At 40.8% G+C, this 103,135-nt stretch overlaps 1 protein-coding gene across 2 annotated transcripts; it reads right to left on the bottom strand.

Moving 5' to 3' along the window:
• Nucleotides 1-10,496: 10,496 nt before the first annotated feature.
• Nucleotides 10,497-86,381, bottom strand: MAMDC2 (MAM domain containing 2). 2 transcript variants are annotated; one of them, XM_063295124.1, is made up of 14 exons: nucleotides 86,001-86,170; nucleotides 84,874-84,990; nucleotides 53,731-54,002; nucleotides 51,411-51,495; nucleotides 49,559-49,696; nucleotides 43,875-44,131; nucleotides 42,941-43,034; nucleotides 38,654-38,800; nucleotides 26,807-27,072; nucleotides 24,153-24,246; nucleotides 22,128-22,280; nucleotides 14,955-15,214; nucleotides 11,936-12,020; nucleotides 10,497-11,574 (listed from the first exon to the last, which is right to left on the bottom strand). In XM_063295124.1, the coding sequence occupies exons 1-14, from the start codon at nucleotides 86,086-86,088 to the stop codon at nucleotides 11,510-11,512; spliced, it is 2,121 nt and encodes a 706-aa protein (XP_063151194.1). In that variant the 5' UTR covers nucleotides 86,089-86,170; the 3' UTR covers nucleotides 10,497-11,509. The 2 variants fall into 2 exon arrangements, with proteins under 2 accessions (XP_063151194.1, XP_063151195.1); XM_063295125.1 differs by lacking the exons at nucleotides 10,497-11,574; nucleotides 11,936-12,020 and having other exon boundaries at nucleotides 15,071-15,214; nucleotides 22,132-22,280; nucleotides 86,001-86,381.
• Nucleotides 86,382-103,135: the final 16,754 nt, after the last annotated feature.

The following is a 103,135-nucleotide window of genomic DNA, read 5'->3' as shown; positions in this document are numbered from 1 at the left end:
AGAATAATCTAAGGCATCTCAGCTTTCTATGGGATAGTCTTTTGCATGCATCATTTTTTCCAAGCTTCATGTTCTCCACATCTGTAGCTATTCTGGCCCTGGTTAATTGGGATTATATTATAAAATAGATAATACCATTTTCTTGAAGGCACTTAGTAAGCATCGGTAAAAGCAGAGCTGCTTGTCTGTTGCCTTAAAACCAGCTATGAGATGTTATTTGCAATGTAAAAACCCTTTAAGATTTTTTTAACGGGAAACAGTATAAAAATGTTTGCTACAAGCTGCTTCTTTTAGGCACTCTTTATTGTGTTGTGCCGAGCCAGTAAAACTTATTGATACATCCTATTGGATTATTTTACTCCACTGTAGTATTTAATAGTATTGTATAAACAAGCATCATGAAATATTTAATAAAACACATTGAATTGTTTTGTTTTACAATTGTCCTAATCCTATTAAGTTTTGTAGTGAATAATTTAATCCTAAATACACAAGTGCATGTCACTGGACTTAATAAAATTTCTATTTACATTCTTATCATGCTGTTCCTCAAAGAAGACCAAGGCTGCCCTTACCTTCCATTTTGTCCTCATTACACTGTGAAGTAGGCTTGTGTGAGAGATTGGTTGACCTGCAATTACATAAATGAACTTGTTATCTGTTGAGGATTTGAACTTGGCTTTTCGCAATCCTACGATCACAGTATAACTTCTATCACATAATTATTAAGAATAAGTCTTGCCAAAATATTTTCATTTTTTAATCAGGTGACATCTTTAGAAAAGGAAGTGTCAGATTCCTCCGATCAAAAGGTTCACAGAACGCTTATTGGAGCATCTTCCATCACTTCCTTATCAATGGGGTAGACTCTCTGTCACCGGATGGAAGGGGGTGTTGAGTTGGAGTGTGAATTGCATTATTATGGCTACAGATTTATGATGGTTCACATCAAGGCCAGCCAGTAGAGATACACCGGCAACACCACCTGGATGGGAAAGGGGGGCGACATCCTTTCGTGGGAAAGGAAGGCAATTGTCAGGGATGTTTTCATTTGGTTTCCTGTAGTAGGCAGGTCAGACTCATTGGCCCAACTAGATCTTTTAGTATTCTAATCTGTAAATGAGTATTATCCTTATAGGCCAAAGTTGGGGGATTTCTGACACATCTGACTCACATGTGTGAGTCCTTTCTCTTCATTTTAACTCTTTTATTATAAAAATAAATTTAAGACTCAAAATAATGGAAAAAGTCAATAGAAAAAAGACTAATAAATTAAAGAATAATTTCCATAAAGACCCTCTTTCATATACTGCCCCCTACAATTTTTAGAAAAACTTTGTTTTTTATGTAACATATTCTCCATAACAGCAAGTAAGCACAAAGCCTTTTTTTTCCCCCCTACCATCTCTTTTTACCCCTCTCCGTTTTTTCCCCATCAAAAGGTCAATTCAGCTCCCTTATCTTCCTGTATGTGAGCTTATCTCATTCTGGAATGGAGGCTGCATGGTGTGATTAAAACTAAAATAGTTATATAGCTTGTTTATAAATCACCTAATTCTACCCATCACTGCTTTACATTATTTCAGTACCCCCCTTTATTGGTGTGCAGCAAAAGGAAAGCACCACTGAGAAAAGGCAGAGAGAATCTAGCTCTTATAAATTTGCTTAATTAGTTGAATTTTGAGGCCATCTGAATCCAGACAACTCTAGTGGATTACATAATAAAATGAGTAAAAAGAGAAATAATTTCCTGATAATTCTTCAACATCTGAAAGGAAGAAACACAGCCCAAAAAACACCCCAAAGAAAAAACAACAGGCGCTCAACAGCCATCCTACCTCCAGACCTGGGAGCAAAGCCAAGTTTTCAGTGACTTTCAGAACACCATCATGGTAAGTTGTATACTGTAGATCTCTTTTCTAGATGGCAGATGCTGCAACAGAGGTGAGTTTCTAGGTCCTGATAGATCACATTGATTAATTGAAGAGACACAGAGCGCACCCATTCTGCCTGATCAAGGATCGGGCAGAATAGGCATGCTCCAGGTCTCTTCAGTTAATTCTGTCATCTAATGGGACCGAAGAAGTGTGCCTTTGCTGTTACAGTGCCTTAGGATAAATTTAGATTCTCAAACCACCCATATGTAGCACTGAGTGTGTGGAATTTTAGAACAGGAAATTCACTGAGACCAATGGTACAGTATTCACAGATGTGTCAAAATGGGCAAGATGGCAGATATGGCACAGTGATGCAAACTCCACCCCTTTTATATGTGTGTTAATGTCAAAAGGGGTGAGACTTGCATCACATGACTGCCATCTTGTACTTTTCACCCCCATTATAGATGGCATTGATCCATATATATATGTATACTTTCTCTTTATTTGCCCTGCACTCTAACCTGATAGCAATAGGCATTGCACACTCAATATTCTTTTGAAAACTCAGAAAACACAGGATTTTTGCAATTTCACAAGTTATTAGACTGGAAAATGTTATTCTTGAAGTCTCCATTAGATGGCAGGAGAATACCACAGGGAAAAAAGAAATGTATCAACCATTAAACCATTTACTTCCCATTTTTGACTAAAAAAAAAAGCATAGTGGAATATATTGACAGCCCACAATGAATGATGTAGAAAATGTAATTCTATTTAAATGTGTTTATTTAATAAATAAAATAATTAGAAACACTGCAGTGAAAGGTAGTAACAAAACTAACAATATTCTGTGGAACAAAATAGTAATTAATGGGTAAATGGATATCTATCTGAATTGGATATAAAAGACCTAGGTTTTGCATCCAGCAATGTTAATTCACTGCTTGGATTCATGGTACAGGCAAGCTGTATTCTTTCCTATGCCCTCTCCAGATCTGCTCCAGAGAATTGTGGGAGATTCTAGGACACATTTTGAAAATGCTGGGGAAATTAGATGTTAGTATAATCCCAGTACTTGATGTGAAGCTTCTTCAGTGGCACAGCTGAACACATAGTTCAGGCAGACTTACTTTCCTAGCAAGCTGTTATATACATAACATACATAAAATAGAAAAATATTTACAAGTTTTTCACTCTCCTCTGCTTCAAATAAAAATACCATAACCTTAATTCAGAAGTAGCAAAAATCTGATCTGCAGGAGGATGTTAAGTTATAAACTGATTTCATGCATATTGTTGTAAGTTACCATTTGGTGTTTGGTTCTCTGAATCCTTCCAGATGCTGATTTAGAGAGTAAAACAGAAATTATTATTTCAAACTGTTCCTGAAATGTGATCCAAGTTCCCTTCTAGAACCAATGGCTTTATGAATGAACAAAAGCTTATGCCAGGGAACAAATGTCTTCGTTTCCTAAACAGAAAACTAGCAGCCCAAACTGAAGTCTGCTGGAGTATTATGAGGAAATGGATTGTGTTGTTTTATTATTTTAAGCTGTAAACGGCTTTCCATGCCTTGGTAGAATGGCGGTGTACAAATGTATCACAACATTTCAATACATCTGCAAGCAAAGCAAGTGGCAGTAAAGGGCTGCTGAGGCATCAACTTCAGGGGGTCCCCAAGAATACTACCCCACTACCCCACTATGGATGAATGTTTCTGTCAGAAATAAGAATGCATTGACATGGGGTTAGCATTCAGAGGATGGCAGAGAAAGCATTTGGAATTTAGCAGAATATTGTGAGGTTTGTTTTGAAAAAGAGTTACATGTTTTGCAAATTCTGTTTGGGGCAGGAGAAGATATAACCAAGCACACTCCTTCCCGTATCAATTATCCAAAGTCATATGTAGCATTGGTTCCCAGACTGATAAAAGTTTGCATTATGGAGACCATTATGCAAACAGCCAGTGCTGGATCACCAGAAGGCTGTTAGAAAGAAGGTAAGAAAATTTCTGCCCTAATGTACAAAATCATATATTGGATCTAAACTGAAAATTTATTTATTTATTTTTAATTTATTTATCAAATTTGTCACCGCCGATTTCCTCCCACCGGAGGGACTCTGGGCAGTTTACAACAAAACAATAAATATATTAAATGCCTTATAAAATTACGTATCATTAATAATATAAATAAGAGTAAAGTCCGGATGGCTGTGATCTCATTCAGTCTTTGCATGGAAGGGGTACTTCAAGGCACTAGCCAACCCCAGGCATGACTGTTCTCCTCCCTGCCCCAGACCAGGTGGCAGAGCCAGGTCTCCAAGTTTCTCCGAAAGGCCAGGAGCAATGGGGCTGGCCTCACCTCCAGGGGCAAGATGTTCCAAAGGGCGGGCACTACTGCAGAGAAGGCCTGCTTCCTGGACCCCGCCAGATGGAATTCTCTTACCGAAGGGGTCCTCAGCATGCCCTCTCTGCAAGATCGGGTGAGGCGGGTTGATGTAAAGGGGAAGAGGCAGTCCCTCAGGTAGCCTGGCCCCATACCATGTAGGGCTTTAAAGGTGATAACCAACACCTTGAATTGGACCCGGAAGCAAACTGGTACCCAATGCAGCTCATGTAGCAAAGGTATTATATGAGCCCTTCTGGGGGTGCCAAAAATAGCCCCCGCGGCTGCATTCTGGACCAGCTGAAGCTTCCAGATACTCTTCAAGGGTAGCCCCATGTAGAGCGCGTTGCAGTAGTCAGTATGGGAGATAACAAGGGCATGAGTGACTGTTCAAAGGGCCTCCTGATCCAGGAAGGGGCGTATCTGGTGCACAACACAGAACTGCACAAAGGCCCTTCTGGCCATGGCTGCCACCTGCTCTTCAACCAGGAGCTGTGAGTCCAAGAGGACCTCCAAGTTATGCACCGGGTCTGTCTGGGGCAGTGCAACCCCATCCAGAACCAAAGATGACGAAGTCCCAGATACAGAAGAGCCATTAACCTGCAGCCACTCCGTCTTGCCAGGGTTCAGCTGAAGCCTGTTGTTCTCCATCCAGGCCCCCACAGCCTCCAGGCACCTGGAGAGGGCAGTCATGGCATCACTTACTTCATCTGGGGTGGAGATATACAACTGAGCATCATCGGCATATTGATGATACCTCATCCCATGGTGACAGATGATCTCACCCAGCAGTTTCATGTAGATGTTGAGTAGGAGAGGAGAGAGAACCAAACCCTACAGCACCCCACAATGGAGGGGTCGAGGGTCGGACCTCTTACCCCTATCACCACCGATTGGGACCGGCCCTGGAGGAAGGAGGTGAACCAGCGCAGAACCACGCCACCCACCCCCAACTCCCTGAGCCACCCCAAAAGGATACCATAGTCGATGGTATCGAAAGCTGCTGAGAGATCAAGAAGAGCAAGGATGGATGCACTGCCACCATCCCACTCCCGCCAGAGATCATCCATAAGTGCGACCAATGCCGTTTCTGTCTCATATCCGGGCCTGAAACCTGACTGAAAGGGGTCTAGATAATCCGTTTCATCCAGAACCCTCTGAAGCTGTAATGCCACCACTTTCTCAACCACTTTCCCCAAAAAGGGCAGGTGGGAGACTGGACAAAAATTGTCCAATACAGTAGGATCCAGCGACGGATCCTTGAGGAGGGGCTGCACCAACGCCTCCTTAAAGACAGTTGGAAAATAGTTCAGTTGCTGGGATTTTTGTAACCCTACCCATTCAATCTCACTAAATCTTGGTAAAAGAGAACTCTATGAAAATCTTGCTTGGACCTGCCCTATCTATGCATACAGCTTTCTTCCTCAATTTTTCCTTATTTCCTTATCATTCTCTTATGTTAATTTAGGGTCTTTGATAGTAACACTTTACGCATACTGCTCTAAGTAATCATAAAAGTAAGACAATACTGTATGAATTTATTATTTCCTAACAACCACCTCCTCTATGCCCATTGCTACAGGAATAGAAAATGGGGTAGGAAATAAATTAGGCTACCAATTATACAGCTAAAGTAACTTTAATAGCTTATGTTTTTACTGTAAATCAGTGTTTCCCAACTTTGGCAACTTTAGATGTATGGACTGCAAGTCCAAGAATTCTTCAGAGAAACCCTGCTCTAGATCAAAGGAAATACCTCCTTGATATTTTCAGAAAATATTGTGAGTGCTCTCAGAAAACAGTTGCTACAGCAAATTGGTGAGACTAGAAGATAGGTAACTGTCTAAGAACCTAAATTCAAGATTCTGAGTCTCAGTGTCAGTATTTGCTCCTTTAAACCCATCATTCTCTGTCTCTTTCAAGATTATCTCACATTCTACAGATCTAAGATGAGGAAAAAATAAAGTATATGAAAATGTAATGAATATCAGAAAATAAAAAGGACACATACAGTATATGCAGTGGAAACAGGGACAAATGACCAAGGAGAAGTATAAAAAGATAGCCCAGAAGTAGAAAGAAGATATCAGGAAAGCAAAAGCTGAGAGAAAAGGAAGGAAAGAAAAATAAAAAAGGTTTCTTTAGATATGCTTGGAAGTAAAACAAAACAAAAGGAACCATATACCAGCTGTTCACTAAGGATGGCAAAATGCTAATAGGTAAAAAGAAAAAGCAACATTATTCAGTTTTTATTTTGGCTCAGACTGAAGGATATGTATTCCACCAAGCATTTTTGAAGAGCATTATTAAGAGACAGGAATGAAGCTTGAGAGTGATGGAAGAATAGTAAGGGAATATTTATTTATTCAGAATAAGTTTAATCACATAGGCCAGATTAATTACATCCTAGGATATAGAAAGAATGTGCGTTAACCATTATGAAGTATCTTTGAGAAATTCCTTAGAATGATGTGATGTTCTGGAAGACTGCAGAAATTGTCCCTGTCTTCAAAAAAAAAAAGGAAAATGAAATGATACAGGGAACTATAAATTGGTCAGTCTGATAATACCTGGAACAATTCTAAAGAAGATCATAAAGAGATTAATCTGTGAGCACCTTCAAAATAGTGCAGTCATTGTCAGAAGAAAATGTGAACTTGTCCTAAGTCTTATCTAACCATGGTATCTCATTTTTTGATTGGTAACTTTACTAGCTTTTGTGATAATATAAACGTAATACCTCTTGATTTCAGCAAAGTATTTGAAAAAGTACTCCACAACAAGCAAGATGGTTAAGAGAGGACTTGATAGCATGACAATTAAGTGGATTCAAGGCTGATTTGAAATTGTACTAATAGAGTTGTTCTTCAAACTGCAATGAGGCATCAAGACGGATACCAGAGATTCAGTCCTGGGTCCTGTACTCTTTAGCATTTTTATGAATTATGATAAAGGGATGGTGGAAGTGCTTGTTAAATTTGCAGGTGAAACAAAATTCATTGGGATAGCTAATACTGTATCTTAGAAGACAAAAATCAGATTCCCAAAGATCTTGACAGAGTAAAGAGACAGGCAGAAATGAACAAAATTCATTTTAACAGTGATAAATACAAAGTTCTTCATATAGAAAAGAGAGATAAAATGTAAAGTATATATGATACTTGGCTTGATAATACTTATTGTGAAAAAGATCTTGGAATTGATTGCAAACCGAGCATGAGTCAGCCATTGCATGTGGATACAAAAAAAATATATGCAACTTTAACCTACATCAACAGAAGTGTAGTGGAAGTAATAGTTCCCCTCATTTTGCATCAGTTAGATCCCACATTGAGTATATGTCTTCTTCCAAAAACTATTTTTTAGGAAGGATTTAGATAACCTGAAACAGGTGCAGAGAACGGACACAAGGATAATAAGGGGATTAGAAATTAGGTCCTGCAAAGAGAGATTGACAGAATTGGAAATATTTAGCCTTGAGTAGAGAAGATTAAGGAGAAATGTATTTTTTAAGTACCTAAATTACACAGAAGAAAGTAAAGACCTGTTCTTTATCACTGAAGCATGCAAGATCTGGAATAATGAATTTAAATTGCAGGAAGGCAGATTCTAACTGAATGTTAGAAAAATCTTAAAACTAAGATTTTTAATTGGCAGTGGAGCTAATTATCAGCTAACAGAGCTGATGTTCTCTTCCCTGGATGTGTTCATATATTAGCTATACACTTGTTGGAAATACTTTAATTTGGATTCTGCACTGAACAGGTTGTTAGACTTGTTTACCTAAATGGCTTTTTCCAACTCTTACGATTCTATAACATCTCTTTATCCTAGCTACTTATTTATCTCATACACATTCACTCACTCACTCACATATGCAGCATTGGCCGTCTTATTCTCTAGGTTACTCCCTGCTGCCATTCCCAGAGGTTTGGGTAGGTGGCTGAATTGCACGTTGCTAAACTGCTCCAACACCTTTTCTTCATGGAAGAACCCTTTTCTATCTGTGTAGATCCTAAAGGCTTTTATGTGGAAAGGAAAAGGAACAGTAAGGCAGCTAAACCCAATGCTTTGCTCTTCACTCACTCTTGTAAAAACCAACCACTGGGGAAGCAAATAACATCAGTGGGCACCAAGGGGAAGTATGATATTCAGGGGTACCATGTTAAGGATTTTTTTCTGGAAAAAGTTTTTTTTCTAGCGTTTTATTTAAAATACTTACAACTCATATATTCACCAAAAAGTGTGTCCCCTTTCAAATTCTCTTTCCAATAATTAAAAAAAAAAGTAAATAGCCAGGTGTTTATTAAATGTGCAGAATGCCAAGCAGCAAATGACTTTCTACAGCCATATATTCTCTTCTTTGAAAGCTATTTTCAAACAAAATTGTTTTTATCTACAGCAATGAACTCAGCATGGGAATATTATGGTAATTTCTTTAGATGTACTGTTCCCAGTCCTTTTAAAGATCAATGTCAATAGTCTGAATTTCATACGCATGGCAACTGAAAGCCAGGTACATACTTTTAAAGAGGCTGTGGTTTGCCTCCTCAAGAAGCCATCACTGGATCCCACCCTGAAGGACAGTTTTTGTCCTGTCTCCAACCTTCCCTTTTTCAGGATGGTTGTTGAGAAGGTGGTCACGCTGTAGCTCCAGAGAATCCTGGATGAAATGGATTATCTGGACCCCTTTCAGTCAGGATTCAGGCCTGGATATGGGACAGAAATGGCATTGGTTGCGCTTTTCTATGATCTCTGGCAGGAGCGAGATGGGGCAGTGTGACCATCCTTGCTCTATTAGGTGGCTTTCATTACCATCAACCATGATAGCCTTCTGGAACAGCTTTGGGGGTTGGGAATAGGGGGGCACTGTGTTGTCTTGGTTTACCTCCTTCCTCTGGGGCTGTTTCCAGTCAGTGATGATTGGGGGCAAGAGGTCCCGCCTTCGGCCCCTGATTTGCAGGGCGCTGTAGTGGTTGGTGCTGTCCGCTCCTGTTTTTCATCTACATGAAGCTGCTAGGTGAAATCATGTCACCACAGGGTGAGAGATCATCAGTATGCTGATGATACTCAGTTGTACATCTCTGCCCATGGTGAGTTAAGTAATACCGCACCCACCCTTTCCCGGTACCTGGCATCTGCTGAGGTCTGGATGGGGAGCAACAGGTTGAAGTTGACAGAATGGCTTTGGATTCAGGCCTTTTGGTTTCCAGAGAATTACCGTTTTTGGTCTTGGATTGGGTTGCACTACCTCAGAAGGACCCTCTGCATAACCTGGGGGTTCTCCTGGACTCGCAACTCCTGCTTGAGGGCAGGTGGTAGTCGTTGCCAGGAGGACCTTTGTGCAACTGCATCTTGTGCACCAGCTACGCCCATTCCTGGATCAACATGCCCTTCTCACACTCACCCACGCCCTAGTCACCTCCCATTTGGACTGTTGTAATGCACTCTACATGGGGCTGCCCTTGAAGAGTATCCGGAAGCCTCAGTTGGTTCAAAATGCAGCAGACTGCATAGTTTTGCACAAGCCTAGATTTGCACGTGTGTTACCGCTTTGTGGGAACTGCATTGATTGCCGATTTGTTTCCAGGTCTAATTCACGGTGCTGGTTATCACCCTTAAAGCCCTTCATGGCTTGGGGTCAGGTTACTTGCAGGACTGCCTTACCCCAGTCACATCTGCCCGGCCCACTACAGCGGGAGGAAAGATGCTGCGGATCCCTTCAATTAGGGAAGTACATCTAGTGGGCCCAAGGAAAAGGGCCTTGTCTGTGGTGGCTCTCTCCCTTTGGAATATCATTCCCCCAGAGATAAGGTTTGCCCCCTCCTTGCTCCTTTTCCGGAAAGCCCTGAAGACATGGTTTTGTCAGCAGGCCTGCAGATCCCAGGTCACTGTGGAGCTGATCAAGTGTTTAATTTGAGTGCATTTGTGGCCACTGTGGGGTGTGTTTTGTTTTTATGGATTTTAATTCTGTAAGCCGCCTGAAGTCACTGTGTGTGAGTTGGGTGGCTATATATATTTGTTTAATGAATGAATAAATAAAATTAACAGAATTGTTTACCACAGCAATTGGCAATTTACGTTATGTTACAGACCATCTGCTTTTTCCAAATACATTTCATAGGCAACTAATTGAAGCAGCCTGGTCTGGGAGTTTCCACTGTATAAGTGATTGTGGAAAAAACATCAATTTTACTGAAAAAATCAGTACATTTCTGGCCACAGATTGAGTTAAAGTGAATTAAAATCACATTTTATTAGATCAATTAAAATTACAGAAAAAGCATTTGTACACACACATACATATACGAAATGCACATCCCTCTATATCTATCATATACTCAACATTCAAATGTGTATTATTTGTTTCAAACAGGAATATTTTGTGGTTAAATGTATTTTAAAAGTCATTCTGGACAAGTCTATCAAACCACTAATATATTAAAAAAAAACTGCATTCCAAACAGTTTTCTCTAATGTATGCTGCTCAATATTGGTGTATTGCATTATATTTTATAGAACACTTACAGAGGTTTATCTGTTGGTTGTAGCCTGGATATATGGTTTCATTACAATAATTATTAGCAAAGAACAGTAAAATAAAAATTAAAACATCTTATTGGTGAGACCCTTATATTGCAAACCTATGCACATCACCTGGGAGTTACTTTCATTGAGCTCAATGCAATGTATTTCTGAGTAGATATACATAGGATTCCATAATTAATTTGGCACAACCAAAGGTTCCAACAGATACTGGTTTTCCTGAATAATAATAAAAACATTTTCAGACAACTTATAAAATGTTAATAGTGTTTCTAATATTTCTTTGCTATTTCAGAATTTTTAAACCAAATCCATTATTTGCCAACAAGGCATTCACTGAATGCAGATTTTGTTAACACAATGACAGATTGTGTCCATTTCACTTTCTATAATTGTATGCCTGAAAATTATTCTAAAAAAATCTGTATTAATTATTGCACATTTAGTGCAAATCCAATAGCTCCTTAGAATAACCAATGTCACATGCAAAATAAAATGCATAAAAACAAAGTGAGGGAACCCTGAGTAAATAACTTCATAAGCGAGGCACTAAATCATTCCTCAGTTTTTCCTATGCCTTTGTGTCCTTAACAAAATAATCCAGTAGCTATCAGTTTTAAACTTGATAGTGTGGACAAGTCTGTGCAGTTCCTACTGTAGAGAAGGTATTGGGTGTTCCATCTGCTCCTGCAGAGTTCAGTACTCTATTTCATTAAAATCAGCAGAATATCCAGATGACTGTAGTGTAGTTTCTTCCATTTCTAAGAGGACAGAAAGAATATTGGAAACATCTGCATATTACTTTACAGATAAAAGTCATTTTGAGCTGTGCTAAGATACAGGGATGAATGGTCTGAAGCCTAGTTGTCCTTTCTTTTTTGAGTATGACAGTAGAAATGATGAAACTGCTGTAGCTCAAGAATGGCTTTGTGGGACTTCTGATAACGGTAACAATAATATCTCTTTAGATCTAGAAAGGAACAGTTGCCACTAACAGCTGTCTCCTTTTATTGTTTTAAAGATTTATACTGTATTTATATTATATGTATTTATATTATAAGGAGCTTTCAAGAAGCAAATATGACTCAAATGCTAGGGCAAATTCAATCAAATTAAGTTTACCTTTACAAGGTCCTCTCTGAAATGAAATGTCATCTATAGCAATGTCACTTCTTATTGATATTCCACGAACTGCTTCAAATATAATCTGCATTTTTAAAAAAGCATAATTTATGAATATACTTTGAATAAATAGAATATAAAAACAGCTTTTTTTAATGAGCACTGTGCATGCAAGATGCTAATTTTCATGTAACTGTATACATTTTTGCTGCCTCTCTAGAAATAATAGTAAACTATCATGGCTTGATTATAACTAATTGAAGCAGAGAAAAGGTCTATTAAATGAATATCTCCCTTATCCCACTCCACAGCCATTCTGGAAAGTTTGAGGAGCCTTGTTGTTTATTCGTTTAGTCGCTTCCGACTCGTGACTTCATGGACCAGCTCACGCCAGAGCTTCCTGTCAGTCGTCAACACCCCCAGCTCCCCCAGGGACGAGTCCGTCACCTCTAGAATATCATCTATCCACCTTGCCCTTGGTCGGCCCCTCTTCCTTTTCCCTTCCACTTTCCCCAGCATCAGCATCTTCTCCAGGGTGTCCTGTCTTCTCATTCTGTGGCCAAAGGATTTCAGTTTTGCCTTTAATATCATTCCCCCAAGTGAGCAGTCTGGCTTTATTTCCTGGAGGATGGACTGGTTTGATCTTCTTGCAGTCCAAGGCACTCTCAGAATTTTCCTCCAACACCACAGTTCCAAGGCATCTATCTTCCTTCTCTCAGCCTTCCTCATGGTCCAGCTCTCGCAGCCGTATGTTACTACGGGGAACACCACCGCTTTAACTATGCGGACCTTTGTTGTCAGTGTGATGTCTCTGCTCGTAACTATTTTATCGAGATTTGTCATTGCTCTTCTCCCAAGGATTAAACGTCTTCTGATTTCCTGACTGCAGTCGGCATCTGCAGTAATCTTCGCACCTAGAAATACAAAGTCTTTCACTGCTTCTACATTTTCTCCCTTATTTGCCAGTTATCAATCAAGCTGGTTGCCATAATCTTGGTTTTTTTGAGGTTTAGCTGCAACCCAGCTTTTGCACTTCTTCTTTCACCTTCATAAGGCTCCTCAGTTCTTCTTTGCTTTCAGCCATCAAAGTGGTATCATCTGCATATCTGAGATTGTTAATGTTTCTTCCAGCGATTTTAACCCCAGCCTTGGATTCCTCAAGCCCAGCATGTTGCATGATGTATTCTGCATACAAGTTGAATAGGTAGGGTGAGAGTATACAGCCCTGCTGTACTCCTTTCCCAATCTTAATCCAGTCCGTTGTTCCGTGGTCTGTTCTTACTGTTGCTAGTTAGTTGTTATACAGATACTTCAGGAGGCATACAAGATGACTTGGTATCCCCATACCACTAAGAACTTGCCACAATTTGAGGAGCCTTAGGAATAGCAAAAGATGAAACATAAAAGTGTGGAATTGTTCAAAATTGGCCAGAAGCATTACAACACTAAATTTGCTCCTTTTATATCTTTGTATTATTTTGGCCTGTTTCCTGTGTCAGGACCCCCTGAGAAATCATACTTTTCAAGGCGGCCAACCAATCTTCCAGATAAATTTTGGGGTCAAGAAAACCCTACTGTATAAGTTTCCTTCCAGTTGTATTATTTAGATTCTGTCATCTCCCCCACACCCACATCCAAGGAATTATTTATCCACCTCCCTTCTCAATGAGAGGGCCTTTAAAAAAAACAGTGTAGCGTTTCTTCTTATACATTTTGATTTTTTTTTAATTAGAGGAAAAAGGGAAAGGGAAAGTTGTTCCTCTTTATCCTCTCTGGCAGGCCAGGTGATGACAGGGGCAAGGGTTTCAGGACAGAAGCCTCATCTTGGACACCAAAGCAGTGGTTTTCCCCATTCTTTGTACTCTCTGCCTTGTTCAGCAAGGACTAACTTTACTGGAAGAGCCTATGCCTTCACTAGCTGGATGTAGAAGCTCCACCAACCACATCTAACCTGCAGGTCAGAAGTCCACTATGCCAGATTCAGAGCCATCCTGTACATGTTATTAGAAGAACTTGCTTATAGAAGCAAGAAGTTTGGTTGCATCAAAACGTATTCTTCCCCCCACAGAATAACTTCCCTTTCCCCCTTTGTGTCCTTCTTAAAATCCATTCTGGAGAGCTGAAGAACAGTTCATGAGCACAGATCTGTGCACACTTTGGACTGAACCATGTTCAGCTGTTTTCTCACAGAAATATACAAAAGAACTTGCTTTCTGACATTTCTATTCTCTGCATCTCTTCTTTTATACTATTCTATATAGCTGAAATCCAAACTGTACAACATAAGATCCAGATGTTTAAATTATCTAAAACTGGATAGAGAGAGGTATAGTTAGTACTAGGAATAAATAATCATTTGAAATTGTCCACTAGATTTGTGAAGAGGAAAGGATAGATGATTTATCTAATTTCTCCAGAATGAGAAACTCTTCAACAATTACTCAAAAGCAGGGCTCTCCCTTAGTCACTGCCCCCTTGGAAAAAAGCCAAAATCCAAAAGTTCCCTCATTATACTTTTTCTTATCATTTAATTAAAGTGTTGAAAGCAAGGGAGTTTGTAAACTGCTGGAAAAATGGTTATACATGGACCCCTTGACTATTTCCTTCCTACCTAAGTAAGGGCAAAAACATCACATAGCACCCATGAGAATATCTTCAAAATTCCCTTCTGAAAAATAATTTCTAAAGCATTTCTAAAGCAAATTCTCCATCAAATTAAATAAGAACCCTTAGGAAAAAATACAGGAAAATTTCTGTGCATCACATCTGGTACAGTAATCATCTTTAATGACAGAAAGGCTTATTTGGGTTGCTTATACAATCAATTTAGGCAGATTTAAGATTACCCAGTGCTATTTTGAATTGGCATGGTTCAGTCATATTTCTGGGGTAAGTTATGCCTGTTACTGGCATTTAACAAATTTGTCAACTAGAAAATTCACCCCCAAAAACATTTATTTCATAAATTAAATGGATATCCATTCCTATAAAGGAATTGATCGTTACATTGTTAACTTACCTGGTGAGATGTCTCACATGTATATTGTATTAGGCCCTTTAACCATGAGATGCTTTGTTCACCACGTCTTTTCCAGATGAGGGTCTCCTTTTTAGCACCATGCTTTTTCAAATAAATGTTCAACAGTCCTGTCCCACTTCCATACATATGATAAAAAAATATAAGGCACTGATGTCCAAATGTCTTTCGTAATAACCTTGAAATAAGTTGTGCTTTCTGTCCATAGATCATATTAGAAGCCTCTATATACATGTAATATCCTTCAAAAAGAAAATATGTGAAAGTATATCTTTAAGAGATTTTATAATTTGTATAGAGTGATTAGATGTCTGAGTTTTACCAGAAACATCAATGGCGCACGCACTCCAAACCAGGAAAATGTCTTAGTTTCCACCAGCTTGTCCTGGTGGGCTAGTAATAGCATTGTGAGCAACAGGAGGCTCACACAATAGCAGTGGGGCAAACAGCTTCTTCATTTGCCACTCATAGTATCTGCACAAGTACTTGAGAGAGGACTACATATTTGTAAAAATCCAGGCAACCACTAGATTATTTTATTTGTTTAATTAATATGGCCACCCATCTCATATACATGACTTTGGGCGATCAACAATTTAAACAAAATAAAAACAGAATAAAATCAATCAAAGTTTGAAACAACATAAATAGCATAAAATAGCAGCCAAGACATTCATACCACTGAAAATAACAGTGAAACGGGCTCACCCATACTATCAGTTTCACAGGCTTTATGGCAAAACCAGGTTTTTAGCGTCTTGCAAAAGTCCAGCAGGGTCAGGGCAAATCTGATCTCTGGGGGGATAATGTTCCAGAGGGCAGGGAAAGAGATACAAAAATCTTTGCTAGGTTTCTAATGGTTGTCTGGCTTTTTATCAATATGGTTCTTGCAAAGAGTTAGTTTTCAGTATCTCTTTGCTAGAATCTGGTGGTTGTCTGAATTTTTGCAGCCAAGATGTGCTAGTCCTAAGTAGAACAGGCAGTAGCAGCGCAGGAAGCAATAGTCATAAAAATTGATCAGGTAACACTCTTAAAATTACTGGATTTACTCTCATTCATCTAGTTTGGGGATACCTCCTGGTGGAACAGGATAGGGTGGTAGAGAATTTCTACTCTGTACTCCATTTCCTGACATAGAGAAATGTATTGCTTCTTAGTCATACATTAACTTTGTTTTACCTGAAAATCACTTGCACACAACATAATTCTTAACGCCAGGTCAGTTAACAAGACCCCCCTCATATGCAACCTGATCATGGAGGAGGGGGCAGACCTGGTGTGTATTACCGAAACCTGACTGAGCCCTGAAGGAGGAGCTTTGTCAGAGATGTGCCTGGTCGGGTTTCGGGTGTGGCACCAGCCGAGATGGCAGGGGAGGAGGGGTGGCAGTTGTCATCAGAGAGTCTCTGGTGGCCTTCAGGGGCCCTGCTCCACAAGTAACTGGTTGTGAGACCCTGTTCAAGTTGGGAGCTCGAGAGCAGTTGGGAGTGTTGCTGCTGTATCAGCTTCCCTGCTGTGTGGCAACCTCCCTACCTGAGCTGCTGGCGACCATCTCAGGGTTGGCAGTGGAGTTCCCCAGACTTACGGTTCTGTGGGACTTCAATCTGCCGTCCCTGGGGTGGCCCTCGGAGGCAGCCCGGGAGTTCATGGCCACCATGGGCCTGATTCAGGTTATTCGGGACCCAACTCGAAGCAGTGGCCTCACACCAGACTTAGTTTTCTTGTCGGAGCAGTGGCAATGTAATCTGAGGGGAGAGTTACATCTTTCCCCTTTGTCATGGTCAGACCACGCCCTGGTGGCCCTGAGTTTCTCTTATGCCACCCACCTCCGCAGGGAGGCAGGGCCTATTTGATCAGCCCACCCCCGGCGACTAATGGACCCAGTGTGGTTTCAGAGGGAGCTGAGGGTTATACCCAAGGACTTACTGCACGGTCCAGCGGAGACCCTGGCCGCCGCCTGTAATAAGGAGGCAGCTGGGGCCTTGGACAGGATCGCGCCTGTGCAGCCTCTCTTACCCCACTGAACCCTCCCCGTGGTTCACGGAGGAGCTGAGGGCTCTGAAGAGGATTAAGAGACGCCTGGAGCGTTGCCGGAGGAAGACAAAGACCGAACCCGACCGGACACAAGCTAGAGCCGCTATTAAGGCCTACCTTGTGGCGGTAAGAGGGGCAAAACATCAGTATTTCTCCGCTCTTATTGCATCTGCAGAATGCTGCCTGGCAGCCCTGTTTAGGATCATCCGATCCTTGTTGGGGAAAGGGGGTCTGGAAAATCACCTGCAGGGTCGTGCAGAGGAATTTTTGGAGCATCTGCAGGATAAAATCGCTCAGATCCACTCTAAGTTGGACTCCAAGCGTGAGACAGGGTCTGTGGAGATGCCTGGGGAGCGCACTTACCCAGTTATCTGGGAACCGTTTGATCCTGTTGGACCTGAGGAAGTGGACAAGATTCTCCGGACTGTAAATGCCACCACCTGTCAATTAGATCCATGTCCCTCCTGGCTGGTGAAGGCAGCTCGGGAGGTGACGTGTGGTTGGGTCCAGTCGATGGTAAATACATCCTTGCAGGAGGGGGTGTTTCCGGCAGCCTTTAAGGAGGCACCGGTGCACCCCCTCCTCAAGGAACTGTCACTGGACCCTACTATACTGGATAATTTTCGTCCAGTCTCTCACCTTCCCTTTATGGGGAAGGTGGTTGAGAAGGTGGTGGCATTGAAACTCCAGAGGATCTTGGAGGAAACGGATTATCTAGACCCTTTTCAGTCATGATTCAGACCCAGATATGGAACGGAAACAGCATTGGTCGCCCTTATGGATGATCTCTGGCGGGAGCGGGATGGTGGCAGTGCATCTATCCTAGCTCTCCTTGATCTCTCAGCAGCTTTCGATACCATCAACCATGGTATCCTGCTAGGTTGGCTCAGGGAGTTGGGGGTGGGCGGCATAGTCTTATGCCGGTTCACCTCCTTTCTCCAGGGCCAGTCCCAGTCAGTGTTAGTAGGGGAGGAGAGGTCAGGCCCACGGCCCCTCCTCTGTGGGGTGCCGCAGGGTTCAGTACTCTCTCCCCTCCTATTTAACATCTACATGAAACCGCTGGGTGAGATCATCCGTCCCCATGGGGTGAGGTAAGTGATGCTGTGGCTGCCCTTTCCAGGTGCCTGAGGGCTGTTGGCGTCTGGATGGGGAGCAACAGGCGTCAGCTGAACCCTAGTAAGACAGAGTGGCTGTGGGTTAACGGCCCCTCAGCTTCTAGGAATTTGCCATCTTTAGTTCTGGATGGGGTTGCACTGCCCCATTCAGATTCGGTGCGTAACTTGGGGGTCCTCTTGGACTCACAACTCCTGCTCAAAGAGCAGGTGGCAGTCGTGGCCAGAAGGGCCTTTGCACAACTTTGTGTTGTGCGCCAGTTACGCCCCTTCCTGGAGCGAGAGGCCCTTCAAATAGTCACTCACGCCCTGGTCATCTCCCAGATAGACTACTGCAACACGCTCTACACATGGCTACCCTTGAAGAGTATCCAGAAGCTGCAGTTGGTTCAAAATGCGGCCGCACGAACAGTAATGAGTGCTCCGAGATAAGCACACATAACACCTCTACTGTGCGAGCTGTATTGGGTTCCAGTTTGCTTCCGGGTCCAATTCAAGGTGTTTGTTATCACCTTTAAAGCCCTACATGGCATGGGTCCAGGTTACCTACGGGACCATCTCACCCCCATTACATCAGCCCGTCCCACCCAATCGTGCAGAGAGGGCATGTTGCGGACCCCGTCTGTAAGAGAATTCCATCTGGCGGGGTCGAGGAGGCAGGCCTTCTCTGCAACAGCTCCCGCCCTTTGGAATGTCCTTCCCCCAGAAGTGAGGTTAGCCCCCTCCCTCCTGGACTTCTGAAAACAGCTGAAGACCTGGTTTTGCTGCCTTGCCTGGAATAGGGAGGGGAAGAGCCATTCTTGGGGCTGGCTGATTCCCTAGTTCTGCGTGGACCAGTTTTATGCCCTTATGGTTTGAATTAGATCTGCCATGGCTTGGATTTTATTGCATTTTATTCTGATTGATTAATGGCTGTATTTATGATTTTATGGAATTTTAATTGTTTTTATTGTGAACCACCCAGGGTCCCCCGTGTGGGGGAGAGGGGCGGTGATAAAAATTTGAGTGATAAATAAAATAAATAAATAAATAATAGCACAACAGAGACAGGAAATGTTTGGCATAATTGAATGTGATTTTGTTACAGAGAAGCCCTTCCAAAGACTAACTGCTAGACTTTTTTTTAAAAAAAAATTTGCCTGTGACTCTTGGGAAATTATCAAATAAACTTTAATAAATATATAAATTTAATGATTACGGACTTGCTGTTTTTACTGTTGTAAAACTGGTCATCCTTATCAGTAGTATTGCCAAAGGAACTGGCAACTGTTCAGTAAAAACAAAATGGTAACTTCTATACCAAAGCTTTTAAAAGTTTGCAGCACTCTTCTATAATTAGGGAAAAACAATACACAGCAATGCAGCAATGACCAGATCTCTTTCTTAAAAAAAATTTCAAGATACTTTAGAGAGTTCTAACATTTTTTTACCATTAGGCATATTTGGAATCCTGAGAGCATGTTCTGAGTCCCATGGGGGGATGGCTTGCCAGTTCACAAAATGGCTGTCATAATGGTAGCTATTACCATGAAAGCTGTTCAAATATATTAATATTTTTAATCCGTACCTTTAAAAAAAATATTAATTTTTTTAAACAGTGAATGCAAGCAAAAGGAGAAAAGAAAAAAAGTTGATATAAAAATATAACATCAATAAATATATTGCTGATGAGAAATTAACCATAAAAAACAAAATACATTAAATTATTTTAACAGTGTGAAAGAGAATTTGAATCTCTAAGCTAAGTGCCAAAATCTTCACTATCTGTTGTTATATAAAAAACAGAAAAAACTATTAAAAACATTATAGATAATGCTAGTTTCTAACTTCTCCTTTATGGTACTCCAACTAATATACAGGTAGTCCTCACTTACCAACCACTTGTTCAATGACCATTTGAAGTTATGACAATGCTGAAAAACAAGACTTACGAATGGTCCTTGAGGTTGTGGCTGTCACAGTATCCCTGAGATCACGTGATTGTGACTTGGGTGCTTAGCAATCACCTTGCATTTACAATGGTCACAGCGCCTGCGGTCACGTGATCACCATTTATGACCTTCACAGACGGCTTCCAGCAAGCAAAGTCAATGGGGAAGCCAGCAGGAAATCGCAAGTCAGAGTCATGTGACATTGCATTTAACAACCCACAGTGATTCACTTAACAACCACAGCTGGAACTGACAGAACTGACGTCTTAAGTTAGCATGGTCATGTGATGTCTTGCTTAACAATCATGCTGCTTAGTGATGAAGTTGCTGGTCCCTACTGTGGTTGGTGAGGACCACCTGTACAGTATTTATAGGCATTTAAATTTTTTGTATGATTCTGATTTCAATTCTTTAGTCAGTTCTTTTTCCATGCTTTAGATACTTAAAATTGCTTTGCTGGGCATAATATATAGGTAGTCCTCAGGTTACAACAGCAATTGGGATCAGAATTTCCATTGCTAGGTGATGCACTCGTAAAGTGTGATGCCACATGACCACATCGCTTAGCAACGGTAATCCCAGTTGCCGTTGTAACCCTAGGACTCTGTGGATTGTTGAGCGAGGACCTCATGTGACCACTATGTAGGAAGAGGTGGGAGTCCCAGGCAAGCAGGCTGGTGGGCAAGAGCTATAGGCGGGCACTACTGAGTGCAGGCAGGTGGACCAGTGCCACAGGTGGGCACTATGGAGCATGGGCAAGTGGGTGCAATGGGCAGGCATGACAGAGTGCATGTGGAGAGGTGTGTGACAGAGTGTGGATGGGCAGATGAAAAAATGTCAGGAGCAACTTGCGGAAGCAACTTGTGACCCCCTGCTGGCTTCCCTATTGACTTTGCTTGTGGGAAGGGAAGGTCACAAATGGTGAACATATGACTGCAGAATGCTGTGACAGCCACAACTTTGAGGGTTGGTTCTAAGTCCTCTTTGTTCAGCACCGCCGTAAATTTGAACAGTTGCTGAATGAGTGGTCATAACCCGAGGACTACCAGTAGTATGTATGGAAGCCATTCTTGCTTAAACTTCTGTTGTGAATAGATGCTGTTTATTTTGCCATTACTACATATTCTCAGTTCCCAGTCTGATATCTTCAGTAACATATCTCTTTTCCAATGTTGTGTTAAATTTATCCTTGCAGCTGTAAAGATATACTTTAGTAAATTGTGATTTTTTTTTTTGTTACGTTTTGGAATTATGCCTAGTAAGAATAATTGTGGTTTCATTTCAAATTTAATTTCTAAAATACCCTGAGTAGTGATGTGTATTTCTTTCCAGTACTTTTGAACTTTTTTACACGTCCACCACAAATGGTAAAATATTCCTTCCGTCTCATGGCATTTCCAACATGTATTACTATATGATTTGTCTATCTTGGCAATTACAGATGGAGTTGTATACCACCTATATTTTATAGCAGTTTTCTCTTGGGATTATAACTTGGGGTACATTTTATAGTTTTGTTCCATAATTCTTCCAACTGCTGTGTTATGACTATTTATATAAGTATCTGATTAACTCTCAAACTGTATTTTCAGAAAACTTACAGAATTCACTGTCAACTATGCAAGATTTATTAAATCATCTTTTTATACCTAGCATCTATATATTTTCTTCTCTTTGCTCATGAGGTTTTTATTGCCAGTTAAGAAACCTACAAAATGTTAAAATATATTCTTTCAAAGCCATATTTTCCTGTGCTAATAATCTTTTCCAATATGAATTAACTTTTCTCAAATCTCACCGAAAACTATTGGAGAGGCCTGGAAATAGAACCATAACAATTTCTTATTTATTGAAGAAATGTCCAAGATAATATTTTGTTATTAGCATAAAAAAAATGAGGGAATAGTTTTGTCTATTTTTAAGTATGGAAGTACTGATTTGTATGTTTAATAGAAAAGAATAAGCATCAAGTGTCCTCCCTTAGATTAGAAATCTATCTTGGAATAAAAACTATTCTTATTATTTCATATTTCATATTATTGTCAGGGTCGTCTATCACCATTTAAACTATAACTTACCTACCCCAGTAGTGTGGTCTCCTCTTGGACCAGTGTAAGATGTAGGAGTTGGACTTCTTCTCCTATGCCAGCCATGCCGATTTCTTGTTTTCTGAGTAAATATACACTCATTTTTTTCAAAGGTACATTCTCCAGGAAAATCAGTCAGTATATCTACCAAACATACAATGTAGTTATGTTTTAAGTATATTTGAATATATCTAATTGACCTATGTAAAACTCATGGTATGGATGAAGCTATCAGTTTTACTTGTTCACTGTACGTATAGAAACTGCTTTTCTACCTGAATTTGTTGATTCGATGTCCTTCTATTCCAAATTGCTTAAAAAAAAAAAAAAAACTACCGATATCACATCATTACATTTTCTGCTTTCTAAAAATTCCAAGCAGATATGATTCTTCTAAGTAAATCTGATTTTTCATTCTAAAATAGACTTTATAAGTAATGTAACACGTACTTAGATGTAGATTTTACAATTACACTGTAATTTGCCTTGATATTGATAAGAGCACCAGTTTGGTCTAGTGGTTAAGGTGCTGGGCTAGAAACCAGGAGTCTGTGAGTTCTAGTCCCGCCTTAGACACGAAAGCCAGCTGGGTGACCTTGGGCCCGTCACTCTCTCTCAGCCCAACTCACCTCACAGGATTGTTGTTGTGGGGAAAACAGGAGGAAGAAGGAGTATTAGGTCTATTTGCTGTCTTGAGTTATTTAGAAAAATAATAAAGGCAGAATAAAAAATGAATAAATAAATATTGCTGAGATAAGAATTAGTAACTAATAAAAAACCATATAATGATGCAAAGTATTAACAGCATAGTTAATTCAGATTTCACTGCAATCCCTTGAGCTTTACTCGTGATTTATTACATCTTGCCACAGTTAAAGGTGACTCTTAGCAATTTACAAGGTATATAGAAAATAACTAAAGCATCCACGTGTGTGAAAGGTGAAAGGTCCCCTGTGCAAGCACTGAGTCATGTCTGACCCTTTGGGGGGAACGCCACTTTCACATTTTCTTGGCAGACTGTAGCGGGGTGGTTTGCCATTGCCTTCCTCAGTTGTAATTACCTTTCCACCAGCAAGTTGGGTACTCGTTTTACCGACCTTGGAAGGATGGAAGGCTGAGTCAACCTGAGCCGGCTACCCGAGAATCCAGCTTCCGCTGGGATCAAACTCGGGTCATGATAGTAAGATAGTAAGCCTAATTTAAAATGTCTTAAATCAGTTAAACCACATAACAATGAAACATAATGGAACAAAAACATGGACTATCACATTGAATCAATATATGCATCAATGGCTAATTCTAGATTACATAGCTCAGTTTTTGGCATTTTCCTAAAGCTAGTCAGAGAGGGAGCTAGTCTATTTCCATTGGAAGGCTGTTCCAAAGGGTTAGCACTACTATGAGGAGCACCTTCTGGACTTAGCCTTTTACTTACAGAAATGGGGAACATTAAATTGTTTCTCCCAAAACGCCTATCATTCAGGCCAATTCCTACAGTAGGCAGGGTTTTTATTTCCTACAGTAGGCAGGGTTTTTATTTTATATATATATATATATGAAAAGAGACATAGACATAATGGACATTTGTGCTAACAGAAGGTATCCATTACCCCTGTATCTGAACCCCAGTTTAAATACCGATCAGCCCAGTTTTTTTTTCAAGAGCAAGTAAGAGTGTTTTGGGATTTGGTGGAAGAAACCATTTGCAGGAATATCTTTGGCATACTGAACATTCTATCTGTACTATTAGTTCCAATGTATGTGTGTCTCTACTCATGCACAATAGTAAACATGTATAAATTCTGATTCTGCCTCCATACACCATTAAAATGGAGAAAGACATAGTCTTTAAACTTAAATCTATATCTCAATACAATATGGAATGTTCTATGATACCCTAAGACAAAAATACAGATATTAGGGGAATGTTATACAGGACAGGTCACTACTATCAGAAAATATACATCAATAGCAATAAACATACATACTACAAACTTGAAATATAATTAATCTTACCAGCAGTATGACAGCTTCCTAAATTCACTGATACATCATCTAGTGCCACTATTCCACAATCCCAAAAGCTTTTACACCAGCTCATAAACACCACCTGAAATTTACACAAAAAAATACTCATCTTATTTTTTCAAGCCTTCTTTTCAAAATACTCTTCTAATCAGTTGAACTGTGCAAAGCATTTGAAAGAAATGCTTCAGAAAGCATATTAAATATACATACACACATTCCTTGAAATGCTAAAGCATCCTTTGAAAGACTTGCAGAGTTGCTTCAAAGGATGTCAGTACATATGGGCATGCACTCACTGTACTCACAATCCCAATGGAAGTATTGTAAACCCACGTACAAATCACAGTCAGGGACAACCTCTGAAGCAAATGTGTAAGTCTTCAAAATTCTTGGGAGAAACGTTTTGCTTGCTGCAACACAGTTTGTGAATAGTCTCTTTCTAATGCTTTGAACACACCTAGCAATCAACTTGTGTTTCTTGCATCATTTTGTCAGTTATCTATAATGAAAATACAGGTATAAAAAGAATGCTAATTCACTATATTTCTAGTGTACCCCCATCTCAGCAGAAATCTGAATTTGGCTTATCCAAATTTCTAATTAATGAAACAGCTAGCAATTCCTAGCTAGTTCTATTACAAGAAGGTGAAACAGATATAGGTAAGTAAATATTCATCAGATCACCTGTATGAAAATAAATAAATAAATAAAACGTTGCGACACATATAATTCAGCAGTGAATATTTATATCTGAGGTTGTTTTTGTTCTGTACTTCAAATAAGTATACAATTGAAGCAGAAATACTATTCAGACATTTAATGCTTTCTTCAAAAGAAGGTATCAGAGCTTCATTTATTCATACAAAATATACATTTTTTTAAAAAAAAATTATCCTGCCGTTATTATTTTATTTTATTATTTTAATTTTATTATCCTTGTTGTAAACCACCCAGAGTCCCACCTTTGGGGGGAGACGGGCAGTGGCAAAATTTAATTAAAAAAAATTTTTTTTTATGAATAACTCAAGGCAGCGAACATACCTAACACTCCTTCCTCCTCCTATTTTCCCCACAACAACTACCCTGTGAGGTGAGTTGGGCTGAGAGAGTGATTGGCCCAGTCACCCAGACAGCTTTCATGCCTAAAGTGAGACTAGAACTCAGTCTCCTGGTTTCTACCATGGTGCCTTAATCATTAGAGCAAACTGGCTCTCTTATATAGCCTTGAAGTATGGAGAGAGACTGGTGAAATTGCTTCTGATGAGCAACCCAATAGGAAGAATAAAAAATATTCTTAAAATGGTTGATAAAGTGAATGCATAAAAAGCTCATGCAAATCTACTATGTTCATAGAATAGGGTTGTGAAATACAGAAAAATATGGCTGCAATGGATACCTGAAAAAAAGGCTATAGGTTGTTCAATGTCATTGTTAATGAGTGAGTTTGATATTTTCCATGATGGTAGTCATTTGTTTTTTTAATAGGGACCCCTCCATGCAATGAGCCATTCTGCTCTGTAGCATTAATAATACAAGGTCAGTTTTGGGGTTCTTGTAAACTGGTTGTCATCTGTCATCTGAAATGAGCAACTGTATATATATGGCTTGGGATATGGAGCATCAGAAATAATTTAGAGTAACCTTCACCCAGTAAGAGTTTTTGAATACTATAGGTTCTAAAGTTAAATTAATGTATTTGAAAAAAAGGTTATATTTGAAGAGTTTTCCCCCATATTAAGGAAAGAATATGGGTATTACTAAGTACATTAACAAAAGATCATTTGATGCCCTCTTTTACACAAACACGTATTCTCCCTCTCTTCTAAAAATAATTAAGAGCAGAATCAGTGGATAAAGGTCAAAACTCTGCTAAGTCTCTTGCAATTCACTGAGATTCCATTGTGGGGTACAATTTTTTCCACTGCTGCTTGGGTTATGTTTAAAACTAGAACGCCCCCCCCCTTCTCTCTCTAATGGCAGGCAATGCAATTTTATGTAGCTAGTTTTCTGGGTACTGCCAGAAGGATCTTTCCATTCCCCACCATCTAGTTCCCAATAAAGACCTTCAACCAGAGTAACCAATGCCATTTCTATCCCATGACCAGGTCAGAATCCTTAGAGTCCTTATCTAGATCCAGGTGGGGATCTAGATAATCTGTTTCCTCTAGGGAAGGGCTTCTTCAGGAAAGGACTGAACTCATCGCCTCCCCCAGAACAGATGATATTATTAACATCCCTTCGCCCATTATTTCTTTGTCTTAGCTTTGTTTTTATAGTTTTTATTTTTTTTAATAATAATAATGATAATTTTTTTTCAACTGTAGTGTTAGTAGGGTTCAAGCTCTAATTTAACTAAATGAATTAAGCAAATAATGGCTAGAACCCTTCTTTCCAGAATATATGAGTATAATACCATCCAAATAAAAACTTGCATTTTTATTTAATTGCTTTTTTCCCCCCCTGTACAACCTCCTGCCTCACAAACCATATAGTGACTGCACTTCTATCTGGTCACATTCCCATCCATCAGGATAATTTTACTGAAAAAATATATGCCTTTTTTTTTCATAGAGGAGTCATTATGACTCATTTAGGGGAAACTGAAAAAAGCAGTAACTAAGACAGAAAACACTGGCTGTTACCTTACAAGGCATGGGTTTTCTGAAGGTGATTTCAGCTTGAGTCCAGACTCCCCTGGGGGTTTCTGAGACAGACCAGATTTTTTCTTGAACAATATGGTTCTCTTCAAAGATGTAAACAGCCAGAGAATTTCTCATTTTGAAAAAGCCATACAAAGCATAATAAAATCTCAGACAATATTGTAAGTTTGCTGGCAGAGTGGGACTGTATAAGCGGCCAATATATCCAGGTTGCGATGTAAACTTCGTATTTGCCAGCAAATAGAAACCTGTAATGCAATACAATGTTTAAAACATTTCAAGCAAGTTACTCCTCCTAGGATGTTTCTAGGCATTTTATTGGACTTTCCACTGGCAAATTTGCAAGCTTGGACTGCTGTATGAGACCATATCTCTAAAGATTTCGTAGAAAAATATTTTAAATAATCTTTCCACTATTTGTATATTTTTAGTTGCACTTCGCCAATTTCTAGTTGTTAGTGGAGATTAATACATGTTTGTTTGTTTGTTTTCTATCCCACCTTTTTATTATTTTTATAAATAACTCAAGGCGGTGAACATACCTAATACTCCTTCCTCCTCCTATTTTCCCCACAACAACCCTGTGAGGTGAGTTGGGCTGAGAGAGAGTGACCGGCCCAAGGTCACACAGCTGGCTTTCATGCCTAAGGTGGGACTAGAACTCACAGTCTCCTGGTTTCTAGCCCAGAGCCTTAACCACTAGACCAAACTGGCTCTCCTGGTATCTTTACAGTAAAAATACTTTTTTTCCCAGCCTGAAAGACTGATTTTGTTCCAAAGCCATCTTTCCCTAATTATAGGAATGATGCTACGTCACATATAATTCCATTTTCCTCCTCCAGTTTTTCAATGGGCAGACCATTAAAAACAAACAAACGAAAAGCCCTTGTTTGAAACACACTGTTAGATGTTCAGACCTACACAGCATTTTTGCACAGAACATATTATAACATACAACTAGACATCATCATCACTCTTTATTATGGTCATAGACCAATACAATAGTGTTATTCCGTAACATAAACATAGTCACGCTTAAAATATTAAAAACATACAATAAAAAATATATATATTGAATTCAGGTAAAATACACTAATTATCTATCTAACACTATATGTAAAATCTAATGTGTGGCCTATTTTAACTATTTAAGTGTGTGAAATTTTAAGAATATATTAGATATGAGATATAAAACATAAAAACTACATAGTGACGTTATATATATATATATGATTATAAAGAGTTTACAAAGATATGCAAGACATTACAAAGGTTGGCCCCTCTTGGTGTGTCGAATCTTCATTGCTGCAGCGCAGAACCTGGCTACCTACACCGTAACTGTAGAATTTTTGTCTATAAGCAGCAATTGAGTATATTCAGGATCTGTACATCCAGAATGTTAAATAATCAGCCATGAAATGAATTTAATATGAATGTCTTTGTAAAAGGCAGAGTGCAAAAGGACATGGTCTATAGTTTCAACCTCCCCTGAGTCACATGGACAAAGTCTTGTGGGCAATGGGATTTTTTTGTATCTGCCCTCCAATACTGCAGAAGGGAGAGCGTGGCAGTGAGCTAAGGAGAAGGCTCTCCGATGGGTGGGGATTTTGAGTTGCTCAAGATAGCTGGCGGCAGAAGCAATGTATTTTTTATGTGCAGGAAACAGGAAAAGTGGGACCTTCCCTATATCTTCTTGCCTCTCTATATCCTTTACCCTTTGTTTTAACTTTAGCTTTGCTCGATTAAAGTCCATCACGAGAAGAGTAGATGGAGAATATCCTAGCTTTGCGAGATTTGCATTAATAGCCTCAATCCATGAAGATTGGAAATTGTCTCAAAAAATAAGAGGTGCAAGGCCTTTGGGATATAGTTTAAACTTTAGTCAAAGGATGAGAGAGGATAAACACACTCTAGACTCAACCCTAACCATGCCAGTTTCAAGTCGTGTGCGTTTGACACGCATCTAGGCATCTGAAGTAACGCTCTAATAAATTTGGCTTGTACTTTTTCCAGTGGTGCAAAAAATGAGGGGGAGGGGCCTACTAAAGTCCCGTATAGAAGTTGGGCTAACAACTTGGCCCGAAAGAGTTTAAGTGCCACTGGGACATAAGATCCCCCCTTACATCGAAAAAAATTTAGGGTAACATTGGCCGATGGTTGTCCAATGGCTACAGCATACTCGCAGTGAGCCTTCCTTGAACCTGTAGTATGAATGACTATATCTAGGTACTTAAAACTGGTCACTTGCTCGATTTTGTGTTCGCAGATATTCCATGAGATTCATTTCAATCTTTTTGTGAAAGCCAGGATTTCAGAGCTCTTTTAAGTCCTATGGGGGTTCTAGATAGGACTACAGCATCATCTGCGTAGACTAGCATAGCAATTCTATGATCTCCTAATTTGGGAGGATGAAATTCTGGCTTGTTTAAGCAGTTCACCAAATTATTGATATAGAAGTTGAAGAGTAGGGGGGCCAAAATGCAACCTTGTTTCACCCCCTTTTGGACTTTTATCGGCTTTGAGAGAGCCCCTTGCCTATTACGCTTAATCTTAAGGGTTGTGTTAGTGTGTAGGGCACGAATTAGATGGAGAAGCCTACGATTGATTGATGCAGCTTCCAGCTGCTCCCAAAGTCTGTTTCTAGAAACTGAATCAAAGGCTGCCTTCAGGTCTATAAAGGCAGCATACAATGCTGTTATTTTATTCAATGAATATTTTTCATTGAATAAAATATGTGATTTTACAGCATTTAAAATTTTCATTTTAAATGCTGTAAAATCACATATTGTTCAATAGTGCCTCTACCCTTTCTAAACCCTGCCTGTTCACCAGCTATCAGGTTTCCCTGCTCCAGCCAGTCCTTCAGTTTTTCATATAGGTGTTTGCATAAAGCTTACTGATTATACTTAATAGGCTTATTGGCCTATAGTTTGCAGGGTCATCTCTCTTGCCTTTCTTGAAAATTGGGACTATAATTGCCACACCCTAGTCCTCAGGTATCTGTCCAGTGGAGTCAATGAAGGTGAAGAGTGATGCTAAGATTGGAGTCCACCACTCTAAATTATTCTTTAATAGTTCTGGGGGTATAAGGCCGGCTCCTGAGGCCTTCCTCTTTCTGAGTTGTCCTATAAGCAACTTAATTTCATGTGCTGTTACGGGGGGCCATTCAGGTAGGCCATTCCTTCATTTTCAATGCTGTTTGGTTAGATGGTTCTTTGTACATCCTCTGGAAATGTAGTTCCCAAACTTCAGGGGATATATGTCAGGGCCAGCCTCGCTTCGCAATAAGACACAGACTCACTTAATGGATATTAAGGATTTCTGGTTTATTGGAATGATAGCTGACAGAACGAAAAACGGGAACGGGGTAGGTAGTGTGGGGGTGCCCCTTTTATACCCTCCTGTATTGCCCCGGGCTTCCCCACCCCTCAATGCCCCGATCCCTCTTGATGGGACCCTTGATGGCTGCTTGGGCGTTTTCCCCAGTGTCCTCTTTGTCTCCCTGCAACGGTTGTGTCCTCCGGGGCACCATGTGCTCCTTATCTTCACTCCTCTGACGTCTCTCCTTTCAGTTGTTTATGGGATCATGGGTGTGGGTGTCTTTGGGTGCTTGTGTTAATCCCTGGTTTGATTATCTTCTTCCTCCTTTTCCTTAATGATCATGATCCACGTTGTGAGGCTCTTTGTGCCTTGCAACGAGGTCATGACATGCTGCCCCCCCAAAGATGTTCTATGGTGCTGGTTTCTTCGGGTATGCCTCATGGAACTGTCTTGTTAGTTGTCTAGCCATGACGTGTCGTGCCTGGACCCACTCTGGGTGTGAGAAATGTTTCCATCTCACGAGGTATTGTAGTGTTCCTCTTTGCTTTCTTGAGTCCAGTATTTCTTTTACTTCAAAATGTTGTTGGTTGTCTATCATTATGGGTGGGGGTGGAGGTTCTTCCGTATGCCATTTGGATGTGCTCGTTGGCTTCAGTAGTGCACAATGAAACACTGGGTGGACCCGTCTCAAATTGTAAGGCAGTTCCAGTTTGAAAGTAACTGGGTTGATTACCTGTATGATTTTAAAAGGTCCAATGAATTTCGGTGCCAATTTCTTCGAGGGTTGCGAGGTTTTTATGAACTTAGTGGAGAGGTAGACCCTATCTCCCACTTTGTAGTTCGGTGCCTCCGCCCTGTGGTTGTCCGCATATTTTTTGTACGTTGTTTGTGCGTCTGCTAGGGCCGTTTGGATGATTGGCCAGGTTGTTGCCAGCTGTGCCGCCCAATCGTCTGGTGAGCAGGGCAGGGTTTCAGGTTGCGGCAATTCTGGTATCGGTACAAAGTCCCTTCCATAGACCACCTTAAAAGGGGTGTGGCCAGTGCTCTGGTGTACCGCGTTATTATAGGCCACCTCTGCAAAAGGTAGTAGGTCTACCCAGTTGTCCTGTTGATAATTTATGAATGCCCTCAGGAACTGTTCAAGTGTTGAGTTTAGGATCTCTGTGGATCCGTCCGTGTTTGGATGCCACGCAGTGGACAGTGCTTGCTTGGTTCCGATTAGTTTTAAAAATTCCCGCCAAAACTTTGACGTGAATTGTGTGCCTCTGTCGGTCACCAACCTGTAGGGGGCGCCGTGGATCCTGTATATGTGTGTTAGGAATAAACGTGCCAGCTGTTGTGCGGAGGGGATAGTCGCGCACGGGATGAAGTGTGCTTGTTTCGAGAAATAGTCTTTTACCACCCATATCACAGTTTTTCTTTGGCTGGGTGGGAGGTCCACAATGAAATCCATGGAAATTTCTTCCCATGGCCGGGAGGGGCTGGCTACCGCCTGTAGCAGCCCGTGGGGTTTCCCTCCTTTACGTTTGGTGGTGGCACATATGGGGCAGTTGCCTACGTAGTCTTTTACGTCCTTTCTGAGGTTTGGCCACCAAAATTGCCTCCTCGTTAGGTGGAGGGTTTTTACAAACCCAAAATGCCCTGCAGATTTGTCATCGTGCGCTCTGTGTAAGATTTCCCCCCGCAGTGATTCGGGCACGTACAAGGCTTTCTCTTTCCAGGCGATGTTGTCTTTGAAAGATACATGTTGTTGGTTATTCTGCAACCATGTATCTTGCTGTAGTGCTTGTGTGAGTCTTTGTTGCCAGTTCAGTGAAATTGAGCGTCAGCTCCGATCGCTCCCTGCCGTTCGTGCTGGCGTGCGCTGATTCCTTGTCTGGCTCCGCGTGACAGCTGGGCAGCCGAGCTGTTTCTCGGTCCATACTGTTCCTACGATGTCGGAGGCTTGCGTGTCGTCCTGTGGCCGTCGGGAAAGGGCGTCTGCCAAGAAGTTTTTCTTGCCCGGTATGAATTTCAGCGTGAAATTGAACCGGCTGAAAAACTGAGCCCATCGCACCTGCTTCGGGCTGAGTCGTTTTGGTGTGCTGAGTGCCTCCAGGTTCTTGTGGTCCGTCCAGACCTCGAAGGGGCAGGAGGCCCCCTCCAGCAGATGTCGCCACGTTTCCAAGGCTGTCTTCACTGCAAACGCCTCCTTTTCCCATACGTGCCATCTCCGCTCCGTTTCGGAGAATTTGCGGGAAAGGTAGGCGCAGGGCTTTAGGTGGTTGTCGGAGTCCTTTTGGAGCAGGATGGCTCCGATGGAAAAGTCGGAGGCATCTGCCTGCACCACAAAAGGCTTGGTGGGGTCGGGGTGTTGTAACACTGGCTCAGCTGTGAAGAGGGTTTTCAGTCTCTCGAAAGCCGTTTGACAGTCAGCTGTCCAATTCAGTAGCGCCCCCGGGTTCCTCGATTTGCGCGTGTCCCCCAAGCCCTTAGTCTTTAGCAGGTTAGTTAGGGGCAAAATAGTCTCTGCCAGCCTGGGCGTGAACCCCCTGTAGAAATTAGTGAATCCCAGGAGGCTTTGCAGCTGTCTCCTCGTGCGTGGGCGTTCCCACGCCAGGATGGCTTGGACCTTGCTGGGGTCCATTTCTATCCCTTTAGCAGAAATCCTATACCCTAGGTAGTCAATTCGTTTTTTGTGAAACTCGCACTTGGAGAGCTTTACAAACAGCTCTGCCTTGCGAAGTTTCTTGAGCACGTCCTTTACCAAGCGTTCGTGCTCACGTTCTGTTTCTGTGTAGATCAATACATCATCCAGGTAAACCAAAACCCCCTTAAAAAGGTGGTCACGCAGGACCTCATTAATTAACTGCATGAATACCCCCGGTGCTCCTGCCAATCCGAATGGGAGTACTTTATATTGAAACGCCCCCAATGGGCAATTGAAAGCAGTCTTCCACTCATTCCCCTCCCGTATCCGTATGCGGTAGTAGGCTTCCCTTATGTCCAGTTTGGAGAATACCTTACCCTTTACCAGGTGGGACAAAATGTCCTTTATTAAGGGTAAGGGGTATTTATTTGAAATGCTTGCTGCGTTTAATCCGCGGTAGTCTGTACAGAGCCGCAATGACCCGTCCTTTTTCTCGCGAAAGAGGACTGGCGCTCCCACTGGAGAGTTTGCTGGCTCGATAAAATCTCTCGCCAGATATTTGTCTATGAAGTCCCTTAATGCAGCTAGCTCTCGCTGGGTCATAGCATATATTTTTGGTTTGGGTAGGGGTACCCCCGGGACCAGTTCAATGGTGCAGTCCGTCTTTCTGTGGGGGGGGAGTTTGTCCGCCTCTTTCTCACCGAAAACGTCGGCGAAATCCCCGTATTTGGTTGGCAGTCCCTCTGGCAGTGCTGTCTCTCTGTGTTCCGCAGTCGTCGTCGCCCCCCCCATGGCTGCTCGGGGAACCCTGTTCCCTGAAGGTGCTTGGTAACGCCCGTCAGCAAACTTAATCTCTCTGGTTCTCCAGTTGATGACTGGGTTTTGCTGCACGAGCCATGGGATCCCCAGTATGAGTCGGGGTTGCCCCACCGGTGCCACGATGAAAGCCAATTTTTCCTCGTGGCTGCCGAGCCGTAGCGCGGTTTCTCCGGTGTATTGGGTGACCGGGCCCCCTCCCGCTGCAGATCCATCGAGCTGCGAGAACACCAGGTGGTGCTGAAGTGGATAGCAGCGGAGGTCGAGTGCGGCTGCCAGGTCAGGGTGCATGAGGCTTTTGGAGCAACCCGAATCAATGAGTGCCCAGACCTTTTCGGTTTTATTTCAATGGGTGAGGGTGACACGGACGTAGAGGGTGGGGCATTCCTCACTCACCCCTTTGTCGAAGCGCCTGTCAGTGTCCTCCACCTGTCCTTCGGCGCCCCTTAGGCCAGGTGGTTGTCGTTTCCCGCCGCCTCATCGGGGTTGCTTTCCTCCTCCTCTGAACTGTAGGGGCCGTGTCTGCGTCGGTACTCCCCCTTTGCTGCTGGTCGCTTTCTTGGCGCTGGGGTTGGTGCTGTTTGTGCCCTCCTTGGGCTCTCTCTGGGCGTCGTTTTGGGGCATGCGGCTGCTTTGTGATCTTCCCTGCCGCACGTGAAACATTGCCCTTTAGCGAAGCGTCTGTCCCGTTCCTCCTTCCAGGGTTGGGGTCTCGCCCTCACCTGCCTTGCGCTGGTGCGTGGGGGTCTCGCTGTCTCCATCTGTTGCGTTTCCCTCCTTGCGTGGAGGAACGTGTCGTGAGCGTTCTCCGCTTCCGCTGCCAGCTGGATCCACCCCGTGAGGGAGCTGGGGTTGTCGCGGCCAAGCGCCCACCGGAGGACGTTTAAGTTGAGTCCGTGTTTGAACTTCTCAATCAGTGTCGATTGAGACCAAGTGTCCACTTTTCCGGCTAGGGCTTGGAACTCCATGGCATACTCAGCCACGGAGCGCGGGCTTTGTCTAAGTGTCTCTAGCGCCCTCTTTGCCTTTTCTTGCTCCAGGGGGTCCCTGAAGTGCCTTTCTAGTGCCTGCAGGAATTCAGTGCTGTCCTGCAGCACCCGGGCGCCTGATTGGCACAATTGGACGTACCAATCGGCGGCCCGCCCTTTTAATTTTATGGCCAGGGCATTGATTTTTCCCCGCTCAGTTCTGAAGCAGGGACCCCATTCTTCGAGGTAGTACCTCGCGTTAGTCAAAAAAACGGAAAGTTTCGAGGGGTCCCCATCGAACTTTATGCCAAAGTCTTTGGCGGGTGTCCTGGTCTGGCTCCTGGCCCCCTCTGCGTCGTGCCTCGGGCTCTGCGGGAGCTGCTGCGGGTCGGGGTGTCTCCGGTTCTCTTGCGGCATTGGTGCCTCTCTCTGGGTCTCCTCGCAAGGTCGTCGTCCCGTCGCTCGGGGGGGAGGGCAGGGTGTTCTCCCTCGGTCGGGCTCCTGGATCCAGGCTCCGCCGTCGCCGTCGCCGCCCGCCGGGTCGTCCCTCCGCCTCTCAGCCTGGCGCATCTCCCGTCGTGGGGTGGGCTCCTGGGGCCAGACGCCGCCACCGCCGAGGTTGTCCCGTCGTCTCACGTCCGGGCGCGCCTCCGCTCGTTGGGTGGCCTCCTGGGGTCGGGTCCCGCCGTGGTCGCCGCCGTCCGCTGGGTCTCCACCCCGTCTCGCCTCCCGGTGCGCCTCCGGTCGTCGGTTGGGCTCCTTGGGTCGGGTTCCGCCGTCACCACCGCCCCGCCGCCTTTCGTCCGGGGGTGCCTCTGCGCCGCCTCCGTCGCAGAGTCCCTGCGCCGTCAGCTGTTGGAGCATCTGCCGCACCGCCTGCATCCCTTCCTCCAACGCGTCGAGCTCTCCGCCGTCCCCGGCTTCCCGCCGAGGTTTTCGCCGCTCCGCTCGCCCTCGCTGTTGGCCGTGGTAGAGGACGGATCGTCCCTCGTTCCCGCCGCGGTGCCAGGCGCGCCCTCGCCTTCGAGCGCCCAAGGTGGCGGTTCGTCTCGCGCTTCCTCCGGGGTTGCCTGCGGGCTTGGAGAGGGTCCCCTCGTCTCGCCCCCGGTGCCTCGCGGGCTCCGGGGCGCCGGGGTGGGTCCCTCCCCTGCTGCTTCCCCCCAGCTGGGTCCCATACTTACCGGGGCGTTGCATCGCCCGGACCTCAGCTGCATCCCGCCCTGCGAGAGCGGGGCTTCGTCGCCGGGCGCCGAAGGGTTGCACCTCCTCGGTTCCTGGTTCTCCATGCCTGGCTGGGTCCCTCACAAACTTGTTGGATAGGTACCAGGTGGAAAAAAATTTTTTTGGGGTTCCCGTTTTTATGTCAGGGCCAGCCTCGCTTCGCAATAAGACACAGACTCACTTAATGGATATTAAGGATTTCTGGTTTATTGGAATGATAGCTGACAGAACGAAAAACGGGAACGGGGTAGGTAGTGTGGGGGTGCCCCTTTTATACCCTCCTGTATTGCCCCGGGCTTCCCCACCCCTCAATGCCCCGATCCCTCTTGATGGGACCCTTGATGGCTGCTTGGGCGTTTTCCCCGGTGTCCTCTTTGTCTCCCTGCAACGGTTGTGTCCTCCGGGGCACCATGTGCTCCTTATCTTCACTCCTCTGACGTCTCTCCTTTCAGTTGTTTATGGGATCATGGGTGTGGGTGTCTTTGGGTGCTTGTGTTAATCCCTGGTTTGATTATCTTCTTCCTCCTTTTCCTTAATGATCATGATCCACGTTGTGAGGCTCTTTGTGCCTTGCAACGAGGTCATGACAATATATAAGAGTCTATTAAGGTGGGGGTTCTATGCATCTGATAAGATATTATCTGCCAGAAGAGAGAGGGATTCCTTAGCTTTGCTGCTTCAATTAATCGTTTCCATGTAGCTACTGAGTCTTTTTTCTTCGTCTCAGCCACTGAACGTTTATAATGCTTTTTAAGAGTGAGTAGATATTTAAGGTTCTCCGTGTTTTTGTTGTTATCACCTATCTGCTTTTTATATAGATGGTAAGTGGAAGTGAGGGCTTTCTTAGCATCCACGCATTCTTTGTCAAACCATGGCTTTGATACATTTATAGGTCTTTTGGGTAAGGAAGTAGAGTCATAAGCTAATAAGGGGTGTAAATTTTATATTAGCATTTTGTACAAATTCAAAGGATCTTGGATGAACTTGGTTGTTATAAAGGCAGATCAACAATTCTGCATATTATCCTCTGCCAGCAACTTCTTCAGCTTTTGGTCAAGCTGCAAAGACCATCTGACTTGGTATCTTGCTTGGCCAGCTAAAGAAATGGGGGTAAAACTAGACATCAATATATGTATATGGGTCTGGCTGAGCTGGTTTCATATAATGTTGCTATGTCATTTATCATATTAATGATTCATTATTAATGTCTTAGATTGGAAATGAAGCAATTTGCCACAATTGTTTTTTTAATAGAAACGCTATTTTGGAGATGAACTAGAACCTCAAACTTTGAAGTTTGGTCAGCAGCTGTTCTCTCAGTGAATTCATACAGCAGGTTTAAATCATTTTTGCCCCCTCCCTCCCTATTTTGTCAGCATCTGATCACTGCTAGTGAGGGGGAAGCCCCATGTGTGAAAACTCTTTAAACTGAGATGTTGCTTTTGACATTTCTGAAATAATATTTCATCTAAATTTATATGAAGCTGGCAATAGGTGATCCAGGTTTCTTAATGTAAGCACAGTTACATTTATCACCGCAGTTCTTCGTCACCTGTAATTCTTTCTCATAACAAAGCAGAACTGGATGAATGCAAGATTACTGCTTTGCTTAAGTATTTTGTTTAAAGTTCGTTCTCTTAAGGCTCTCATAACAAGATTTTTCTTCATAGGCTGTGGTGGCATGAGCCTGTCAAGAAAACTGCTGGAACTTCAGATTCCCCCAAAGCTTTGGGGAATTAGGGTTAAATTCAGCATGTTGAAGAAGTTAATTTACCCATCCTACATATCTTCCATTAGCTTTAGCTACTCGGTGTTTAAAAGCAAGTTCCAGAGTCAAGAGGCAGTCGTTAGAACAGAAAACGGTGATACTGAGTGGTTCAAAATTAGAAAAGGTGTGCGGCAAAGGTGTATACTTTCACCCTACTTATTCAGTGTGTATGCTGAACAAATAATTCGAGAAGCAGGAAAGTACAAAGAAGAACAGGGTATCAGAATTGGTGGAAGACTCATTAACAACCTGCGATATGCAGATGATACAACTTTGCTTGCTGGAAGTGAAGAAGACTTGAAGTACTTGCTGATGAAGATCAAAGATTATAGTCAGCAATACGGACTACACCTGAATGTGAAGAAGACGAAGATACTCACAAATGGACCTGAATGTGAAGAAGACAAAGATACTCACAAATGGACCAATAAACAATGTCACAATAAATGGAGAAGAAATTGAAGTTGTCAACAATTTCAGTCTACTCGGATCAACGATCAATGACAAGGGAAGTAGTAATCAAGAAATCGAACAATGTATCGCACTGGGAAAATCTGCCATCGAAGACCTATCTAAAGTTTTCAGAAGTAAAGATGTCAGTTTAAAAACAAAGGTGCTTCTGACTCATGCCATGGTCTTCTCAAGTGCTACATATGTCTGTGAAAGTTGGACATTAAAAAAGGTAGAAGCAGCACTGATAGATTTGAATTGTGGTGTTGGCAAAGATTACTGAAAACACCATGGACTTCCAGAAGAACAAACAAATCAGTTTTAGAAGAAATACAAGCAGAATGTTCCCTAGAGGTGAAGATAACTAGACTTAGACTCTCAAACTTCGGGCACATTGTCAGGAAAGACCAATCACTTGAAAAGGACATCATGTTTGGTAAAGTCAAGGGACAGCGGAAAAGAAGAAGACCTTCAATGCGATGGATTGATACAATTACCGCAACAATGGATGCAAACATTGGAACAGTTAGGCATATGGCGCAAGACCGAACAGCATTTCGTTCTGTTATACATAGGGTCACCATGAGTCGTAAACAACTTGGCAGCAACTAACAACAACAACAACAAATCTTCCAATAAAAATATTTTTTACTTACCCATGCCAGTAGTGTGGTCACCCGGTCTATATGCATTACGCTTCACTTTTACCCTGCTCCAGCCAGGGCCATCCTTGTGATCTTGATAAAAATGGCAAAAATCCTCTTCAAAAGTGCAACTTGCCTGTATGGGACTGAAGAAAATGCCTGAGGGATAACGTATCAATAAAAGAATCAATAAAAGAAACAGATCAATAAATCAATAAAAGAAAGATTAATAAAACAAAACAGATCAATAAAAGAATCAATAAAAGAAAAATGAAATTGCATACTTGCAAGAGTAGGCTGATAGATATTAGCAAAATCAGTAGAATGGAATCCAGCTGTTTGTCCATTAATAGCAGTTATTGATAGTAACATTGAATAAGACATATCAAAAAGAGGATTAAAAATTCCCACAGAGCCAAAAGGTTTCCTTCCCACCCACATGTTCACACATAAATACAAGGCCAGGAAAGGAAATAATGCTGATAATCCTCTTTTCAGTGAAAGTAAGTTACATTCTCAAGTGGAAGTAATTTGCATCAAATAAAAAGGAAGGTCGGATAATACAACCATGGAGGATGTACAATCAATATATATTCAGTACATTATTATCTCAGGCTTCCACAAGTAATGTTCAGTTGTTTAAAAAAGCAGTACAGTATCAAATTGTTTTCAAATGCAACTTTCCTTAACATAACACCTCTGGGTGAGATCATCCGTCACCACGGGATGAGGTATCATCAATATGCTGATGATACACAATTACATATCTCTCCATCCTGGGTGAAGTAAGTGATGCCATGACCACCATCTCCAGGTGTCTGGAGGCTGTGGGGGCCTGGATGGGGAACAACAGGCTTCGACTGAACCCTAGTAAGACGGAGTGGCTGTGGATTAATGGCTCCTCAGGTTCTGGGAAATTGTCATCTTTAGTGGTGGATGGGGTCGCACTGACTCAGACAGACCTTGTGCATAACTTGGGGGTCCTCTTGGACTCACGACTCCTGCTCAAAGAGCAGATGGCAGTCGTGGCCAGGAGGGCCTTTGCACAACTTTGTGTTGTGCGCCAGTTATACCCTTTCCTAGACCGAGAGGCCCTTTGAACAGTCACTCATGCCCTGGTCATCTCCCATATAGACTACTGTAATGCGCTCTACATGGGGCTACCCTTGAAGAATATCCAGAAGCTACAACTGGTCCAGAATGCAGCCGCACAGGCAATCTTGGGTGCCCCAAGGTATCCACATGTAACATCTTTGTTCCATGAGCTGCACTGGGTTCCAGTCTGCTTCTGGGTCCAATTCAAGGTGTTGGTTATCACCTTTAAAGCCCCACATGGCATGGGACCAGGATATCTGAGGGACCGTCTCATCCCTATTACATCAACCCGCCCCACCTGGTCATGCAGGGAGGGCATGTTATGGACCCCATCCGTAAAAGAATTCCATCTAGCGGGGTCCCGGAAACGTGCCTTCTCTGCAGTAGCTCCCGCCCTTTGGAACATCCTTCCCCCAGAGGTGAGACAGGCCCCCTCACTCCTGGACTTTCAAAAAAGATTAAAGACCTGGTTTTGCCAGCAAGCTCGGAACAGGAGGGAGAATAGCCATACCTGGGGATGGCTAGCACCCTAGAATGATTTTTGATGGACCTATTACACATACGGACTGATAAGAACTCTCAGCCATCTAGACTCCATCACATTTTATTTCTAGTGTATTTATTGTATTTGTAACTGCTTTTGATTTTAATTTTGTTTTTATTATAAACCACCCAGAGTCCCTCCTTGGGAGGGAGATGGGTGGTGATAAAGTTTGATAAATAATAATAATATGCATTTGGCACACAACTTGTTCATTTATTTTTGTACTCAACATTACCCAAATATAGACATAATTTGTGAGATGAAAAGTATTTTGTTTGTATGTTTTACCTAGAATGTTATTTTTGTTTCAAATAATATCTGTTTGGACAACTGATATACCATTTAAGCAATGGCAGAAAGCTATTTCAAAATTTGTGTGGCAAGGTAAAAAAACACAAATTAAGTATAAAGTGTTACAAGGTATTAAAGAAAGAAGAGGTCTAAGTTTACCAGATTTGAAATTATACTTTGCAGCTTGTTGCTAAGTATGGATGAAAGATTGGGTGACTGAGAAACAGGTTATTGGACGTGATTTGAGATTTGGATGGCATGGCTATTTATGGTATGATAAAATTAAGGTTAATATAGATTTTAAGAATCACTTTATTAGACATGCCATTTTAAGGGTATGGAATAGATACAAAGCTAAGTTGTTTCTGAAAATTCCTTTATGGTTGTCACCACAAGAAGCATTTTATAGAAAAGAAATGATAACTAAGCATAAATGATTAACCTATAGTAACTTACTGGTTTTTTCGCAGGGGGATTTAAAGTTAAAATCAAGAGAGGATTTGATAGCTAAAGGTTATACATGTCAATGGTTTTCATGTTCAGTTACTAGAAAGATTTAAAGTGGATAAAATGGTAAATCTGAATTTGAAGCTGACCTATGTACAAATGAGGAACATGATATTGCTAAGATGTATAAACTGTAATTGAAATTAGAAACCAAAGATGAACAAGTTAATGACTGTATGATGAAATGGGCTAAAAACTTCGGGTATAATATACAAATGGAACAATGGGAGAATATGTGGATGAAAGGATTGAAAATTACACTGTATTATAATCTTAAAGAAAATTTTTATAAAATATCATTGGTACTTGTCACCAGATAAACTGTCTAAAATGTACAAAAGGTCTTCAAATGTATGTTGGAAGTGCGAACAACAAAAGGGGACATTTTATCATCTTTGGTGGACATGCAAAAAAGCTAAAAAAAATTGGGATCAAATACGTATTTTAATTCAGAAGATCTTGAAGATTAACATACAACCAAAACCAGAGACTTTTCTTTTGGGACTGATGGACAAACAGCCAAAGAGCTCATAGAACTTTTTATATATGGTAAAAGCAGCGAGGCTTTTATATGCCCAAAGGTGGAAAGATTCAATATTACCTACAATGGAAGAATGGATGGTAAAGTTGACAGATTTGGCTGAGATGGCAAAGCTGACAGCTTTGATTAGAGAAAAGACATTGATTAATTTTAATGTTACCTGGAAACCCTTTTGGACTTTTTGTGTGAAACATAAAAAAATGAAATCATGATATCTGGATTTAATCATTAGAAACAATAATGGACAATAGAATTAATGAAAGCTATGTTTTAAATTTCGCGTAAGAGTTTAATGTAAATTTATACTTATATCTGTAGCAAAGAAAGTCGGAAATTTTTTTTTCTGAATTTTCTTTTTTTCTGCACTTTTGACTTTTTTTTATTAGTTTGCTTTCTTACTTTTTCATTTGTTGTTTGCTTTTACCTTTTCAATTTAATTGAAAAAAGTATTTTATTCGTAATTTCTGAGCGGAAAACACTCTATGAATTATATATCTGTTTATGCTGTGATAGGTTCTATTTTGTGAATTGCATCATTTTGCTTTAAAAGATATCTGTGATAGATTTCTTCAACATCTTAGGTCAATTTGAAGATGGGGCAGAGCAGAGCTCCCTTAAACCTATGACAATCTATGTATATATATTGAAACAGAAATGTAGACTGGGAAGTAGACTATAACATAGAGATCGCTAGATATTCATTCATTCATTCATTCTCTATCCCTTTATTATTTTTATAAATAACTCAAGGTGGCGAACATACCTAATACTCCTTCCTCCTCCTATTTTCCCCACAACAACTGTGTGAGGTGAGCTGGGCTGAGAGAGAGTGATTGGCCCAAGGTCACCCAGCCAGCTTTCATGCCTAAGACGGGACTAGAATTCAGTCTCCTGGTTTCTAGCCTGTTGCTTTAAACACTAGACCAAACTTTATGAATGGCCATATTCATTCAAAAAGTTCATTAAGAGTTTGTTCAGATAAAGCTTATATTGTCTGATTGTCCTTCATTATTCATAGGATGTTGTTTTCTTATGGATCTCTCCTGTTTTTCCACCAGCAATGGGAGAAATATGAAATATGTGCAGAGTATCTTTTTATTAATATGGCTTCTGTATGTGGGCAGATCTCTTTTTACTCAATAATAATTGGTGTCCTAATATTGTATCATGAGACAGATTACCAGTGCTTGTTGATGCTGAAGATATGATGGGTTGTCTTAATTTATAATACTAATTAATTTACTATTTGACAAAAGAAAATGTATATTGTGCAACATATTCAAGTTCACTTAAAATATAAATTAAAGTGGGAAACCTGCACCTGTTTGATTGCTGCAGAAAACTGGGGAGAAAGAAATGTCGTCAAGAGCCAAATATCCCCCTTTGGCACTGCTGAAGGCAACTTCAAAAATAACCTGCAAAAATACCCAAGCATAGTTAGGTTATAGCAATACCAAAATTTTATTTTGGTGGCAAGATGACTTAAAGAAGCAAACTCAACCATTCACAGCTAATCTTTATTTATATACATAGGAAGAAAAACTTGAAATCCTATTTTCCTCAAATCATTTACTGTTTATGACTCAAATAAATAATGATAATTTGGTTAAAATTAAAATATGACCCAGGGGAGAAAAAAATCAATATATATATAAGATTAAAGTTGCAATCATATTCTTGCTTACCTGGGAGGGTCATCTAAATTGTCATAAAGAGGAAACTTTGTAACATCTCCAGTGTTACTTGTTTGTATTTATCCAGAAACTTGGGACACGCAGGAACAAACTCAGGTTTACCATGCTTATTGTTCACTTTCTGAACTAAAAGCTTTGTTCACACATAGAAATGTAAACATTCATGCTTACATATCAAACTCAAAGTCTAGCTGGCTAGGCTAGGTTTGAGTTCCAAAAGAATCATTCTTTAGAGAGAAGAAGCAGTGATTGGCAACACATATCTGCATGTCAAAGAAACGTGCACTTGCCTCACATGCCATTTTCCTACATCCGATATGAATGTTTGTTTTAAAGGAGTTGCATCTTATAAAAATCATCAAGGGAGTTTAATTAAAGGAATTAACACTTCATAGGAAGAAAAATCATTACTCAATTCCCATTCTTAAAATGAAAATTTAAAATTAAGCCTCTATGGTTCTTAAATATATTTACACTATATTGAAGAGGAAGCATTAGTATAATGGTATTACAAACTCTATAATATGCAAAGATACAGGTGAGTTATTTTCATTCCCATACCTCCATTGGATATGGTGCACTGAAGTCAACTTCACCTAATAGCCAGTCATTGCTCTCTGGGCGATCTGCTTTCCAAAGCTCCTCATAAAAGCCATTTACATCTCTTGTATAGATAGTAAAAACAATGCCATCTTCATGCTGTACTTGATAATAAAAGGATAAACAACCTGACATTGGAATTAGTGTCTTAGGTGACACCAGTTGAGCTACTTCCTGAAAGTGCTTGACGTAGAGAGAATCCACATACATGTAATGACCTACAAGAGAAATCTGCCTGTGAAAATGACATAGTTGTGCATTGTTTCATCATATTTCATACAAAGACATGACAACAGTGAAGGGATATCCTCAGAATATTTGCTACCCTGATTTAATACTTTAGAATCAGTTTCTCTGCAACCCTCACCACTTTGACCATCAGCTTTGCCAGTGTTGCTTGATACGAATATATCATAGTCTACTAAAAATAGTCCCTCTCTAACTTATATCCTTAGAACCAGCTTACTCAAAGAAAGGAAAATGGAAGATAAAATTGTCCCTTTATTTAACACCTGGAAATCTAGCTAGGTAGTTCTTCAATTCTCTAGAAGCTATCAAGAATCCTCTTCTAAGATGTAAGAGGAACTTTAGAATTTTTTTTCTTAAGTTTTTAATAAATAAATGAATGTAGAGTTTTGAAATTACAGCATCTAAAAATGTTTCAGCCAAAGCTACACAGTATGTTCCTGATAAAAGGGGTAGCAAAAACTATGTTTACTGAATATCCAATATACCATTAAAGAGTATCTCAGTCAGTTATATAGGGCTTAATCCCAAATAAATGAATTTAACACTGAAACCTAAATGTATTATAATTACATGAAACATAAGTAGACTTAGATAAAAATCTTAATTCTAATTCACATTTAATGTTTTAGTACAGCCAATCAGTACTGAGACTACATGTCAGATATCTTGCAGATTGCAGCATATGTAAGACGGACTCCATTTATATTTTGGTATTTTCAAGCAGAATAAAATACCAAAATATCTTGAGTCAGCCTGGTAGATGAAGAGGGGAAAAAGGTCAAAGCAGTACATATTTAAAAAGTGTGTGACAGAATACTAAGCAAGATCATTGTTTCTGTGTTGGTTTGTGATGTTTGATGCCAAGTAGAAGTTCCACAATAGTAACAAGAAGTAAGTGGCTGATGCTTTTCAAACCGTTAACTTTCCCAACTGGATTATGAAAAAGAATTGGCTTGACATCTGATGCCTCTTTCATGGTTCTGGCAAATTTCTGATTTCCTATGAACTTCCAGCAGATTTTATGTTCACTGTAATTTGTTCAGTGCATCTTTTTCTTCTTCTTTTAGAACTAGCAGTTAGTAAACCTAAGTGAAATTATATGGGACTATTTAGATGCTAACCCTCATCTAAGGTTAGCCAAAAGAATATTTAGAAATTTCTGGATTCTGAATATGCAAAACTAAAAAAAGTATACTAATGATCATAAAAGCTGAAAGTAATTTATGTAAGTTATATACATTTTTCTAAAACAATGGGTTTGCTTATTTTATTGCTGAATTTCATTTCAACAAGTTGCTAGTTAGGTGAACCTGTGCTACTTGGACTGATTATCTCATTAAAGGACTGATTATGTCATTAAACCCAAATCAAAATAGGGAGCACGTTCTTATATATTCTGGAAACAGCAAAAAATTGCCAATATAATACATGTAACATAAAAAACTGAGAAAATGAATTTCAGGCACTGACACTGCCAAGAATTAAATGGTGTAGCACAGTGTTTCTCAATCTTGGCAGCTTGAAGATATGTGGACTTCAACTCACAGAATTCCCCAGCCAGCATCCAACACATTTTCAAGCTGTCAAGGTTGAGTTGGTGTAGCAACTGAAATTTACTGAAATATAAAACTGCTGATGAGAATTACTCTTTATTGCAAAACTATGCAGCAAAAATCAGTAAGAAACTTAAGACCTGCTTCCTATAAAATATGATTACAGTCCTTTATTTTACACTGCCGAGTACAAAATATCATCATACTGAACCAGCTAGTAGAAGTGTAGCCTCTCACTCTTTCAGCTCACTCTTATCATCTTTAAAAGATACATGGGAAAGAATAACCTTTTGAGCAGGGTATGGAGGGAAGCTCCTCAATTCAAACCACTTTCATCCTTTATAACTGATATAGTATATAGGCATTTTATACCTAGCTCTTTCAACGTGAGGACAAAATCTCAAAAATCTATAATTTCTGGGATTGTCTAAGTTATTTTTGAGCCGAATGCTCAAAAAAGATGACCTCTACAGCTAAAGTTCTGTGTAGTTACAATAGCAGATATTATTTATTGGAAATATAGGTTAGTAAATCAACACTCACCCTGCTATGGTCATTTTAAAAATACATGGAGTATAGATTCATAATTTTAAATGGTTTTCCAATTTGTAGCATATCATTAATTTTACACCATTTCATAGCAGAATACTTGTTTGTTTGTTTGTTTGTTTGACAAGGATATATTTATATCACATGATAATTATGTTGCAATATTTTAATTTTTTTCTCTGTCTGTTATATATATTGTTCATCTAATAATGTGCCTGCAGTGGAATATTTCGTCTGTTTTGGAGGTGTTCCCCACTAGTTCTTCCAGTATCATAAAACAAGTTGCCTTTAAATCTTAGCTATTTCACATACTTCCAGTTTTAAGGAGTATATCACAATACCACTTTGCATCCCCTTTCATTTGTTGATATAACTGTGAAAAGTCCATGCCTGACATTTTTTCACAATGAGTACACACAGAAATACATTTCAGTGTGCTGTACTGTACATAAGCTGAAAAACACAGTCATGCACCAGCACCTGCAGGGAGGCACTAGGGAGTTCACACAGATGCCTGGAACATTGTGATGCAAGCCCTTTCCTTTTCCAGATTAATCACAATATCACATGCACACCCAAAGGGGAGAGCTTGCAGTGCAACACCATGACGTTGCTTTTGTCATTATAAGAAAAACAACAAATATTTGTAGATTCTACTAAATTCATTCATACCAAAAGTTATGTTTGCTTGTAGAACTGGAACCAGGCTTCAGTTCTGGAAATAAAGCATACTTTTCTCTTTCTTTCAGATATCAAAATTCACTATATTAGAGTGAATAGCTATCTGATACTTATGAGGTAAATGAGTACGATTCCCACAGTAAGAGGAAATGGTTTTAATATCAAGATTCCAAAGCCATAATAGGTTTGGATACCAAATAACGGTACAATACATTACTAATTGGAATCTACTCAAATCAGGAAAAAAAGTTATTAAACCTTTATTTCCAATGGGTCACCGGAAAAAGTCCAGGGAAATGGACCTTGTTTTATTGAGATCATAATTATAGATGCTATAATCTATCAGTTGTGTTTGTGTTTGTCTATATGGTCCTTTGAAAGTGTTTCAGAAGCTGTGAATACTTCCATATTGGACTTTTCCATACTGGACCATCAGAAGATAATCCAGAATGATTCCTTCATCTGTACTGATGTTATCATTTTGTGCGTTATTCTCAGTAAATTAATTTCAGTAATGCAGAAATATATAAATGCATTTGTACAGCTTTTAACTGACATTTTCCCCCTCACTCCCTTGGCTCTTACCAGTTCTTGTTAATATAGTTATTCTAAGATGGTTCAGAGTTTTTATTTGTTTTAACAATGTTCCCACACCCTATGGTACACACACTGGGTCCTGGCCTGCAGAAAAAAACCAAAGTAATCTGAAATAATTTAATATAAGGTGGAACTGTCTTTTTCATCAAACTCAAAAGACCACATGGAATGAGCAATGTCTGCTGAATGAGCAAAATTAATCCTTGCATTGCACATCTGCCCTATTTTTAGAGCCAAATGCATCTGTTGCACTCAGCTTTTCCAGTGCACAAATACAACACTTTGTGGTTTAACATCTCCCAAAAGGTCTCTAATTCAAAAGTTAAGAACTCAACTCATCATCCAGTTTATAAAAATAACCCCTAAGCTAAGTTTCTACCAGCAATACAATTTCTTTGTTGTAAGCTTTCTTTCATTCCTTTCTTGATCATTTGTTTCTAGTTTGGGACATTCTTACATCAGAACATCTCCATGTTCCATACAATTCTAGGACAGCCTTTTCCAACTTAGTTGTAGTCTAATGTCCTTGGATGTTACCAGGCTGGGAAAAGTTGTTTGTTAAAACGACTAGTTTTATGCAGGTTGTGATCATTTGTTTAGTACCCCAAAACTCTATGATGAAAACATGTATTGTTTTAGTACTTCTAGGAAGAAATTAAATGAGTTAGATTTATTTTTACTCCTCTGAAAACAATTATTTTTATCATTTCTTTCTTTTATTACATGTTTTATCTCATAGCTGGATCTAGATGTGCCTTTCACAGAAAGAACTCACATCCTCTGAAAGCTACCATTAAAAAAAAAAGTAAGGGAATATGCTTTGTAACTATTTTTCTCCAGCAGCCCCCTCTGCTCTCTCAATCTTCTCCAGAAGGTATTCTAATATTCCAAAATAGTGTCTGAACGCAGTTCTGAGAAATGAATGAATTCATGAATATCCTTTTTCCCTTCCAGCACTGGAAAGTTATTCAAAGAAAGTTTGGGTCAAGACCTCAGAGGTATTTATTTATCTTATATCTCACCAAATAAAGAACAACTCCTGGCAAATGACAATTTTTTTAAAGGTTTTTTTTTTAATAGTTAAATTGGAGATTTGCCAGGGCCACTCAAAAAAAAATTATGATCAAACTTAGCATTGGAAAAATTCACATCTCTGACATTTAGACTGGATGAAGAGAATTGTATGCTACAAAAGAAGAAAAAACATATTTCTGATTTCCACAGGACTCAAAAAGATAATTCTAATGTATTTATTAGGCCAATTACCAAATATGAAACTTCTCTCCTTAACAATCCTACTTATTAAGAATACAGTATTTCAACAAATGCCAGAACAGATATGATTCAGCTCATTTGAACAATTTTATAAAACTTTTTGTCAATAAAAATAGGTTTGAAAGAATAATTTAATGTTCTGAGTAATGTGCTTAGAGAATGTATTTACTTTAAGATAACAAGATAAAATTGTTTACTTGTTCGATAATTTGGATGTTCAAGAGCCAGTATGAAGTCAGTTTTATCAGTTTCTTTCCCTGGATTTTCTATGTATGCATAGCTGAGAAAATTACACAGAAATTATTCTTGGAACAATGTCTGGATAATTCACACCATACAAATGTATTCAAAACTGAATACTATGAATGAAATATAAAAGCAGGCCTCATAATTTGTTTTGACCAAAACATGGTTGTGCTTTAGATGAGAAAAGAGTTATGGAATGCTGAACCTTTGTGTTTTCAGACTCCACACTCACACACAAAGAATGTTCCATTTATGTCAAAACTGCCATTACCAAATTCAATTTGCAGTCTTCCCTTCCATCTATTTTTAGAACATGCATTTTCAAAACTCTGTATTACATGATTTTAAAACATTCATAGTGCTCTTGTATTCTAATGAGAGAATTTGGGACACAGGCAAATGAAAGAACAAATTAATAATCATTTATTTGTAATTAAAAGTTATAGATATCTTCTTTCCTGCTCTCTTTCAAAGTAAATGATCTTTCTTGCTTACCAAATTCATTCCTAAAGGTATGATCTTTTGGAAGGATATACTGTGAATTTCCTATGTTTCCTCCACCAACAAACCAATTAACATTTGGATTCCAGCGGTTCATAAAACCACACAGATGATTTTCTTCAAAATCACATTCTGCAGTTGAAAAGAACATCAAAGCACATAAATATTCATGGTTTAGCACCCATGGCTATTTATTGTCTCAATTATAATCAGTTTGGTGGCCTATTTATTTATTTATTCATTCATTTAATTTGTATAGCTGCCCATCTCAAACCAGTGACTCTGGGCAGCAAGAGTCATAAAAACAATTAAAACAAACACAATACAAAAGAAATAAATACAAATAGCAGCCAAGAGATATTATAATCCACTGGTGTCAACAGAGCCAGGAAACAGGGCCCTTCACACAATCAGGACCCCAGGCCCAGGCACATACCCAAAAGGCCAACAGGGTCAGGGCCATCCTAATCGCAGGAGGGAGGATGTTCCAGAGGGCAGGCGCTATGGCAGAAAAGGCACATCTCCTGGTCTGCACCAGCTGACATGCCCATCCTGCCAGACCAAATTGGACAGATATAAACGACTGGGAGAAGGCAGTTCTTCAGGCAACCTGGTCCCAAGCCATGAAGGGCTTTAAAGGCTTTAAAGGTACTTAAAATGTACTGTGAATGTTAATAAAGCTTCAGAATAATATAAGCTTCAGTCCTATCCTATGTGTTACCATCATCAGCCAGCCAGTCATTAACTAGAACACGGAAGGGAAGCATAAAGCAGGAATTGGTCACACTTTCATGATAGGTTAAGTTGCAAACTTTTATTAATGCAAATGTTACTCTGTTTCTTTCCTACAAACTCTGCCTATCAGGCCAGCTGTTAGACTTGTTTACAGTTAACTATGTCATCTGATGACAGAATGCATGCTTTTTGCAGATAGAACTATTTGTTAAAACTACAGATAACCTTCTGTGATTACATCCAGTCGGAAGTAGTATTTGTCCGACTAAGCAGTTCTTCTGTAGAAGTTAAAGTGCCTCCTGGTGCACAAACCAATCACATCACATATCCCATCAGCAAGTACATCATGTTTACAGATCAGCATCTCTTTTGGCTCTTCTGCAACTGATATAATGCTTTTAGACCTTCATTAATTCCCAGGCCCCATGCTAGCTTTCTCAAAATTGGTGCCCTCCAGAAGAACTATGGCTTCCAGAAACTGGTATTAAAATCCAACACATGTGGAATGTCCTTCACTGGAATGTCATCGCTCTGAATTTCTAAACCAAGCAGAATGATAGTCTTGCTTTCTATGGTATCCCAAGTATATTCACCAACACCTGATTTCATATCTGATTTCTAAACCCCAAGCATGTAGCATTGTCTTTGGACCTTTCTGAGGACCAAAAATGTCCTGAAGAACTCTGGGCTTCTCTTGGCTAAGTCCTCACAGCCTTAAATTCAGTGAGCCAGAAGATATTAACAGCTGTACAAGTGATGTTACAGAATCTAAAAAGCACATTTCCAATGTTAATTCATTTTAATCTCTGAACTGCTGCAAGCCAGTGCTGAGCCAACACGTTCTTCTTTTTAATTCTTGCAGCATAGGTGCTTTTTGTCTTAAGTTCTGACTCAGCAATGAAGATTTCTAAAGATCTGGAAACCTGGGCAGCATATTATAGTTAGTCTATTATAGTTATTCACAAATACACCACTTAACAGGTTAAAATTAATAAAATACAATATTTCAGTGTTGTATTGAACTGCTCTGAATTCTCTTATGACAATAGCTTCCCAATTAAATACCACATTTTCATGCTATCTATAAACAATTATTAGAATAGCTACTTACCTATGCAGTAGCCAGTTGAAATTTTGATTTCAAAAATTGCTATGCTGGCAAATGTTTCTGTTCCCAATACACCTTCTAGTACAATCTGTAAAATAAGCATAAAAGTAGAGTAAGAGTAAGCACCGTGATTTTAATAACATTTTTTTTAGAAAATAAAAAGCTTAAGTAATTGGGGTGTGAATCACTAGATTTGGGTTAACTTCCTATCATCCTTCATACAGTATTCTCCTGAACAACAGTCTTTCAGAGCAGTGCTTAATGTTTGTGCTAGTAGAAAAAGTCCCTAAATATATGTTCCGTATGAGAAAGAAAAAGTACTTGCTCACTGCATAGTTCTGTATGCTGAAAGTGTCAAGCATTTCACACCATAGTATACCACATCTTCAACCAGAAGCTAGCTTGTTTAATGTTTGTTGATTTATTCACATAATAAAGTGAACAGGTTTGAATTATGGAACATTTTTAGTAAATAAGGAGTAGAAAGTTTATTGCTGAATACAATATATGAGTAGTATATGGAAGTAATGTATGCATGAGAATAATTGGGATGCTTTGTACATGGATTATCACAAAGCTAGGAGTAAAACAGGGACGCGGTGGCGCTGCGGGTTAAACCGCTGAGCTGCCGATCAGAAGGTCAGCGGTTCGAAACTGCGCGGCGGGGTGAGCTCCCGTTGCTCGTCCCAGCTCCTGCACACCAAGCAGTTCGAAAACATGCAAATGTGAGTAGATTAATTGGTACCGCTTCGGCGGGAAGGTAACGGCGTTCCGTGAGTCATGCCGGCCACATGACCACGGACGGGTCCTTAGGGACAACGCCGGCTCCAAGGCTTAGAAACGGAGATGAGCACCGCCCCCTAGAGTCGGACACGACTGGACTTTACGTCAAGGGAAACCTTTACCTTTACTAGGAGTAAAACAAGGGTGTGATGTCTCATTATACTTATGGATAAGTATATATGGAAGGCTTGTGGTGATGTTAGGGGTGTGCTGGTTGCGGATGTGAACGTGCATACTGTATACTGTATACTAAAACAACACTAGCAAAGAACCCAAATTATTTGCGGCAAATGTCAAATAAGATATATGCGCATGGACTATAGATCTGAAAATTAATGTATCAAAGACCAAGTTAGTTGCAGCTGACAGAAAAAATAGTTTGAATGATTGAAAGTTATACATAAATGGCAAAAAAAGAGAGCATATGTTCCCTAAACATGGAGAAATGGGAAAACTGCAAACCTGAAAATTCTGGTAGAAAAGTAGTGGATAGTATGTGGTCTGTTGCAAAGATTGAATGTTTGTCAAAAGAAGCAAAAAAACTCAGTATAAGATTTTGCTTCTGCGTACTTTGTTATACGGAAGTAAGAATATGTCAGGACAGAAAACTATTAAAAGGTATAATGTGTGGATTTGGTGCAAACTTGATTTAGCTATGTTTGCTTTTCCCTTATCCTAATCTTTACAATACTTTTGTTTTGTTTTTTTCCACTTTCAGTAACATTGCTGTTTCCAAAAGGGAATGGGGTGATGTATATATATATATATATACATGTTTGCTTACAAAACTATATGGAGAAAGATCAAAGTGGAAATGAACATTGTTTGTATTCTAAAGAATAAACTATTTTCCATTATTTTTTTCTTTAAATACTGCAATTTCCTGTTTTTGCTAAGAAAAGCCTAAAGGGGAGCCAGTTTGGTCTAGTGGTTAAGGTGCTGGGCTAGAAACCAGGAGACTGAGAGTTCTAGTCCCGCCTTAAGCATGAAGCCGGCTGGGTGACCTTGGGCCAGTCATGCTCTCTCAGCCCAACCCCCCTCACAGGGTTGTTGTTGTGGGGAAAATAAGAGGAGGAAGGAGTATTAGGTATGTTTGCCACCTTGACTTACTTATAAAAATAATAAAGGCAGGATATAAAATAAATATAATGAAATAAATAAATAAAATATAGAGCAAAGATCTTTTCTGATACTGTATGTTTTATAGTACAATTAAGCCGTAAGAAGGACAACAGGTTCCACCCTGATTTACAGATTAATTAGAACATCTGGATATAATATACAAATTGATGTGTGGATGTTCAATATCCTCTCACAAATATAAAAATGACTATGGTTGTTTCAAATATTTATGTTTCATGAGAAAAGACATATACATAAATGAAAAGTTCTATAGTTGTCTCCACTCATCTTTCCACTGTTACATTGTACATGTAACTAGACCAAAAATATTGCCTTTCAAAACTTAGAACAAAGTCTTATGTTTGAATATTGTCTGCATGACTGGGAATGAATGCAGTGATTTGTTTCAAATGCTTACCTTGAATCTGTCTGTCCTGTTTCTTACATCTAGACTGGCTATGAGCCAACTCTCCGAGTGTTCTGTGGTTGTCCAAAGCAAATGATCAAAGCTTTCACCTTCCACTCTTATATATAGATTTAGGGCAATGGAACCTAGTGGCAATTCTGAAGCTGATGCAATCTGATATATAAGTCGAATACAGCTCCACTCTCCTGTGTACAGTTCAGGGCTGAGCAATACAGCTGTGTCACCACTTGTTCCTTGTGAGGTATCCACAGAAATGTAATGACCTGAAAATGTACAATGGAAATTGGATTTGAATAAGGAAACATATCTTTCTGATGCTTAGGACTCTAAGTACAATCAACCTCACCCAACATGGTCAATAGTTGAGGTTACGGAAATTGCTTTCTTGGGCTTTCAGTGCAGATCAAATATATGTGGAAATCCAAAATACCTGGAAATTACCATATTACAGAAGGGTGAATGATGGAAATATAGGCTGCAATACCTCCCCTTTTTCTGTATAACTCAAAAGATTTACAAGCTGCTTTTTAAAGATAATTTATTATTTTAAATAATTAAATAGGATTTAAAGGAACAACAATGGTATTATGTCTTTCATAAACAAACTATAGTATTAAAATTGCTTATACATTTAACATATAACATACATTTAAAGTTTATCAATTTTAAAGTAAATTATTTTACAGCTTTTGGATATGTGAGTAATATTTAGGGTTCATTTCATAGGACTAGGTATTGAGGATCTGTTTGCATAATACTGAACTACTAATATTTATTTTGGAGTGCAATTTGGATTTTGATACTATCATTTGTTATTTATTAAACATTGTATGCACAACATGGAAGTACCTTATGACTTAATTTAATTATATATGACTGCTTTAATTATAATGGCAAATAGGAAGTTTTTATCTCCAGACCAAACCTTCCAAAGCAGCATCCAATAAACCTGAAACCATAAAAAATAAGAACAATAACACAAAAGATGCACAAATCCATACCTGCCTCTCAAATAGCATCACTCAGCACAATATACTATCTACAATATCCCAGCAATTTTTCCTGTTTCTACAAAATGTGGGCAGATCATAGAAATGTGTGCACATAACTTTACCTCATGATGTTAGTATCTTAAGATGTGCTTGTGACATGAGAGGTGTGCTGGTTGGGGGTGTGAACATGCCTGTACTTTTGTATTAAGACAATGCTATGTTCTTGGTGGAGAACCTAAATGATTTGTAGCAAGTATCAAATAGAATGTATGATGCAATAAGGGAACAAGGAATACAGACCTACTCTCCAAAAGGGAACAGTTTGATTGGTCTTTGAATATGTATCTCTTAAAATTGCCAGCTGTTATCCAATTCAACAAATTGTCAAATATATTAATTCCAAATAGTAACTAGAAATAGATTCTGCAAATGCAATTTTTACAAGCTCTTAAAAACATAATTAAATTATAGCTCATTCTCAATTGCCATGGTTGTGTGGTCTTTCAAATGGACAGGACAGGACAGGACAGGACAGGACAGGACAGGACAAGACAAGACAAGACAAGACAAGACAAAAGACAAGACAAGACAAGACAAGACAAGACAAGACAAGACAAGACAAGACAAGAGTACTGCAATCTATTTCTGGGAAAGCTACTGAGGGCAAAAATTCTGTCTTCAAATAAATCACTGTAATTATATAAATTTGCAGGAGTAAATCAAGATCTAGGCTTGTATCTGACCTGAAACAAATGATATATACTGAAACAAACATCTTATGCAACATGAGGGGGTCAGGGGGAGAGTTTGCACTTTATACAGAAAATAAATATTCACAACTTGTGTTTTCCCATGCATTCTATGCCCATCTGACTTGTTTTTAAAAATTCTTTAAATTAATAAAATTAAATAGAGGGAACACTTGATTGAAGAAGTAGAAATAGCAGGAAAGTTAGTGAAGAAGTGATGATATAAGGTTGGAGTACCAGATTTTAAGAAAAACTGAGTCTAGTCAAACTTCAAAAAAGGCAATTATAATAAGCCTAAAGCATCGATAAGTAGAATGCCATAGCAGAAGAACCTAATGAGAAAAGCAGCTCAGGAAGGCTAGGAGTTCCTGAAGGAGATACCAAAAATAAAATTCCAAACAGTTCAAGTGAGGAAAAAAAATGGACAATAGAAAAAGACACCAGCATGGCTACACAAAAGGCTTAGGGAAGATATGAAAACTGAAAAAGGACACATACAGAAAATGAAAAGAGGACCAAGTTACAAAGGAAGAGTACAGACAGGTGGCCCAGAACTGTAGGGATGGTGACAGGAAACAAAATCTCAGACTAGCTGAAGCAAAGGATACGAAGGGCTTCTTTAGATACGTTCAGTCCAGAAGAAAAAGAAAAGAAGCAGTATACCAGCTGCTCAATGAAGATGGCAAAGTGCTAGCAGGTAACACAAGGGAAAGCTATTCAACTCCTCCTGTGTTCAGTTTCCTCTAACAAAAACTGTGAGGAGCAGAATGAAGGAGCAGATTGAAGCTTAAGACCTCGTTACTCTGAATGTGTTTAATCTCCAGGGCTAAGTTAAATATATTCTAGGATACTACTGGAACTAGCTAATAGTCTGGCTCCATCCTTATGTATTATCTTTGAGAAATCCTAGAGAATCAGAAAAGTCCTCAATAACTTCAGCTTCTGGATGGAATTCAAAGTGCTGGTCATCATATACAACCCCATCATGGCATAGGGCTTGATTATGTATAGGACCATCCCTCTAGTTACATTTCAGCAGATGTTCCAGATCCCACCTTTAAAATTATGTCATCTTGTGGGACCTTGACAAACGCCTTTTCTGTGGGTGCAGGTGCCTTGTGAAATAGCATCTCCTCCCCCAAATTCCACATGGTGCTGACTCCCTTGTTGTTTAAGAAACCCCCTTAAAATGTGGCTTTTTCAACAGATCCTGAAGCAGGGTGCTTTGTGGCCCTACACCAGGGATGTCAACAGGTTATGGTTAAAAAAAAAAAGTCAAGATGATGACCACAATGGTGCGCTCAAAGTTCCATCTGTTTTTTGTTTGTGACATGCATAAAAAACATGCAGAGTTTCAACACAGAATGGCTGTTATCATGACTTTTTAAAATCATGCTCTACAGAAACCCCTACACTGATGATACTGAGCTTTTATACGTTGGTTCTGGTGTTTCACTCATTTTTTATAAATATACACAAATACACACACATGCAGACGCACACACAGAATGTATTACTGTTTTCTATTTGTATTTTTGTTTCTATTTCTAAATGGGCCAGTTTGGTGTAATGGTTAAGGCGCCAGGCTAGAAACCGGGAGACTGAGAGTTTGTCATGTCCCCTGTTGCAAGGCATATGTGCATCACACATGCCTATCAGGAAGGAGGAAGGGATAACCATTATCCTTTAAGCACACAAACGCCTAAAACAATCACCAGCACAATAGAGGCACACCTCTGCCCGGACCTAAGAACCATTAACAGACCGGAGGAACTTCCACACATTACCCCGGGGGACACACCTGCACCGGACAAGGATGAGAAGACAAAGGAGACCAGCGGAGATCACCCAAATCGCCCATCGACAGACCCATACCACTGCAGATCGCCCATCCGGATCCAGCTTGTGGGACAATGGGGGGTGGAACAGGACAAGGTCCGCCACGCGGGTATAAACGGGGTACCCCGCTACCACGCCCGCATTCCCATCTTTTTTCTACGTATGCAATCTGCTTTCAATAAACTGGAAATCCTTAGACCCTCTAAGTGAGTCTGTGTCTTATTGGGAGTAAGGCTACCCTGACATAAAGACGGGAATCGAAAAAAAAATTTTTCCACTAGCGCCATCCCAGATCCAATCTGTGAGGGAACCAAGCTAGTGATGGAAGAACTCATCCGACAAGGCGGCTACCCAGCGACCGGCAACGGAACACCCAACCCAACGAACGGCAGATGCCCGATGCCCCAATGGCGCGAGGTCCAGGAGAGCTCGGGATTGAGCTCGGAGGGAGAAGCGACGGCAAACGCCACCCGTGAATCCCAAGGCATGTGGGTCACCGTCGACTGGACGGAGGAATCCTCGCCCGGATCACCCGGAGCCTCGGAGGAACCGCGAGGCGTCCCATCACCCACGGTGTCGGGAACCAAAGGGGAGCGGCGGGGCAACCGCACCAAGAAGGGCTCGCGAACGGCAGCAAGGCTGAGCGCAGTCGAGGACAAGCTGGAGGCAATGCAGCAGCTGCTCCTGAGGTTAGCAGAGGCGTACGAATCCCACAGCCGGGGCACGGAGGGGCCAGGCACCAGAAGCCCGACACCCCTTACCCCCCCCTTGGAGACGCGCCAGCCGGAGAGAGGGAGGAGACGTCCGGAGGACGACACAGCGCCAGGCAGTCCACTTCCAAGAACCCGCCAGATGGGCTACTACCCCCCCTCCCACCCCGATGGCGAGACAGCTAGAACGATGCTGGAGCCGGCATGAGATGGGACCAACACCACCCGAAGCCCGGCGGAGGGAATCCCCACGTCGAGACCAAAGAGCCCCAACTGCCCGAAGCACACCTAGATGCCCAGATGTGGCTTGGAGCCCACCGAGACCGGCGATAAAGGACTTCTGGGTCAAGTTCAACGGGGACCCCACAAAACTTTTTCCTCACAAACATGAGGAACTATATGGAGGAATGGGGTCCCTGCTTCCGAACGGAAAAGGGCAAAATAAATGCCATCTCAATCAAATTAAAAGGACGGGCGGCTGACTGGTATGTCCAGTTATGCCAGGCAGGTGCCCCAGAACTCGAGAACTGCGACGAGTTCCTCTGGGCAATATACCTGCACTTCAGAGACCCCCTGGAAAGGGAGAGGGCAAAAAGAGCCCTGAAAACCCTCAAACAAGGACAGCGTGGCAGATTATGCCATGGAGTTCCAAGACCTGGCTGGGAAGGTCAAAGTCTGGTCGCAGTCCACCCTCATTGAACGGTTCAAGGAGGGTCTAAACCTGAACGTCCTAAGGTGGGCATTGTGCAGGAGCAACCCCAACACTCTGGTGGAGTGGATCCTGCTGGCCGGAGAGGCAGAGGACGCCCAGGACACCTTCCTCCAGGCAAAGAGGGAGGCGCAGCATGCAGAGTCGGTGAGAGGACCCCCAACAACAGCAGGACCGGCGAGGTCGAGACCCCAGCCCTGGAAAGAAGAAAGGGAGCGACGGTTCGCCAAGGGTCAGTGCCTTCGGTGCGAGAAGGAGGACCACAAGGCAGCAGCTTGCCCGACAGCGAAGGCGAGGGACAGCTCGTGGAAGGCGCCAACCAAGCCAACCCCAGCACCCAGGAAAATGCCAGTCGCGACGGGTGAAACCACAGCAAAGGACTTCCCTTACTCCATCGAAGAAGAGGAAAGCGACCAAGAAGAACCGGCGGGAAACGCCAGCCACCTGCCCTGAGGAGCGCCAGAGGACAGGTGGAAGAAAACAAGGGGCGCGACAACTTAGGGGTGAGTGCTAATTGTCCCACCCTGTACATGAAAGTCACCCTAACCCACGGTGGAGAATCAGCAGAAGTTTGGGCTCTAATTGACTCCGGCTGCTCCAAGTGCCTGATGCACCCGGACCTGGCGGCTGCTTTAAACCTCCGCTGCTATCCACTTCAGCACCACATTGTGTTTACACAATTTGATGGATCAGCAGCGGGAGGGGGCCTGGTCACCCAATACACTGACAAAGTTGCGCTGCAGCTCGGCAGCCACAGAGAAAGACTGCCGTTCGTCATGGCACCTGTGGGCCAACCCCTAATCATCCTGGGGATCCCGTGGCTAGTACAACACAACCCACAAATAAACTGGAAAACCAGGGAAATTACGTTTTCGGATGGGCGCTATCGAGCACCCACAGGGGATCGGGTTCCCCGTGCTGCAATGGGGAGGGCGGCGACTACATCGATGCATCTGGAGGCAGCAACCCTGGATGGCCTGCCAGCCAGATACGCAGAGTTTGCCGATGTGTTTGGCGAAACAGAGGTAGACAAACTCCCACCCCACAGAAAAATGGACTGCGCTATAGAACTGGTCCCTAACACACCCTTACCAAAGCCCAAAATTTATGCGATGACCCAGAAGGAGCTGGCAGCATTACGGGAGTTCGTAGACAAAAATTTAGCACGGGGCTTTATCGAGCCTGCAAACTCACCAGTCGGAGCCCCAGTCCTCTTTAGGGAAAAAAAGGACAGGTCACTGAGGCTCTGTACGGACTACCGCGGTTTGAATGCCACTTCCATCTCAAATAAATACCCCTTACCCCTAATCAAGGACATACTCGCACACCTGGCGAAGGGCAAGATATTCTCAAAGCTGGACCTGAGGGAAGCCTATTTCCAAATACGAATACGGGAGGGGGATGAGCAGAAGACGGCTTTCAATTGCCCGCTGGGGTCATTTCAATATAAAGTTTTACCATTTGGGTTGGCGGGTGCACCAGGAGTGTTTATGCAGTTAATTAACGAGGTCTTGCACGACCACTTATTCAAGGGGGTACTTCTCTACCTAGATGATGTTTTAATATATTCAGAGACGGAAGAAGAGCATGAACGCTTAGTGAAGCAAGTGCTCAGGAAACTCCGCAAGGCAGAGCTATTCGCCAAGCTCTCCAAGTGTGAGTTTCATAAATCACAAATTGACTACCTGGATTACAGAATCTCGGCGAGGGGCATCGAGATGGACCCAAGTAAGGTCCAAGCCATTCTGGCATGGGAGCGCCCACGCACGAGGAGGCAACTCCAAAGTTTCCTCAGTTTTACGAATTTTTACAGGGGTTTTATCCAGGGACTGGCGGAAATTGTGTCACCTCTAACTAACCTACTCCATACAAAGGGCTTGGGAGACACACGAAGGTCACGGAACCCGGGAGCGCTCCTGAACTGGACTACTGACTGTCAAAGGGCTTTTGATCACCTCCAAAGCCTCTTTACAGCAGAGCCAGTGCTGCAACACCCCGACCCCACCAAGCCTTTCGTCGTACAAGTTGACGCATCCGACTTCTCCATTGGGGCACTCCTGCTTCAGCGGGATTCTGACGATCAGCTGAAGCCCTGCACGTACCTTTCCCGCAAGTTCTCTGAAACGGAACGGAGATGGCACGTGTGGGAAAAGGAGGCATTCGCAGTCAAAGCCACCCTAGAGACATGGAGGCACCTCCTGGAAGGGGCCACCTGCCCCTCTGAGGTCTGGACAGACCACAAAAACCTAGAGGCTCTCAGCACTCCAAAACGCCTCAGCCCCAAGCAAGTACGCTGGGCGCAGTTCTTCAGCCGATTTGACTTTAAATTAAAGTTCATACCGGGGAGGAAGAACTTCCTAGCAGATGCTCTTTCCAGGCGGCCTCAGGATGCCAGTCAGGCATCGGACATTGTGGGTACTGTGTGGACCGACACACAGCTGGGCTGCCATGCCGCCACGTGCAGCCAAACAAGAACCCAACGTACCCCAGCACAAACACCCGCGGACGGAGGGAGACGCATGTCAATTTCACTGAACTTGCAACAACAGTTTGTTCAAGCCATCAAAACAGACACATGGTTACAAAATAACCTACACAATGTATCTTTTATGAACAGCCTAGCTTGGAAACAGAATAACTTGTATGCGCCAGAACAGTTGCGAGCGGAAGTTCTGAGCAGGTCACACGATGACAAGACGGCTGGGCACTTTGGGTTTGTCAAAACGCTGCATTTAACCAGGCGACAATTCTGGTGGCCTACTCTTAGGAAGGACGTTAAAGAATATGTCGCTGCTTGCCCCACATGTGCCATGTCAAAACGAAAAGTGGGGAAGCCTCAAGGACTGTTGCAGCCAGTAGCAAGCCCCTCCCGCCCCTGGGAGGAAATCTCGATGGACTTTATTGTAGATCTACCACCCAGCCAAAGAAAAACGGTCATCTGGGTGGTAAAAGACTATTTCTCCAAGCAGGCACACTTTACACCCTGCGCTTCCATCCCCTCCGCGCAACAGCTGGCACGCCTCTTTTTAAATCACATCTATAAACTTCACGGCGCCCCCTCCCGTTTGGTGACTGATAGGGGCACACAATTTACCTCCAGATTCTGGAAGGCATTTTTAAAACTAATTGGTACCAAGCAAGCACTGTCCACGGCTTGGCACCCCCACACAGATGGCTCTATGGAGATTCTTAACTCCACCCTGGAGCAATTCCTATGATCATTTATAAACTATCAACAGGACGACTGGGTAGACCTGCTACCCTTTGCCGAGGTGGCCTACAACAATGCAGTGCACCAGAGCACAGGTCACACCCCATTCAAAGTGGTTTACGGTAGAGACTTTGTTCCGATCCCGGAACTGCCCCAGCCAGACACCCCGCCCTGTTCCCCAGATGACTGGGCGGCGCAACTGGCTACGGTTTGGCCCGTCATCCAGCTGGCTCTCTCAGACGCTCAAGCAACATACATAAAGTTCACAGACAACCACAGGGCGGCGCAGCCGAACTTCAAAGTGGGAGATAGGGTCTACCTCTCCACTAAGTTCATCAAGTTCCCACAGCCCTCGAAGAAACTGGCACCCAAATTCATTGGTCCGTTCCCAATCATGGAAATCATCAACCCAGTGACTTTCAAGTTGGAGCTACCACACAACTTGAGGCGCATACACCCAGTGTTCCATTGTGCCCTACTAAAACCAGTCACCCCTTCAAAATGGCACAACGAAACCCCCCCCGCCCCCGCCCATCATGATAGATGGACAACAACATTTTGAAATTAAGGAGATACTAGACTCCAGGAGGCTAAGGGGCACCTTACAGTACTTCATCAGATGGAAACATTTTCCCCACCCTGAGTGGGTACAAGCGCAAGTGGTGTTAGCAAAGCGGCTTGTCAAACGCTTCCACGAAGCATACCCGGACAAACCGGCACCTTAGAGTTTTCTTGGGGGGGCAGTATGTCATGTCCCCCGTTGCAAGGCATATGTGCATCACAACGGGGAACATGCCTATCAGGAAGGAGGAAGGGATAACCATTATCCTTTAAGCACACAAACGCCTAAAACAATCACCAGCACAATAGAGGCACACCTCTGCCCGGACCTAAGAACCATTAACAGACCGGGGGAACTTCCACACATTACCCCGGGGGACGAACCTGCACCGGACAAGGATGAGAAGACAAAGGAGACCAGCGGAGATCACCCAAATCGCCCATCAACAGACCCATACCGCTGCAGATCGCCCATCCGGATCCAGCTTGTGGGACAATGGGGGGTGGAGGAGGACAAGGTCTGCCACGCGGGTATAAACGGGGTACCCCGCTACCACGCCCGCATTCCCGTCTTTTTTCTACGTATGCAATCTGCTTTCAATAAACCGGAAATCCTTAGACCCTCTAAATGAGTCCGTGTCTTATTGGGAGTAAGGCTACCCTGACAGAGTTCTAGTCCCACCTTAGGCACAAAGCCAGTTGGGTGACCTTGGGCCCGTCACTCTCTCTCAGCTCTAGGAAGGAGGCAATGCCAAACCACTACTGAAAAACCTTGCCAAAAAAACTGCAAGGATTTGTCCAGGCAGTCGCCAGGAGTAGTCTAACCATATTTCCTTGAGACAGAAATGGGACATTGGGATGGCAAAACAGGATGGGGTTAAAAACGGGATATTGAGATGGCCGAACAGGGCAGGGCTGGGCGTCAGGCTGGATCAGCAGGCAGGAACTTCTCTGCTTTTCTCAGGCTGGGAATCTTCGGATTCCTTTGTTTGAAAGAGGCAAGGCTGGGCTGGAGAGTCTAGTGAACGGTTGTCCCGGACAAGCCATTCCTCCACTGGTCCTGTTTTTTACTTTTTAGGTTTCCCGCCGGGTTGAGCTCTGTGGCTTTCCCCCCCCCCATTTCTGCTGAGGTCCCCCTCCTTCCGCTCAAAGTCAGACTGCATTCTGACAGGTTCGCAGGAACTTTCAATTTTTAAGTAAGGTTTTTAAGAAAACGGGACAAAATAAACATTTATATTAAAACAACGGGACAGTCTGGAAATGTTAAAAAAACGGGACTGTCCTGTTCAAAACGGAACATAAGGTCAGCCTAGCCAGGAGTCAACACTGACTCAAAGGCACATACATACATACATACATAAATTTGTATTATTGTTTTAATACATTCTACACATCCTAGAGTCATTTGGATAATTGAGGTGGCTTAGAAATTGAGCAAATAAAAATGGAGGAAACCATACATTTCTGTCTTCAAAAAGGGGCAAATTACAGACCAGGCAGTTTGATACAATACTTGGGAAAAATTGAAGATTATAAAGACACTGATCTTGAAAAGAATGCACTAATTATCATAAACTCAGCACTGATTTTTCAAAAACAAGTATTCCCAGACTAACCATATCTCATTTTTTTTATTTCCTTCTTAGACTGTATTAAGATTTCAGCAACACATTTAACAAAGTACTTCATGCCGTGTAGATCAGCAACCTAGTTAAATGGGCACTGGATGGCATGGCAATTAAATGCATACAAAGCTGGCTGAAAAATCATACCCTTCAGAATGCCTATCAGTGGTTCCTCATCAAATTGGAGAGAGGGACCAAGTTGGATGGCACAAGGATCAGGTCCTGGTTCTGTACTCTTCAATAATTTTATTAATGGCTTGGAGGGAAAAGAGGGGGAAAATGTTTATGTCTTTGCAGCAATGCTTTTGGGGCCCACAAAGGTCCACTAGGAAGATAAATGGGTTTTGTGATTTGCCATACCATTATGGCAGTCATGCTGTGAATAGGCAAGGCTCCAGTCACACTCATTTTGTGAAGTCATTCATGTCATGCTCTCAAAATTCCAACTATTCTCCTAACTCCAAAATGTTGCCTATCTCTGCACTTATATATTAATCTACTATCAAAAACTGTTTAAATACCATTAATCACACTTTTTTCTGCAAAAACTATCTCAGAGGCTCCAAACCAGAGTATCTTGTGCTCTTCCTATAATTTTATTAAGCAGGTTCCTGAAAATGGTAGAAGATACTTCTAATAAACATACCAGTAGATACAGTCAAATGAGAACACAGGAATACAAGAACTGTGAAAGACTAAGCTGAAGACCTGTTTAGTTCAGCAATTTTTTCCCACAGTGGCCACAGACAGGGTGCCCACAGACAGGATAAGCGGATAAATCATCCTGCCCGCTCATGTTCTCCAGTAACTGGAATTCATTTCTGCTAGAGGAGGAAATTTATAGCCAACAATGTATCTAATACTGTTTTAAAATAACAAGTTGGTGGCCATAATTAAATTTTGTGGTAACAAATTCTACAGCTTAACTTTACACTGTGTAGTATTTTTCTGTCTTTAATGACCTCCATTCAATTTAATTGGATGGTGCTGGACTGTAGTATTTAGCAAAACCAACAAATTTCTCTATCCAGTTGCTCCACCTATGTAATTATTTCCCCTTTCTTGTCTTTTTACCAAACTAAAATGGAAACATTGGTATCTTTTCCTCATAGGAGAGATTATGCACCCGACTAATCACATTGGCTGCTTTTTTTAGCATCTGTTCCAGTTATGCAAAATCCTTTTTTTGGTTCAATGAATAGAATTGTACATGTTACAAGTTGTGTAATGGCATTATAGAATGAGCAGTTTTACTTTCAGTACTTTCATAATTCATACTATGGAATTAGCCATTTTTATAGTAGTCATACACTGGATTGATCTCTTTCTTGGTCAATTCATACCAGCGGAAACGCTACTGGAGTATGTATGTATGTCCTATGTTGTACCTTTACCCTTGAACCTATCCATGTCTCTTCCCTTCTGGTTTGAAGAAATCCATTTGTCCACTGTCTGAACAATCCATGTCAGATTTCATGTAGGCTCATTTTGATTCATGACTCTTCAACTACTCTTCCAACTTTGCACTAGCTAAGAGGAGAACCTTAGATTAAAGGTATAAATAGATTAAAGTTTCACTGCAAATTAGAGTAAGGCAGAAGATGAACTGCTACAGAATTAGGAACCCAACTATATAAAGATGCCTGTGTGTCAGACTCAGGGTTTAATCTTAGATCTCTTTCTCCCATCATTTTGTGATAATAGACTTTTTGCTGTTTTTCCACATTGGAATTCAGGGGGCATCTGTACCATGTTTACATAAGAGGCTTATTTGGCCTGGGGTTCTTTATTCTCATCTTGCCGCTTCAGCCCTCACAGCTCAACAGGAATGGGAGATCTTGAAAGACAAGATACTAACAGCACAGTTATAAACAAACTCCATGAGAAGGAAAAAAAAAACAGGAAAAATTAGAAAACTTCTAAGAGGCTTCTATGGACAAACAACCACCTTGCTGAATAGCAGAATGGAGATGTCTGGGATATGGAAGCAATGGCCAAAAAGATAACGTATTGGAATGGAAGGAAGGGATAATAATTGAGGAGGAGTGAAGACTGTAGCTTGGGCCTACTGGAGTAGGGTCAGGAAGGCAAAACTCAGAATGAATGGAGGCTGGTGAGGAATGCAAAACAAAATGGGGAAGAGGTTCTGCAATATGTCCAAAAAGTAAAACGTAGAGAAATAAGATAATAGGGAAAGGCTTAACACCTTTGTGACTGTGTTCCCTCAGAAGAGGAGAAAGGTCTTAACATGAATTAGTAAAGGGGAAAATGCATCTAAGGACTGATAAAAGTATAAGAAGAAGCCATCTTGCGATCTTGAATTAATTTAAGTCTTCATTGCCAGATGAACTACATCCAAGAATGTGTGTTTAAGGATGTGGTAGAATTGATCTTGGAACCCCTGGCAGTAATTACAAAAAAATTCCTACAGAACTGGTGAGCTGTCTGAGATTGGAGAAGAAATACTCCCATTATTCAAAAATAGGAAGGAGGTCCTGAGAATCTATCAACCAGTTAGTTCACTGTCTACTCAGTGAAGTAGTAGAATTAATCAATTTATTAATCTGATAGTATGGATTAATAGAGTAATAATCTCTCTTTTTATGACATAGTGATTAAAATAGTTTTCCCACTTTCCAAGAGAGAAAAAGTGCTTTTGACAAAGACTTTCACAATATCCTCAGGTGGACAAGGTGGATAAATATGGACTAGAATGTATCACTGTTGGGTGAATTTGCACATAAATCATTCTGCCATATTGCTCATAAACTATTCTGTATCCACCTGGAGAGAAGTATCAGATGAATTACTGTAGGATTTGTTTTTGGCCCTGCACTGTTCAACAACTTTATAGAAAACTTGGAGAATGGAATGGAAAACCAGTGTTGTCTTAATTTTGCAAATGAGACCAAACTAGGAGGATAAGCTTAATATTTAGCGGACACAATCACAATTCAAAATTATCTTCCACAAGTTTGTACATTAGATCAAATCCAACATGATATTTTGTGGTAAAGTTATACAAAAATATCAAATGCCTGGGTACAAGCTTGGGGAAACCTGGTGTGTGTGGTTGTTGGAGTCCTCCATCATTAGAGGGTAGCAAGTAATTATATATTGTACTGCATTTGGAGGACATTAGGCTGATTCTACTAAATGATCCCTAAAATTCTGTTTTAAGGACCTTTTCTTAAATGCACCAATACCAGCAAATTTGAAATACTATTTTGTGATCTTTTAGTTGGTCCTATTAACAGTATAAGCAACAGTGATCAGAGCAGTTTCCCCTGGAGTGGGAGGAGAGATCCCACACATTTTCATACAGTCAGAGAAGTCTTGTGTCCAAGAAAGTGCCATAACGAATTCCTCTGAATACTGTTCTGCAAAATATTAAAACTTCAGAAATAGTTGTCTCCATGTACTTGCTGTTATGTATTCCTCAATCCTAAACAGACTGTGGTAATTACATGATCCTTACTTATTATAAACTTTTTGATTTGTATTGAATCCTAATTCTGGAGAGTCCTAGTCATTCCATAGCAGTAGAGTTTCAAAATCTCCTCTTGTTCTTTGACATGTTTACTGGCTCTGCCATGATTTTCTATACTCAATTTCACATCAGAACAATTAGATTATTTTTAGCTACAGATGGAATGAATAAAATCAACTTTCTAAAGCACTTTGCCTACTTAAAGTGATGAGTTCATGATAAAATAGTGAAAATGTTTTTTGTAGTCATATGAAAAATTATGACTAAATGAATTTTCCATTTAAACCACCATAGTTTTATGTAAACTAGCTTAGACTCAATTATTTAAATCCAGTTATATCAGTTGATGGATAGCATTGTAAAATAAGGGGATTACAAAAAATCGCTGTTGTTCCATCTGTAATGACTGCCTATCCTAAAACACCATCAGACTCCCGAACAGGTTCATAAAGGTATCTGATTTATTAAAGAATAGTATGCAGGATCACAAAGAAAGCTGAGAATGATAAAAGCGCGCCAAATGCAAACTAAAAAACCCTCGGTACAAACGAGATCCCTCCCCCCGTAGAATCTTCCCAGGCTCACAATCCCAGGTGCTCCTAACGGCTCCTGATGGTCCGCGGGAAAAGTCCTTGAGCCGAGCACATAACCCAAACACATTCCACAGATACGGAGCTTGGCACAATGTTTCACAGCAGCTCCCTCCCACCATAAACGCGCGTCAGCACCATGGCATGTGAAACGTTGCGATGTACAGTGCACATCAAAACAGTGAACATGACACCATCATTTCAATGGGAATGCTGGAATTTATCTCTGCATATATTATGCAGGTTCATAATTTCTCTTAACTGTATATGTTTCCTAAGTGGAAACATAAGAGTGTTTGAAGAAAATAAAAGTTATAAATTGTTACTTAATATAGTTACTTTAATGTTTACTTTATACCAAGTGTTAAGTCCAAATTGTTATGACAGTAACTTCTATTTTAAAAAGGACCTTTTATTACAATTATCTTATATGGTCATGATGAGTACATCACTGTACGATTGGAAATTATATAAAAACAGTCTGTTTTCAAAGCGTTTTTCCTACTAACAGCTTATTTATCATTTTGCACATGTTCATATATAGGTGACAAAATGTCTAATGTTAAAAGTTTTTAGTTTTTCTCTCCTAATAAATCATCTGCCATGAAAGGAGACCCTGCACTTTTGCTAAGAAACCATGTCCCCCACAGCACAATTTTCAAACAATAGTGAGAAGAAAAAGGGTCAGTTATAGGATTCAGGGGAAAACTGTAGACACACAGATTAGTAAAATAACTGAGGTGTTTGCTTTCTAAGGGCTCTTTTTCACTTGTCCCTAACCATGGCATGTACATGCCAGGATAACCAACAGGGTACAGTTGTCAAGGTGTTGCACTGGCACTAGTAATACCCAGGTTCTAGTCTACAGATGCTCACTGGAAGTCTTCAGGGCAGTCATTCTCTCTCACCCCAACCCACTTCACAGGGAGGTTGTTGTGGGGGGGAAAGGAGAGAGAACTCTGTGTTCTTGCATGAAAGGGAGGATGTAAATCTAAATAAAGAGCTTTATTCCTCCCCACCCTGTTCTTATCTCATTCCCAGCCTATATCTCAGGTACTTGAAGTCATCCTTAACTGTGCTGGTTGCCCTCTACTTGCGACACAACATTTGCTATGAATATAACACCCTTCACTGACCACCTGGTTGCTAACACAGTGAGGAATTGGATCTGCCTACCACCTTTTGGTCACTTTAGGCTTCTGTGGGCATGCTCCCAGCTTCTGGTCACAGAGCATTGCCCTCCATGGCCATTTTGGCTTAAAAGATCTGCTCCACTCGTAAGAAAGCAAAATTCTTACAGGTTCAAAGTAGGCAGGTTTACTGCAGTGAGCAAGTGATTAGGCCACATAACCTTGGAAACTGGCTATGCGTGCCTTGGCCCTCATTTTTTTGCATGTTAAGGCAGGACCTCCTTACTGCCTTTGATCTATTTTCTTACCAAGACTTGGTTTAAGGGGAGGATGCTAACTGCTTATTTGATACCACAAAAATGTCTATCTGTTCTTGATCTGCAATTTTTTGGAAACACCAGAATTTCATTCCCAGACTCAGAAACCAGCCCAAATGGGTGGACAAGCCCAAGAAATCAACTCCAAAGGATGGCTAAAACAACTTTTATTGAGACTGGCTGCAATAAAAGAATCTTGCAAGTCTAATTGGTCCTATACCTCCTCCCTCTTCTTATACTTCAGTGGATTAGGAAGATGTCTGTCTGACCGCTTACAAATGCTATCTGTCTGTGGAAGACTTAAATTATTTTTCATCCCTCATCACCTTGTAACAGATCTTGCATATCTTTCTCAAGGTCATCTTCCTTACTCTCTACAGAAAATTTCATCACAAGGCTGGGACACTCATCTTCTGCAGAGGCATCTGCCTGCATACTGCCTAAATAGCCCTTTCCCAAGTGCTTGTCAGGTCTAATGCAGGCTCCCTGTAAGTACACGTTGGTACCTGTTTTTGAAACACAGATTTAGCATGCTATTGAAAGACCCTTAGATGCATGTTCAGAAATTGCCCAACTGATGTATCACAGGTGTGGAAAATGAGCATAGGTTAAAGTGAGAGAGACTACCCAAATACTCATGCCACGCACACCCCTTCCTCTGCACTTGCTATCTGTCAGCTGACCTATCTTTGGCCATGGATTTCATTCTTTCAGAAGAGCGCTAGACCCATGTTCAGAAATAGCCCAGTTGACAGGTCACAGACACAGAGTACAGGTTGCAGGGAATATGATGAGTGCTCCCTCCTGCTTCACCCCACACACCCCTCCACACTGGTTACTTATTAGTCAGGCAAGTCAGGGTAATTAAACCTGCTATTCTAACTATCTGCCTATACTCACCCAACCCACCCAGGTTTGGGATAGAACAACTGACAGTTGTTTTTCCACCAGCAGAAAAAGCTTAGTTGGAAAGGTATTAAAGCCAGGGGAATCCACCAATCCCTTTCCTTAATTTGGCCCACAATGGGTAAGGACAGCACCTTTTGATAATCTTATTACAGTTGCAGAACCTGAATCAGCAATGGGGGCAGCACAATTTATGCCACGATAGACAGTATTTCCGCTCACTGAAAGACAGGTAAATAGCACTTTAGCACAGCAGTGAGAAAGAACTCTAAGAAAACATTGTCTGTAATTATGCTGAGCCACATATTATAGTGGCTTTGCTTAAAAGAGAGCAAACTACTTTGGACACAATGAGATTTACTTTAATTAAATATGCCTAAAAAAAAGTTCAATTTTTGCATTTTTTAAAATGTAGCTTTTCTAGTAACATTGTCCTAACAGCCAGGAACCACGCTGAGACAAGGAATAGGTCTCCAGTGTCTTATTACTGCTACATAACAGAGAATCCTAACAAACTGAAGAAGTGTGGGAAAAACCCAGACATATAAACCCCAAAGACTAAGGCGGGCCCGATCTGTGTCTCTTTGAATGGCCACCTAATTCCTCAGTACTACGCATGCGCTTTACAGCCTGGATGGGAGCCCCCTGCTCGCCATCCTCACTCATGACAAACATACTGTATATTGTTACTTCTACATTACAGTGCTTTTAGCATAACTGAGACATTACAATTAGCTGGTAATGAATTACAGTGAAGGCACCACACAATACATACATCAGTTTTGTAAATAGCTAGTAGGGCAACAGAAACAGTGGATTTCAGTGGACTGACAATGGTCTGTAAAAAGTGGAAGAAAATGTACAATTTCTAAAGACAAGGTGTAGTGTAAGAACAACCTGTGAGTCACTGAAAGTTGCACGCTAATGCAGAGCAGCAAATCTCTGCACACTTGCTTAGGAATAATCCCCAGTGAAGTCTGTCAGATTTATTTCTAAGTAAACATGCACCGAATCGAATTTATGAACTCCATAATTTATGATTTATGAATTCATAAGTGTTTGTGTATCTTATGCATATAGAACTCTGAGCACAGCTTACATGTTACTGCTGGCACTCAAGCTAGTAGTTTTGGGCATTGCTGATACTACATATACACTGTAGCACATTACACTTTTTTCTTCCTAGCGTTATTCCTGCGCTATGGCAGGGTCCGCTTGTCAGCATATCCATCTCCATGCTATAATATTTTGTTTAGTTTCAGCTTAGAGTATTGTATGAACCTACTATTGTGGCTTGTAACCTATGAGTCCTAATTTAACCTGATATATGAGTAGAACCACTTGTGTGTATGTTTAGGATCCAGACCTGACACATCTTGCTGACTGAGGCAAAATACAATATGGCATTCCCACCCACCCACCATCCATTTACAGAAGCCAATGGGACTGGTAGTTAAATCTTACTTCAACAGTGGTCAAAGAATGGAACACTCCATTGCATCTACAGGCAAAGTATGGGTGGCGAATACAGGCCAGGCTGTACAGCTGTATCCTCCAGAAAAGAAGAATGGCTGCACAGAGTCTTGAGAGAAATGATTAGGGAGCTGCCTCCAACATCTGCTATTTGCAGCAGTTGTTTCACTCTGCCTAATGATATTATTAGAATTATATGGCAGTAACAACTGCACCCAGAGACACAACATAAAAGTATATACAAAGTAAATACAGGCAAATTAAAACATAAATACAATTATAGCCTTTTAAAGGCCCACTGAAATATACATGTTGGCTGCTTTTCAAAGGCAAAGAGAGGGGTGCAAACAGAAGTACCAAGGGAGTACATTCCATAGTCTGAAAGCCACATAGACGAAGAATCCTTCCTCCCACCTCCTCAGATAAATGAGCCTATTGCAGGGGGAGCATCTTCAAAAGAGCCCCTCCTAAGATCTTTATGCCCAAGGAGGAGGTTCATTATATACAAATAGTCCTAGGGTCAGCCTCAGTTAAATTTGTCTCTTAAGCACATTTTATTTAACTCCAGTATTAAAGATTTGAGAGAGGGTGGTAAGTTTTGTAACAGAATTCAAAATACACAAATAGAGATACTATTTTTGTGATTCTTCAACCTTCACAGTTGTGTTGCTTGTGGAAGCGAGGAGGAGAAAACCACATTTGAAATTTATCTTCCATTCTGGAAAACTCTCAGAGTGCTGCCAAACAGAATGAAGGACAGAACGCAGCTGGAGATTCACAGAGTAAACTGCATTCATATCCTGAAGTATTAAAAAGTGTAGAGGAAGAAAGAAGAGAATCTCTTTGAATACTGACAAGGAAAACTATTCAGTTAAAATAATTATAGCGATTTTTTGCTAACACTTCAAGATCTAGAAATTATGTCCAGCAGAAATGACAGGGATTAAGTCCATTTTTAATGTGCAGATATTCCAACCATTAAAAGACTGTATTTAATGGAATTCTTTTTTCAGAGTACACACAGAGATATTTGGTGTTAAGCAAATATATTCAATATGTAATTGTTAAATTATTTGCTTTCAGATTGCTCAGTCTAGGAGAATATACTTTGTGAAATCCTTCATCTTGACCAGCTTTGTCTCCTGAAATAAAGTCTCAGAGTAATATATCTAAATATTGAAGTTTGGGAAGAAGAAAACTATTTTCATCATAATTTAATATTCGTAAATATTTTCTTGTTCCTAAGCATCTAGCAAGGGAAGCAAGAACATTCTCAATGTGCTTTATCAAGCCTATCACACACTGGCCTCAAAGAATATACGTAACATTTCTTCTGGAATTGTTTTGTTTTTCTGGTTCTATTAGAAAATGTTGCCCAACATCTAACTCCCATTGCACTCGTTCCAATTCTGAGATCCTTTCAATTAGTGATCTTGTTTACTGGAAGTAACTTTGATGCTACTAAGGATCTCTTAATTTTCATGTGTAGAAATAAACATCCTCTGATAAGTACTGATTTGGCAATTTGGTTATATAATAAAGCTTATAAATAATTAGAATAGATACATTAAAATAAAGGCAATATAGTTTTCTACTTGTGTTTGCATATATTAGAGTGTTCTACAATTAATCAATATAAATTCTTAAATTAAGAACAGTATTCCATAAATAATTTCACGATTCCAGGAAAACTATTGCACAATTACCTCCATATCAGGAATAACAGAAACATCCTAAAAAGTTCACATGGCAAGGAAAACCATCCTCTGCATCTGTATGATAATAGCCAAGCAAAAAGAAAAATTCTTCTATGAAAGAAGTATGTAAACACTAACTCCACAACTGAATAGTCCAGATTTTACTTCTATCTGAAGATGAAAGGATTTTCTCCTTAGCTGGAAAACAAATTTTAGTACAACTGGACCTTGTTTTTTTACTAGTTGGTAGTCTTGACAGCATTTACTGCACTAGCTCAAAGTCAAAACTGAATTGCACATTTTCCTTGTTTCGATCTGTATTTCTTTTGTAGTTGCCACGTCTGGTTTACTATTACAGTGACCTGGCCTAGCATTTGCACCAGGAGTATTATCCAGCCAGTTTAGTCATATGTTCATATGAACTGGTTGTCAGTTTTTTTCCTACATAAATTGCCAACACTGGATCAGGGCCAGCAGTTTTTTCCCCTACCTTCATCTGCCAGGAGGGTGGACTTAGCTTGCTGTGTGAATACAGTCACTGACTGCATTTGCACAACACATTAAATATGGTCATTTTAATTTGGGTTTACTGAATTGACCACACTACTCAGTTCACACAAAAAACTGAACACAATGATTGGGCTCTCACAAAACACTGAACTACAAGAAACCTAACCAAGGTTAAAACTATCAAGACCATTTGTCTGATTACCAATGGGTGAGAGACTACCCCCAGTGCAATCAGTGGCAAAATTAAAGCCAAACTTTATTCTGTTCGTAATGGGAGTAAATGAGGGGACTGCTTCCTCTATAAGCCCACCTCCCACAAAATTGCCAGACCAGTTGTTCCCTGATTTAGATAGCACCCCTGCTTTTCACACAGATGATGGATGAGACAGTCGAGTGGGTCAGTACATCTCCATAAAGAGAAGTGCAACACCACTGGGAACGAAACAACAGGTTCAGTGTCTCAGCAAGGTGAGCTCCAAGTCATTATTTTTATTATATTGCCTTCCCAATCTAATTCTATTGCCTGGATTCAATTAAAAAATACCAAAAGTCGCTTTGGTTAAATTTAAGAGATGCTTTCTTCTGAAATAGGCTGAAATCAGCTCTACCTCTTGGAACAAAGTAAAATAAAGCCCTTGTTCTCCTTTCAAATGTCAGCTCCATCAGCAGGGTCATGCTGTTTTCCTGTTCTCATCATACATTCATAAATTTCCAAAGCAAGAGTCCCAGCTAAACACTGCCCTTCCAGCAGAATTGCAACCAGACACAATAATGTAATGATTTTAAGTTCACTGAAAATATCACAGCTAAAAAGCAGCTGGGTGATGCAGTGTCCTCATCTTTTCCACCATAGTAACACCTTATGGAAATTGGGTGAGGCACAAATACAGATTTTTTTTGCCATTTTTTCTTCCAGTACTTTAGAATATTTTTATTAAAAAGAAAACTGCATATTCCAAAATATTCCTAAAGAAATTAAAGAGAACACTCAAGTTGCTTTTATTTTAACAATGCAGTTACTATACATTTTAAAGAACCATTAATTTTTATTAAACTGCTACAAATGGAAATCAAATCTTTATGATTTATGGATTTTCTGATATTCCAACTCACAAGTTTCTCAATACTGACAGATGATCAAAGGTTATATATTATATAAAGATCTGTCAGAATACGGTAATTATTGAAGTGAGACAAGGCAGTCGCTTTGCCTCCAAAGCAATCCATCTGTGCCCTTCTAGTCTACATTTGCCAAATTAAACATGTCAAAAAATAGCTGCACCCTTCTAGAGAAAAACATTTTTTAAAAGCTGACAGTATGCATACAAGGTAAGAGAGGCAGATAGTGAAAGGTTCCAGAGGCAAAGTTATAATACATGAGAAATTCCCTTTTCAACTAGGTCTTATTGCTTTCTACAAAGATTGGCCTACAGTATAAGATTTCCAAACAGATTTTTAATCTTGCACTGAGCTCATGTAAATATCCTGACTCCAAAATGTAGGGCCAATTTTGTTAGACTATCTGGGCAACATGCTTTGACTAAACATGAATCTGACACAGCTCTAAACACCAAAACATGTAAAAAGTAGCAAAACGCAGCAGAAAGGACTATTCTGATGGCCTGACTTGAAAAGCTGTCATATATCTCTAAAGTTGAGACATTTTGGCCTTCCCATTCCTGCTCTCCACATCCCTTCCCCTTCAACTGAACAGGGTACTGTAGCCTATCCCTACAATCATCAGGGGCATTTCTTTCATCAGCCATTTCTGGAGAATCTGTTGCATTAGTTTACAGTTGGCCAGGTCATTGTCTTCCAAACTTCTTGACAGAGAAGAGTAAGTGCTTCCACTGCTGCATCTGATTGTTGAAATATCTCACTTGGTAATCCATCAATTCCTGGAGCTTTGTTTTTTCGCCAATGCCTTCAGTGCAGCTTGAACTTCTTCCTTCAGTACCAGTGCTTCTTGATCATATTCTACCTCCTGAAATAGCTGAACATCGACTAACTCTTTTCTATACAGTGATTCTGTATATTCCTTCCATCTTCTCTTAATACTACCTGCATCATTTAATGTTTTGCCCATAGAATCTTTAAGGACAGCAACTCGGAACCAGAAACCAGAAAGATGTTTACCTCTGTTTCATTGATTACACAAAGGCATTTGACTGTGTCGACCATAACAAGTTATGGCTAATATTACGAAGAATGGGAATTCCAGAGTACTTATAATTGTACTCATGCGGAACCTGTACACAGATCAAGAGGCAGTTGTTAGAACAGAAAACGGTGACAAGCAACTTCATGATATCTGGAAAATACCATGGACTGCCAGAAGAACAAACAAATCAGTTTTAGAAGAAATACAACCAGAATGTTCCCTAGAGGTGAAGATAACTAGGCTTAGACTCTCATACTTTTCAGCAGGAAAGACCGATCACTTGAAAAGGACATCATGTTTGGTAAAGTCGAGGGCCAGTGGAAAAGAGGAAGACCTTCAATGCAATGGATTGATACAATTACCACAACAATGGATGCAAACACTGGAACAGTCAGGCATATGGCACAAGACCAAACAGCATTTCGTTCTGTTATACATAGGGTCGCCATGAGTTGTAAACGACTCAACAGCAACTAACAACAACAACAATGTAGATTCTGGTTGAATAATCTAACAAATAAGAAGTATATCAATACACCTCCTACTAGACTCCCATTATTTATGCTTTATTTATTTATTATGGTTTATGCTTTAATTTTACCTGTTTAATCAGGGAGTGAATTATAAATTTAAAAAGTATTATTTAAATCCTAATTAAAAATAACCTTATCAAATAATTTAAAACTATCTTTCAAAGAGAGAAAACGTATTTCCACCTTAGAACCTTTCAGGACCAAGACTGGCCCAGCAAATACAAGGTTTCTAAGTGTTTCTAACTGACTCTGAAAAAGTATCACTGGAAAAATATTTGCCTAGCAGCATCTTTATTCTATAAATTAACTTCAAGCTAACTGAAAAACAACATGTTCATTTTAAAAAGCTGGTCAAAATCATTCTGTATAAGCAAACATGATACTAATATTTCTCCCCAGACGAATAAAGTCTCTTTATTTTAGAAATATTTCAATGTTGTAATTTTTAATATACCGCAGCACTATTTTTATTAAATTGTTTATTCTGTATTTTTTATTTTTTGCACACTTCCTAAAGTATATTGCCAAACAGAGCCATAAATTAATGGCAGAAGTGGCATAACAACTTCCTAAAACATCACACTACTCACTAAACTCTTAAGAAATAAATATGACATGGCCACAAAGTCCATTCTGCAGCAGTTACTTAGCATCTTGTTGCTAGATCAGTTTTGGCATCTCCCAAATTAAATTTCTACCTAAAATGGAAAACAGAACAAAGCTAAATAAACTGAGCCAAACTGCACTCTGTGATTTCACTGACCTAGTGCGGTGCAGTTTAAACAATACTAGAAGAGATAATTCCATTTAGTATATGAAACGTTGAGAAAGAGAACAGCTTTCAAATATATTGTATATGTTTACTAGCTAAATATAAGACACAGGTAAGTTACTGATCAACCAAAAATCTGCCTGTCATTGACTTAGGATTGGGTCCAACTCCCTCTGGTGCAATGGGAAATATTCTGCACATGAATTAGAGGTAATTTAGATACTGCATTATTTGGCATAGTGCCCTATTACTGAAAAATTAAAATAGAAAGGAAATTGCTACCCTTGTTATAGGCTTTGATTTCTTCTTTGAAAGCCAAAAAGCTGTATTACAGGATTTTAGAAATGCTTCAGAATCTTATGAAAGTGGCATTCCTACTGTGCAACTCCTAAGTATTTTGGATGTACTTAGGAACTCAAGTAGATGTCCAGGGTGACACAGGATTCTTTCATTGACCTGAAAAATAAGTTTTCCATATATTCAGTTCAGAAGGTAAACATCCTTCTCAAAGTGGTTTTGCATCTAATGACAATCTGGTTCAAATGTTTTCAAGAATTCTTTAGCAAACAGCTGGCAAGGAACAATTTACAGCAGTTCCAACAATGAAAAACAATGGTTATAATAGGAAATAATGACAGTTCTTACTTATTAAATGAATTAGTAAGCTACTGTCCTATCAAAGTCTGGTTAATAAGTCAATTCTAAGAGTTTCCCAGTAAAATTGTGAATGACAGAAGCTTAACTGTACCAGGTCAAAACAGCAACCTATGTTAATAAAAAAAATATTGCAGCACAAAATAGAATTCAAAAGCACAGAAAACTTTTTATTTTCTCAAAACAAAAATATACTTAATGCTCTGTCATGTTGATTTAACCATATTATTGTACCCTTCACCATGTACTGTACAGCTATTCTATGATTCACTGATGCTATTCAGGCACAGAGCTTCAGGTCAATCACTAGAAGAAGAGCAATAAATCAAACTGGGTAACCAAAGATATTACTAAACTTAAGGTATCATACGGTTTCTAGAAAACTAAAACAAGATTTTCATTCTTTTGCATCATGTACAGAAATTGGTTTTTAAATGAGTTAACTCAAAGTTAAAATGTGCAGCTATTCATATTTCTAGGAAAGCTTATCATCTCTACACTATATTAAATCTTACACCATAAAATATCACCACGTCAAGGAATACATGTTAAGTTTTGGGCCATGGTAACAGTAATGTGACATACTCACTTCAGCTATATGAACAGCAAACCTCATTAGATTGCTGCTAACAATTCCAGCAAAATTGTTGTCTTTTCTCCATCACCCAACTGAAGCGGATCATCTGAGTGATTGGGGAAAAGGAGATCACCCCACTGAAGCGGATCATCTGAGCGACTGGGGAAAAGGAGCAGTCCTCCTCGGGTTCAATAAGCCCCATGGAAAACAGCTGAACACAACATACCGCTTGTGAGTTGCCCACAAGTCCTACAAGTTCTAGAGCAATTATAGACATTATGTAGCCAGAAGCATTACTGTATTTTATGCAGGCACAATACATAGCAGCCATCACCAAGATGGGCTACCCTTCAGATATGTAGACCAATGCCTGGAATTCCACAGCCATTATGATTATTCCTGTGGATTCAGAGAGCTGAAGTCCACACAGTCTGGAAGGTTCCCTGGCAGTGAATGAGATTACACAATTCTGAAGCACACAGAGGGCATAATGAGTCAATTCTTCAAGCACATTAAAAACACCCCCTCTTAATGAGTTCAAACCAAAACGCCATCAAACAGAGAATCCTGTTTCCAACAGTGGCGTATCAGATGCTCCCAGAAAACCACAAGGCGTTATCCCACACTGTTTAAAATACAAAACATTTTAGCCTTTCATTAAATGGGGGAATATGCAACCCATACTTACATACAACATATCATAGTTTTATGAGTTTTGAGACATCCAGTTTTTAATAAACTAAGTGTTGAGAGATTGAGTTGCATGTATAAATTACCAGATTTATAGCACGGGCAATTACCTTCTTCTTCAATATTCTATGGCCCTCTAACTTCAAAAGATCAGATTCTCCAAACATTTTGTTTCTGCCAACTTTTCTAACTTTCACTTGCCTCTAAATATAATTAAAGAAAATACTTATACAACTAATTTATTTAACAAGGCAGCTTGCATTTCTGGAAAGGAAAGTAGCAGCTTCTTAATATAAAGAGTAAAATTTAATATTATCCCATTTTCAAATATGAACAGTAAAATAATACCTTATTTTCAAATATTAAGCACTTTCTTTTATGTATTTCTTCTTTATCAGAGATTGAATCCTTTCTGGAATCTAGATTATCATCTATTTGGAGTAAGACTTTTCTCAGGAGCCCTGGTATTTTAGAATACCATTCTGCAGAATGTCAACTAATGTTCTTAGAATGTTTCCTTTCAGAAGCAAGTGAAAAGCTTTCCTAATCCAGCCAGCCTTTTCTAAATTAATCCTCTTCGGCAAATTCTTGTTCTTGCCACTTTTATCTGACTTTCGTTTTTCCATTTATTTTGTAGAATATTTCAACTGAATTTCTAGTTATAAATCATCCTTAATTTTATACACCAGAATAAAAACATGCATATCAGCTGCATCCGTATCGATCTGTAATTGATATTAGTCAAATAAACTTCCACATGGCAGCACATATATGCATGTAGGGTAGATGAGAACAATAAATCATATTAACCTTCTGAATCTCATCCCTATGGAAGGAGGGATGTCCTCATACGTACTCATTCCATGTGAGCATTGGGCCCTCTTCACACTAAATCTAACTGCACATTAGCCAGGGGTGTTGCCTGGGAAATATCAATTTAATTGGTTTGTATAGCCAAGAGATCACCATGGCAGCAATTTATTACAGCATTGACACAGGGTGGGGGGAGTCACACACTAGACCTGGTTGTTGCCTCAAAGTGGTAATGATGTGGAGTTGGGGGATATTACTCTCAGTCCCTTTTCAGAGAGATCACTCTCTGTTGATCACAGAGAGTTATCATAGCACCCTACTGTTAACCTTAGAGTTTACCACAGCACCCCCCTCTAAAGGGAGGCTGGAACTATTCAGTCAGTCCCTCTGCACCACCAGGCACCTCTTGGACCCAACTGGGTTTTGGAAGGAACAGGGACTGTCCCTGAGGCTGAGGCCTTGGTTACTGCTGGGAATGAGGCAGCAATGGAGGCTTTAGATTGGATTGCACCTATGCAGAATCTTGCTGCATGCAGACCCCAGTATACCCTTGGTTTACTGAGATCTGCAGAATAAATCGCTTGGATTTTTTATTCTATGTTTTATTTCTATTTATAGTATTTTTACTGTATTTTATTTTTATATTATTCTGATGGTTTTAATCACATGTTGTAAACCGCCCAGAGGCCTCCGATGGGAGGAGATAAATTAAATAAATAAATAAATAAAATAAAGTGGCACAAGAGATGCCTAGAGAGCCACTGGAGGAAAACTAGAAGCAGGTCTGAGCAGAAACAAGTAAAAGCCTTCCTTAAAGCCTACCTTGTGGCAACAAGAGTGGCAAAATATGTCTATTTCTCTGATGTGGCCACCTGTTTTTGATCCACACCCCTCCTGGTTTGTCAAGCCTCCAGGGAGGTGGCCTGTGTCTGAGTTTCCAGTAGAAAACTATGATACAAGCCATAGGAATCTGTCCCCTCCTCAAGAAACCATCTTTGGATCATACAGATGTGGATTATTTTCATCCAGTCTCCAACCATCCTTCCTTGGGGAATTTTTTGAGAAGGTGGTTGGCCTACAGCTCCAAACAGTCCTGGAGGAAGCAAAATATCTGGACACCTTCCAGTCAGATTTCAGACCAGGATCAGTACCAAGACAACTTTGATTGTGCTTGATTACCTCTGGCAGGCTCAGGATGGGGGAAGTGCATCCATCCGGGCTCTCCTTGACTTCTCAGCAGTCTTTAATAACATTGACCATACAGTAGTACCCTTCTGGACTGGCTGAGGGGTTTGTTTTGTAGCAAATTTTACCAGTCGTTAGTCGAGGACCCACTCCAATCCAAGCCATTCCACGCTTGTCCCTCCCACCCGAGCCTCAGTAAGGTAAGCGACAGCCTCCATCTCCCCTACCCACCTATCTCCCCCTTATCTCTGCCTTTCTGGCCATCCTGCACCCTGCCTTGCAGGGCAGCAAGCACCCCAGAACTGTGTGGCTCTGGGGCTGCTTGCCATGTCCCAGGAAGCCTTAGCCGCCCCAGACCAGTCCCAGCTGCAGCTGCCCTCACCACCCTGCACTCCGAGACCCTTGAGCCCCATGCTCCACCACCCCAACTGACCTTCACCATCTTCTTGCTCCCGCTGCTGATGAGGCGTGCCCAGCCAGGGTGCTGGGCTGGGCTGGGGCTTGCCATTCATGCTGTGGAAAAAAAAAAAGAAGCAAAAAAGCCCAGCCCCAATGGTGCACCAAAAAGCCCCTTTGCAAAGAGCTCCTGGGCCAGGCTGGGGCTTGCCATTCTCTCTGCAAGAAGAAAAAAAAAAAAGGTAAAAAACTCAAGCCACAGGCCTTTTGGTGACCCACAGCTCTGGGGCTGCTTTTTGCTTCTTTTTTTTGCAGCCAGGCCGGGCATGCCTCAGCAGCAGCAGGAGAAAGAAGACGGCGAAGGTCAGCTGGGGCGGCAGAGCGCAGGGTGGCAGGGGCCCAAAAGGGCATAGATTGAGGGAGATAGGCAGGTGGGGGGAGTTGAAGTACCCCTGCGGTCGTAAGTGCAGGCAGGCTGCCAAGCACCCGACTTTTGATCACATGACCGCGGGGCACTGTAACGGCCATAACTTGGGGCACAGGTTGTAAGTCTCTTTGTTCAGTGCCACCATAACTTCGAACAGTCACTGAACAAATGGTCGTAAGTTGAGGACCATTGAGGACCATCTGTAGTCCTACACTGGGTGACTTAGACTCAACTTGCTGAAGAACTCTGCAATATGATTCCCTTAGCCAAAACAGAGACAGAACACTATTTTCCTCAATGACTTTACGTCTTCTTTAAGCTTCCCCATGTCTCTTACCTTGACACAGGTTCATTACCAAAGCCAGAAGATGCTTCTGGGCAAACAGATACTAGAGAACACCAAAAGGAGAGGGTGGCCTTGCAACCTTTTCCACTAGCATTTGCAAAAACTAGAAGAGATATTTCTGTGGAGTGCTGCACATGGAGAAACTGCTTTCAGCTTTTGCAAGTATAGGTGATGCTGAGGAGAGGCTTTGAAGTAGAGAAAAGAAAGCAACACAGTTGCTCTTAGGCCCTCCCCCCTCCGCACTAAAAAAATAAAATAACCTTTCCTTTACATTTTGGTTCTGCCAGTTCTCCTGAACTTATTTATTTATTTAAAACATTAGGTAGCTACCCAACTCTTAACAATCTGACTCTGGGTGGCATACCAAATCATTAAATATCATACAAAAGAAAAATAACATCACTAAAGCAAACTAAAACAATTAAATGGGGATCAGTCTCACCAAATGGGAACTCTATTCATCTTGACCCCTGTGCCCAGGGGGAAAAAACAGGTCTTAACTGCCTTTATAAAGGCTTGCAGGGTCAGGGCCGACCATATATTGGAGGTGAAGGAGATTGTTCCAAAGGGCAGGAGCCACCACTGAGAAGATACATATGGGACTTACAAGGCTTCAAAGAAGGGATCTGGAATGTGTCCTCCCTTTCAGAATGTGTGGGACAAGTAGACATCCTTGGGAGAAGGTGGTCCCACAATAACCTGGTTCTATGCCATGTAGGGCTTTATAGATGATAACCAGGACCCTGAATTGCACTGGAGACCTATAGGGAGCAGGTCTAGCTTGTTAAGTAAAGTTGTTAGATAGGTTTAACAAGGAGCACCCATAACTACTCATGCCACTGAATTCTGGACCAACTGAAGCTTCTGGATGGTAGTCAAGGCAGCCCCATGTAGAGTAAGTTGCAGTAATCCAATTAGGAGGTGACTAAGATGGGAGTAACCATGAGCAGGTCCCCCCTCCCCCGATCCAGGAACAGACACAATTGACACATGAGATAAAGTAATGATCTTTTCAAGCAGGTCTTTTCAAGCAGGAGCTGTGAGTCAAGGAGCATCCCCAAGTTACAAGCAGGGTAGTGTTTCCAAGACCCACAGGGCCCAAAACACACAACCACTTGCTCTTGGTAGGGTTCACTTGGGCAGCCAGGGGCAGAAATATACAATTCAGTATAAGCATACTGATTGTCAGATCTTCCTGGGGAAGCTTTCCAGAATCTAAGGCAGAGATCTTTTATGTCAGTGTTTCTTAAAGTGTGGTCTGAGGACCCCTGGGGGTCCCCCAACGTTGTCTCTGGGATCCATGAAATCAAAATTATTTGCCAGATATTGAAGATATTTGCAAAAATTTAAAACAATGTCACTCTTCTCATTATTCTTTTTTATTTGTTAAAAGATAAAGGTTTTTTCATGAAAAATATTTAAGTTAATATCTACCGGGTTTAATATTGTTATGTTTACATGATTCAATAAATACATACCCTACGAATACATCAATATTAACTTTTAATATTGTAAATATTAATATAACCCATACAAACAAAAGCTCTTTTAGGGTCATTGATAATTTTTAAAAGTGAGAAGAGGTCCTGAACGCAAAAAGTTTAAGAAACGTTGTTTTGTTATTTCCTCCCCCATCTTTTAAACAGAAGGTATAAAAAATCCGGAATGTTTTATACCTGGAATATCTGTGGATATCTGCATCCACAGATATTCTTTATCAGAAAGCTATAAAACATCCTCTCTACTACATACATATTAGTTTCTCTGCTTGAGACTGGTAAAATGTTTATATACCTACGGACAGACCTCACAGAATTTCTGGAATAATTAAATCCAAGTAAGTTAGTAAGTGTAAGTGTAAGTGTGTGTGTAGCAAAATGCCACTAACACGTCATTTAAAATTTGGCTTGCAACTAACTTTGTAGATGGAAATTTAGCCTTTTAAACATCTAAAAACTGAGGAAAAGATAACACGGTATTAATGTGCTACTATGAAAACATGTGGTTTTAAGAAAACAAGGTTAGAGTGACCCTAAAAAAACTCTGAACCTCAGTTGAAGAGCTTTCTTACCTTCCTCATTCAAAATCCATGGCAGAGTCGAGACGTCTGTTTCATAGCCACAACTGCTGCCTTCAAAGGCACAAGAGCCAGCAGAGAGTGGATCAAGCGCTCTGGCTAACTGCAAAACTAAAGAGGACAAAGCTGGCTTAGTTTACAACATACAGAGAGTGAACCAGCCATGGAAGGGAGCCTGTGAGAAATATGCTTTTCAGGAAAGCAAGTACAGGGCAGCCTTTGGCTTAACTCAATGGAAATCAACTGTGCACTTCTGCAGTAGAAGCAATAAAAACATTGCAGCAGCAGTCTAACAATGACCAAAAGACGGCCTCCCAGGATACAGATACAATATGTAACCCAAACCCTACAGCAGAGTCCAATACTAATTATATCCCATTTTCCAGTCTAAAAATCTATTACATGACCCAGTAACCGCGTGGTTCATACACCTGCTCTTCTACCGATGCCCTATATGACTTTATCACCCACTGCATGTTCTATTGAAAAAACTGTCACATCCCAATGAAAAAAGAAATGAACACAAATTTTACCTCGGAAATGCAATATCCAAAAATAAGTTCAACTCCCTAGTGCATTTATATTTATATTTAAGAAGTACAGGGTTTTCTTGTGTATTTTAATCTGTATTTATTTTTAGTTTATTGTAAACTGCCCAGAGTCACTTCGAGGAAAATGGGCGGTGACAAAATTTGAAATATAAATCTCTCAGAGACCTCAAGATGCAAACAGAGACTTCATTACCAAATTAATTAGGAAACTTAACACTGTTTCTCATGGATTCAACAGAGACCAGGTTATCAGATACTTGAGACTATATAGATGCTGTATTTCTATGACACACCCAACTTTTTGTGAATGGTTCCTATCTGTATGTAATTATCGCTTTCTCCACCTCATATATTTCTCTGGACCTTTCCTTCTAGTAGACCTCAACCAATGGATGCGTTCACAGTATTCCCTCAGAATAATTTTCTGTTCATAAATCTTATGCTCTAATACATTTGTCCCCAAGGCTCTTTATCGTTTTCGCTGCAAAAACAATACTCCACCGAAAGCTGTTCCATCTGCACGAGGTGCAAGAACTGAGCTGCCTCCTCCTCTCTTCCACCACGCCTTACCTTGCACGGTGAGAAGGCACCGCAAGATCATAGCAGCGCCGGGGCTGAGAACAAAGCAGCTCCGTGCCAGGGTGATCGTGAAGCCCATCCGCCGCCTCGAGGGACTGAAGGTGCTCGCAACGAAGCGCGTGCAGTGCCAACTACAGACTCAGAAGCTCAGACCAGCGAAGGGGAAGCAGTAGCAGCAGCACTGAGGGGGGAGGGGCTGGACTTGGACGGCCTTGAAGGCAGCCCGCCAGCTAGCTGGTCCCGGGCTCGAGGGGAAGGAGGGAGGGGCTGCTCAAAGCAACAGAAGAAGAAGGCCCGTGAGGGAAGCCCCACAGTCTCCAAACGGAGTAAGTCTTCTCCTCCTCCCTCAGCCATTGGCAACAGCTCCCAGGGAAGTGCGGGCGGGAATCCACTCCGTTCGAAAAACACGCGACCCGCTAGACCCCACTTGCTAAGAGAGCCTCCGCGCAGCAGCCGCTGGTGGCGTTTTCCATCTGCGGAGCTACGTCGCGTCGCCGCCCTCCGTGTTTTGCACCAGGGGGCGGAGCGGGCAGGGGTATTTCTCACCAAATCGGAAGAAGCGCTGTTGCTACTGGGTGTGAAGTACGGAGGATGGTTTACTCGATCATCACCGGCCACAGTACGCTTGATAGCAGACGAAGGAACCAAGAGACTCGGATGCCAACTCAGTCCCCTTAGGAACTCTGGCAACACCATTGGCAAGACTTGGTAGGGTCCCTTCCTCTCATCAGGACATGCGCTTTGACCGCTGTGCAAAAACAGAAAAGAGCGGGAAGGAGGGCATAAATCTAGGGTCAGAAGTAGCACTGTCCAAAGCCCAAAGGGGGGCATTTCAACCTTGCCAGGACACCTTGCCAGGCATCTCAGGGTGGCAATTATTGAGAAAAGGAATTTAGACCATTTAAATTGCAAAACAGCTAGAATTCATTGGGTTTAACACAGTTTCGCAGGAATTTATTTTTCTTAAATTACATACAACCATATCAGCAAGAATGTTAATGAGCAATATAGGTAATTCTGTCATGGTATCTGTCATCATTTTCACCTTTCCACTTTTCCTGCCTCCAAACATACATATTTGCATGCGTGTGTGGAATACTTCTCCGTACATATGATGAGTGATGAACCCGACTTGAGTCCCACAAAAACTTATTACTGTGATGGCTCATGCCCTCATGGCCACCCACTTGGACTACTGCAGCTGCAACTTGCTCTACATGGGGCTGCCCTTAAAGATTGGAAACTTCAGATGGTTCAAAATGCAGTGGCTCATGTTATTATCTAGCACTTGCCGGGGTAGCGGTATTCCGCCAGTGCGGTGGGCCCTGGGCTGGCTTCCCATTGGCTTCTGGGTGCTGTGTAAAGGGCTAGTCTTGAATTATAGTTGGCTTGGCACCAACTTACCTTCAGGACCATGTTTATCCACTAGAATTGGTTGGCCCAACCAATTCAGTCTTACTGGAGTAAGCCAGCAGCTCCTAGTTTCCAACTGGAGGGGAGGGGGGCAAGGCTCAGAGACACTGCGACTCAGTAGCAGCGCCAGCTCTCTGGAATGGCCTGCCGTTAGAGATTAGGTTATCTCCAACTTTAATCGCCTTCTGGAAGCAGCTGAAAATAAAGCTCTTCTGGAAGGCGTTTGGTTTATTCTATAGGTTTTTTTATTTTGACATTGGCCATAGACGTTTGTTGTATTCCTGTAAACTGCCGAGGGTCATACAGGATTATAGTGAGATATAAATATAAATAAATACATTTGTTGTTAATAATCCCCACTCCGAGATACATGTGTACACAGCCCTATCTGGTGCTTTAATTTGGTTCTATATTTAACTTTTTTTCCCCTCAAGGCTGCACTTAACAAATGCAGTACTGTAGCACTCATGTACTAGTTTAATCCTGCTATTAAAGTTTTCCCCCTCTTAAGGTTGTTTTCTTCAGGTTGGACCATGCATGCCTCCCCTCTTTATTTTAAGTGATAAACAGGATTAAGAAATGTTCCCTCCCAGCCCATCCACACAAAAGTGTATCTGCTTAAGTAAGTTTTTACTTAATGATCTATTGGCATATATTTAATTATCTGGAACCTTTATTTTTTGTTGCTTTAATATACAAAACTTCAGAAAAAGAATACAAAAAAAGGAAGGAAAAACGGGATCCTGATTACACAAATGGTATTGTCAAAAAGGGGTTGGGTTCCATAATAATGGCATATTCATGAAGAATGCCTGGGAAGAGGTGGGGTAAATTTTTACAAAAACTTGGGAAGGAAGGGTTGGCAGGCACTTCTCCAATCTCATCAGGAGAGTTGTTGCTGCTAATTTGTGCATCAATGCTTAATTTAGGATTTGCAGGATGGATCTCAAAGAATGAGAACACCAAGGGAGACAAGCAACAAACGTTTTAAAGAAAGTTTATTAAGAAATTGTCCCTGAATATACTCACAGCACCAGGGGGATCTGCCCTCGATCAGCTGGGTGAGCCCAAATGGTGGGGAAGGTCTCCAAAATTCAACTCACAAAACGGCTGCTTTCATTGGGCCTGTTGTATAGCCCTGCACCCTCTCTTTCCCCCTCTACCCCCAGAGTTGCTCAGTTTAGGCATCAGCAAAAGAAGGTTAGATATTAATGAGGATTAAGTATCTAGCAGGTGCTGGATGCCTGTTATGACAAAAGAGGGAAATAACTATCTGATTAGGGGTAGAACTGGAAGTTTGTTATCTCGTAGTCTGCAAGAATAAATATGAAGAGCTAACTTGTCTAAGCAGCCTCTCTTCCAGATGTTAGTTGAAAAATGCAGGTGAATCACAGGACAAGAATGTTAAGCTAGAATAAAAGGGGGATGATGCTAAAGCCCAAAAATAAATATATAGCCAAGGAATGAGTTCAAGAAAGCATAATGCAAAAGGAGAAGCAGAAGCAGAAGAACAGGATGGGGATTCAGAGGTTCTCAGTACACTATAACAGGGGCACGAGTAGATAGTACACAAAACCTCAAATTTATAAGCAGCCTCTTACAAAGATTGCTTTCTATACCAATGCATAGAATATGGGAAATATACAGATCCTAATTCAGGAACATACATATGACATGACAGGCATCACTGAAACTTGATGGGATGAAATTCTTGATTGGTACACATAACTGGAAGGCTTCAGCTTATTCAAAAGGAACAGATCTAGGACAAGAGGTGTTGCAATGTTTATAATGAATATACACATATACACTTATACAGAAATTTGGGAATACATGCATGTAAATCCTTTTGAAAATATTTGGTAAAGAATCTGATACACCTTTTTGCATCAGGTGGCCACTCTTTCAAAGAAGCATGAAAAAGTGATAATGGGTGATTTCAATTATCCTGACATCTGCTGGGACTGTAACTCTGCCAAGAGTCAGAGGCCCAACAAATTCCCTTGTCTTCACTTGCTGACAACTTCATTTGTCAACAAGTGGAAGAAAGAACAAGGGGATCTGCTAACCTGGATTTAGTCCTCACCATCCATGAATAAATGGTTGAAGAAGTGAAGCTGATTGGCACTTTGGGGGAAGTGACTGTGTTACCCTTTAAATTGTGATATTCAGAGTAAAAAGAATGGAGGAGAGTCAGACCTGGATCCTAGATTTCAGAAAAATAGATTCTGATGAACTCTAAGGGAAGGTAAATCAGATCCAGTGGCTTGAAATCCTGAAGAAGAAAAGTGTCTGGGAATGATGAGCATTTTATCTCATCACAAAATGAGATACTGAAGGCACAATTGCAAAGGGGAAAAAAAGGGAGAAATCCAAAGAAGCCAGCATAGATATATGCAGAGTTCTCTAAAATACTGAAGAAAAAAAGGGGCACGTATTAGAAATGGACAGTGGGAATACAGCTGAAGAATGCAAAGTCATCTCCAGATACTATAGGAACTCTATTATTTTATTTTTAAAATTATTATTAGAAATAATTTTGCACCTGTCTTCTCTCAGAAGAAAAATGGTTATGGCACTAGGGGAAGGAGGGAACTGCAAATTAAGATAGATAAAGAGAGGATAAGAGAGAACTTAGCTAATTTAAATTAATTCAAGATGCCAGAGCCAGATGGATTACATTCCAGGGTACTGAAGGTACTAGTGCAAAAAACTTGAAGAAAATATCCTGTTGACTTTTCTGCTAAAACTATACATAATTAACTTTATAACAGTTTTGATTATATTTTTGTAAATTTAGTTAACAGTGAGTTATATAAACTGAAATTAGAAACCAGTGACATGAAACATTACAATTTAAGATAATCTTAAATATATTAATCATGTTATCTATTAATGTATATTTACACTTATCTGTAATTACAGTTATAATTTTGTTATAGTGTAAATACCTGTAGTATAAACAATACAGAAAGAAACAAACAAAGTTATTAAGGGATTTTTCTCTCATGTGATCATATTCTCTTGGAGAATTTTTTTAAAAAAGGGATAGCTGTCGTCAGAATAGCTGATGTCTCATCGTGGTGGGAAACAGATGGTTGTCCCCTAAAAAGGTCGTCCAAGAGCTAATTTGTATCAGTGTCTCCATCCACCAGTAGTTCAATATACTACCTGTGGACTGCACATTTGGGCTTCTGTTGGCCTACGAATGTCCAAGCAGATGCATTGTCTCAATGCCAATGCTCAATTTTTTTGTTCTGCCCCATCACTGCTGCTGCAATTTTTCTGGAAAAGGCAGTACAGAGAAGTTAGCCTGTTGTGCTTGGCACAGTCATGCTTCTAAGAGCCTGCCAAACTTGTTTTTGGTCTCTTAGGCATGCAGTTTAAATAGAAGGCAGTGTGTGGGAAATGCATCCTTGTGGACTGTCTTCCCCATTCAAATTATACTGTACATCTCTCCCCCTGCTAATTAGCATAGCTTGGATAGCAGGGAAACAAGCTCAGCTTGGAAAGAGAGATTTAAGTTCTCTTCATAGACATGGAGATGATGGTGAAAGTATGTGTACATGTATGATACATTCTTCCTCCTCCTCCTCCTGAAGGAGTCCAGAGTACAAATAAAGACGATCTTTATAAAAATCACTTGATAAGAGAAGTCAGCAATATAGCAATCAGCAATATAACCAATCTCCATAAAATAGGGCAAAGGATACTGTATGAATACATCTCTGAGTCTCAGTAGGGTCATGGGACAGCTGTATGTATTCATGTGTGCATTTGCCTGTGTGTGATATATGTGCAATTACAGCCTTCAAACCATTTTTCATTGTTGTGTCTGTCTTGAGAGAGCCAGTATGGTGTAATGGTTAAAGCATCAAGTTAGAAACCAGGAGATTGAGTTCTAGTGCTGCCTTATCCATAAAGCCAGCTGGGTGATTTCAGGCTGGTCACTCACTCTCACCCCTAGGAAGGAGGTCATGGCAAACCACTCCACAAAAATGTAGCCAATAAAAGTGCATGGAACATTTATTTATTTTTATTTATTTATATTTCAAATTTAGTCACCGCCCATCTCACTCAAAGAGCAACTCTTGGGTGGTTTACAATAAAACAAGAATAAATAGTTAAAATATAGTAAAATAATATTCTTAAATAAATAATATATTCATACATACATCCATGTAGTTGCCATGAAGCAAGACCAACTCAAAGAAAATAATATTTTATTTCAGGAAAACTTCATCCTTCTGCGTTGCTTGGTCAAACAGATGACACAGCCCTGGCATTATGGTATCACAAAGTGGATAAGGTTAAAAAATTTGGATAGTTTTGTATTTGGTCATTCATGGAGACTCAAATGTCTAAATAGATGTCTTCAACCTTGCAGAAGCAAAAGGCACACCCATTTTCACCCCTAAACTACTCCATGGGGGAAAAAAAACTGGCCTGGGTTTTAGGGGGAACATATGGGTTGCCATGGATGCAAGTCTTAATGCATCTATTTTGCTCCTTAGCTCCAAACAACACCTGTCCCCCAAAATTGCTCTACCTTGGCCAGATGAAGTTGGCATTTGGTGAGTTCCAAGTTCAGATTCCACAAACCATGAAATATATGCATATTCAGTGCTTTACAGCAGTGTCCTTTTGCTGTCATCCATTCTCAGTATTTAAAACTGATTTTCAAAACCCAGCCACTGCACTCTGCATTGCTTAGATTTTAACGATAATGCATGGGGCTGATATTTCTGCTGCATTTCCCACTTATTCAGCTTTTGGTCAAGACAAAAAATAAACATTAAACCTACCAAATCTGAGCTGCAAAAATCTGGACAACCACTAGATGGCAGCAAAGACGCACAGAAAACTCTTGTAACTCTCTGTTCCAAGTGTTGTTTATCAGGATTTTTGTTTCTCTGCCTCAAACATAATTGTTTACTGCTTTCCACCTGATTCTAGCAGTCCATGAAATCATAATCAGCCAAAAGAGAAGCCGAAAGTTAGCAGCAATTAATTCAATTCCTTCTCTACATATAATCCATGCATTTGCACCCATGTGTTTTTGCGGATTTCTCTGATGGTTTGCAAAGCATTCATAGAATAATTAGGCTCATGGGTGGTTGCAACTGGCAGCTTGCTTTTGGAAACTATTCTTTCTTTATTCTTCCCTTATGATGGCACTGCTGTTGCTGATATTGGAGGCTTGCTGGCCTTCAAGCTAGGGTTTACACCATTAAGGGGGGGCCCTGTGGGAGGAACATGAGAGCTGATCCAAGGAGCATGCAGCCTATCCTATCAAATATACCGTAGGTGCCCACAGAGAGAAGAATGTGCATTTAACCTTAGTAGAAGCAAGAGACGTTATAAAAAAACTTATTTCCAAGGGGAACTGAACTATTTCAGAATCTACAGCATGTTCCAACTCTTCTGTAGCCAGAGATGTGTGTTCAATTGAAAAGTGTGAAGTTGCAGAAGCAGGATATTCTGTACAAGTGGTAGCCTTTATTAACAGAACAGAGCATATTCAGAATAACCATTCTTCCCTGAGATTATCCTCCAATCTCTTACAAAGAAGTACAGCTTGTACAAACACATGCCTTCTACGTGACACCACAGAAGCATGAACTGAACTAAGCAGACAGAGGCTTTTCCAGCACCTTTCTGCAAATAATAAAAAGCCTGCTTTGTCTCTCATCATCTTATGTAGCATTGGAAGAGATTCAGATGTGATCTAACATGTAAGAAGGCCAAAAATGAATCAGTTGCAAATTGAAAATTGAAAACTAAACTGCAAAGCAACAATGACAACAAAAACCAGAATCATTCAATTCTAACCTAGCTTATATCCAGCAGAAACTCAGCTGGAATCAAAGAAAGGATATAAGTATTATATAACCAAATGAGAACAAAATTCCAACTCATGAATAGACAGCAAATGAAAACCATATAATTAAAGTCATATTTATTTTATGACATAACCCTAATTAAATTATTCTAGCACTATACCTTCAAAAGCATAATCTCTAAATAACCAGACTATTAGCACTTTTGGAAGTGTCTGCACATACTTCTGTCCCTAAGGAAACTGGTTTCATTTCATAGGATCTTGCAATTTCTAGGTATACCTACAATCCTGTTCCCACTAAATTAACTATTGAATAGCTGTACTGTTCTCTGCAGTTACATGTTGTTTATTAGGGCTATAAAACCAGTGCATGGCAATCACGTTCTGAGCTTTAATCCTGTGCATGTTCTTTTTTTACTGGAAGAAGCATAGTATTTACTCAGGGACAAAACATTAGAAATTGAGAGTGGGGAGAGAAGAATATAACAGTATGTACTGGTCAGTGACCGTAATAAAATCAATTGAATTGAATATAACAGTATTAATGTCCAGTCTTGAAAGAAAGAAGTATTGACTGCATGACAGATGCAAAACAAAACATATGTTTAACATGATCTGGAGAAGCAAGAACAGGGTGTTTTCTAGTAGTCAAGCAACTTGGGAGACTGGCTAGATCATTCCAAATGAAGGAATCAAGCAGATGTCAGACACAAAAGGCAGGAAAGCAGCATACTATTGAATCTAAGCAGCAAACAGGAGGTCTTTCACTGTACAAAACATTATAGCAAAAACTGTAGTGCCACCACAGAAGAAATGGTGAGGAGGTGCAGTGGTGTGGTCAGTTGTTCTCTTTGCACATATAAGGTAGATTCTCTGGGCCCACACTTCGAAAGAGTTATTTGACAAGTTTTACAGGTTGCATCTTACTATTGTATACAGGTAGTCCTCACTTAACAACCACAATTGGGACCAGAATTTCAGTTGCTAAGCGAAGTGGTCATTAAGCAAATCCAACCCAAATATACGACCCTTTTTGCAGCAGTTGTTACGTGAACCACTGTGGGCATTAAGCTAACCACATAGTTGTTAAGTGAATCATATGGTTCCCCATTGATTTTGCTGGCCAGAAGCTGGCCAGAAGATCAAAAATGGTGATCATGTGACCACAGGAGGCTGCAACAGTCATAAATGTGAGCTGGTTGCCAAGTGCTCAAACCATGATCACATGACCACAGGGACGTTGCAACTGTCGTAAGTGTGAGGATCAGTTGTAAGTCTTTTTTTCAGCACTGTCGTAAGTCCAAATCATCACTAAATGAATGGTTGTTAAGCAAGGACTACCTGTAATCACCTTTATTTTTGAGCCTCATATCTGTATTTGAACTTGAAACAAGTTAAAAAGAACAGCACCCATTTCCTACTCCAACATCTAAAGGGGAGCATGATCAGCCAATGCTAAAGCTGCTGTTTCCTTTAGGGTATTTTTGGCAGACAGTCAACTGTTTTGAGTTCTGAGCAAGTCATTGATAAGATGTGCCATTAGACCATCTCTAGATGTTGTGCTATTTACATACCTTGTCCTTTGAAAAAGTATGAAAGTGGAACCTTTTGAACCTTGGCATCAGCCAGCAGGCTCCAGGGGTCTGTCCACTGTCACTTCAGGAGTTTCTGACACACTGAAAGGGATGCAGTCTGGTATACCTTCTTTTTCCTCAGTAACTATCTTCAAATCCTAAAACCTATTGGCTAGGAGCTAGACACTGGTACCAACACAGGGCCAGCACATTTTGAGAATAATGTGGTGTAGTGGTTAAGGCACCAGGCTAGAAACCAGGAGACTGTACATTCTAGTCCTGCCTTAGACAAGAAGCCAGCTGGGTGACCCTGGGCCAGTCACTGTCTCTCAGCCCTAGGAGGAAGGCAATGGCAAACCACTTCCAAAAATGTTGCCAAGAAGACTTTAGGGACTAGTTCAGGCAGTTGCCAGGAGTCAAGATTAACGAAGACACACACACACAAATAGAGCAAGGGAAACAATTGATGAAGCCACTTGGAACTCTAGAGATCACTGTAGCTCAGAAAAGTGAAACCCTTTAAAGTTTCATCTTTAAAATGATTCACTGTTGGTGGTCTTGATACTGAGTTATGTCAAGTGTGAATAATCTTGCTTCCATTACTTCAGACATACCCAGATATTACACAAGGCTGCAGGCATCATTGTTGGAGTATATAGCAAGAAAAAAAAAATCCACCCTTTTTCCTCTAGGACAAACCAGGTTCTCACAGCTGAATCAGGAACAGATGGGAATTTTTTTTCCTGCGATGCCATCCAGTTTCTCTGGGGATGACTACCACACCCTCGTGGCTTCCAGCTAGTGTTTCATTCCACATGGGGAAAAATTCTCATGCCTGCATGCAATCTGTAAAAATCACAGGAGCTGCTGTATATGTCTTTGGGAAAGGGGGTAATCCCTTTTTCAGCTGTTTTTATGAAGGGCTGGGAAGAATGTCTAGTTTAATAGTAAGTGCTGGAAATTCTGGAGGAGGAAGGAACCAGAAATCAATGATTGGTAAATTTGTATTCTCATGCCTCAGGCAGTAGCTAGCCAAGATGAGTGAAAGGTGAAAAGTCCCCTGTGCAAGCACCAAGTCATGTCTGACCCTTTGGGGCAGGGGTCCCCAACCCCCAGACCGCATTAGGAACCGGGCCACACAGCAGGAGGTGAGTAGTGGGCGAGTGAGCGAATTTACAGCCTGAGTATTTACAGCTGCTCCCCATTGCTTGCATTACCGCCTGAGCTCCACTTCCTGTCAGAGAAAGCAAGCCCATTGGCTGCTATCTCCAAATGGTGCAAAGAAAAAAGAATAAAAGGTCAGGAAAAAGGAAGTGCTTGAATCATCCCAAAATCATTCCCCGCCCCGCCCCTGGTCCATGGAAAAATTGTCTTCCACGAAACTGGTCCCTGGTGCCCAAAAGGTTGGGAACCACTGCTTTGGGGGGACGCTGCTTTCACGACGTTTTCTTGGCAGACTATAGTGGGGTGGTTTGCCATTGCCTTAGGTGTTAAGGCCAGGTGCATGCATTTTGCAGCCTCCCTCAGAAATATGGGGACACTGTGAGTACCTTCTGAGCCACTGCTGCTCATGTGGTTTGAAAGAGGTGCTGTCCTAACAGCCAGGAACCACGCTGAGACAAGGAATAGGTCTCTAGTGTTTTCTTACTGCTACATTAGACAGAAAATCCTAACAAACTGAAGAAGCGTGGGAAAAACCCAGACAGATAAACCCCAAAAGTTAAGGCGGGTCTGATCTGTGTCTCTTTGAATGGTTGCTTAACTCCTCAGTACTACGCATGCGTTTTCCCCCCTGGATAGGGGCCCCTTCCTGCTCACCATCAGTACTTATGACAGGTGCATTTGTTGGGTAGAGTTTTGTCAACATTATTTACAGTTGATTGATACAAGTTTGTTATGCTAGTTCCCAGTGTGTTGCTTCAGTTCTTTTCACTACAAGATAGCCAGCAAGCAGAAGAACTGGAGGTTTGATCTAGAGCAGGTATGTCCAACCCGCGGCCCACAGGCCACATGCTGCCCTGAACAGCTAGTAATGCAGCCCCCCAAAATTGTAAACTTTTAACATTATTTTGCGATTTTTTTCATGACTCGATCGTGCAGTGCTTGAGCATGGACTGCGTAGGTAGAAACAACAGAATGCTGTGTAGGGGAGGGGGCAGTGCAGTGCTAACACTGCCGCCGACTGCTACACAGGTCAGCTTGTGGCGACTTGGCATTAAATATAATATTTCAACCTACCTACATGTGTTCTATGACAACAGGCGTTTATTGTTATTAAGTAGATGTGTAAGTTTTCTTATTTGATTATTAAACTTTGTTTATTTGCCTACCTAACAATTTACGATGGGCTTGTGTTATTTCTTAAAAATATATTTATTCCTAAATAAATTTATTCCAGCATGGCTTCAACGTTATTTCAACAGAAAACAGAACCCAAAAAAGAAAAGAAAAAAAGAAAAATCGTGGATGAAGAGTATTCAACAAAAAATGGACAGATGAGTACTTTTTTGTCGAGACAAATGCTAAGGCACTATGCTTAATTTGTAGGGAAAATGTGTCAGTTTTCAAAGACTACAATTTGAAAAGGCATTATACAGAAAAACATGCTGCCAAATTCAAAGCGTATCAAGGAATTTGTCATAAAGACAAATTAGCGGAACTGAAAAAAAATCTGTCGTCTCAACAATTTTTTTTTAAAAAGTCACAACTCAAAAGGATTCTATTATAAAAGCTAGTTATTTGGTAGTAAATCTGATTGCAAAAAAATCAAAACCATTTACTAATTGTGAGTTTATTAAGCAATGTATGGAAAGCGTGGCAGATATAATTTGTCCTGATAAAAAAAGCGATTTTTCTAAAATCAGTTTGTCTCACCAGACTATAGCCAGGCGAATTGAAGAAATAGGAAAATCTATAGAAAGAGGTTTGAAGCGTAAAGCTGCTAATTTCAAATTTTATGCTTTGGCAATGGATGAAAGTACTGATGCTACAGATACGGCTCAACTTGCCATTTTTATTAGAGGTATTGATAACAAATATAACGTCACTGAAGAAATGGCTTCTTTGGTGCCATTAAAAGACACAACTAAATCTCTTGATTTGTACGAAGCAGTAAAAATGACATTAAAGTGATTTTCTTTAACCGTTGTCAACATACCTGGTATATCTACTGATGGCGCCCCAGCGATGGTTGGTAAAAGTGAGGGACTTAGAAAATTGATAGAAGACGATGCAAGTGCAGCTGGCAACTCACTTTTCATGAAGTATCACTGCGTTCTACATCAAGAAAATTTATGTGAGAAACCTTTACAGTAAAAATGGATAATGTCATGTAAATTGTCATCAAAGCAGTGGATATCATAAGGGCCAAGGGACTGAACCATTGCCAGTTCCAGGAGTTCCTTAAAAGTATGGATGCTGATTATGGAGACATCATTTACTTTTCTGAAGTACAGTGGCTAAGTTGAGATAAAATGCAGAAAAGGTTTTATGATTTGCGAAATGAAATCAAGTCATTTATGGAATCAAAAAGAAAATTTGTGCCAGAACTTGAAGATGAAAAATGGCTCACAGATTTAGCATTTTTGGTGGACTTCACCGCTCATTTAAATGAGTTAAACATGTGTCTTCAAGGTGAAAAACAACTTATCACTGCAGTATTTCAAACCATAACAGCGTTTGAAATGAAACAAAGTATGGCAAGCTCAAGTTATAGAAACTAATTTTATACATTTTAATACGTTGTCTAAACACAGTCCTGTGAACAGTGAGAAATATGCAGTCTTGCTTTTCAGTTTGATACAGGAACTTGAGAACAGGTTTCAAGATTTCCGGAAAAATCAATATTTTGGTATATTTTCAACTCCATTTTCAGTCAACATAACTATATTACCTCCAAATTTTCAAATGGAATGCATAGAGTTGCAATTAGACATTCAACTCAAAGAAAAAATTTGATCATGACTCTACTGGACTTTTATAAGACCTATCTTCCCAGAGAAAAATATCCCTCACTTCACAATTACACCTTATTCATGACATCGCTTTTTAGCAGCACGTACATTTGTGAGCAACTGTTTTCATGGATAAAGCACATGAAGAGTAAAATTAGTATTAAAATTTCTGATGAGAACCTTGAGAACTCACTGAGAAATGCAATCACTTTCATCGAACCAGACATTGATTCATTAGTTTCACAAAAACAAGGTCAAATATCCCACTAGTTTTATGTTGCCCTCTTTTTAAAAAAAATTATAATAAAAAATATAAAAAATAAATGAAGTTTTAGTACTTATATAGATTAACTATGTTACATATTTTATGTGTGGGCCAAGACAATTCCTCTCCACTCAGTGTGGCCCAGGGAAGCCAAAAGGTTGGACACCCATGATCTAGAGTGTATTGGGAATGAGATGAAAATCAGATGAATTGTTGTGTGGTAGAATTCACTACTGCATAAAAAAACTGAACTGTCAACCTAGGTTAAAGATAGGATCTGTGTACTCCTACTAAGATATAAACCCCAATCAAACACAAGAACTTATTTCTGAGCAAATATGCATAGGATCAATATATAAGTGGCACTAGATCAGTTCACATGGTCGAATCTATTCTTGGACTATTCCCAGATGGAAAGGAGGACTCAGACTTGATGAAATATTTTTAGAGAAGCTTTTTAGACCGCAGGACTGACTGACTGTCTCTAGACTGCCATATAGCAAATTGAATTGTTCCAGAAGAAATTGTTCTAGAAGAAATCTATCAGGAATTTACAAGAGTAGGTTTACACATTTGGCAATATTTGTTTATCAAACAGCTGGACATACACTTGGCTTCCAAACATATAGTTGCCATCTCACTAAGATAGCAATAGCTATTTTTCAATATCCAGTTTATAACCACCACAACCACCACTGGCTACAGCAAATTACAGACTAAGTCTGATGACCTAACAATGAGGTTACATATTTGCAAATATTTCCTAAATAGAAGCTGAAGGTAAAAAGCTCCAGTCTGTAATTTTGAGCTCATCTCCTAACATTCCAGTAAATAAATATTTTGTGACTGTGGTAGCTATCTTGTGAACTCACAAAGCTCCATCATAGCAGTATTTTGTGACAGTATCTGTGTTGCATTCCAGATGCTTTTGATCTCAACTCCAGCAGCGTGGCCCATGGCAAGGGATTGTGCAGCATCCTAAAATGACCAATAGGAGCTTGGCAGATCTTAGTTTTTGTCTAGATCATCAATCAATGTTGATGAAATGTGCTAGATTGATCCAAAGCAAATATTACATTGTTAGAAGAGGTGAACTAACACTACTTTAAAGACAACTAAACTGCCTTAGCTGTAGACTGAGGAGCTGAAAGAAATTTAAGGAGGACATGAGTTGTAAAAATGGTTACTAGGACAGTATTGTGCAGCAGTTAGGAGGACTTGAGAATGAGCACTGAGGAGGCAGGTTCAAGAAGCTGAGGGAAGCAGAAACCCCTTTGGACTGTCTAAAGTAATGTAGCAGACTATCTGAAATTGTTTTCCAATTTTGTATGGACTTCCATGAATTTCTCAGTTTCCACTCGATGAAAAACACCTTTGAAAGATTTGCATATATTTATGTACCTGTGTCAGAGTTGAGATATAAGGACATAAATTCGGCATTTATGTGGAGGTGTTACTACACCTGTATCTATATTTTAGTTTCATTGAAATTTACAGCACAAACCTCTGTCCCTGAGGGGTTGTCGGGGAAAGGGTATGGGAATGATCTGGGTATAAAATAAACAATTTGGTCTTTGATGTGGCTAATAGTCATCTGAAACCAACATGACTGTTTGGTAAAATCAGTATTTTATTTTAATTTACTGATAAGGAATATATCCATATTACACCAGCTTTATTTACTGCTCATGTGTTTGTAATATTTATTTAAAATTTATTTACCACCTTTTGGAGAGAAGACAGTATTTAAATTTTCAAGTGAAGGACCTTGCTTATCCAAAATAGCATTTTATTTCCAAATTCTGCTTAGTGCTGATGGGTCTTACTTATCAACAGCATTTTATTTCTAAAATCTTATTATTTCACTATCAAGGGACAGTATTGTGAACCTACATTCAGTTCTTCATATTCTGTGAAGGGCAGGGGTTTTATAAAGCCATCCAGAAATGGAAACGTATCTGCCTTTTGTGACACAGGTGCTTGTGATTTTCAATATCCCATAGTAGGATTTATGATGGTGAGGGACATAAACTCAAAGCAGTTTAAAGTTCCTGGGAGCAGGGAGAACTCTGAATCCAATCCATGTACCCAGTGTCAGAGCAGTGAACACAAAACTACTTTTTCAAAAAAAAAAAAAATTCTGAAATACAATTGGTCAGTGACAGTTTTAGTAAAGTGATACGAGGTATTTATGCTTAAAAGAAATAAATCCAAGAATAGATGCTCCCTAAGGAAGTGAATGGACAGACACTGTTGCCACAGCATATGCATAATACATAAGTATTAGAAACATTCTCTGTCTAGTAATAACATTCAAAATCAGTATATTCAAGAAATATAATTGTACTAAATGGTTAACTTACCACTGAACAACCTGCAAAGCAAAATCTGGTACACGTGGAAATTGACAAGGAAAGAATCTTCTCAAGAATTTAGGTGAACTAGTCAATGATGAAATCTGCTTCAGCCCTATTAGCTTTCCTTCCTTCAATCCAGCTCTGAGCAGCTTACACAAAAATAAAATAGAAAGAATTAAAAGAAAAAAATCAAAACCCAAACCAGGTCTTTGTGACTTTCCTGAATGCCAACAAGTTTGTGCTGACCTGACCTTAGTTAGAGCATTACTCCAAAGGAAGAGGCAGCTACAAGGAAAAGGGGTATCTTTGTGGTCCATGATGATGGCACCCTAAAAGATGGGACTTGAAGAATGCTTCCCTTATTAGATCATATTGGATGGGCAAAAACTGCTAGGAGAAAATGGTTCTGCATATAACCAGATCCTAAGCTACGCTTAGCTTTAAAATGACAACCAGCACCTTGAGCTGTGCGCAGAAGCCAACTATAAATACAATATAAATATTGAATATAAAATATAAAATTCAAAATGGGCAATGAGAACTTTTCCTGGCACCCTCATGGGGCCAACCACCCCCATGAAGAGCTGTTGCCCCTCCCATCCCAGGCCAGGTGGCATAGCCACGTTTTTACCCCCTTTTGAAAGGCCGGGAGAGTGGGGCCTGTCTTACCCCCAGGGGTAGCTTGTTCCAGAGGGCGGGTGCCACGGCAAAGAAGGCCCTCCTCCTGGACTCTGCCAATCAGCAATCACTCATGGACAAGGTCCGCAGCATGCCCTCTCTGCCTGACTGGGTGGGACGGGTTGATGTAACGGGTGAAGCGGTCCCTCAGGTAACCTGGACCCATGCCATGTAGGGCTTTATAGGTAATAACCAATACCTTGAATTGGACCCAGAAGCAAACTGGCACCCAATGCAGCTCTCGCAGCAACAGTGTTATATGTGCCCTTCTAGGGGCTCCTAAGACTGCTCGTGCGGCTGCATTTTGCACCAGTTGTAGCTTCCGGATACTCTTCAAGGGTAGCCCCATGTAGAGCGCATTACAGTAGTCTATGTGGGAGTTAGTCCAAGGAAGCATGACCCATCCAAAACTGAATACAAAATATCATTGATCCCAGTTGGTTTCCAAACCCACATCTACCCTGTTTTTGAGGAACTGAGGCTTTTTTGCCTCACTCAGATTCTCACAGTTTCCAGGCACTGGGATAGCACCTTTGGCTGAGGGCTGAAATGTACAGCTGAGTACAATCAGCAAATTGATGATACCCGACTCCATGTCAGCAGATGTCCTCCCCAAGTGGTTTCATATAAATGTTGGAGGAAGAAAACTATGATAACACAGTACACCCCACTCCAACACCACCCCCAGGCAGTCCAGAAAGACATTGTGATTGATAGTATTAAAGGCAGTTGAGAGGTCAAGCAGGATCAGGAGGGCCATGCTGCACCATCCAGGTCCCACCACAGGTTATCCATAAGAGCAATTAGTGTGGCCTTGGTATCGTATCCCAACCTGAATGCAGACTGGAATGGATCTAGATCAGGGTTTTTCAACCAGGGTTCTGTGGAACCCTAGGGTTCTGTGAGAGGTCACTAGGGGTTCCCTGGGAGATCACGGTTTATTTAAAAAATTATTTCAAATTTGGATGTCATGAGTATGGATGGCGAGCAGGGGGCTCCCATCCAGGCTGTAAAGCGCATGCATAGTACTGAGGAATTAAGCAG

The sequence above is a fragment of the Candoia aspera genome, chromosome 2, assembly GCF_035149785.1.
Source record: "Candoia aspera isolate rCanAsp1 chromosome 2, rCanAsp1.hap2, whole genome shotgun sequence".
Lineage (NCBI taxonomy): Eukaryota > Metazoa > Chordata > Lepidosauria > Squamata > Boidae > Candoia > Candoia aspera.
This window is presented reverse-complemented; position numbering and strand designations above follow the sequence as displayed.

What these genes read in the sequence shown, in the direction of transcription:
- MAMDC2 (XM_063295124.1), bottom strand. Translation starts at nt 86,088, where the DNA reads ATGGGCTTCACGATCACCCTGGCACGGAGCTGCTTTGTTCTCAGCCCC. An exon ending in GTGCCTTCTCACCGTGCAAG is followed by an intron (nt 84,991 to 86,000) that starts GTAAGGCGTGGT and finishes TGTCCTCTTTAG; the next exon opens with TTTTGCAGTTAGCCAGAGCG. An exon ending in GTGCACCATATCCAATGGAG is followed by an intron (nt 43,035 to 43,874) that starts GTATGGGAATGA and finishes GTATTTTTGCAG; the next exon opens with GTTATTTTTGAAGTTGCCTT.